The 141,372-nt window shown below is 43.0% G+C and overlaps 7 protein-coding genes across 16 annotated transcripts; 3 read left to right on the top strand and 4 right to left on the bottom strand.

Annotated features, from left to right (window-relative positions):
• Window positions 1-8,386: 8,386 nt before the first annotated feature.
• On the bottom strand, window positions 8,387-20,535 carry LOC127000578 (WD repeat domain phosphoinositide-interacting protein 3-like). Of its 2 annotated transcripts, none has more exons than XM_050864429.1 (8): window positions 20,379-20,535; window positions 18,822-18,998; window positions 18,279-18,461; window positions 16,076-16,222; window positions 15,753-15,882; window positions 15,474-15,578; window positions 14,398-14,519; window positions 8,387-14,017 (listed from the first exon to the last, which is right to left on the bottom strand). In XM_050864429.1, the coding sequence occupies exons 1-8, from the start codon at window positions 20,443-20,445 to the stop codon at window positions 13,911-13,913; spliced, it is 1,038 nt and encodes a 345-aa protein (XP_050720386.1). In that variant the 5' UTR covers window positions 20,446-20,535; the 3' UTR covers window positions 8,387-13,910. The 2 variants fall into 2 exon arrangements, with proteins under 2 accessions (XP_050720386.1, XP_050720375.1); XM_050864418.1 differs by lacking the exon at window positions 20,379-20,535 and adding an exon at window positions 20,182-20,369.
• Window positions 20,536-21,025: 490 nt separating this feature from the next.
• Window positions 21,026-25,061, top strand: LOC127000579 (UPF0193 protein EVG1 homolog). The gene is made up of 4 exons (XM_050864445.1): window positions 21,026-21,169; window positions 21,415-21,654; window positions 21,982-22,122; window positions 23,040-25,061. Exons 1-4 carry the CDS (start codon window positions 21,076-21,078, stop codon window positions 23,237-23,239), a joined length of 675 nt encoding a protein of 224 aa, XP_050720402.1. The 5' UTR covers window positions 21,026-21,075; the 3' UTR covers window positions 23,240-25,061.
• Window positions 25,062-25,197: 136 nt separating this feature from the next.
• Window positions 25,198-28,801, bottom strand: LOC127000580 (peroxiredoxin-6-like). The gene is made up of 4 exons (XM_050864461.1): window positions 28,620-28,801; window positions 26,818-26,974; window positions 26,322-26,536; window positions 25,198-25,739 (listed from the first exon to the last, which is right to left on the bottom strand). Exons 1-4 carry the CDS (start codon window positions 28,703-28,705, stop codon window positions 25,538-25,540), a joined length of 660 nt encoding a protein of 219 aa, XP_050720418.1. The 5' UTR covers window positions 28,706-28,801; the 3' UTR covers window positions 25,198-25,537.
• Window positions 28,802-33,275: 4,474 nt separating this feature from the next.
• Window positions 33,276-39,169, bottom strand: LOC127000513 (protein disulfide-isomerase-like). 2 transcript variants are annotated; one of them, XM_050864250.1, is made up of 6 exons: window positions 38,969-39,169; window positions 36,136-36,914; window positions 35,839-36,015; window positions 34,654-34,899; window positions 34,424-34,519; window positions 33,276-34,011 (listed from the first exon to the last, which is right to left on the bottom strand). In XM_050864250.1, exons 1-6 carry the CDS (start codon window positions 39,123-39,125, stop codon window positions 33,958-33,960), a joined length of 1,509 nt encoding a protein of 502 aa, XP_050720207.1. In that variant the 5' UTR covers window positions 39,126-39,169; the 3' UTR covers window positions 33,276-33,957. The 2 variants fall into 2 exon arrangements, with proteins under 2 accessions (XP_050720207.1, XP_050720215.1); XM_050864258.1 differs by lacking the exon at window positions 34,424-34,519 and adding an exon at window positions 34,205-34,279 and having other exon boundaries at window positions 38,969-39,168.
• Window positions 39,170-47,423: 8,254 nt separating this feature from the next.
• Window positions 47,424-69,330, top strand: LOC127000528 (calcium uptake protein 3, mitochondrial-like). 4 transcript variants are annotated; one of them, XM_050864280.1, is made up of 14 exons: window positions 47,427-47,507; window positions 50,097-50,374; window positions 53,412-53,553; window positions 53,818-53,928; window positions 54,275-54,322; window positions 54,960-55,042; window positions 55,699-55,866; window positions 58,732-58,810; window positions 58,916-59,039; window positions 60,588-60,716; window positions 63,196-63,353; window positions 65,251-65,408; window positions 66,420-66,513; window positions 67,049-69,330. In XM_050864280.1, the coding sequence occupies exons 2-13, from the start codon at window positions 50,156-50,158 to the stop codon at window positions 66,489-66,491; spliced, it is 1,491 nt and encodes a 496-aa protein (XP_050720237.1). In that variant the 5' UTR covers window positions 47,427-47,507; window positions 50,097-50,155; the 3' UTR covers window positions 66,492-66,513; window positions 67,049-69,330. The 4 variants fall into 4 exon arrangements, with proteins under 4 accessions (XP_050720227.1, XP_050720244.1, XP_050720237.1 ...); XM_050864270.1 differs by lacking the exon at window positions 66,420-66,513 and having other exon boundaries at window positions 47,424-47,507; XM_050864287.1 differs by lacking the exon at window positions 66,420-66,513 and having other exon boundaries at window positions 47,425-47,507; window positions 55,699-55,818.
• Window positions 65,924-107,802, bottom strand: LOC127000560 (centrosomal protein of 19 kDa-like). 5 transcript variants are annotated; one of them, XM_050864380.1, is made up of 7 exons: window positions 107,650-107,802; window positions 90,012-90,166; window positions 72,326-72,584; window positions 71,199-71,428; window positions 70,707-70,868; window positions 70,224-70,362; window positions 65,924-67,175 (listed from the first exon to the last, which is right to left on the bottom strand). In XM_050864380.1, exons 4-6 carry the CDS (start codon window positions 71,406-71,408, stop codon window positions 70,225-70,227), a joined length of 510 nt encoding a protein of 169 aa, XP_050720337.1. In that variant the 5' UTR covers window positions 71,409-71,428; window positions 72,326-72,584; window positions 90,012-90,166; window positions 107,650-107,802; the 3' UTR covers window positions 65,924-67,175; window position 70,224. The 5 variants fall into 5 exon arrangements, with proteins under 5 accessions (XP_050720337.1, XP_050720326.1, XP_050720360.1 ...); XM_050864369.1 differs by lacking the exons at window positions 90,012-90,166; window positions 107,650-107,802 and having other exon boundaries at window positions 72,326-72,696; XM_050864403.1 differs by lacking the exons at window positions 90,012-90,166; window positions 107,650-107,802 and having other exon boundaries at window positions 71,199-71,390; window positions 72,326-72,694.
• Window positions 107,803-113,423: 5,621 nt separating this feature from the next.
• LOC127000507 (homeobox protein aristaless-like 3) lies at window positions 113,424-128,547 on the top strand. The gene is made up of 3 exons (XM_050864239.1): window positions 113,424-114,550; window positions 118,907-119,112; window positions 127,175-128,547. The coding sequence occupies exons 1-3, from the start codon at window positions 113,743-113,745 to the stop codon at window positions 127,688-127,690; spliced, it is 1,530 nt and encodes a 509-aa protein (XP_050720196.1). The 5' UTR covers window positions 113,424-113,742; the 3' UTR covers window positions 127,691-128,547.
• The last annotated feature ends 12,825 nt before the right edge of the window (window positions 128,548-141,372 follow it).

Genomic DNA, 141,372 nt, shown 5'->3' with positions numbered 1-141,372 from the left:
CCCGTCGAGACACACCTTAGTCATCCTCGCAATGATCTGTATTTTTTTGTTTGTTTTTTTCTTACGTCGTCTTCTTTCATCTGTCGCGAGTGATTGTGAGGAATGTATGGTGTGTGTGTGTTTGTGTGTGTGTGTGTGTGTGTGTGTGTATGTGTGGTAATGCGGCAGAACTGGATCGCTATAAGGCAGGCAGTAAGAATTTTCTCCCAGTCCTGTGTTTCGTAACCCCGCTGAATAATATATTTAAGTGTTTCCACCTTCTTGCGTAAGCTTAGATGGGATTGACTTTTGACAGGGTTTCTTAATGCTGTTCTTTTTTTTTCCCTCAGCTTTGAAGTAATTAAGTGCAAGATATAAGTGATGGGTATTATTTCACCTCGATAAGTGGCATGTATGATTTTGTCTCGGTGTAGCGTGGATATTACATTAAAGATATGGATGTATACGAAATGTCAGTATACAGCTAACAAGTAAAATGAATATGATGCAACATAAGAACATAAGAACATAAGAACATAGGGAAACTGCAAGAGGCCGGGTGGCCTACACAGGGCAGCTCCAGAATCCCCCCCACTACTCACGATGGGTGAGGTGTAGTTACAGGGGTTACAGGTAGAGGCTTGATCCTCGTTATACCGGCGGTACTAGGCACGCACCAGTACCCTGTCACCTTACTGCACCCGCACCTCACTGCCACCTGTCGTCCTCGTCCATGTAGCTATCCAGTCTACTCTTAAAACAAGCTATCGTCCCTGCACTAATTATGTGATTGCTGAGTCTATTCCATTCCCCCACCACCCTATTACTAAACCAATGCTTGCCTATGTCTCTCCTAAATCTATACTTTTCTAATTTAAATCCATTACTGCGAGTTCTATCCGCTAGCTAATTCTCAGTACTTTACTTATATCGCCTTTGTTGTAACCCTTGACCCATTTGAATATTTATATCAGATCTCCCAGCACTCTTCGTCTCTCTAGTGAATGTAAGTTTAGATGTTTGAGCCTATTTTGATATGGGAGGTTCCGCAGCCCCTGAATCATCTTGGTCATCCTCCTCTGAACTGATTCTAGCAAGTTGATGTCCATTCTGTAGTGTGGACACCAAAACTGGACAGCATATTCTAAGTGTGGCCTAACTAACGCTAAACAGAGTCTGAGGATGACCTCTGCACTCCTGTTGGTTACCGTCCTGTTAATAAAGCCTAATACCCTGTTAGCCCTATTCCTCGCACTAATACATTGCTTCCTTAGTTTTAGGTCAGAGTTCACTAACACACACACACACACACACACACACACACACACACACACACACACACACACACACACAGGGAGGAATATGTACGAACACAACCAAATCGAACGGGGCGAGTTGGGGGGGGGGGGTGAAAGGAAGGAGGAATAATGTCGGCAAGGAAACTTTAACCATATTAACGAACGTCGCGATGCGGAATAATTATGTACGTAACGTTGCGATAAAACCACACACACACACACACACACACACACACACACACACACAACTCTCACATTCCTGTCGATCTGAGATTTTTTTTTCCCTCACACTTTCTTCGGCACGGCGGTGATTCACCCTATACAACACACACACACACACACACACACACACACACACACACACACACACACACACACACACATCTTTTCCTGTTCCGGCAGGGAGGGAAGGGCGTCAGTGCAACGTCCGGATGGTTGAAAGCAAGATGTTGGATGAAAGTACAAGTTCCGCTTACTCGCACGTGTGTCGACTGATGATCATTCTCTTCATTGTTTACCCGCATGGAAGTTTCATTATACTTTGTCTGAATCCTCAAGCTTTTTTTTTTCCAATGTAATAATGAAAACTGTACAAAGCATAAAAAAAATAATTGTGGGTTCTCGAGAAAGGTTTGTTCACTATTCTCCCGGGTATTGAAAATTTTGAAGGCTCACATCGTCTGACGAGGAAATTGTACTGGTTTTGTAAGTCTCTCTGGCTGTTCCTTTCATCATGACATTGCGCCTATTCATAAGACGTGGAGAGTTAACAGCCTCTTTTCATGATACTCACAATAGGAGATAAAGAGATAAGTAAAAACAATTGATACAGATATAGAGACAGACAAGGAAAAAAAGTGTATGAAAGAAGGAAGAAAGAAGGAAATAAATAAATAAATAAATAAATAAATAAATAGATAAATAAAAATAAAAAAGAAAAGAAAGACAAGAAACAAAAAGAAACAAAAGAAAAAAGAAAGAAAGAAAGAAAGAGTAAAAATGATTGAAAGAAAGGAAGAAAGAAAAAAGAAAAAAGAGAGACGCGCTGAAGAGAGAATAACAATTAAATACATAAATAAAAATATAAGAATAAAGCAAAACAAAGCCATTTACAACACAAAATGATCCTCAGACAAAAACACAGACAATAAAAAAACAATAAATACCAAACAGGAATTCTACCACACAACAACCAACACGAGACATCAACGAGCTTCCTTTCCTACTACAAGACCGAGGAATTATTAAGGACGTCTTTCCGCTTGACTTCAGGAAAAGGCCGCGTCCTTGACACATACACTGCCGCTGCTGCTGTCTTCTCCATTCCTTCCCTCCCTCCCTTCCCTCCTTCCTTCCTCGCTCTCTCCACCTCACGAACGCCACGAGATGTATTTTTGTCGAATTCCACACCGCTTTCACTGTACAATGCCCCTTTTTCCTGTTTTTTCTTCGCCTCCTCCCCCTCCTCCTCCTTGTCTTCCTCTTCTCCCTTCACTTGCTTTTATTTATGCTGCTACTACTACTACTACTACTATGTTCTTTTTGTCATTCCCTCCAGTCGTAAATTACTCATAGTGGTTAGGCCTTCATGACTGGGAAATCCACTGCACACACACACACACACACACTGTAAGCACTGTGCTTCTCCGTAGGGGAACGGCTGGCTGTCTCGAGAGAGACCCGCAGCAGACCAAGAGGTGAATTACACACACACACACATACATATACACATTAACATTTCTTTCTCGATAAAATTCATACACAATATAATGCAAGGTTTGATTGTGTGTGTGTTGTGTGTGTGTGTGTGTGTGTGTATACCTATTTGTAGTTTACCGGGCCCGAGCTAAGCTCTAATAGTCCCGTCTCCATATCTACATTCATCCAGCCTTTCCTTCATTTGTTGGACACTGTTCGCCTCCACCACCTCTTCCCGCAAGCTGTTCCATGTGTTAATACTTCTATGTGGAAAATTGTACTTTTTAAGTCACTCAAACAGGTTTCTTTATGAAGTTTCTTCCTATGTCCTCTCAGCCCCTGCGTTCTCGCAGTTCAGAAGAGATCATCTCTATCCACCTCATCAAACTTATTTATCAATTTATACAGCGTGATCCCTTCTTTGTTCTAGTGTCGTCAAGTCCATCTCCTTCAATTTGTCTTCATACGTCATATTTGAGAGTTCTAGGACCATTTTAGTTGCAATTCTCTGTATCCTTTCCAGCTTTCTGATATCCTTCGTGTGTGTGTGTGTGTGTGTGTGTGTGTGTGTGTGTGTGTGTGTGTGTGTGTGTGTGTGTGTGTGTGTAAAGGCGAAGAAGGGAAATACAAACGAAATAGAAAAGAAGGGGGGAGTCAGGAGGAGGAGGTTGACTGTGTGTGAAGGGAGGAAAGGGACAGGAAGTATGAGGGAGGAAAAGGAGGGAAGGAAAATAGGGAAGAAGTATACACATGAAAGAAAGAAGAGAAGAGGAAAAGGGAAAGACGAACGAAAACGACGAAGAAAAGAGGCAGAAGATGAGATATTTAAGGGAGTGGGAGTAGGAGAGAAAAAAAAAAGTAGTAATAGCTGGAAGGCAAAGAGGGGTGAGGGAGCCAGGTGAACCAGGAAGGGGGAGAAGGAGGAGGGGGAGGAGGAGGTGGAGGTAAGTGGGGGCATACCTGTACAGTGGTCAAGGTGGGTGCGTGTTCGTAGCCTACTCATTATCTTTATGGTCGGCCTGCAAGAACTGTCTCATGTAGCCCTTGAACTGCTTCCTCTACTGTAAAAAAACAACAACTCATCGCAGCAAGGAAAAAAAAAAACAGGTAAAGATTAAAGGGAGGCAGGATGGAAGGAGAGAGAGAGAGGGGGAGGGAGGGAGAGGGAATGAAGCAACGAGGGTAAGACCAGCGTCATTATCTTCATTTTGTTCACCGGTTTGTTCGTTTTTTTGTGTGTGAATGAGCAGGTGCATGAATTAGAGGTTCCATTACCTTCTTTCTCGCTGCTTCTCATCCCATCATGGCACAGATTAAGCGTCATTCTCACCTTTTAATTCGTTTCCCACTGATAATGATTTCTTAAGGTTTGTTCGTCATTTTGTGTGTGAATGAGCAGGTGCATGAATTAGAGGTTCCATTACCTTGTTTCTCTTTGCTTCTCATCCCATCATGGCACAGATTAAGCGTCATTCTCACCTTTTAATTCGTTTCCCACTGATAATGATTTCTTAAGGTTTGTTCGTCTTTTTGTGTGTGAATGAGCAGGTGCATGAATTAGAGGTTACCATTACCTTCTTTCTCGCTGTTTCTCAGTCCATCATGGCACGGATTAAGCGTCATTCTCACCTTTTAATTCGTTTTCCACTGATAATGATTTCTTAGGGTTTGTTCGTCATTTTGTGTGTGAATGAGCAGGTGCATGAATTAGAGGTTACCATTACCTTCTTTCTCGCTGCTTCTCATCCCATCATGGCACAGATTAAGCGTCATTCTCACCTTTTAATTCGTTTCCCACTGATAATGATTTCTTAAGGTTTGTTCGTCATTTTGTGTGTGATTGAGCAGGTGCATGAATTAGAGGTTATCATTACCTTCTTTATCTCCCATCATGGCACAGATTAAGCCTCATTATCACCTTTTAATTCGTTTTCCACTGGTAATGATTTCTTAAGTTTCGTCAAAGGCAAATTCCCACCACGGATAGGTTTACTGCACACCCGTGATCACGTGTATATGTGTATGACTGTCAAGAGTATGAAGGAACGATAATGAGGCAAATTTAGCGTTATAACTTCCTCCATTATCCGATTATTCCGCGGCTCTGAGTCTCTCAAGGACGAGTTGGTGAGAAACCCCCTCCACTTTGTCTCCTGCTGCTTTGCTACGCCATTACATGTTGTTGCTGCTGCCACCACAAATGCAACAACAGCAGCAACAACAACAACTAACACTACTACCTCTTTCTCCTCGTCCTCGTCCTCCTCCTCTACTACTACTACTACAGCTGCTACTATTACTACTACTTTTTTTTATACTATTACTACTACTACTACTATTTTTTATACTACTACTACTACTACTACTATTATTATTACTACTACTACTACTACTAATAATAATAATAATAGAACATACCTCTTCTCGTCTTGCATAAGTGGCTCATTTTCTTACACCGCGTTGACGTCACCCACCAGGCAATCTCTCTCTCTCTCTCTCTCTCTCTCTCTCTCTCTCTCTCTCTCTCTCTCTCTCTCTCAAGGACGATCGATTGACCATGACTTCAAATGAAATGCTATATGAAGATGTTTTGAGAGAGAGAGAGAGAGAGAGAGAGAGAGAGAGAGAGAGAGAGAGAGAGAGAGAGAGAGAGAGAGAGAGAGAGAGAGAGAGAGAGAGAGAGAGAGAGAGAGAGAGAGAGAGAGAGAGAGAGAGAAAATAAAAGGAGAAAAGGAAGAAGTAAAGGTTAGTGGAAAGAGAAATGAGACAGAGGCCGAGTTGGCAGTGTGCCTGGACATAATGAACAGGAGGCGGCGGACTGTGTGGAGACTTGTTCGGTGAAAGTCTTGTGTGTGTGTGTGTGTGTGTGTGTGTGTGTAAAGTGATGATTATACTAAAGTGCCTCTCCGTGCCTTTAGCCATCGCAGAGCACACATGAAAGGCACAAAACGTAAAAGATAAAACAAGAGCATTCAGTGTAAAATAGAAAAATAATCGTGACTGCCAAAGCTTAACAAAATGAAAACAATATGAAGAAACCCACAGTATTATTACTAACATTTTTTTATTCGAGACCCAAAATGGACAATAGCATGCAACTACGGAGAGAAAACTAAAGGAAATTACTGAGCAGCTGAGAGGATTGCATATAATGAGTAAATATACAAGCGTAAGATTCAAACTGAGGAAAATATATATTAAAAAGATTAAAACTGCTGCTAAATGTGTAAAGAAGTATAATGAGTGCAAGCAAAGAATCAGTTGCCTAAGAAGAAGGCAGTCTTAGAAGAACGAATAAATGGGACTTTGCCAAGATGAGTATCATTGACCTTTGAGCATCATTTAGGTTGCAGCATACGCAATTCACTCATCCGCTCTGGAAATACCTCAGCAATCACCCCTGCCGAACAAGAGGAATGGGAGATTGTTGCGGACCTGACACCGGAACACTTAATACTTCCATGCTTCCATCCCAGTGTGTGTGTGCGTGTGTGTGTGTGTGTGTGTAGGTGACAGATTGGCATCCATGGAACCAGCCACAATGATATAATTTAGTTACATTTATCTAAAACTAATCAAAAGATTTTAAGGGTGTGTTTGCCTATTTGTGGACAATTTTAATTAGGACTCACATCAGAAGGAATGGTACAGTCAAACCCAAAAGTCCCTTAACCAGCTCAGGCTGGGTTGTTGTGTTGAGCTCCCCAGTCATGTAAGGAGGGCAGGCAGAGGCGATGTCCCACAGAAAAGTGAAGCCACTCTCTGTGTAATTGTTTGTTATTTTCAGCATCCTCAACTATTTCTTGACTGAATTTGCAATGTCTATAAATTAATTTATGGCCAAAAAATACCCAGTTATGGGGATGCAAAGAAAGGTAAGGTAAGATTGGGGGCATAAGATACAGCTGCGTGTGGCCTCTTACAAACATTTTGAGTTATGAACAAATGCCAAGAACCAATCATGTTCATAGGTAGAGGGATACCTGTATGCCATAATAATCTATAATTATATTTCAAATTTTCCTTGGAAATGCAACACATTTCATACAGTATATCAGTGTATGTATATACAAAGTATGGGAAAAGGTTAAACAACCTGCTTTTGAGTATATGAAAGTGAATTTATTGTGTATCAGTAAAGGAGTCTTCAGTTTTGGAGTTGATAAATTGGTGTAACAAATCAAGGAAACTACAACACATTTTACAGGGTCACATCACACATCTGACATCCTGAAGCAATAAATACACTGCAAGTCTGAAAACATTAATTAACCCTCTTATGCACCACAGGCACAGAACACGCTGCGACTATTACAAACTCAAACCTTCACAGATACCAAGTGAGGAGCTTATCAGAGCCACCTGCCCTTCAGTAAGCAAAGAAATGTACTTAAAAACAGCTGTCAAAAATACAATTATACATTTTGTGAAAATTGAAAATAAATAGATATCACACTAATGATCTATAATAATGGGCTCAAACAATGTACACTTTTGATTTCTACTGTTTCTATCAGACAGAATTAGCTGTGAACAGGTTGCCAACACCACCTACTTCAAAACCTTAATAGTCTATGAAACAGTCAACTAGAAATGTGGGCAGTCTCCAGGGCAGTCACACCTCAAATACTTTAGCTCATTTGTCATCACAATGCAGTTCTGAATAAAACATTGTAATAAAATGTATATTATTGTGACCTGGTTATTAGAACAGAGTTTGTAAAGTGAATGTGTAAACCACAATATTTCAAAGCTTTTGGTGCATGAGAGGGTTAAATGCAGCAAAGCAAGTTGAGGGGTGTCACCGTTGAAACGTGATCCCTTTCTCCTTCAGAAGACTTGCAGCACAGACACAACTCCATGAGACAATGATAATTATGATGGATGATAATGATGATGACAAGTGATAATAATTGTGATGATTGAAATGATGATAACCATGATAACTGATCCATACCCCATGCAACTGTCACTTGTGGCAGTTACATATCACAACTTTACTTGTACTTTACTGTATCCAATTGGGTGACAAATTCCAAGATTTCTATCCACACCCACCCAGTAGTAGCCTTCACTGATGGAGGATTACCCTCTCTACTGTCAATCTCAGACACGCTATCAACTCACTACAGGAAGACCTTTCCAGGTGCCCCATGCAAACCTTTATCACTAGATAGTAGACAATAAGTAAAAATTTGAGCCAAATCAATACAGAGGCAAAGTGGAATAAGCATAAGTCTTAAGGGGATCAAAGCTCAAATGGTTTTCATTTAAATCATATTTGATCTTTGTTTTTTACTTTAAAATTGGCCTCTTTACTGCCTTCAAGTGAGGTCCCTGTGAATGAATAATATATCAGATTATCAATGTGGTACACAAATCATTAATCAAATGCAACAAAAACTTCCCAATAAGAGAAATAAATATATTTTGAGTTACATACTAGAATTATGACAATAAACTCTAAATAAAGAAGTCACTAACAAAGTTAGTGAAAACAAAATCATGGTTGAAGGGATATGGACTTCCTTATGTAAGAATCACAGTCAGCCACACCTACATTCTTGAATCACAAAGATATCACTCCTATGCATGCCAAGAGTAACTTTTCTGCCAGCTTCATTCTTTTCAAATGATGCACAAGACTTTTTAAAATAAGAATAAAAAATATATTCATCAATAATGTTTTTCTATGGTATCAATACAAAAAAGAGAGAGAGAGAGACATAATTAATATCATTGTTCAGATTAACATTTTTGAGTGGAAAATGGTCATGTAACAAGACAGCATTTCACTGTCACTCAGACAGGGAGATTAAATAAAGGCCGAGGGATTATTCAAATTGTTGGTGGCTAAGTCCATAGCAGTTGCTTAACCTGCCTTGATTTTAGGCAATGTTAGTTTTCATTATTTATAAGCACTGAAACTCCAAGAAAAGTCAAATATTAACCTCATATTCCCTATCTTTAGCAACACTGGCTGGGCAGTGCAAAGGTTTACGGCCATGTCTCCACTGCCTACCTACACCACGCTCTTACTTGTCTGTTGCAAAAATGAAAGTAAATTTACCAATTGTTATCACATCCCTATCTGAACTCTGCCATTTTTTAGTTTTCAAAACTGGAAGCAATGACATTTCTAGGTCAGTATGACTAAAATCATCTGCCATTTGCCATTCTACCACTAATTATGAATTTTACATGTTAGTTAATTATACTTCAGAATATAATTAAACATCTTAATTTTTCTCAAAGGAAACTTTCATAAACTTTGCTAGACTTTTAAGTTCTGCAGCTCACACTAGTTTGCTCCAGTGTAATAGTTTTCTAATTGAAATTTCAATTAAAATCCTAAATTTCATATATTTGGGATCAATCTTTTTTGATAAAAAAATGTCTGATGAAAATGGAATGCCCTGCCTCTTCTCAAATGATTTTAAGGCATGAGCATCACCCTACACGGTGGTTCAAGATCATTATCGTTATACCTCCTCCTGCACTCTGGTATTTTCAGAAACTCAACCACATACAAAACTTATCATCTCCTATTAAGACTGACTACAACCTGTAAAAAACAGCACCTAAACCTCTTTCTCAAGCAAATCCACATCCCAATGACAAAAGGCATTATAACCGATAAGCCAGGACATCTTGGCAAGATGAATATTGAGGTGCAAAGCAGCCTACCTTCCTTCTCTTTAGTCTTTGTTGCATTGCTTCTCGGAGGGGTTAAGAACATGTTGCCTAATCACACACAATCAGTTACACTAAGTTTCCAATAAGTTCCCTTTGCCTGTGCTGCTGTGTGAAATTTGCTTTTAAAAGTTTAAAGAATATCCTTTACATTATTTGAATGTGTTGTTAAAATGTACTTCAAATGCAGAATCTCCAGCATGTGGAAACTTTTGTTTGCTCCGAAACAACATGAATTGGTACTTCCCACCACCTGCTCACTGAAGGTATGCATTCCCATTCTCAGTTATCATTCTACATTTTGAACATGTATTGTGGAAGACTTCAACTGAAGCCTTTCCAAGCATATGTAAAACAATATTTCCTAATATCTGAAAATTAATACTTCTAAAAACTCTGTATTTATTGTAAGTTGAGGGCAAATCAGTGAAAAGTAAATACATATAGACCCTGACATGGCTACACTACCTGATGCCATTCTCATAATATCATCTGCCATCTTTATTATTTTCCTCACCACTCTCCACCTAGTCACAATTCTATCATCTAAACATCACAACCTAAAAGGAAACTCTTATGGGTTTCATCTCAATTCTCTACAATCAATGTGACAGAGCTCACAGATGGTCCCTCGTCTAATTTCATGACGTTATTTTATCGAACTGTGAAAGGGCACCTGCCAGGAGAGCCATCCATAAAGCCGATGAGAAAGTCATCAGAGGCATGATCAGCACAACCCCTTGTCCAATGCTCTCGGTTGAAGATAACTGTGAGAGAATGAGTGCTGAATCACACTACCAGCTGTCATGTAAAGTACGTGCTCAATTCTATGCCAAGGATGAGTTGCATGTGTACAACCACACAATCCCATACCCACCAGGGGCACTCGCCAATGGCACTAGTGGTAGTGAGGCAATCATCTCCATTATCAGTATGCCTTGCAGTCCACCTATATAATAGGCTAAAACCTGCTCATGCTAAACATGTATGATGGTCTGTTGCCAACATCAGTCTATGTGGGAGAAGCAAAGCAGAGTTCTAATACACCATTGAACTGAAGAGACAATTGACCCCAATTGATGCCATTATGGGGAGGACAGCTGCCGTGTGTGCCTATGTCAGTAGTAATGGGGGTTCGGGTGCAACTATACTACTTAGTCTGTGCCATGTGGGGCATCCTGGCCAACATGCCACCTGTTGCAGCTTACTTGAGGATTGCCTCTAATGCTGGCTTCAAGTGGCTCTTTTACCCAACACCAACTCATGCATAACTATAGACTCATCAGCCCTGTGCAACTATGCAGATAGGTACTCTATTCATATAGATATGATTTCCACAGTCAGTGCAGTAAGAGCAAGTCCATGATGAAGATGAATGCCAATTCTGTTGAGAGGGAGGCAGTCAGGGCTGAGGATGGATGGACTCCTGGTCTGCAGCATCAACTCCCTTGTTAACAAGCAGAACTCTACTGTTATGTCAGACAGTCTCTATTGAGGAGTTCATGAAGATATTCTTCAACAGCGTCTTCACTTGGATGTGGTGCACCCTTGTTTTGATATTAGTTGTAACTTTAATTGCTTTGATATAAGCTACCAAATAATCCCAAAGAACACTGCAAAAGTTGTAGGAGTTTATGGTCATGGGGTTGAGGGTTGATTTGACAACAAACTTGCAGCGTAAAGCTCCCCACACACACAGAGGACTGGCATCATGATTCTGTGAGGACAATCATTTGTGGACTAGCCAAGGCTTGGCATCATAGACGAAACCCCACACACGCTGACGATTGTCGTTAAAGATTGGCATGAGGACAGACATCAAGGCGCCAGTCGTCTGCGTGTGTGGAGGTGTTAACGGTGGGTTATGTCGCCAATAGCCTAGTCCTGATAATTCTCTCTCTCTCTCTCTCTCTCTCTCACACACATGCACAATTTTTACGTAAACTCCATTAGGCCACGGCCACACAGGGAGTGAGAAAGCGAGCGAGAGTGAGAGCGGCAAGGCGAATTTCTGTGGCCACACAAAAAGCAAGGTGAGGCAAGGGTTGTCATGGCAACATGACCCACAGAGCCTAGCAACACTACACAGTACACACCCCTCGCACCCACCCCCGTGGGCACAGATGAAGGATGAGGTGAAACGTTTTTATAAATAGTTCCGTGCTTCACTTATTTGGCGTTTTATGAAAAATCTGTATACACCATCGTGTTCAGGAGGCTTTTCTCTATAAGATGTATTTGTTTATTTTAGTACTCATTTCATAACCACTGCATATGGTAGCTATATGCAAAATGTGTTATAAACATTATGTCTATTTATTTAGTTTCTGTTTTATTGAGTTTTCACAAACATATTCAAGTTCTGCAATCACTGCTGCATTTAATGGTGTTAACCAAAATGTCCTATCTCATGTATGAGTTGAGTTACGGCAAATAATATAGAAGCATGTCTGTGATATCACTCCTTCTGACCAAGCAATGCCTATCTCACAGCCTCAAGTGACTGGCGCGAGCTGTCCCCTAAACGCAGACAATTGCCGTCAATGACGCCAATCCTTTCCCGGCCTCACATGGATTTATAACCAGACGTAATTCCATGAGGCTGGATAATTCCATCTGACGATTGGAATCAAGAGCCCACACACGGTGAGGATTTTGTGGGGATTGGCCTCTTGACGCCAATTCTCACAGAATCGTGATGCCAGTCCTCTGTGTGTGTGGGCAGCTTAATAGCATACCCATGGAGGTTGACACACTAATGCAGAATAGTCCCCTTGCATTAACCTGGTACCATGTGTTAGAGGATGCTGTTGTTGCATACTTAGGAAGAGTAAGCAATAAGTGTGGGATTCCAGTGGGCTTCACAACTGTCATCTTCAGCAGAGCAAACCACTTGAGGGCATTTGCAGATGACCTGGAGGTTGACACAATGCATAACCTTAGCAAGAAAGAGGCAACTATTCACATACTGACACTTGCAAAGACCCGTGGCCCCACAGTCTATAGGCTCCACACCCATACACCCACCAAGGCATATCTGTTTCACCACTTTACCTGCCACCAATGACTGCTTATACGTTTTATGTAAAAAATGTCAAGATAATAAACAAATTGGAAATTATATGTAGAGGCATTCATAAATTAAAGAATAAAACTTAATCAGCTCCTGAAAAGTTGGACCTCCATGAATAATCCTTGCCACCAATAAATATTGCATGTCTGAGAAATTTCAGACATTCACTTCCAACATATCATTGAAAATTTGAGTTGCTAAAGCTTGTCCCAAATTAGAAAACAATTAGTTCCTTCATTTGGCTAATTCAGAACAGATCTGTAGTCTCTGTACCCTTATGAAATGCCCCTTCATTAAGTTCTGTTGTCAGAATACAACTTTAAACATTGTAACTAAGGTACATTTATACATATATACATGCTGGACGTAGGATACAGCCACCATGAATGAGGCAATTATTCTAAAATAGATCATCTACTAAAATGTCCAAACTGATCATCAGACAGCATATGAAAGGGATATTTGCATCTTCAAAGAAATTATTCTAGATGGCAGCATAAACTGATTCATAGTCAAGGAAGGTGGTAGCTTATAAATACCCATCAACTCACAACTGTGTTACGTACTTATTCCCATACGAGAATGTTTCCTAAACTGTTAAAGTAAATTTATGAAAACAGCTGCCTGCTTGTATTTCTGTTTTCAGTATTCAGTGGAAACGTTTTTATCAATCTCCAGCAACATCCATTTTTCCACTTATCTGACAATCAGCTTCTGAATAAAACTTTTTTTGTATTAATTGCCTGTCTTGTATATACATTAATGTATTTGTGACACATACTAGAATATGAAATAATATTGAATATAATAAAAACTGTTATTTAACATAATAAAACACTGGAAAAAGAGCTAATGTTGGAAAATAGAGCAATGATACTAAATTAAACTGTAATGGACTATTTGCTTAACCTTCCAGACACGATATAATTTATGGTAAGAAAAATTAAAGTGTTACTATAATACCAACATAAGTGTTTAGCCACAAGTGGAATGAGGGAGTCTTTTCTCCTAAGATACTAATGGACCACCACACACAAACAGACACACTGCAGCACAGGGTGGTGGAGGGCTCACCTGGGGAGTCTCTACAAGTGTACAATAAACATCTGTCCCAAGATGCTGTGGACAAGAACCTGATCTACCTCTGAATGGTATCGAGGCATCCAGGATTATGCCTTGTCATCCGTCATCTCCAAGAAGTGGGCATACACTTCACGGTTACACTCTCCCTTGCTGCTAAAGCTGAACTTGTAATAGCTACCGTCAGCACAAATAGCTGTAGGAAACGTGAAACAGGTATAAGGAATCATATATACATAAACGAAACTTGTAAAAGTGATCATTCAGTATGCTAAAAAGGGAAACTTGTGTGGGTTTACTGAAGTGTTTGAAAATCCCACATAGCTACCAGAGAGAATGATGTAGTTCAGGTTTGACAATGAGTGAAACTGGAAATCATCATCCAAAATAGAAATATAACCTAGGAGATGGAATATTTATCACACTTTACAGATTTCAGGATATGGACACTTGATAAGCTGCAGCACATCATCACAAATGACCCTGAAAAAATACAAGATATGCATGTACATTTTTTTTAATATCTCAAACAAATAACTTAAACAGCAACAGGCACAAAAATTATTATGCACTTACCAATGACTGAGTTGCTAGAGGGACCAAAGGCACATATACATTGTGACCCACCAGGCACCTCAAATTTGCAGAAACTCCATTTACTGCTGAAGTACTTTGGTAGGAAAGATGCTGATGCCAGGCTGCAAGAAGAATCAAGTCTAAGCCCATTTCTCAAATAAAACTGAATTTTGAAACAGTATTCCTTGCTCATGAGACTTCAATACAACAAAAATGGGGTCTTTCTTTGTTGATTTATGTTACAAGACGTAGGCTGCCATGTGTCTTAACCTAACATTAACTTAACCTAACCAAACAAAATCACAAAGAGTTACCATCCATCTTTACTCAGAAAAACTCATCTATGCTTCCTTACTAATTAAACTTTCTATATAATAAAGTGAAGACTTTCTTTGTTAATTTATGCTATAGGTTTCTGGATATCATGTGTTTGAAAATTCCCTAAACTTAACTTACCCTAACCAAGCATAAAAAACTCAAAACAGTTACTAAAGTTCTTGACTCAGAAAATTCATACATGCTTCATTACTAATGAGACTTTCTATACAACAAGATGAGGTCATTCTTGGTGATTCATACCATAAGGTGCTAGCTATCATGTGCTTTAAGATACTCTAAACTTAATCAAACCTAACCTAACAAAACCCCAAACAGTAACTATAGGTCTTGACTCAGAAAATTCATACATGTTTCCTTACTAATGAGACTTTCTATACAACAATGTCAGGTCATTCTTTGTTGATTTATATCATATGGTATTGGTTATCATGTGTTTGAAGATACCCTAAACTTAACCTAACATAACCTAACAAAACCAAAACAAACACTAGGTCTTGACTAAAAAAAATTCAGACCTTGATGCACCCTATTTGAATATGTAAATGCATGTAAAAAAAAAAAAATAAAAAATAAAAAAAAAGTATATCGAGGGCCAACCGTATTTCCATCTTTCTATTTCAACTAAAAAAATTATGTATACTTGTTATGTAAGTATGCAATGACTCGTGTGAGAAAAATCAAAGGATAAAAGCTTGTATAACCATGAAAGCCTTGTGTGACTTTGAGATGCAACAAACCTTGACTGCTTGTTCTTCTTATCCTCGTCCTCAGTGGCAAATATGTGCACCGTGCCATGGTCACTAGACACACACAGGAGGGAGGAGTCCTGGCTGAAGTTGATGCTGGTGGGAGTAATAAAGAGGCCCTGTATTGCTACTGAAGGAATTGCATATAAAATGGTGGGGTAAATTTAATATGTCCAGTTCTACCTCAAGCCTTTCACAAATAGCATCATGATAAAAATCCACAGAAGCCAAACAAGACAGAACCAAAACTATTTGCCCAAGAACATCTACCAGAATATGGTGGCAGCATTAGCTCCTCGGCGTAGTTCATTCAGTTGCGTCCCAGTAGCTGTGTCGAAAATTCTGATCAGAGTTCCCTTCTCTGAGGCTGTTGCTAATTTTGTACCTGGTAAGTTGAGGGCTGGGAAGGAGGAAAGGGCAGGATTACATTGACATCAAAGTGACAACCCAATTTATTATGACCCTGAATCACACCTTCACAAAGCAAAATATGAGCATTTGAATTACCATCAAATGTTGGCAAATAAAATGATAGATATTAGAATCTCATAGTTTGCACCAAAAAAACTATAATATAGGTCTTGCTGCCTTACCAATACAACTTAGTGGTGAGTCATGGGCGAGTATATCTAAAGGGGACTTCTCCGTGTTGGCCAAGTCAATAATAAGAACGTGGCCAGTACGGGGGCCAGGAAAGGCCAAGAGAGAGTTGTTGCTGTTTGGACACAAGACACAAAGCCCTGCAAAAATAGATAAAAGGTTTGCCACTGTTGCAAAGATCCCAACAACAATGTAGCTTACTCAACACATTATCATAAAAATTTTGAATACTGACTTGAAAAATGTGAGTGCAAAAGTTTTGAGTTAGAGCACAACATTATAAATGAGTGCACAAAATAGTTATTACCCAAGTAATGAGAATCAGCCTTCAGATACAAACACACAAATGTATTCTATTAGAACTCAAAATAGTCTTAAGCTCACCCTCATGCATGCACACATACAATAATACATTAAAGATAAATGTTAAGTTCATATTTACAAACATGAAAACCACAGTTCACTGTGCTATTGTACACTGTATTTCATCATAATATATAGTTATTGCTATGTTAAGACCAAGAGAGCAGTAAAGTGTGGGCTGATTGTGGACTGGTTGAGTGTACTTGGAAGTCATTAACCCGTAAACTGCGCCAGACATCTCAAGATGCTATGAGTTAGACTGCGCCAGACATCTTAAGATGACACATTTTCCAAGGTGAATATTTATATTTCCAGCGATGCCAAAGTATATTCCAATGAACCTCGTGTGGCAACATCATCCCTCTTTCACACTATGTAGTCACCATCATCAAATTAGTTGCTCTTTAGCAGCCATGGAGAGTAGAATTATGTCATTTACTAATGCCAACCAGTCTCATATAGTTCCTGCAGTCGTGACCGAGGGGGAGGCATGGGAGGGGGTAAAAAGAAAGTATTGGTAAAGAAAAAGAGACAGTTATTCAGATTACATTCAACCATCAGATTCAGCTGGTCTGAGGAAGCGTGGCAAGTGTGAGCATGCTTCTGGCGCTCAAGGTCACAGACATGCTGCCTCTCCAACAGTGCGGAAAGTTACTAGCTGCCTAATCACTCACTGACACCATCATCACTGTCCGATGATTCAGAGTGGCAGAAAGATGAGGAAAATGACAGTGGGGGTATAAGAGAAGACTCGGCTAATGAACTGAGTGAGGGAGGGGTGTCAGCTGGTGTGGGAGAGGCGGGGGAGGCAGAGGAAGAACAGGAGCCTCAGAGACGCGAGACAACGCGTGCTCCATTCGTCTGGTCTGATGGATCAGATTTTGTGCCAGACACAACTTTGACAAGAATATTGCTGGTGTGACTAATGACTGGCCTCTTGATAATGATGCGCAAGAGGGTGATTATCGAAACTGACAAAGTGATGTTTCCTGTGATATATTTTGTTTGTTGTAACTGGAATGAATAATTAGTGGCAAGAGAATGTTCAGACATGACTGTGCCGTATGTCATCTTCCCTCTGCCACCGTCCTATCTACCCCGTCATTACCAGCGCTCCCAAGGTCGCCTCATGTCCGCAACCTTTATCTCGCCATCATTGCCACATTAAGTGAAATATTTTTTTTTTTTTTGCACTATTTGGTGCTCAACATGTCTCTCTTGGGTGTTGTAATACTAAAAATTGTTTTCCATCAGGTTATTGTTTTGCCAATTATTGTGCACCCAGGAGCTATTCCCAAATCTTAATTGCGCAGTTTATGGGTTAGAAGAGATTTAGGGACTAGGCATTAAGATGTCACAAGGCAAGTGCATCATTCAGGTCACCATGGTTTAAATTCCCCTGATGTGTACAGACAGTCACTGAGTTATGACCTATGAAATTTACAGTCACTTGTACTCACGGAACCGTGGTACCACTGGCTGAAACAAAAGAGCATGAGCAAGCAGCTTGAGGCGAGTGATGGCCCAGGTCATGCAGTCACACCACATACCAAGCTCGCCAGAGAATGCCTTTTTCATTGATATCTCACTTTCTGTAAGCCTCACTACTCTCACTCACTCCCACTTCCCATACCATTGCTAGCTATGCATACTTCATTAAAGAAGCTGTCACTACTCGAGAATTGACAGAAAATATCGGAAATGATACCAGCACCAAATGAAAAACAACTAAACACGACAAAGAAAGGAGGTGGTAGGCTGAGCACATACAACAAAAAGTAAATAACCCCCCCCCTTTCTCCACACACACACACACACATACACAATTTTCACCTTTTGTATTGAGTGCAGTATCAAACACATGGAGCTGCTGTGGGTTGGAAGTGAAAGTGTACACCTTGATCATGGTATCCAAGATGACAACGATGCGGTCGCGACGCAGTCTGACTCCCCGCACCTCTGACGCAAACTCCAGCTCAATGACGTGTTTCTTCTTCAGGTCATCCCACACCATAACTAGAGGAAGGTGTAGGGGTGAAACCATGAAAATATATGTTGCTTAAGGTTGTGCTTTGCAGTTACTACAGCTGACACCACAGTTACACATCAGACCAAACTCCATATCCAAGAGTCCAACAGAGACCTAAACCTAAATCTACTCAACCTCACTATCCATGAACTTATATAACCTTTTCTTAATTGTATCTATCATATTCACACTCACAACATGACTGCTAAGCACTATGCACATACAACAAACAACAATATTTCACCATTCGAGGAAATTACATCATAAAAAGTGTAGAAGACAAAATCACAAACCATTTCCTATGAATGGAGGCATAAGCTAATTAAGTTAATAATACCCATTTATACCTTTGTTTGTTGGATATTTAGGGTGGGTGCCGCCACCCACCAGTGCTAAGTAGTTGCACCTAAAGAGCATCTCAACATAGCCAATGCCTCCATCTGAAAAGTCTTGTCGCTCCTTCTCCTTGAGGGGGTCACAGTTGTACACTCGGAAGCCAGTATTCATGCCACAGGCAAAACAACCTGCAAATATTTGAGACAGAATGAAGTAAAAAGTTAAAAGACAAAATTACCTTTTGACACAAGTAAATTTTAGACATAAGAATGATATTAGGAGAATAAATTGAAAAAGTAATCATACGAGCTGAAAATTTCATCAACTTATGTTCATTTACCTTCCAAAAATGCAATGTTACAGCAAATAATAATTCAAACAAAATCTTATATAATCTTCCAGCAAACCATGCATTTATCTTGGATTATCACTTGAAAGTTATCCCAAGTGTGTCTCATATTAACTTGGTTATATAAGATGAAGTGCCACGAGCATCGCCTGATCACCACCTTCAAAGCTCTCACAAGGTGGAGGGAGAGGGAGGGAGAACACTGAAAATAATACTGAAACCTCATAGAGGGTCAGGTCAAAGTCATCTAGACTAATCTTGTCCTATAAGGTTTCACCACCATTGATTTTATTTACAGAATACGTAACATAATAGTGTGATGCCATGCAAATCTGATTTTTTTTTCTCTCTCTCTCCTCATCTTGTACTCATGTCTAATCGGGTAATGTCTGACCTTCACCTATGATCAAGGTCTAGTACTTTAACCTGTATAGGTGGAAGTGAGGTCAGGGTAAGGATTTGAAATAGGTGGCCTGGGCCCTGGGGGGAGGCACTCAGATCATGTGAGGTGACTCAAGTGAAAAGAGGGATTTGCAGTTTGCCAGAAAAGCATGACAAAAATTGTAAGGTTAAATCAGTAAAATGTGTAATGCCCCGACGAGCTTATTTTCCATCCTTTCTATTTCCCAACACGGCCTCTGCGTGTATCGAAACACATGAGAAATTAATCAAGACAAGGAGAGGGTATTCCCCGGCTGCCTGGGATTGAACCCGCGACCAGCGTGACGGGAGAGCCACTCCTTACCGAGTCGGCCAAAGAGGTACCCCACTGGCTAAGTGGGTTATGGGAGGCTCGTTCATCAGGCCGTCGCCGCACTACAAATGTACCTACCTGTATTTGGATTCGAGTAAATTACAAAAAAATAATACTTGGACTCGTATTAAGCTATAAAAATGAGTAGTTGTACTTGTTTGGATTCGTGATATTATATGAGGTCGTACTTAGACTCGAGTACAAAAAAAACTGTACTTGAACCCAAGCCTGGTCACGAGGCGCGGCGGGGTCACGTGCCTGTCCTCACGTAAACACAGCTGTGGGGGGCGGGGTGGGAACAAGGAACACAGCCAGCCTCGCACCCCCGCCGTGCCCCGCCCCCGCCGAGGAGCCCCTGGCAGGCCCGCTACACCTGGACAGCCTTGCCATGAGACGAGCGGCATGAACCTTCGCGGGGCGGCACAGCAGGAAGTGAACGGACTGCCGCGGCTCTCCGGCACTCACCCTGGTCTTGGTTGAACCCGGCATAGGCCAGGCCGTTGCCGTAGATGTTCTTTGGCCCCAAATTCATGTCGCTGGGTGCAGGTGTCCGCTTCTAGCCGCTCAGACAGCACACCTCGGCCCCCTGTGGCATGACATTATCTGCCCCTTCGCTCTACGCCGTATGTTCCAATAATACTGACACGACCAGTTTTCCGAGGCAGGTTGAACCGAGAACCACTATTATTCTGTTTTAATATATCATTTATTCAATAAGTGTGTTGTTCTCTGTGTTTTCTAGGGTTGTAAGTGAGGAAGCGACAGTCATATGATATGTAATTGTCACGTTTTATTTTTTTCAAAGCTCGTGTGTTGCTTTTATATTTTATGCGCTTACCAAAACAAATAGTTGGGTTTAGAAATTGATAAAAGATTGATGTGAACAGCAGAAATAAAATAGTCACTGTAAAGACAGGCTTATAAATCACAGTAGTAAATATAAATAAGGTGCTTCCATCAACAGGCGGTTGAAAAAAATGACGTGATATTTGAATCAGTCAGTTGTTTGCCTTCAGATTTCTATTTTCTACCAATATCCATCTAATACCTTGTTAAATTTTCTGCTGCGAGTTTCAAAATTTACTTTCCTGTACAATTTTCCCAAAACAACTTTGCTTCCGCCCCTTCCGCCCGTCCCCATGGCAACGCCGTAAACATAAACATGGCGGCGATTTTACGTCAAACCGTGGCACCCGGGGGCGTCTATGACCTTCCCAGAGTCTCTTACAGCGACTCCACCAAGTTGCTCATAAAAGGTCATTGATATGTATGATGCCTTATAGCCGCACACTTATATTTTGCCTGACGGTAAACTTTTGATGCCTAACAAGGACAAGGTAGCCATACTCTAGTTGGAGAATTTCCAAACATCTTTCTGTCACTCTTCAGTCTTCTTTTCTTCCTTCTTAGTATTGCCAGTCCTTATCCTCTTCTCTCTCTTTTCAGTATTCTCAGCCCTCTTCCATTTCAGTTTTATCAGTCCTCATCCTCTCCCCTACAGAGCTGGTGAGGGAGGCGGCCGTCAGCACCCAGCACCAGAGGCAGATAGAGCGGTGGGTGAGCGGCGGCCGTGCCCTTCCCCCGCACCGCGCCCTCACCGCGCCCAGCCAGCACGCCCCGTCCCGCCCCGCGTCCCCGGCTGCCACGGCCCGCCCGAACTTTCAGAGCAAACGGTCACATGAGGTTATTCGCAAGATGGGAATGTATGAGCCCAACACACACTACGTGCCGCCCCCGCCCAGTAAGACAGTGCCCGCCCATGAAACAGTATAACAAAACGTGGCGTTGTACCATATTCATTATATAGGTAGCCTACCTAATATACTCTTGGAGTAATAGTAATTTTTGAATTACCTATTAAAGTTATGTTAAGGAGAAGACTTTTACATGATTGCTAAATATATATATATATATATATATATATATATATATATATATATATATATATATATATATATATATATATATATATATATATATATATATATATATATATATATATATATGCAAAGCATAAAAGAAGGAAATCTTATGCATGAGGAGCTAATGACACTTCCCCTCTCAACAGAATATGGCCCAGGCTCCAAGGAGAGGTGTCAGGAGCTGATGGCTTATGGCAGGGAGGGAGCCATGCCACACACTGTTCCTCTCAGGAGAGATCTGGAAGTAGACACCACTCTTTCAACTCCAACTGATCGCTTCGCAGAATGTAAATATCTAGTTCATGACGATGAAATTTATCATCACACAGTTCACTGTTATACAGTAAATTGGGTCTATCAAGATATACTATATGATTTGAACCTACACATCCACTCTCTAATCTAGGATTATTTGATATTCCCTTGAAATGTTAGAAAGTTTAAATATGTGAAGGAAGAATGTACTAATAAAATGTTGCAAATGAGGAGTGAGATAAAAAAGATGGCAGTGTAGCTGTCTGTAGGTTTGTATTTTCCAAAATAGGAGACTAAAAATATACATAAACTAGGAAATTTGGAAAGAGGAACATAAATGGTAAGAGTGTATGGTAAGAGATTATGTTGCTTGGAATCACAATATGAGTAAAAAGTGGATGCCAATTAGCAGCTGATGAGGTGGATTATGCAAAACAAAATTACAGCTAACAGCATGGGTGAGTAATATAAGATGTTATACATGAAGTGGGGTGGATGAATGAACAAAAGGAAAGGCAAAGAACAGTTGGCATTCACATGAGTTAGCAAGGGACTGGTATGATGAAAAATGTAATGTATAATCCCATATTACGGGAGTAAAAAAAAAAAAAAATTGGTAATAGTTGCTTAAGTACAGTGTCATAAAAAGAAAAGTATCTGGGAAGCATTAGAATAAGCCACTATTTGTCTCACTTTTGGGGCATGTAGGCATCAGTTGATGCAAATGATAATTATTCCACTTATACCTATTAATTGCAAGTGTTTGGACAGCTGTGCCTATTTCACAGAATAATCTGTCTTTCTGTGAGTGCTTCTTTACCTTTTCTTGTTACAGTACTTAAAAATTGCTTTTAACAAACAACACTTTGACTCCAAACCCTTGCTACAGAAAATAAAGTTGCTTATGTACTCAAATACACAAAAGCTTACACTGTTCTGCTTCCTACAGTGGTCAGAGAGATGGAAGAGCGTGTGGAATGGCTGGAGGCTATGGAGGCAGTTGGTGCAGGGGAGAAGTACCGCAGCTTGATTGCTTCACAGCTGGCCCTCAAGCTCAGGGACTTGGAGTTACTGGACCAAGAACGAACCATAGACCTTGCTAGAGCTGAGAGGCAAACAGCAGGTCCAAAGGATAGTGTAGCCCAATGAGGGGCTAAAAAGTGTTGATAAACAATAGATTCCTATAGGCAGCAAACCAAGTGAAGGTAGCAAGTGGGAGGCATCCATAATTGGATAAAAGGATGTTAATTTCATTTGAAGGAAAGAGTGTCAGTGATATCTTGTGCTGGTTTTTACTATGGATAAAGGAGGAGACAGGTATAGCATGTTGACAAAGCCTTATATACCTATTCCAAACTCAACCCTGAAGTACACATTGTTTTGTTTAAATTTTTTTTACTTTTGACTACTTTTACACAACTTTATTATTTGATCATAGCATAAATGCTTGCAGCCTACCTCGTAGTGACCTCTCTTAACACTGATTTAAACAAAAGCCTGTCTGAACATGGCTGAAAATGTCAGGTTCTGTCACCATTATTAAAAGAGTATGCACAAACAGGCCACTAACTGGGCTATAATTACATAAGGAATATATGCTGTAATTATTCAAGTAATTATTCAATGAAAAGTTTGCAAGGTATGAAACCCATCTGAAAGTACTTAACGATAGCAGAGTAATATAAATGAATGTATACTTCAATGCTCAGTCTAGGAAAAGAATAATCAATATTGTAAACATCTTTCCTGCCCTGGACCTAATTAATGCAAGAGCATCACATGGACATAATGTTAGAGCATGTATGTCTTAGCATGCCCACTGTGTTGCTGGAGGTGACTATGAATACTGGAGGGAAAAAGGTGATGGCCTCAGTCATCTGTTTTTAGCCATACAACCTTGTTTAAATGGTTGTTTTTATTTTTATTTTCCAGAATTCCCATCTTTCCTATGGAGGGGAGGTAACTGATGGTTATAGTGAAGGTTTAAATCATATAAGGCTCAAGAGTGATTATTAATACTTGCTGTTTCTGTAGCTAACAATATTCTTCATCCGCCATCAAAATTCAACATAAAACTCCAAGTAAGCTTCAATATTGTCAAGACAGAACTAAGTAGAATTCCCAACTTTCTTTATAGAAGTACTTCATAGAAAAATACCCACATGGTCTTATTATTAGGTGTGGTACAAGACAGTAGAAATGTTGATCTGCTTATACTTTTGTGCTGACCAGAACTTATATAACTTTGGGACAGACAATTAATATAACCAACCTTCATTCCAGCAGAAACTGTACCTATTTTAATAATTTTACATTGGTAGGGGGAGTGTATGGTAAATGATAGTTTGGCCTTAACATTATTTTTCACCTACAGCCTTTTGCAAACAACTATCTTTTGTCATTATTTTCATTTATTACCTTTTCATGGGATTAGACATAAAATGACTTAGTTGTCCTCATTTTTGATGGCACGTTAGTATTATTGCCTTGGATGCTCTTCCTCATAGGCAACCCTCCTCATTTGTCTGGGCTTGGGACTAGTTCTTAAGTTAGGTTGGCTTGCCCTTCCAAGAGGCTGTCATTAAGAAACCTTTTTCAGGGTTTGTTAGGTATGAACACATGAATCCACCTGTAGGAGCAGGATGAAAAGCTGGATGAACCAAATTGACTGCTGCAAGGACATTAATCATATTTTGTGGGTTTGAAGCTGTTCCTTTACCCACTACATATATTTAATGACGAGATTTTCTATTCTTTTTTTCTATTACTCTCTTGGTCCCACACGTCCTCTGTGTGTATCGAAACACACGAGAAATTAATCACAACAAGGAGAGGGTATTCCCCGGCTGCCTGGGATTGAACTCGCGACCAGCGTGACGGGACGTGACGAGTCGGCCAAAGAGGTACCCCACTGGCTAAGTGGGTTATGGGAGGCTTGTTCATCAGGCATAGTTGCCACACTACATATACGTGAGTGAAAATTGTGATTTATAACTCCAAATAGCTGTAACATTGTCAGTTTATGTTACTACAAAATGCATACTGTAAGATGACTGTAATTACAACATTAACATAAAATTAAAATAAAGGCAAAGGGGAGAAAACCATTTAGTTTTTGTTCTGCTTTAATTGTGAAAAATAGAATGCATTACAACATAAGGCACTGATAACGGTTTCCTTTTACAGCTGATTTTAGAGAGGATTCTTTTCCTGTTAATAATTGTGCACATATGAGTCATAAAAATAAGAAACTAAACCCTTAAAGATAGCTTGCTTGACCAACAGATCCTTAAATCTAATTTCTTTGAATGAGCATTATGCACTCTTTGCAAAACAATCCCATTTACTCTACCAAAATAGGAATAAGACTACAAAGTACTGAATGTTCTAATGAAACAATAAAGCTCACAAGTGCATCAATCTTCCATCACAGTCAGGCCACTCAGGTCACTTGGGCTGAGGAGTCATGCGGAGGTACTCCTTTCCTGAAGGAACTTGGATGACCTTGTGCTCTGGGAACAGCTTCTTGGCCTCCTCTGGAGACACAGATGGCACCACCATACACTGGTCACCGTTACACCAGTTAGAAGGGGTGGCAACCTTTTTCTCTTTTGTCAGCTGGAGGGAGTCGATCACACGCAGGATTTCGCTGAAAATTGATGTTTATTATCAGATGAATATACAGAACTAATAACCTTATTTTTGCAAATAAAAGAAGGGTGAAAAAATTAATAGATTGGGGTGCACACAAAAAAGTATTTGTTAAGGAGCAAGGGGAGGCTACTTGTAGCTACTCTCTCTTAGGAAATCCAAGGAGCAGGTGTCAGACGTGGAAAAAGGTCATCAACATCTGAGGTTAGATGAGGTGGTGGTGGTAGAGATGGAGGGTAAGAGCGTGCAATCACAATGGAATCAAGTCTGGACATAAGTAAGATTGGAGGCTCCATTTCCTCCAAATCCTCTGCTGTGGGAACATATTCTTCCCCAGAAGAGTCATTCAAATAAAGATATTCCAAAATCCAAAAAAATCTGAAATCCACAACACTTTCGGTCTCAGGAATTTAGGATAAGGGATTCTCAACCTGTAGCCAAATTTAACAGTAGGTTACAATCATAATCCTACATATAGCATTCAGCTACTCCGGACTAATAACCGAGTGACAAGGGGAGTCAAACAAATTGCTGCTACGCTACCAAGTCTCTTACAGGAGTAAAAGTAAACAAGGCTTACTTAAAGTTGCGTCCAGTGGTTGCAGGGTACAGGATGGACAGTTTTAGCTTCTTATCTGGACCAATGACAAAGACAGCACGAGCAGTCAGGGGCAAGCCTGCGGCAGTCTTTTCATCAGGGTCAATCATACCAAGGGTCACAGCCAGGTCCCGATCTTGGTCAGCAATGATTGGGTATGGGAAGGGGCCACTAAGCTTGTGGTAAGCTTGGATATCCTGAAGAAAGTACAATGAATAATTAGGGGGAGAGTCATCTCCCTCAACAATTTATGCAGTGCTTTAGACACTACCTTATTTTCAAAAGAACAATAATTGAACCCAACTCTGAAAGGGCTTATAAATATAATAAAAAATCAATCTAAAAGATTTTTTTAATGCATTTCTCCACAAAGTCCAGGAACAGCTTGGTTAGAACTGCACTAATGGAAAAAAGCGACACCATCTTTCATTCCATATATAACCGCTGATCTACTCTTGCAAGGAAAGTACATTCGCACCTTGATCCAGCCATTGTGATCCTCCACAGAGTCACAGGAGATGGCCATCACCTTCACGTTCCTCTTAGTGAACTCTGGCATCATCTTGGCCACAGTGCCAAGCTCCGTGGTGCACACTGGGGTGTAGTCCGATGGGTGGGAGAAAAGGATACCCCACCTGATGCAAAAAGGAGAATAAATAAATAGTAAATAAAGCTCTTCAGAAATAAAAAGTGCCAAAGACTTCATTATAGAAAACCTTAAACAGCTCAGAAACCTCATAGTCACATAGCTGACCTTCAAGCTGACTTTCTCCATCCTTTTTATCTGGCCAGGCCACTTCAATCTACCCCTTATCTATACATCACTAATACATACAAGCTTCACTGTACTTTTAGGACTCGCATTAATCTCAGGCTTACCATTCAAAAACATCAATTATTCATCTACCTGTCCATATTCATGTATATTCAAGCCTAAAACAATAATTTGCCATTGAAACAGAACATCACAGTCATTACATAATTCGTCTATCAAAGGCTTAGCACCCTCCTCCCTCTCTCTCTCCATACTCCAGCCACACCTAACCTATTTAAATAAAGAATGCCTTTTTTTAAAGTACTTACTAATATTCATATCTTTTATCATGCAAAAAGTGAGTTATATATTATATGGATTAACATAAAAGCAAACATTGCTAAAGTTCAAACTATTGCATTTATGGTTGCATAGAACAAGAAGCGGTAATTCTTTACAAGAAGTCCGCCTCCCCCTCCGCCACTCCAGCCCCCCCCTACCCCGCAACACAAGCCTGGGGACCTGTGGGGAACCAAGGTTTTTTTGAGGGGAAGGCAAAATCACTGAAAAATTGGCTTCCAAAACTTCCCTAGAAAAATCCCTAAAATAAAGAAAATTCCCTATTCTCGAAAGCAAGGAAAGTCCCTAACTTTATAACCTTGAGGGGGGGGGTCGAGGGGAGCAAAGGCCCCCCCCCCCCAGTTAGCTGTCAGGATGTAAAGTTCGGTTGGGGTATTTTAAAATGGCGGGGGGGTCCAGGGTGGGCACAGCCCCCCTTGGTTAGCAGGGGGGTCGAGGCCTTCCCCCCCAGGCTTGTGTTGAGGGGTAGCAGGGTTGGAGTGGTGGAGGGGGAGGCAGACTTTCTATAAAAAATTACCCATGAACCACTAAAATCTCAAATATTCAAAGCCCTCCATGAAAAGATATATAGGAGTATGGAATAAGAAAAGAAGTTCAGCTTCACAAGTAGCTACCTTAACTAATTAATATCCAGTTAAGGCTAGTGCTGTGTTTCCAAGCATGCCAAATTACCACTAACACACCTGCTCAATACACAATGGCATGCACTGTCCTATTTATATGCAGCCAAACAACTTCAGAAAGGCTGGAAAGGCAGAGGATTACAACAAAATTTGTTATATAAGTTAACATCCCCACGAATTTTAGATAATAAATTAAATATCATGCAAATTTTGCATGAGAGAGAGAGAGAGAGAGAGAGAGAGAGAGCTGTATCCTTATTATCTTTCTCACAACAAAAAATTAAGCAGCTTCCCGTCCCACATGGCAACTGTTACTCGATCAGCATTATTCAGCAATAGCCCTCCAGCAGGAGTGACGAATGGCGCTTTGTGTCTAAAACCAAAGCATAATGACCCACCCGCACGCTGGCAGCCTTCGAGGTACATGACAGCGAGGAATGACAGTGCAATACGGCAGGAAGTGAAGCACCGTGCAAGCAGTCAGCGGCGAGCCAGCGATCCCCGGCGGGCTATATCACATTACCACAGGCGCAGGGCACTCACATGTCTCCGAGGTAAGAATGCAGTTTGATGGGGCCCTCCGTGGAGTCGGCGGAGAAGTTAGGGAACACGTCGCCCAGGTTCACCATGTTGCCTGCCCTGCTAGGAGGAATGTGAGCGAGGAGGTGAGGTGCCGGTGTACGTCCGCTCGCTGGTAGCTGCTGGAGGGAAGTGACGGTGGACGTGACGGCTGGGGTGTGGGCCCGCTCTCTCTCTCTCTCTCTCTCTCTCCTCGGTTATTGTCATGCACTGCTCTCTTTCTCTCTCTCTTGGTTATTGTCATCTCTCTCTCTCTCTCTCTCTCTCTCTCTCTCTCTCTCTCTCTCTCTCTCTCCTTGGTTATTGTCATGCACTGCTCTCTCTCTCTCTTGGTTATTGTCATCTCTCTCTCTCTCTCTCTCTCTCTCTCTCTCTCTCTCTCTCTCTCCTTGATTATTGTCATTCACTAATTTTTTCTCTCTCTCTCTCTCTCTCTCTCTCTCTCTCTCTCTCTCTCTCTCTCTCTCTCTCTCTCTCAGGAAGTTCCAAGGTCAAGGGGTGCGCCGGGCGTAAAGCTCGCGAGTGGTAAACCTTGCTGGTTGCCAGGCCATGCATGCCAAGGTCCAAAGCTTTGGACCTTGATGCATGCATTCTTCAACAGGTGAATTGTAAACCAATACATTTTTTTATTACAGTATAATATCACAGTGAAAATGTAAAGTTTATGAAAATATGTTGCGTATCGCTACATTCTCGTGGTTTAGAACACCAATATCTCGACTGGCAATGTATTTATTTTTTAATGATGATTGAATAGTTCCGTACGTGTCCATTTCAAGATTTTCATGCTTACAGCTGAAACTCATTAATTGTGGTTGATTCATTATAATATATATATATATATATATATATATATATATATATATATATATATATATATATATATATATATATATATATATATATATGCTCAAGCTCAATGAAATATAGTCATAGGAGTTTGCTTAAGAGACAAAAGGTACAGACTGCCAGTGATATCAGTATCATTATCTCACTTCTAGAATTAATGCAATATAGCAACTTCAAGGAACACCGAGTTTCCCTGCTCACTATATTTTGATTGCCCTATTCATACGGTCTACTGTTGGCAGGAGCCTCATTGTTAAGTCTTTCCTATTGGAATTCACAGCCCCAGTTATTATTATAGAAGAATCACAAGGTGTGGAAAAGAATGGCTCCACTCGATACACACGGCATATTATTAGCTTTTCAACATTGTCGTCCACTCTACTTAATTTAGTTTTCTTAATTGTTGATCCAGTTTGAGCTGCTGCATGCCGGTTTTCTTATGGACACTCTTCCACTGAGGAGAACGTACGTGTAATTACTGTTTCAGTAGCTATATATATACTGTGCATCCTGTAACCGTTTCACAATCTGACAGTGGAAATCCTTATACTTGACCGAACCATCCTTTAGAGTTGATGCAAATAATTTTCATATGGGAATGCTGAGCATTTGTCTAAACACCCAAATGTTTTAGCATCTGCAGCCAAGTATAGCCTGCAGCAAGACATGCACATTATAGTCAAGGTATTCTTGACCATGTCACGGCTTTTTTTGACATGATATACTAATAGATCATGAGGATATTAATTGGCAGTGCTGCTGAGTTAGTCCTGGACTGATCGACAAGAATACACATATGGCCACACTCGAATATCATGAAAAATTATCATAAAACTCAGATATGGCAGGATTCTTTTAAGCACATAGCCTACTTTCCTGTCGAAGGAATGGTCGAAACTCCGTACAGTCCTCTATCGATCTATGATTGCCAGACTGCGTGGTTCCTTGCAAATGCTGTTGGAATGAACCTTAATTTCAAGATCAGTTTATATAGTCTCTGGCTAATTTGTTCCACTTGACCTGCTGATATTCTAACTCCCGTTTTTCCTCTTATCCAACATAAAAGTTTCCTTTTAATAACACCATGCAAGGCAGGCCACGAGCAACATGAAAAGGCTTTATAATCATTAGCATATGATGGAAATATGATCTACCCTAATGATGGTCTGCATTTATTTGACTCCTAAGAGACTCATCTGTTTTCAGAATGATGCCATCCACCTTTGAATAAGTCATCCTTCCTATCCGCAGTCCTTTCTGAGTACAGTGCATGGTTACAACCATAATCCTGAATGTAACTGTTATATATGTAAGTCAACCTTTAAGTAGGGTACGTTTTCTTTTGAGAAAACGTACCCGTGTTAATGGTTTACCTACATATCACAGATTATACAACTCGGGGTAACAGCGTAAATCATGTTTCCAAATTGTAGCAGAATTTGTTTCATGTCTTTCACTGTAGCTTATCAAGAAGAAAATCAATGTTATCTGATTTTGAATTTCCAAAGTTAAGAACAACTGGAAACACTGCCAAAAGTTTGTTATTGCACAAAGGACTGGCCCGACAGGATCATTTTTACTTCTAAAGATATGAATACCGTCAATATTTAAGTCTAGTTTCAAGTCAAATAGAGTGTCCAATAGATAGGAAGGATATTTCTTTAAGGTAACGAGAAGTTGATCCCACCAAAGATCATATGTCATACCTGAAATCTTTTCAGTAGGTAGCTACTAATTGAGTAGCCTGGAGTAAGGTACGAGCAGTAGGCTACATGACGGATCATGGCCAGCGTCTCTTATCTTAAAAAAAAAGCATCAACAGCAGTATGTGTATAGGCTATAACTTGTAGGAATCTATTTATCCGTGACTGCAACTGTAGCTTCATCCCTTATTAATTCATTAATCTTAGATCATTCTCATTATTGTGATATATGCTACTACAATTTGTTGACATTCAGAATGAAACTGAACATTATAATAAGATGTTGCTCCACAAATATTAGCATTTATCGTCTGACGTTAGTGGAGGGTAGGATTCTTTTTTTTTTTTCACAACACTATATATAGTTATTCTGTCGGCAGAATTTAAGGAGTAACCTATTAGCTGCCTTTCACCTTCATTAATTTCACACTGTCGTCTTTTCAGTTTTCTTTCCATGTTGGTTCAAATTGTTTGCTTTCAATCCCCTGCCCTGAACAGTGCCCTGACAGTCTCTTGGCGACCCATGCAACAAGGCCCCTTGACAATCCCTTGACAACTCTCTAAACTGCCCTCCCTTCGCGACCCATGCAACAATTAATGCCCCTTGACAATGCCCTGACTACTCCCTGAACTATGCCTTGACAATCCTCTGACAAATATTGCAACAAGGCCCTGTAACAATCCCCTGCCCTTACTCCCCCTTAATGACCCATCCCTTGCAACAACCACACGATCCACGCACACACACACACCCCATCCCTCAGAGGAGTGTGTGTGTACTGACGCTAATACACTTTCAGTTTATCAATGCATTTATTAAACGAAAAGCGACTAAAAGAGAGAGGTCTAGAGGTCAGCGTGCCTGCATGGCTGCTACTCCGCGGGCCTGGGTTCGAATCCCGGCCCGGGAAATCGGCGTGCAGCTCGCCCAGCTGTTCATCCTCCCTTTCGGGCTGGTCGATAAATGGGTATGTAACTGGGGAAACCTGGGTAAGGTAAACTGTGGTAACCCGAATGTCACACTGACCCTCTGTCCCGGGGTGACGGGCTCCCCCCCACCACAGGCTCAAGGGCCAATGCGACGGAGATGAGCACCAATGCCAGCTATAGTGTATGCCCTCAACTTTACTTATTCCATCCTTCTCTCTTCCTACTCATTCTTTCTCTCCTCTTCTTCCTTTCTCTCTCTCTCTCTCTCTCTCCAAAGCCAATCTCATTATATTACATAAAATTTGACACATTGATATCATGCTTGAACACTAAAATCATTGTTATTATCCTTTTCCTTTTTGTTCTTTTAGGTCTCGTTGCTGTGATGCCATAGTACAACTCTCCGGAAAATTAGAAGACAGATTTATATGTAACCTCGATCAATACTGAAACCAAAGTGAGAAGAAAACGGATGAATACAAACCGTGGAGAAGGATCACATTATTGTTGAGGTATGGAATGTTCATCATCTGAGCGGGAGAAATTTTAATTTCGCAAAGACGAGTCAGTAGCCAAGGTACTTAATGGCTCCCCCAAGTGTTTCTTATGCCTCCCCTCTGCTTAAAAGTCATGGGATGGGTTAATTTGGTTAGAATTGCTAGGAACACTAACCTTCTCTCCTTATTAAAGGCCCGTCCATACGATCGAGCACTGCCCTCGAGCACAGACGAGCGGTTTGCCCGTTGACAGGCTTACCGCTTATCACAGCTGCATGCCATCCAGCAACTTGTATTCTACAGCAAAACACAGCTGAATAGTAGTAACTTTTTCTTAGGTTTCCATTAGTTTTTTTTATTTGACATGCAGATAGCTTTGACCAAATTATATTTTTCCCGAGGGCAGGAGTCTGGATGGTCGATTTGAAGTTACACCCAGTCTCAAAATATATCACTTCACCTGTGAAGAAGCAAGTTGTCCTTCCATTAACTTAACCTCCTTTAGAGCAAACAAGTATTAAGTCTGTGCATGTAGTTTGAGACGGATACTCAGAATTTATAATCTACTCCAATTCACTACGAAATTAATAATGTCTACTACTAAATGCAAGTGATGTTTTAAAAGATACCAAAACATTAAGTACAGATTTTTCACTTTTATTGGAAAAAAGTCATTGGGTTTAATCATACATTGCTCAGGGATCGCAGACTCCTCATTCATGCACACCACACACTGTGACGGGAAGCATTGTGCTTTGTCCAGGGAACAGATCAGGGCCGCGGAAGACAACAGTACAGCATGGATAATGTTAACAACAACACCTTAGTCAGCGTTACCACCATCTTCCACTGACCGGCACCACAGCAAAGAAATGTGGAAGTTTAATACTAACTGTTTGGGAATTGTACCTACCCAGTCACAAGGGTTAGAATGCCTCACTTACAAAAACGGTTGAAGGAATGTGATCAAATACATTAAAGCATAGAAAAAATATTCTTTGCATACATTGCTCATTCATCACATTTTGAATGAAAGCTTCCAACATTCAACATGTTTTGGTTAACTAAAGAAGTTATCAGAAATAACTCCTTTACAAGGAACTCCCTGGGTAAACTATTACTTCATCCATGGCAAGAATAATACTTTCATCCCGAGGCAATAATGGGTCATGGGTCACTTGTAACATGTTATTATGCTCTTTAGTAAACCAATAAGTTACTTAATTTTGGTAAATGGGAGCTCCTTTCTAAACTAATATGCAAGGACAAACACTTTCTCATCTGAGAAAGCAAAATCCCAATTGTTATCAACTGTAATACAGCCTAGAGTTCGTCCTTTGCAGGCACATCACCTTCCTCGTCCTCCTCTTCCTCATCCTGTGAAGAAAAATCCTTTTTAGGAATGAATTTCACTAAAAATAAAAGATAAAATTCAAGTATTGAATTATACAACTTATAAGTAACCATGCAGAAAAGGTTAGTGAAGGTGTTGAGGGTGAATGTAAATTAAGTATTGAAGGGAAACTAGTGACTAAAGCTTGCAGTAGTATGAATGAAGACAGCCAAGTACCTTTTCTTTGGCAATCTTGCCCTCAATGAAGTCACTGAGAGCCTCCAGTGTGCGTGCTCCAGAGTAATCTATCACCTATGGGTGGAAAGCAAAATAAAGAAGAATAAGCAGAGGTTATCAGAGAATGGATAGCATTAGGTGGAGTGGTGCAGGAAAGGGGACTGCCAAGACACCAGGCATCATGCGGGTGAGCCAGGCATCACTGCCACGACTGCCTACCTCCATGTCCTCAGGGGCTGCCTGACCATAGACACCGCCTGTTTCCAAGAACTTGGACATACCATCCAATGTACGCTCGCCATTGTATTCAACCACCTAATGATTGTAAAAATGTTAAATATGGGCATATTTGCTATATTTCAAATATATATGCACAGTATATCTAAAACTTGCAAAAAGACTCTTGTTTAATGTCAAATCAATTTTTCATTGGAGCCAAAGCAAGATACCTCATTAGTGTCCTTCTTATAGAGCTTTATCGTTGGGAAGGACTGGATCTTTGTATGCTCCAACTCGTTCACTGTGGCATCCATCTTGCCGATGACAATGGAATCATCGTCCTTGAACTTCTCTCCAAGCTGGTCATAGATGGGAGCCAGCTGCTTGCAATGCCCACACCATGGGGCATAGAACTCAACAAGAACATTCTTATCTTTGCTGAATGCTACCTCATCAAAGTTGGAAGCCACCAAGACCTGAAATACAGACATATTTAAAGGGAGGATACACTGACCTATCCTGGAATGACAAAAGGGTGGTGAAGGTGGTTAAAAGTAAAGTTAATCAGATAAACTACTGCTACTAGTTCAAAAGAGGATGAGACTACAGGAAGGAAATATGGAGGAAAAGCTGTTAAAGCTTAAAATGTATTATGGAATATGTGGTATGGAGTTTTGCACTTCACAGCAATGTGCCATAAGAAAGTAATTACAGCTAATAAGTTGAGAAAATTAGATGAAACAAATGCAGAACATGAATGATTTGCCTGCCTGGTTCATATTCAACCTTTTGCTTGTAAAGACAACCTTTTGCTTGTAAAGACAACCTTTTGCTTGTAAAGACAACCTTTTGCTTGTAAAGACAACCTTTTGCTTGTAAAGACAACCTTTTGCTTGTAAAGACAACCTTTTGCTTGTAAAGACAACCTTTTGCTTGTAAAGACAACCTTTTGCTTGTAAAGACAACCTTTTGCTTGTAAAGACAACCTTTTGCTTGTAAAGACAACCTTTTGCTTGTAAAGACAACCTTTTGCTTGTAAAGACAACCTTTTGCTTGTAAAGACAAGCTATGAAAGGAAGGAAATCAATGGATAATTTAAGAAAAGCTGTCTATGATTAATCCAACTTCATGACATGCCTAATACTGAAGCGGATTTTCTCACTTTGCAAAACATTCCAGGCTAAACTGCACTTTCCATGAACATTTATCAAATTTGTACAAGATTTTACAAATACTATTATCATTATCTTCAAAATATTAAGACTGAAAATTTAATAACCCAGCTGTTATTTCCATAAACTTCATTTATCAAATTTGTATACAGAAATGTTACAAATGCCAGTATATTTACAAAATACCTGAAGATTTAATTTAGGTATCACTGCAAACAGACAAGTAAAATAAATATTTCCCACCTTAACTGGTTCCTTGTCCCAGTCCTCGGGCAAATCCTGTGAGAGAAGGTGCTGCTTCAACTTTCCATCCAGGAACTTCTGAACAAAGGTGGTCAGGCCACTCTCACTGAGGTCATAGGTGTCAGGCTTGTACTTGGCCATGTCTTCCTCCAGCTTGATGATACGCAGCCCAGGAACCTGAAAATGCAAGGCACTAAGGTTAATGGCTGAAAGTAACAGCGCATCTATTCCCTCTCATTAGTGCCATAACATTTTAATGCCATTCAAACATATTTGATTATTCAGGCTACTACATACCTCTTCCTTCTTCATGCCGAAGAACTCAAGGATGCGTGCATGGTCGTCCTCATCAGTGTTGATCGTGACAAACAGAACCTGGCCCTTGAAGGATTTAGCAGCATTGATGCAAGCCTCCAAGTGTGCATCATAGTGGCCAGCCTCCTTAGACAGGAAGATCAGTAGGTGGGACTTAATCTCACCACCAAAGATCTTGGAAGCAGTCTCATGGTTGAAATCGACCACCAGGGGCAGAGAGTTGGCACTGACAAACTTGGTGATGTCCTCCTCAGTCAGCTCTCCCTCATACTTGTTTTTGCCCTCATCAAAGTCCTTGAAGAGGATGATGCCCTCACCTTCTACTTCATATTCTTTGAAGACAGCATCCTCTGATGTGATGCCGAATGGATGGTCATCGGTGGCAGCAGCAGCCGCCAGGAACTGCTTGGCACCATCAGATTCCTGGTCCTTGAAGAAACCAATGATCACAACTGGCTTCTCATCAATCAATGCCTTTGCTTCATCAACTGAAGCAATGGCCTTGGCTGGGGGACCAGTCTTCTTCAGGAGCCAGTTGACAATCTCTTCAGCCTGGCGCCCACCATTGTAATCCACAGCCTTGCCAGAGCGGAAGAACTTGAGGGTGGGGTAGCCCCTGACACCATGTTCCTCAGCAAGTTCAGTTTCTTCTGTGGCATCAACTTTACCCAGCTTGATGGCAGACTCCAACTCAGTCAGCTTGGCTGCAGCTTTGACATACTCTGGTGCCAGAGCTTTGCAGTGGCCACACCACGGGGCATCTGCAAAGAGTGGATTTCATCATAACTTTACTCTAAGAGTGGCAAACTAATTTTAAGTCATCAAACAGAGGGGGAAGGTTAACTGATAAATCTGTGAATCAACTGCTTAATTAATCCCGCTAGTGACTACTGAAAATATGACCTTTATTAATCACATGCAATAATTATTTTTTCAAGTCTGTGTTTTACCCAATATTTAAACTAGTTTTGCGAGGCTTCAAGAAATACAAAACCCTTGACACGAAGTGCTAATCTCTTGCCATAGGTTCACTTAATTCTTCATAACGATATAGTCCTGACTGAATTTCCCTACATACTCTGTTCTGGCATATCGATGGGAGTGAGAAGGTGACAGATGAAGAAGCTAGGAGGCCACCGCCGGCTGCAGGGGTGAACAACCTTCCCCCTCCCCCCAAACACCGCACTCCGCTACACCGCCATCCTACGAGATCCTACACCCACACACAACACCCTTCACCCCAGCGGCTCTCTCAACACCCAACAGACCATTTTAACCATACAACTCCATTATACACCACAGTCTGGACAAGCTATTCCCTTTGTGACATAGTACCGTTATGTGGCGAGAGTCCACACCTCCCTCACTCCTTCCTGCCCACCCACCCGGCCAACTCAGTACACCCCATCAGCTCGTCTCTAGCTAGATTCTTTGTCCATCTCTCATGAGTGTATATGTGTATCTTTCAGTGTGTGTGTGTGTGTGTGTGTGTGTATGTAGAGAAGAGGGGAGGGGATGTCTACGACTGTGTTGGTAACATAACGTAATATCCTGTCATTTTCAATTAGGTCAAACCCACCATCAAATAGGTCTAGCATTTGTTACATCAATTTACAGTTTTCAGAGTATAGCCGTAAGGCCAATACAGTCATTCAGCTTCAAGGCTGGTATGGGAATATCTGGCAACTTGTGTCCTTGAATGATGCGTCTTGCAGCAGTCAAGGAGCAGGCTTTTTTTTTTTTTTACCATAAGACCACGTATTCTGCTAATAATGTACTGACATACGGTTACACATTAACGTAGGGTATATAAGGATCTCTGATTTCCTTCATCACGACTAATATTTTCCTAGTGTCGGCTTACGTGGGGTGATAAACAAATCAACTCATACAGAAAAATGTCCGATTTCCTTCATCACGACTACTATTTTCCTGTTGTCGGCTTACGTGGGGTGATAAACAAATCAACTCATATAGAAAAATGTCCGATTTCCTTCATCACGACTAATTTTTTCCTGTTGTCGGCTTACGTGGGGTGATAAACAAATCAACTCATACAGAAAAATGTCCGGAGAATTTGAGTGACGTGTGGTTTATCAGTGACATTAAGCTGTTAACCTGCCGATGAAAACTAACATAAGACCTGCCCAGGGAAACAAAACAAAATCTGCCCAGGGAGATTTAAAACAAAATCTGCTCAGGGAGATTTAAAACAAAATCTGCCCAGGAAAACAAAGCCTGACCAGGCTAAACTCGGCGCTGATTCACCTTGGCATCAATAACATCAGTATGCTCTACGTGATGTCATGCATGCCCCTCCCCTAATGCTTGAAGAGGGAGCCCTGCAATACGTATTTCGCACTGAGCAGACTGATTACGGCCTAAAGCAACGGTGCAAATAATGGAAGGCGTGTACCGAATATGGCACCTGATGGAATAACAAACATAATTCATCCTGTCCTAGTCCTTGAGACGGCAGACCGGTTTCCCTGCAATACGTATTTCACACTAAGCAGATTGATTACGGCCTGGTGCAGATTGTGGAAGGCGTGTAGTAGGTGTGTATGGCACCTGCTAGCATAATAACTATAATATTTCATGCTGTCCTAGTCCTTCAGATGGCAGACCGGTTTCCCTCCCCGCCTACGAGCATCACCGCCGGGAGGAAAGGCCCAATACCACCGTGTAGCAGTTATTTCACGAGCATCAGCAACCAAGATCACTACTGTCATCACCACCCACGGAGAGCACCATCGCCCACTAGCCTCATCACCGGGAGGGAAAACCCACCACCAACGTGTAGCGGTTTACTCACAGAACTCGACCAAGATGAATTCATTGTCTTCCGTTGCCTTCTTGAAATTGCCTTTCGTCAACACCAGGACGCCCTCGTCTAAGCTTATCTCCTCTTCTGCGGTGACTGTCAGGACCAAGGTGGCCAGCAAGACGGCGACGGAAACTCCCACCCTCATAGTTCGGGATGTTGAGACAGTCTGGGACGAGAGTGAGGAGGCGCGGCAACAAGACGCAGACGTGGCCAGTCGTGGGTCGCCCCCATTGGCTGTTCCGTGCTGTTACCGGTGATTGTATATATTCGTGTTTTCCTCCCATATCCCCAACCCCACGGCCCCAGCGACACGACTTTCACGGATTTTGATTCGATAGAGCACCAGTATGGCGATCTGGTCATCATGAGAGGCTGCAGGAGGGAGGGCAATGAAAGATAAGAGGGCGTTTACGCCTACTTTTCAAGAGGTGTTTGCCAGTCAAGGTGACGTCACTGCAATGTGTAAGAGAACCGGTGGAGGATTGTGGGTAGGGACTTTGCCGGGACTTTAAATCCTCAAGCAGAAAAATACTACCATATGGCGAGCATTTACATGGGTGTGAATAACCGTAGCTTATAGCAGACGATGGCTGGTATTGATTCACGCCTTGCATGCATCTCCCGGCCATAGATCACCGATTAGCTGAATATATATTAGGCATTATGCTGGTTTATTATTATATAGTTTGTTATTCAAGTGACCTTAGAGATATATGTTATACGTTCTAGCCAAAGGTGTACGGGACCCTTCTCATCAGGGGGGGCTGAGCTTTGTTAAGTTTGTTTGCCCGAAAAATTATTTGCTTGTAAATTCAAGTAATTATATATATATATATATATATATATATATATATATATATATATATATATATATATATATATATATATATATATATATATATATATATATATATATATATATATATATATATATATATATATATATATATATATATATAAATTGAACTGAGTATAATTGAGTGTGGACTTTATTTTTTTTTTAATGTAGTTCTAAATTCACAATAGCTGTTACTGAAATATAGTTATTACCATGGGCCGGATTTGGCTCATGAGCCATCAATTCAATAGACCTGTTAGGACTAATCTGGGAGGGCTGCAGCCCCCTAACCCCCCGTCTCGTAAATCTATACCAGGTTGTAGATACAGTGCAAACCTCCCTCGTTGCCATAAACTTAATTGGCACGCACAGGTAGTGAATACTCCGAGCGTTTCAAGTATATTGTAAACAGCACATAAAAGATTGTTTTTCATGTTGTCTACTTAACCAGCGGCATCATAATATACTCAGCTGTTTACACTCGGCGCTACACGTTTGTTATGCTGTCATACATTCAATCATTCGTAATTCGTAATCAATACATTTGATAATTATAGGCTTTTCGGGCAACCTTTTAATACTGATTTCTATATTCATTGATAATGATGAGAATGAGGAGGATGAGCCTTCACTTAAATCATACAGGCTACAGTTCTAATTAAGCAACATTAATTCATAATTGAACTTGAATACATTACTAAACTAGAGGACTTGTACAGAACTTGTTATACACGTGAGCTCCTCAGTGAAGATAGACAAACTATTTCCAATGTTGCATCAATTTTTTTCCTACTCTGGCTTTCATCACCACCACGCCGCACCTAACTCAGTAAGGACACGTGGAATACAACAGCCCTAAGCACACACACACACACACACACACACACACACACACACACACACCTGTCGCTTTCTCACCACACCGCCAGCCAGTCGACAGGTGGGATTCTGCAGCTGCTCGGTACCTGGCGTACGACACGTGTTACCACGAACCGGTGTGTGTGTGTGTGTGTGTGTGTGTGTGATTTTTTTTTTTTTTTTTTTGTGTGTATGTAATACACCTCGGTCTGCTGCGGGTCTCTCTCGAGACAGCCAGCCGTTCCCCTACGGAGAAGCATAGCTTATAGTACCGATCTTTGGGTAGGACTGAGACCACTCACAGTGTGTGTGTGTCTGTGTGTTTACAGTTAGATTTGTTTCCTTCTTTCCCCCTTTGTCTGTAGTGGCCTTCAAATACTAATTACATAATAGTTATTAATCTACTGATTGATTATACTCTTACGGCAATCTAATTATCTCCAATATAATACAGGAGGGTACACAGTCACCCTTAGGGCCATGGAAGACTATTATAGAATCGGTACTGATTCAGATTCCTCCTTCATTTCATCCTCCTTTTTTTCTTTCGTTCAGTCATTCCGTTTTATCAACACATATTATTCATGAGAGAGAGAGAGAGAGAGAGAGAGAGAGAGAGAGAGAGAGAGAGAGAGAGAGAGAGAGAGAGAGAGAGATTATTAACTACCTCGAAAAGTCCGGCATATTGTATTCTGGGAACGGGACCAGCTGTAGAAGATCCAAGAAAACGAGATAAAAAAAAAGATGGAAGGTGGGCAGGACAGATTATTCTAACATCATTGGCGAGACTTTCCGAAGCAAAAGATGCAGAAGGATGTAGGAAAGGAATCAGTAGCGAATTAAGATCTAACTTTATAAGCCACCTTTGTGAGTCTAGCCTCTTTGACCCATACCTGAAGCCCTATATTGTACTCATTTACATTAATCCCTCTTACTTATTTTCATCCGATCATTTCATCTACGCCTTCCCCAATCCATTTACACATACTATTACCAACACATTATTCTTTCTTCTCAACTCATTACATATACACATTTATATACACCACAATACGATCTCAACTCTTTTAAATTATTCTCTGCTATACTTCTTTCTTTTTCGTTCTTGACACCCACACCTTCCCCAATCCATTTAAAATATTACATGCTACATACTACTAACACCTCATTCTTCTTTTTCCTTAGCTCAGTACAATTACAAGCTTATAATATAAACCACTTTAGGGTCTTTGCTCTAAGCCAGGCTAATCCCTGATAAGCCATTGTTATGATTTGGGATTCAAGGGTAGAGTCTTTCTACTTCACTGATAAGCATTCGTGTCTTATGTTATAACACGTGGCAGCGGTGACCGAGGCCCAAGTGAGAGGAGGAAGAGGAGGAGCAGGAGGAGGAGCTTGGATGAGGAAATAACTTTTTTTCTCTCGTATCCACGTCGCCACGAGGAAAATATAATGCTCCTACTCTCTCACTCTATGGACCATAACACTAGCTATTATTTTGCTGCTGCTGATGTCGTCACCGTCCTTGCAAGCGTCTGCATAGTTGTCGTCATCGTCGTCGTCGTTGTTGTTGTTGTTGTTGTTGTTGTTGTTGTTGAGCGTAGTGTCGCTACTCAGAAAATTGACTATACCCGAAAAAGACACTCGTTTATTTTTAATTTACCTTTTTTTTTAGCATAAGTGCCTAATCGCAGGCTTTAATAGTGATATACATACCTTTCCAAAAATCCACCGCGCTCTCTCCGGCCTGACAGAGGAAGGAAAACAAATAGTACCGACACACATTACTTTTCCAGGATGTTTGAGTCTGATAAAACACCACGTAAGCCAAACAAACCTTAACGATCTAATTCCATAAGTGTAACTTGTCGCCTAGGCCTACGCCCTCAAGTAACGAATCAAAGAAGAAAACGATAGTGGTAAAGATAAAGCAAGTAGGGAGGAGGTGTGGAGTAGCAAGGAGGCTCGTGTTTACACCTCGAACACTGTTGAAGTAGGAAGAAGGGGAGGAATAGATTATGGGTGATGAAAGATCCTCAGACTCAGGCTTTATTGACGAACACTCTCTCTCTCTCTCTCTCTCTCTCTCTCTCTCTCTCTCTCTCTCTCTCTCTCTCTCTCTCTCTCTCTCAAGGCTGACCTAATAGCCAACAAAGTCTATAATATGGATGAAAATAATACTTTTCATCCTAGACCCATATTTTGAAGCACTAAAGTTGATGGTGTGGGAGGTTGTAAATTTGTTTCCTCTGCATTGTATATTGTATTAGATTATTTGTTTGTGTATCGTATTTATATTGTGTATGGTAGTGTGGTGTATTGTTGATTCTTTACTTTTTGCAGCTGTGTGCTTTACTAATGTACGTGGTAGATCCTCGGCCGGAAACAGTGGCGTGGAAGTTCCTTATATTCCTGCTGGTTTTAATGCCGAGACCCAATACGAACCGATAACGAAAAAAAGGACGAAAGACTAAAAATGTTTGCAGAGTTGTTTGCCTTCCTGATCAGTGGAGGATGAGACTTAAAACCCGACTAGACTGAACGCGTGTCTCAAACTTTTTTTTCCATTATTTATTCCGCCCGACAGATAGATGACTGATTATATTGTTAACACGCAAAACTTTAACTGTGAGAAAAAATCGGACTGTTACATCCCGTCACCAGGTAGCAAAGCCCATCTAGTATTAAAAAAAAAAAAATCACAAACTGTATTGAGCGAAGTTATGTAAGGTGAGGAAGTTAGTTTAATGATAGTGAAGGGACTGGAGAAGGCAGGAATGGGAAGTAACGAAAGAAGAGTTTAAGAAGTGTAGGATCATGCAGAATATATTGAGTCGAGGATTATACTAGTTTTAAAGGACAAGCTCTTCATATGTTCTCATTTATTATTTTTTCCTTCATTTTTTCTTGTTAATCGATTTATTTTTTCCAAGCGCTTCAGAACCTGTTTACATCCTACTCGACACCAAATGATCTACTTAAGCCTGTTGCAAGCACTGAGAAGAGACGAGTAGAAAGTTGACATTGCTGTGGCTTGGTAATAGACGCGTGTGTGTGTGTGTGTGTGTGTGTGTGTGGAGTCTAACAACATTTAAATTCTTTAGCCGACTATGCTGACCCTTTCATATATTGTGTATCCAAGATTCGTTCACGCCTACCATTCTTACAACGTCGCCTTTACATTTCCGTTTACTTATCAGCTTTCACTTCCTCCCCTGAGACGGAATTCAGTCCTCCGTCTTGAGTCACCGAGCCATCGAAACCGCCCTCCCAGCCACAAGTTTTTCTGTTGCTCCTCCTCCACATCTTCAAAGGTTTCACGTATAAGTAATAATGAAAGAGCCCTCGTTTCCATGTTACATTGTCTTGTGCTTGTTTTATCTTATTATCTATAATGTTTTGGTGTGTATGAGAGAGAGAGAGAGAGAGAGAGAGAGAGAGAGAGAGAGAGATAACGGGACTTCTATAAAGGGGCGTGGGTTTGGCTTTACGGTAGAGAGTGAAGGGGCTAAATTTGAGACACGTCACCTTTTCTTCCATCCGTGAGAGAGAGAGAGAGAGAGAGAGAGAGAGAGAGAGAGACGTCCACTATACATTAAAAAAAAATAAAAAAAACTATAAACAATATAATAGAGATTTTGAGGGAACAGTAACAGTAACGCGCAGGATGGAGCTTTCGATTTCTCTATATCACTACTTTTGACGATTCTCTCTCTCTCTCTCTCTCTCTCTCTCTCTCTCTCTCTCTCTATATATATATATATATATATATATATATATATATATTAGTGTGTATTCAAGTTTAGGATGTTATATTTGTTTATTTATCTATTTTACACTTGTACATGTAATATATTTTCCAGCTGGGTAAACAGTTACTCTCTTGCATGCATATATCAGCTAAAAGCACATTAATATCGTGTCAAAATTCGTTTACTTGCTAGTTTTTATTTATTTATCTACTTAATATTGCATTTTTTCTTACACGTAGTTTTGTTATGGATCCTTTTTTTATCTTTACCGATCGTAGCTATATCTCTTCCTCTCTACGCAGGTAAATATTTCAGTGTTCTTACAGATATGCCCATGTAAGGTGTTCTCATGGTTCCTTACTATGTTGTTACCTTTGAAGTCTCTAGGTAAATGTCTCACACTGACTCACCATTTACCTTGGCTGTCAGTGGATGTTTTGGGTAGTCGATCCTCCCGACCTGCCTCGGGGTATGGACAAGGAGGCCTTTGACCACTGTCCCTTCCTTACCCTTGGTTCATCCTGTTGGCCTTTCGATCGTTCCTTCACACACACACACACACACACACACACACACACACACACACACGGGTCCCGGTAAATTTTTCGAAATCAATTGCTCGAAAGTAAATTGCTTGAAATCAATTGCTCGAAAAATAATTTATCGAGCTCTTAATTGGTTGAAAGGCAGATTGCTCGAAAATAGTGGTTGAATGGAGAATATCCAAAAATGAGATAAACGAAACACAACTTTATTGTTGTAAAATGAACAGATAAAATTAAGAACGGGTACATTTCTATTATACAATAGTTCTTAAATATTCTTCTACATTGTTTGTTTCGTCATAGTTTAAAATAAGAAGGGGTACATTTTTATTAAACAAAGGAGCTTGAAGTTCATCTGGAAAAAAATCATTTTTAACTAGAAATTCAAATGTTTCCACAACATTGGATACAGGTATGTGTTTCTTTTATCTCATTTTTTGGCTATTCTCCATTCAACCACTATTTTCGAGCAATCTGCCTTTCGAGCAATCGAGAGTTCGATAAATTATTTTTCAAGCACTTGATTTCGAGCAATTTACTTTCGAGCAATTGCTTTCGAAAAATTTACCTAGATTACACACACACACACACACACACACACACACAGTCCTGTTTGATTCGTTATCTATCCCCCTCGAACAGTGACGTGCGCAGGAAATAAAATGAGAGTGGAGAAGTACCTATCTAGATATTTGTTTCCGACCCTGTAACGTGATTTTAGTCGCTATCAGCAACGACTTTTATGTGAGTTTAGACTGCAAGCTACTTATTGGAGACCGAGAATAGGGAAAGTATAGAAAAATAATGGAGAAAGCAAAGGGGAAATCTGGAAGCACCACATTATATACACGTCTATGCTGTATATAGCTTGAGGTGGAATCGACTCTCTGGCGCCTGCACCCAGCTGTGGCGACCGAGGCAGAGGAAGAGAGGGAGGGAGAGGGAGAGGATAGTCATGGAAAGAGAGAGTGAGAGAGAGAAAGTGTGAGGGAGAGAGAGAGGGGGGAGGGAGAGGACAGAGTCATGGAAAAAGAGAGAGAGAGAGAGAGAGAGAGAGAGAGAGAGAGAGAGAGAGAGAGAGAGAGAGAGAGAGAGAGAGAGAGAGAGAGAGAGAGAGAGAAAAACGGAAACTGCACGATTGCCTTGTAATCAGAGAGAGAGAGAGAGAGAGAGAGAGAGAGAGAGAGAGAGAGAGAGAGAGAGAGAGAGGAGGGGGGGGCGGTAAAAATTAAATCACTCAGTTTCAAGCATGTGTATTGAAAATGTTAAAGCTGCTCACTTCCGCATCATTTGTCAGTTTTAAGTCAAAAGAGTCAAGGTCGAGAGAGAGAGAGAGAGAGAGAGAGAGAGAGAGAGAGAGAGAGAGAGAGAGAGAGAGAGAGAGAGAGAGAGATTATAGTCTTTTCTGCTCTTTTTTTCATACTTCACTTTTATGAGGTATACCACTGAGGGAGATTCGTATTGGCTCCATACATTACGGGTCATTTTTCGTAATTATGTAAAAAAAAAAAGCCGAAAAAATAAATGGAGAAAGATAATTATGTAGGATTTCAGCATTAATCTCGAAGTACTTGAAAGGGAGCTATTGATGAGGATGAAGGGGAAAAAAAAAAAAAAAGATAAAAGAGTAAAAATGATAAAGGAGGAATGAAACAAAAATAAAGTAGGTATATATATCGTATTTTACCTTCTATAAAGAGTAAATTTTTCAACGCTTTATTTCGAATTGAGTGATTTGCAATACTGTATATTACCCTAATGAAGGAAGAGATTGATATATTTTATCAACCCGAAAGTATAGTGCGGAGAAATATATTAAATGCATCCATCGTTGCCTCTACCCCGCGCTTCACAACTCTTTAACCTGAGTGAGTAATAAGCTTGATTCAGGCCTTTTGAATAGAGAAAATTACCTAACGCAGGGTAGTGGGTGCGAGGTGGGGAGCGCAGGCCCATGTATAAAGGGGGAAAGGTTATGGGAAAGTCCCCCTCCGAAATATTACAGTTTTAGATGTATTTTGGCTTAAGTTTTAATTGATCCGTCCTCTTGAAGCTATCAAAAATCCTCCTCCTCCTCCTCCTCTTCATCATCGTCATCATCATCCTCTTCTCTTTTTTCCCCCCCCCCCTTGTTATCTAGCCTTTCCTTTCATCTCTCCATGTCCTCCATCTTCCTCCTTCTTTTATTATTATTATTATTATTATTATTATTATTATTATTATTATTATTATTCATTTTCGTTTCTTGCCTTGATTGTTAGCTTTCCCCCTTCTTTTCCTTCCTCTTCACTTTCCCCCTTTTTTCTTCCTCTCCATATGTATCCCTTTCTACTTTTTACCCTCTCCACGCCTATCCCTTCCTATGATGTTTTTACGTTGAATTAACCAAATCATCAACCTTCTCCCATCTCAAATCCACTTCTATATTCGACAGGTGGAAGTTGTCCCAGTCGGTGCGGGGTGGATGGAGCGGACCATGTGGAGTGAAACGGCGGAGGAAGGGAGAGAGGGAGGGAGACCTGCAGCAGCCACAGGTGGGTTATCATCCTTTAGATATACTCCCCGTCACAGGTGTGCCGTCGTGTGCTGCTGTGGCTGGCTGTGTCCACGTGTCGCTACTATACAGGTGGCGGCGGGAGGTGGCGCTGGCGGCGGTGCATGCTGACAGGAATGGCCGGGAGGGCGTGAAGGGGGTAAAGGGTAGCAAGGGGAAGGTATGGAGACGAAGAAACAAAGGGGAATAGGGTAAAGGGTAGCAAGGGGAAGGTATGGAGAGAAAGAAACAAAGCGAAAAGATAATGAGGGGAAGAGGGTAGGGCGTAGCAGTGGGAAGATTTGAAGGGGAAGAAAAAAGGGGAAAGATAATGAGGGGAAAGGATATTAAGGGGAAGATTTGGAGAAGAAGAAACAAAAGGGAAAAATAATGAAGGGAAGAGGGTAAAGGGTATCAAGAGGAATATATGGAGAGAAAGAATAAACGGAGAAAGACAACATGGAAGACGAAAATGAATAAAAAATAATAATAATAATAATAATAATAATAATAATAATAATAATAATAATAATATAATTGTTTTTTAGTGTGAATTAGTTGATGATACATATGAGACGATGATGATGATGATGATGATGATAATAATGACGATTATGATGGTGATGAGACAGACTAATCAGCACACACACACACGTCCTTGCTATTCGTGTGCTTATGTGCTGCCTTATCACTCTTTATCTCAAGAAAAAGTTGAATATTTTATGCTGACCAATTATTTTCTTATGGGGGAAAACACGGTCTCTCTCTCTCTCTCTCTCTCTCTCTCTCTCTCTCTCTCTCTCTCTCTCTCTCTCTCTCTCTCTCTCTCTCTCTCTCTCTCTCTCTCTCATAATAGAAGACTTAAATGTATGTAGCTAAGCGTGCGACAAATACATGATAGAAAATAAATAGAAAAGTGATGAATGGTAGAATAACAATAAGTAATATGACGAAGAAGAAAAATAAGAAAAAAAAGATGAAATATAACACGCTTTCGGTATATAATTTATTTTACACATCAACCGTAGTCAGAGAAATTAACATATAGGACGTAATTACAGCTTCCTTATCAATATCAGTGTGTGACAATTGGTGTGTTCCGTAGTACAGTAGGATACAATTAATAGTTATTACTACAGCTCTGTGTGGCGGGGCAGATCATCAGGAATTCATCTCAGCACCTTTGTCAAGTCGATGAACTCCAGTATCCATCACCTCTACCTCATTCTCCTGGAAAGGACCTTGATCCTAACCCCTTTCCAATCTCTCTCTCTCTCTCTCTCTCTCTCTCTCTCTCTCTCTCTCTCTCTCTCTCTCTCTCTCTCTCTCTCTCTCTCTCTCTCTCTCTCTCTCTCTCCCCAGACAGACAAGTTTAATCAGCAGTCTCCTACAGTAGCATTGTTGAGTCAGCGTTGAGGACTTATCAATTAAGGGGTTAGGAAGGGGTGGGGAATAGGCATGGAGGGGAATAGGGGTGAGGAGGAAGGGATCAAGGAAAGGTGTGTTAGGCATGTACTCTAGCAAGGGGAGGATGGGATGCTTATATATAGGTCATTATTAAAAAAGGATGGGATGTTTAGGCCATTAACTATAAGGGTAAGGGAGGGGAGAGGAGGAAGGGAACAAGGGAAAAGCTAGGGGTGTGAAGCGTATATATTATATAAGTACTCAAGCATTGCAAGGGCAAGGGGAGGATATGGGATGCTTATAGGCCATTACTATAAGAGGATAGGATGCTTTGGCCATTACTATAACAAAAATAGAAGGGTAAAGGACGGGAGAGGCGAAAAGGAACAAGGGAAGAAGCAGTTATGTAAGCATGTGCAAGGGGAAGAGGGGATAGGGAGAATGGATAACACTTTGTCCCTGCGTCCTACAGATTAACGAATACCTGATCAGCTGATTGGTATTGACAGTACTACAGATCAGCTGATTGGTATTGACACATGCAGTGACATGCTATATCCATGCATGTCACGGGGTTTATATGACTCAGAGTTAGTGACAGGCATATATCTTGATGAAATTTAGTTATAGTGAGACGTGAGTTGTTAGTGGAGAGTTAATTAGTCCCGAAAAGTAGCCACCAACAGTTTATCCAGCGTATCTTTTTCCTTGCGGGTATATTTTTCCCAATGAGTTTTATTTTCAAGATGTGCTTCATTCCATTCATTATAGACCGTTGAGCTGCCTCCTTTGCCCTATTAAAAGAAAATTACAACAGACCGAGCTGGAATCCTTGGGTCATCTCCTCAATTAAAAAGATTTCGGCCCCCAACCTCACCTATTTGACAAGGCTTTCGTAGGAGTTTGTGGCATTTCCAGGGATAGTTTCATGACTCTTCTTCTGTATCCTGAACCTAAAGAAAAGTCCATTAGAAACCGCATGATCTCTTTTTTAGCCTTTGGAAATAGTTGAGGCGAGATCGTCCAGTCTGAGAGCCAAACACACATTATATTTGACAAGGCTATCGTAGGAGTTTCGGGCATTTCCAGGGATAGTTTTATGACTCTTCTGGTACTCTAACCCTTTTTATGAACCATGAACCTAAAAACACACTCATTAGAATCCGACTGATCTCCTTTTCAGCCTTTGAAAATAGTTGATGCAAGAGGCGAGATCGTCCAGACTGAGGGACACACACAAACATGGCGACAGTAGGAAGACGTCTGCCCCGGAATGTCCTGTCATTATGCCGCCGTGCACAGTGCTCGAGGACAGTTAAGACCAGTGCCTCCCATGGTAGCTTCAGGAGTAATCAGAGCCTCTACCTGTGTGGAGTAGCCGCGGCGACATCCACTTACTTAGGCTGGAAATGGCTGCAAGGGAGTGCCGTGGTGGAGGCTGCCAAACCCTTTCGCCGTCCTGTGAGTGTTTGTTTCTTACAGGCGCTGAGAGAATGGTCCTGAGGTGTTACATGAAGGGGAAATACACTGGGATACATGCTCCTGGTGTGCCTGGCTGTGTTATGGGTCAGTGTGGCTGGTTAGGCCCTGGGGTGGGCGGCACTCATGCCCGGGGATGGAGATAAAACTCCCTTGACAGATGAAAGTGATGCTTAATTATTTGACTGTTTAATATTTGGGATGATATTGAAGAAAGAGTGGTTAAGATTCGTTTTAGTACTGTGCCAGTATTTCATCACCTACCTTATGAAACATCGCTAGCTCTTCATATATCTTTTTTACAAACGTTCAACAATCATGAAAACGCTTTCGAAATCCAATTCAAGGACTATTTATTGTTGAAAATAGGAGATAATATATTCACAAAAGCATAGCCTCCTCTGGCGGTGGTGCAGCCGGTGTTGCGAGAAATACCTCCTCACAGAAATGAGTCACATATACATGTGTGTGTGTGTGTGTGTGGGGGGGTTCCAGGGGGGGGCACAGTCCCCCCTGGTTAGAAGGGGGATCGAAGGGGGCGAAGCCCCCTCGTTAGCAGGTTGTAAAGTTCGGTTGGAGTAGTTTAAATATGCTCACCCACCCTAAACCCTCTGTGAGCTATTTTGCGGCTGCTGAGGCGGCGTCACTGTCGCCGCGGCCGCCGCCAGAGGAGGCTTTGCTTTCGTGAATATATTATCCCCTATTTTCAACAATAAATAGTCCTTGAATTGGATTTTGAAATCGTTTCCATGATTGTTGAACGTTTGTAGAAAAGATATATGAAGATCTTGTTATGTTTCATAAGGTAGGTAATGAAATACTGGCACGGTACTAAAATGAATCTTTACCGAAATAGTAGCCAATACTTGCAATATGGATTCTTTTTTTGGTCCCTGAATGCAGTGTTGTAACAAATGACTGGGAAAATAGAAGGGGAGTCGGGGGGTGGGGCAAAGCCTCCCTATTAGGGGGGTCAGGGGGACAAAGCCCCCCATTAAAGGGGGCAAATAGGGCAAATTACATTAGGTTAGTTTAAATTTGTTCAGCATGCGTTGTGGGCTGGTGGAAATACTCAGTGCGGGACGGGACAAGGTGTTGATGGGGGTGGGTCCACTATGCAGGCCGATGGTGACGGGTGGAAGTGGGGCGGCGGCAGGTGTACCTCAGGCATTGAAAAGTCAGTCATTTAGTGATTTCTGTAAAAAAAATACTGTCCACTATAAAAAGCATCATATTTTGTCCAGAAATAAGCAGTCAGTGTTTTAAATTTTGTAAGTTACCCTCTCTTCAATAATCCCAAATATTTGATAACCCCCACCCCCCCCTTGTGACTCTGTTTAAAACTTGATGATCCCTGCCTAACTTAACTAATGATTCAGTGGAATTCAGATTAGCAGACATATAATGTTTCACCAGCAATCCTCCTATTCATGTCTGATGAGCATACACTTATCCATATATTGGTATTCATAAAGATAAATTTTTCATGTCAGAAAAATCTTTTGAAGTTATGAAAATATAATAACAAATAAATTGTACAGAATTCTTTCAAAGCAAGGCTTGTATACATTATATTGTCATTTAATTCGGAATGCTTTTCAATACTACTGCTACAAACAAGCTAACAGTGTTTAATCATCACCGAGTAGCCTAAGACTACCTGCATGCTGTCCTGAAGACCACCTGTCCCTGTGAAGTTTTGATTCTCTAAAAAAAGAGGATCAAAGATGAGCTCTTGGGGGACAGCATAAACCAAGCAAGATGGTGCCACTATAAACACTTGCCTGCACCAGAACGGGTTGCTGACCACCAAAGGTGGGCATTCCGCAATTTAAGTCCGTTAATCGCTAATCTGCTAATAGTGGACAACAAAAATTTGCGGAATAGTGTTATCAGAAAATTTGAGAAATTAGTCGATTTGCAGTAAGCGGAATGCCAAAATTATAGTCTGCTAACGCAAGCTTTTAAAAACCACCAACAATGAAATTTCTGGGAAATTCAAGAATATTCTTGAAAGTGTAGAGAAACTTCTAGATTAGGATCGTCAGATGTCCTGGATTTTCTGGGACAGTCTGGATTTTAACCCTTTCAATCCGGCGATGCTGACGTCGGCGTCCGAAGGGCGTCCGACGTCATCACCATTATTTTTTTTTAAACCTCTTAATCTTCTTCCATTTCCTCTTAATTCTCTTCTAAACCTCTTTAAGAGGAAGTGGAAGAGGATTAAGAGGAATTTAGAGGAGGATTGAAAGGTTTAGAAGAGGATTAATCCTCTTCCATTTCCTCATGACCCTTTCCATACTGTGACGCTGATGTCTGCATCATGTATGGAAAGGGTTAATGGTTTGTCCTGGAAATAAAATTGTCCCGAAAATGTCCCGGGAGTTTTTTATTAAAGCATCCCGGATTTTACTTCCAGAAATCTGGCCACCCTATTCTAGATCTGTCTGATGCGCAGCCAGTCTGCACAGCACGTAGGTGGCAGGCTGCCCAGGCTGCATGGGCGGGAATATTCTAGAACTGTGTTGCGCAGCTGGCCTGTCCTGGCAGCCTGCATGGGAGGCAGTTTACATTAACTCATCGAGTCTTAAAGATGTATTCCTTGCAGTATTTGTATTATTATATAAGATAAATAAATATATAAATTGTAAGTTAATTTTATTGGAAATTATGTTTTTAACTACCAATAAAGGGTTAGCTGACTAAAAAACGGTTAGCAGACTGTTGTGGACTTCATTAGTGGAATAACAAAAATTATTATCGTTAGCATTAGCGGACCGGCAAAGCTGGAAAATTTGTGGCTTAGCGAATAGCGGAATGCCCAACAAAGTTAGCAGAATTGTGGACTAACAAGAAATTAGCGGGTGCCCACCTCTCCTGACCACAATTCCCCACCAAGAAAGCCTACCGGCATCATAGGCAAAAAAAAAAAAAAAGATATTTACATTTAAGTAATTTAGTAGTTCATATTAGATTGAATATAGACATATTGCATGTAACTTGGGTCATCTCATATCAGATTGATGAATCATCCCTTCGTGGCCTGAAGCTGAACCACCGTGAGCGCCGATTCATCAAGTTCTCATCTGTTGAGTATGAGGGACAGCTGTACATGACACCCCAGGACTTCATTGAGTCAGTGACAGACTCTGAGCCTCGCCGTAAGCTATTCATATCCTTACTTGTCTCTTCATTCTCTTTCTTTGTTTCCATCATAAATTTCATCCCCCATTGCACAAATTTTTTTTTCCATTGTCTCTCCACTTTCCTTGTGTATGGATTGAATAGTCTTTTAATGTCGTACCAGAAGTGAATATATTTTTTTTACAAGTTGATATGTCACACTTTAGTCTTGTACAATCTTGGAATAGTTATAGTGTTCTTATTTTGTAAGTGAAGCCTTTTATGAGTTTTGAATGCCACAGCTCGCTTAAAGAGGAAGATGCTCAATGAGAGAGATTTGGAGCAGTTTTCCCAGGAGACCCCTTTACTCTCCAAGAGCTCTCCAGACATGTTCAGAACCATATTTGATAAGGGTGAGTTACACTTGTCCACTTTCCTCCACTTGTTTCCTGTCTGTTGGGTGAAGCAATAATGTTCAATAGATAATCTTCTAATTATAATTGGCCAAGTGAGTTATTATCTTCACAGTATAAAGTCCTTCCTGTATCCTTTCAATATGTTTATTAAATAGCAGAGAATAAATGTTGAGTACCAGAAGTGTAAATTAGATAGGTAGCTTGAGAGTGGTCTGTGTTCAAGGCAAAAGTCTGCACAGCTGTAACATGGAGTAGTTGTTTGGACTTTTAGAAGTATTCAGTGTTTAGTTTTCTTATAAAACAACATTGAATGTGCAATATTTATTGAATGTCCTTCTTTCAGGTATCATTTCATATACAGAGTACTTGTTCCTGCTCTCAATTCTTACAAGTAAGTATCTCCAATATCATCTTTGTTTAAAGAGTAAGTTAAGCATATTATAATTTTTTGACAATAATGAATAATAGGTATATGAAGTTAATATAAATAAAGAATACATAGGTCTCATTGCATATGTATAATAATTGTCTTTAAGATAAACACCTTTTTGAACAAAATATATTATGTTTCCTAGAACATATTCATTATCATTATTATTATTATTAGTTATAGCTATTGTTTTTCATTTGGCTTAACTCATTATGTCGCAGTGCGCAGTATCATGGTCATTTCATCTCTCGAACCATATCCTAGCGGCTGTATGTGCGTCATTCATCATGGACTATTTCGTAGTCTGTAAAACCAGGATATGGCATGGAGGTTATGTTTTGTCTGCTTGTATTGAAGGGGTTAAGTTAGCAAAGTTACATACACAGGGTCTGTTCCAGTGTCACTCATTCATGTTTAAGAGGCTAAGAATGCATATATCCAGATTTAGTAGATTATTATTCCTAGTATCCCTAGTTAGTAATGTATTGGAAGATCAAAGGAATATTTACATTGAATTAGATTTTTGTGGAATTGATTTATCGTATCCTAATCTTTTCTTGACATGGCAAACATACTAAGACAAGCCACTCCTCCCCAGAGCCGCAGACAGGGTTCAGGATCGCCTTCAACATGTTTGACACTGACGGCAACCAGCGGGTCGACAAGGAGGAGTTTCTTGTGGTAGGTCTGGATGGCGTTCTGTTATCACATATAGCTCAAGGGACAAGAATCTCAGTACAGCATTGAAGTGTAGCATTTTAGCTTTCTCTGAATATAAAGTTTCCTGCAGTGAGATGCTTATGGTAGTAGATCGAGCCAAAGGAAAAGGATAGAATTGCTTCTGTCATGTCTGAAAGGAGGTGAGGGCCAATATAATTCCTCAACAACTGCATAAGTATAAGGAAAGTGTTGCTCTAATGGTTTGATATCACGGGTAGCCTTCATACTCTCACTTCATTTCGAGCAGTGGGAATCATGAGATGCTTCAGATAGAACATGTGCTGGCAAGAAGGGTTGAATGGTACCGTGATATATCCTAAAATGAAGCATGTCACTCCCAAGGTCAGATATGCATTTTTTTTTTTTTAATATATTGTGGTCAGATCAAGAAATAGGGCATGTTATGTAAAAATGGAGGTTCTGTGCTGTAGTGAGCCAGTAATATACATAATAATTGCTCCTCAGTGAATAACATATTTACTGTTGGGTATGAAGGATTTTCTTAAAGCTTGGGAACCAGGCAGCTGAGAATTAAACCTTTTTTTTCTTAAATCTGCAGCATGATGTCAATCTTAAATGTTTACTTTTAAGCTTGACCATAGTATCCTGTGTAACAGTTAATGGACTTGATCACTTGTGGAGTTTACCGGGCGTATTCCTCTTGGTTGAGTGACACAGCCCAGGATGAAAACGATGACTCTGAGAATTCCAAGAAGCTGAAGGCAACAAGGCAGGTCGTAAGTCAGCAGCTGGTGGGCCGAACTGTAGACAGCGTTCGTGTGGGGGTAATATACATAGTCCTGACGTAGTGTGTATTGCTCATTTGGCGCCTCGATCCGTTGTGCGCCTACTCTTCGCTCTGTCTGGATGTCCTTGATGTGTCGTGTGTTGAGAACCAGCTTGACACGGGCCTCAGCCAGCCTGTGTGTGTCTTCTACTAGAGTTTCTATCCATCTTACATATGCACTCTTTTACCAATGCTAAAATTGCACAGAATCATCCCTCTTCCATGCTGGCCATCTTGAAGCACTTTGGTGCGGAACTTTAGCAGGGTTACTCGAAGAAATTTATGTCTTGCAGATATAAATGAGTCAAGGGGTTTCTATGTCATTTGAGAGATGGTGTCACATGATAGAGGGAGGAAACGTGTACTTCTCTGCATAAACCTCAGCTAATTCTTGAATGGCATTGATAGAATTAACAACACTTTCTTATTCTTGTATGTAAAGGAAATTATGCTGGAAAAAGCAAATTCAATAAAATAAATAAGTTCTTCTCTGTTTGAACATTTAGATCAACATTCTCACTGGCTGTACAATAAATCAGCAGGCACTTCCATCTCCTCGTGCTGGTACGAGGTGTCTCAGTGTACAGAGCTTCATAAAAGCACGAAGGGACCAAGAAATATTTTTAATTTACTTGGAAAGGTCATAAGTTGTTACCTTTGTTAACTTTGACCATTCTTTGTCATGGTGACATGATGGTCCACTGCAATTATCACACACCTGTGACTGATTTCTAGCCACTTTGTTAATCTATGGTGTGCCTTTTTATTTTTATTTTTTTTACAGTCTGTGGATGATCATGGAACATGATTGAATATTTAGAATATTACCATGAGTAATGAAATGCAAGACTGATACTCTCTCGTGTTGTATGAAATACATACACAAAAAACTCACACAAACACTTTCACATACATTTTCTTACTAACTGCTGATTGTGTGGCTTGCACTCTTCTTCAGTTGCTACAGTAGGATTTACACATTAGATAAACCATTTTGTGAATAACACAGGGGTGACTTACTTATTAAAAGTAAGTGTAGTTATTATTGTTTAAAACATACAGCATTGATTTTTTTTATAATTCAAACCTTAAAATCTGTATGAACTCATGATTACACTTTGCTTTGGGGAAGTTCTTGAATAGTATTTGTGAGTAATGATGATGAAATTGTTGTAGGCAAACTTTAGTCATCTTGTCATACAGTAGACCATCAGCAGTAGAGGGTCTCAGGAGGGTTGTGAGGTTTGTAGAACTGCAGGTTGTGTTGATTAAAGGGAGAGAAGCTTATGATCATCATGATTGTTATAATTATCAGCTTGGCTCAATAAAGTGTGTGCTTGTGAACAGTGCCTAAACTTCTGATTGAAGAGGACGCTTAAAAGGGTTGCTCCGTAATCTAAGGTGCTTTTTTCAAGGTTTTGCAAGTGCCTATCCAAGCCACTTATTGGGTTTTTGTTGAGCAAGAGCTTCAATTTTCAGAGCTGTGATTGCACTTTTTTTTTTTAGATTCATTTAGCATTTGTTGTGTGTCAATTATTTTATTGACTTGTATTTAGTACTCTCCAGCTATGAGAGCAAAATTTGGAATATATATATATATATATATATATATATATATATATATATATATATATATATATATATATATATATATATATATATATATATATATATATATATATATATATATATATATATATATATATAACTTAATAATTCCGAAGGTTAGCACCACTTGTAAGTACCTAATCAGTACAACCAGCTGTACTTGCCTTGTGTGGAGCAAATATTGACACGCATTCACTGGCTACTTCGTGACTTATTCGTGCCAGGCCTAAACTGTCTCATTAAAAGGTTGCCTGTCAAGAGTTGTCAGGAATAGCCTCAGCAAGGAAGGAACTTCTGTAGAATGAGTAGTGAAGTAGACTAATGTAGAATGTGTCATTGTATACTAACAAGATTTGTAAATATGTGTTAAAGAAATTTGGAATGTAGGTTTGTAGGTCTTTTTTCCCTTAACTAATCTTACATTGTACTACTTGATTTTAATATTTATGTGCTACATTGTGATGTTAATTAATGATATATGCAGCAAAAGAAACTTCCTGCGTAGACACTAATTTATTTGATATTTACAACTGAAAGTTCTGCATGATGCTAATATTTTTTTATTATTATGTGCTGTGTAATTTCATGACTATATTATATCATGAATGATATGTTGAAAAATTATGAAATACGTTACCAGCACCTGTCATGATTCACTGATTGATGCATTGCAAGTTTATGATCTACATTGCAGCTATTTGTACATTGTGGTGAAGTGAACTAAATGAGAGATTTACTGATTTCCATGTATTTCAAGGACAAGCCTTTGCTTTGCATCAGAGTTAATCTAGTGTCAAAATAAACTTGTCCCTATGAAGATGGCAGTGAAAAGTAATGAAATAATTGAGACTTCCATGAAAACAACATTGCTACTTGATTTTGTTTCATGGGTTTGTGGTTTGGGTGGCTTGGGGCTGTTGCTGCTGCTGATTATGATGCAATTGCAGTGTTCCATAGCTCAGCTGCTTTTCAAGTGTGGTGTCTACTGGGATGTGTCGGAGTAGACATGTCACAAGGGATGATGGTGGTCATGATGGTGCAACATTTGAAACTCCACTTCATGTTGATTTGAGAATACTGATGTTTTAGTATGATCTTATTTTATTAATACACATCCCAGAATGTAAAGAATAACTTAGAATTCCACAGGGGTGATCATAACTAACAGCACTTAAAGCTTGTCATGATGGAGCCAAAGTAGAAGTGTTTTGCATTTCCACCAAAGAAAGAAGCCTAATCTAATGCTTTGTTTCAGCTTGAAAAAATCTTCAGCACTGCTCGGAGGGATCGGCTGAACAGAGCCTTAGAGGGAGCAGTGAAGGCCAACGATGCAGGTACTGATAGTGACTAATAATTCAAGTTTTGGAAATGGGAGTCTTGGCTAGTAAGATAAAAGTATTGTGTTTCTGTCCTTGATGAGCTGGTGATGGCATTGGCAGGAGGAGATGAAGAGGTTGTGCTAGAGGACGAGCTGCAGAAGAGTCATGTTGTGGACACCACCCTCCTCCTCCACTTCTTTGGTCGCAAGGGCAAGCAGGACCTCAAGTTTGAGGAATTTAAAATGTAAGAAAACCCTTTCTTTTATATATTTCTTTGTTCATAGTTCTTGCTTAGTATCATGCCCAAGGCTCATTGATTGAAGGAGAGCAAGAGTACATGCCTTTGTATTCCACCATGTTTAAAAAGGTGTGTGACATTATAAGGAACTGAGTTTGGGGATCCCCTTTTCTCTACAGTAAACCCTCAGTTATCCGGGTTCACCGTATCCGACCTCGCCCGTATCCGGGAGTTTTCAAAAATGTGATTTTTTCCAAAAAATTTAAAATTGTCTTTTTCCCCCCCCCCCCAAAAAAAAAAAATTTGTTGCATGCCGCCAAAAATCGTTCAAATTGTCCACGCGATGCCTCTTAAGGAGGAGAGAAGTGTAGAGGAAAGGGAAGGATGGGCTGGAAGGAAGGGGCGAGATGGGAATGAGCGAGAGGGAAGGGACGGAAGAAAGGAGGAGAGGAGGGGTTAAGCTTTGCAAGGGCGGCATACCGCACCACCAAGGTAAAGAAATTCTCTTTACCTTGCGCACCACAACACAACAAGTGGTGCCATGCACGCCATTGTTTATGTTCACCATGGCATTGCTTGGCATTGCTTTGCCTGTGTGTGGTGTTTGTGGCGCTTACCATGGCGCCGATGTATACATGTATATATAGGTCAGGTGTACAAGCGTTAGTTACCCCGTTAGGAGCGAATCTTAACACCCACGTCCTTGGGGCCATGGCGGATGCTGACCAGAGCCCCGCAATGCCCCGACAATTTTTCTTACGTTGTCACTAATTATCGTTTGCAAGAGACGCCACAATGCCCACGCATTCACTGTGGATGGGGAAAGGCTTGCCTTCACTGGCGTTGGTGTAGATAATGTGATATTGCAGCTCGGGGCGGCGGGGCAAGGTGGGCAGTTTGACGTCACCGGTAACATTTTCGTTTTTACGGCTATAATACATCCTTCCTGCACTCTTTCATATATCCACGAGTGTGCAGGTGTAAAGGGCTGATGTGGGCGTATACGGACGTAAGTTTAAGTAGCTCCGTTTGTGAGATAATAAGGATATATATTCTCAGGGCGAGCAGGGCGGGGTGACGGTGGTGCAGCTGAAATGTAGGCTAACCCATAACATATTTTTCTATTTTACGGCTATAACATATCGTCCCTGCACTCGTTTCATATATATACGTATGCGCGGGCGTGTAAGCCTGTCGTGGGCTTACGGGCATGATCTTAAGTAGCTTCGTCTGTGCCGATATATTAAATTCGGTAGGCGAAAGTTGGGTTTTCGGTTATGTAGACTTAACCTACACCATATCTGGTTTTTTTTAATATCCGGGTGCCCCCGTGGCTCTATTAACTCGGATACCAGAGGGTTTACTGTATAGTGTTTACTCTTAATACTTCTCAGCATGGTCATGTGGGCAATGCCGTCCTGCCTTTCTTGGAAGTGGAATCACAGAAGTTTACTGTGATATATAAATTATAAATCATTGGAAGTAGTGTCAGATAAGATTATATTTGTTTTGGTAATTTTGGCTAACTCCTACGCCTCCCTTCTTCTATAACAGGTTTATGGAAAACCTTCAAACTGAGGTCCTGGAGATTGAGTTCAATGAGTTCTCGAAGGGTCTGCCGGCAATAACTGAGCTGGACTTCGCCAAGATATTACTACGCTACACCTACCTGCAATCTGACCAGTAAGTGTGACCCTCTCTTGTTAAGGTGGTTTAATTTATTCCTCTTTAACTGTATAGGGAACTACTTGTGATATACATGCTGAACTTAATGGCTTTGTTCCTATATCTAAAGGTTATTTGTATTTAGGTAAAATAGATAAACCTAAGTGCATTCTGGTTTCCTGGACTTTTTTGTTTTTTCATGTTCTATATATGTAAAATCCTTCATTTTGTAGTCCAAATATTGTGTATGTACTGCATCTCTCGTTTATTTTCATTACTCGTAATTTACTGGATATCGTGAAAAATCAAGTTATATGTTTCACCTGATTTTTAGTTTTATAGTGGAGCTCTTTGACTCAAGCGCTGTCTATCATGATTCAGGCCTTCAAAACGGATTCACAGGTGACTGTAGCCCCTGACACCCTCCTGTGCAACACTGACACATGCACTCTAGTTGACCATCATTAAGCCTCCATGACTCACATTGGCTCTTAGTTTTACTGTATATGTTGACAGTTCCTGTTGTCATGTTGATAAGCTAAGCTACCTCCTGGTTGGAAACTTTTTAACTATCTCATGGAGTGTACTGCTTAATAAGATACATAATTATTATTTTCTGTGTCTGAGTATTATGTATGTCTGCAATCAATGTAATCGTAATTGTTGAACTTATAGTACCACTAGAATACTGTGGAGATAAAACATCAACCATGGAAATCTAAAGGTTACCAAATTTTCATTATTTTGTCACACAGGTTCACTTTATAGCACAGGCAGTGCATGTGTATGCATTGCTAAGGGTGATGCTGGGGTCTCATATGTTTTTTCCTCATGCCTCAACAGGAAGACTTTAGAGGTTAGGAAATATAACCCCATTCACACTGAGCCTTTGGTCACTTACTGTGATGCTGACCCCTTTGTCTCCCCTCTTTTAAGTGTTGTATGTTCTCAAAACCAGTGATTTGGGAATGAATTTGGTGCAGGGCATTTCTGCAGCTAATAGCTCAATACAGTGAACTTGTGAATCTCATACCGAGTAGATACTTGATTAGCGGTACATCTTCTCTCTAGTAGTGTACTCATAACTTTAAGCCTGAAAGCATTCATACTTTAGATGGATCAAAAGCTAGCCATTGTGGGTTTTAAACCCTGAATGGTATGTTGATGTGTCACATGTTTGTATACATTAGTTTCCTTATTATATTTTTGGTACTACTTTTTTATTTCTTATTTCTTAGCATATATATTCTACCAGGTTATTATGGGAATAATTCTCCTTAAACTGAATGTCAGACATATGAAGCTGTGATCATGGTCATCCCATTGACATATGTCATCATCCAGTTACTAGATAGTGGTCATTGCACATGTCATTCCTAGAGGACCTCCACCTCACCAGACACACTTTTTAGCTTGTGGTAGAAAACAGCTTCTGTTCACCAGTCTGACAAAGCAACTGCCTATTGACTTCATCACTTGCTTGATAGTTGGCCTGTTTACTTGCCACAAGGAAGTGGGATGAAGTGAACGGCATACCAGTTAACACTCTTGTCTTCCCGTAGATTATAAACTGTATTGACTGTATAAAGCAACATTGGAAGGAAATACTGAAAGAAAATAATTCTCTTGCCATTATGTACCTTCACAGAGATTTAATGCTCTTCAGGTACAGATTTTTTCATTTGACATCAGCAAGGGGAGGATGTGCTGCAGTTTGTTGCAACATTTTTTGTTGTATAATAGTTTATGGTTTACATTTTTAGAGGCAGTGAATTTTTATATTGAAATATTTTGACAAAAGCATAATAAAATATGCATTAGTGAAACAAATTATCATGATAGCTCTTATTTATTTTTTATAAAATGATGGAAAGGCATTTTTACAGATTCTAACTGAGTCTATGACAACTGCATGAATATCATCTACCTAAGTTGTTTTATGAAGTTTCTCAGAGGAAGTTGTGTTAAGGTAAACTCTCCCAAAGGTTTCAAATATTCTTTCACAGTTTTTAGTGAAAGGGAGACTGTACATATATATTGAATCATAATTCTTAGTTCTCTTTTCATGCAGTGAGGTTCTGTACATATTATATTTGTGGGCTTTAAAGAATTTGGTGGTTAAGTGTGAAGTATTGTGTCCAGCAGTTTGTTTTAGTTCATAGCAGCACAGTTGGTAGCTTTGCTGAACCCTTGAGATGCTGTTTTGTAAATAATCACCTTGTTACACTAGTAGGTGTCAGAATGCTAGTAAAGGAGTACAGCTTTCATACTGTATTGCACTGGTGTAGTTATCATCAGCTGGTTAGGGAAATATATTTATATGGAAGAAGCATTTTTTGCACAAGAGGTTGGCAATATGTTCACGCCAGATTCAAGTATTTGCATACACTCATAAGTTTGCACTGTCATGATTGTAATACTGGCATTGGGTCCAACAGTTTTTAGAAATGTTCATACCACATGTTCTGTAGTATTTTATGAAATCTGGCATTGTTAGATACGAGATGTACCTGGAGAGGCTTCTGGACCGCATCCCCGAGGGGCGAGGAATCACCTTCTCAGAGTTCAAGTCCTTCTGCCAGTTCCTCAACACTCTGGATGACTTTGCCATTGCCATGAGGATGTACACCTTAGCTGATCAACCCATCTCCCAAGGTGATGTGCAAAGTGTCAGAGTAAATAGTAGATAGTAAAAAATGTATACTTTTGGTGCAGTGGTGTTTATCTACAAGTAGTTACCAATAATCAATGGTTTCTGTTGTAAATGCAGTTGAAACACCTTCCCCAGTAATAAGTTTTATTAGTTTTTCAGCTCAGCCTATAGGCAATTAAATGGTAGTGATTTATTTTCTTTCTAAACAGTTAATTTCTTAGTATTCTTCCACATGCGCTTCCATGGTGTCGCAGTTTTTGCATGCCCAGTGGTGAATCTTCGTGCCCAGGTTCGATCCTGGACTGGGCAGTCAGCACACCCAGCTATTCATCTTCCCATTTAAGTTGGTTGATAATTGGGTACCAGGGGTAATATGAGGAAGGTAAACTGTGGCAACCCAGATGTCACATTGGCCCTGTCATGGGGGTACCGTCAACCGGGGTGACTTCGGACAGTTTTCAAAGTTTTTTGCTTATAAAATTTTTCTTTCTAGGCCTAGGATCTATGCTGAGTGTGCATTTACTCTGTGTTGTTAAGGGCTATCATTACATGGTGCAACATTTTCACAAAACTTAATAGTTTTTGTGCCAAGTGAAAAAATATGAGTGTCCGAAGTCACCCCATGTCTGGGGGGACTTCGGATAGTGGCTATATTTCATTGGGTTTACGTATCTGAGCCTGTTCGCACATTCTTGGGGTGACTTCGGACACTGTTGAACCGGGGAAAAAATTGGCAAAAATCTTGGGAAAGAAGTTCTCACATTTCAGGTCAGTAGTAGCAGGGAATTAAAAAAATGGTCAATAATTTTGAAAAAAATGTTATTACAAAAACACTATAAGATATAGAGCACAGTTTTAGTTTTTTTGGAAGCTTAATGATCGCATAATCACCACAAGAAATTTTTGTAATGGTAGGGCAACATTCAAGTGTGTTAGGGCTCTTTGAAGTGCACTATCGAGCAGTTGGTTGGAACAAAGCACTCCACTCTCGCAGGCGACAATGGGTGACGGTGCGCTGGGGCTGGTGTCTGTGGTGCGTTCGTACCTCGACACGGCCTCTCGCGGAAACCCACCCACCAGTCTGCTGACTTATGCACGAAGAGGGTTGGGAGTGCGCGCGGGCGACGTGGCCGGCAGAGTTTTGAGCCCACGCATCCGCCGTCTCTCCTCTCTCTTAAACAAGGGATGCGGCGTTGCTGACCAGAGCTGTCCAACACTGAGCGATCTCACAGCTCTCCACAATATGTAGTTATATTTAGGTGTCCGAAGTCACCCCATTTTGAGCCATTTTTTGACATGCCTCCATTCAAGTGACATTTACAGGTGTGTAGGATGTGTTAAGCACCTCCGAATCATTCTAACTGTTCTAGTTAAGCATGTTTCTGATTGCTTTCTCTAGTTTTGATGTTGTGTGTAATACAGATCGTTCCTGCCAGAAAAAGTTTTCCAAGGGGGTTAAATTTTTACGAAATCTCAAAAATACATATTGTGCTTGTTTTCAAAACAGAAATGTGTCTCAAGAAAACAACATTCTTATTTGAAAACTAAGGCAAAAGACAAATTCTGACACTAAAATCATCTAGCTTGTTGCAACTGGCTATGAGTTATCAACACGTCAACTTTTTATCCACTTTTTGTCTGAAGTCACCCCGGTTGACGGTACTGGACTCTTCCCCACCACAGGGTCAAGGGCCAGTGTGACGTGACGAAGAGGAACATGAGGGAATGCTTGGCTTATTGTATGCCCCCAAACTCTACCTTACATCTTTCAGTAATCAGTACAGTATTGTTGATGTGATCGTTATGCCTCACAAGTCTTCATTTTCCAAGGTATATTGATTTCTTCCATTTATCACCATTCTAGTTTCCCACTTTTATTGTGCTGGTTTGGCCTTGCAGAGGAGTTCCACCGAGCAGTCAAGATTTGCACTGGTGCCGAGCTGAGCCCTCACATAGTGGATACTGTCTTCAAGATCTTTGATGATGATGGAGATGGCCAGCTCAGCTATAAAGAGTTCATTGCCATTATGAGAGATCGGCTGCATCGTGGCTTCAAGGTCAGTCTTGCAACACAAAAGGATTTTCAGTTTGCCCTAGTTTGTAACTGCTCTGGAGTGCCATATTTCACCATCCCTAGTTTTGTCTGTTTTTGTAGAAGTATTCCCAGAATGGCAGTGCCTATGTATCCACTCAGTGGAGCTAAAAACAAAGTTGTGTGGAGAGTTTCCTGTGTTTACTTTGAGTTTTGTGGACACTCATAACCAAGTCAGTTACTGCTTGCTTGCCATATTCTACTAACCCTTATACGGCAGCAGTATTTGAAGAGTATCTCCCCCCAAAATGAATGGTCTATATATAGTCATTGCCGACCTTAGGACCGTAGCATAAATATATTTACGCTGCATAAGAGGTGTTTTAACTATCGACTATATTTAGATTCTACCGCAGTCATGAAGTGTTGTTATATTTCTGCCATACAAAACTGAGACTGAATTTTGGACCATCTACATATAGTTCCACCACCATCTAAGGGTTAACAGTGTCAGATATAAACAGGTAAGAAAAACACTAGTTAGTTACAAAACTTAATTTAATCTTGTCTTCTCTGCAATTAACTACAAGAATGGTGTTTTAACCTTAACTTAATAGGTATGTGCACGTGACCTCCCACTATGCACATGAGGCAGTGAGAGTCATTTGTAGGTTAGACATTTTTGAGTCCCAGTAATTGCTGTTGTCAACAATTTCCTGGAAGAAGTAGTGTTGAGAGCCAGTCCTGCCTTGGCCGAGCAGTGTTGACTAGTTTTGTGATTTATGAGCCAAAGGCATCTGTGACATCTGTTTTAACACGAGTGCTCCCTCTTTTCCCTGTGGACAGGGAATTTCTCCATTGCTCCACATTCCACAAGACAGATAGGCCTTTTATATCCTCCTTGTTGGATAGGCCTGAGAAGTAACTTGCAAACATTTGGCTCTAACACTATTTCAATCAGGGAAATTGATGGCAGAAGTTGGATTGAAGCGTTTGTTTAGCCTGCATTAACACTGTGGCCTCTATTGTTACTCAGCACACCTCGCGGAGTGAAGGCTGGGATGCCTTCAAGCAATGTGTCAAGAGTGAGATGAAGGCCGTGGTGTGAAGACCCTAAGTGCTGATACAAGGTGGAGTTTGTGTCATCATGGTATATTTGTTGCCCAATAGCTCTGTATTGAAGACCTATAGCATAAGTTTCCCTCCTATCCTTATGCTCCTCCTTTTATTTAGATGTTCTTCCTGCTTCCCTACTTCCCAGTTCTTATTTTGCCTCTGGCTCTACTTCCACTTGTGTTCTTCTGTCCCCTCAGTATCTGACTCCACTATTCCCACCATTATCATATCTCACTGATTTACCAGTGTAGCAACTCTTGGACAAATCCTTAGCATCATTGGTTATGATTCTGCCACTGTGCAAAACAGATACTGATTCCACATAATTCAGTAACATTATAAGACTTTTTATTTTTGTATTACTGAGTGGATGATGATCTGGGTCATCACATTCCTTTAATACTGGAGCAACAGGCAGATTATTTAAAGGTTCACTGCACCATGGGTCTGCTTTCACTTCCTGTACATAACTACTGGTGTGGAAAAATCCCATAAGGTGCTGCAGATTCTTGTTACAGTACTTGCTGATCCATGTTTCTCTTCCTTTAGAGTCAACAACCCAGTGAGGGCTGGGTAGGCTTCAAGGCATGTGTGAAGGAAGCCATGAGGAATCAGGGGCAACAGGATTAGTAGCCCTCACTCACTTCGGCCTCCCGGACACACACGTTGCACAGCACTGCAATGATGGCATTGGTCACAAAGTGTTGTTACATAATTTAAAGTGTATAAAGTAGTATTACATAATTTTATTTATGAGTGAAACATACAGGTGAAAACATTTTTCTTGGATTAGAGCTTGTTCAACTGATTGATTATTAACTCTGCCATTTTTTAAAACTTACTAACTATGCCATTTTTTTTTTATCTCAGACTGAATAAATTTTGTGTGATGATTAAGTGATTAGCATTACTGATTGCATTATAGGCTTGCACATTTTGACCAGGCTGTGCATCTGAAATCATGGTAATTTAATGTCCAAATCTTAATCGTGATAGATCAGCAGCTGCACACCTATGGAAACACCTTGGTATGTCACTATACTGACCTGGTCATTATAGTGTCAGTGTATCACTTTGTAATAAATAAATAAACCACACAATCAGTTAAGACAAAGAAAAACCATAAGTGCACACCAAGCATCAAAAGTTTACATATCATACCTACTCAAGGGTGTTTATAAGCTTAGCTAACATCATGCTGCTTCCTGTGGTGCTGTTACTGTGAACCTTGAAACTTTTACAATACATGGAGATGCATGCACTTTCCCTCCCAGTGTGTAAAAAATTCATGACTGATTCTGAAAAATTTAAGGGAGGAAATGCACTGCTGTGTGCTGATTATCATGGAACATTACTAGTAAAGGATGGACACTATCAACATTGCATGCTCCGTCCACCATATGTAATAAATGATAAAAATGACAAATTTAAAGGTTTTCCAGTGGTACTCTCGTAAATATGTTTGATTACATATGTATGTAAGAATATTATATATGCAAATATGTAAGTATACAAAGCACAAATATAACTCTTTGTGATTAAAGATATAAGTTCAACAATGGTTTTGATATAATTGCAGAAGTGCATTTTATTCAAATCATTGGGTAACATGGAAAAATCATTTGCTAAACACTGTATACTTATTGAATATGGAGATTAACATTTTCATGTTCAGTGTGACTTTCCCGCTGTGTCACAAGGTGAGGGAGAGGTAGTGTTTCTCTGTAACTAGCAGGGCTACATGGCCTAAGTACTTAGCTCTGAGGATTGTTTCAGAGTGGTTCGCTTCATAGAAACCATGGAAGTCCCTTATTTATTATCTTGCTTATGTGTTGACTAAGCTGCAGGAAAGCTTTGTCTCTGAATGTCTAGGCACTGAATGTCATGTTTTCTTACTCTGTGCTAAGGAATGGTCTGTTCTTGAGAGTTGTGCAGATTATTGTTGATTGTTAAAACAGTGAAGATGACAGGCACCTGCCATATGGTAAAGAGCATGACAGTGGAACAGATGCCATGTAGATAGAACGTTTTCTAGTCAAAGAATTGTAGATATACAAAGTTTATTAATGATCTTATCTTCTCCCTTTTGTGAAAAGTGGTGCTCTGCTACTTTCAATCATGCCTGTTGAGCAGATTATATAATATCGTTAGTATATATTCTGTTGTTACTTTTCTACAAATTCAGTGAATTTTGATATGGGTTAAAATTCATGCAAATACCAAGTTTGTTGTACAGATTGACTGGTTATATACATCAGTTTTCTAAAGCAAGGTAAAGATACACACAACCCCACTGCAAAACTATGCATCAACCTATATGTGTTTTGCAAGGCCCCAGTCATTGTCTTGTTCTCCTTATGGTGGCTCTTCACTAAGCCACCATTTGGAAGCAGGGCCATTACAAAATATGGCTGCATGCCCTTACTGGCACCAACATTAACCCATGCAAAGTATGGACATTCACTTCCCTGAGCAGAGACATGCCAGTTGTATACCCTGCACATGTATGAAAAAAGGGCAGGCAAGATGTGCAGGAAAATTGAATGAAACTGACTAGTTGAAAACTGGAGAAATAAGCTTTAAACTGAAGTAAACTGATGCAACCTTCAAAAAGCAATGCTGAAAGATGATTATTCAGTAAGAATACTTGACGGGATTGCACCAGTACAGAATTAATGTAAAACACAAATCAAACAAGAAATACCACAGCAATGTGACTGTAGTTGCAATGCATTTCTCTATGAACTTTAAGGAGTTGAATAGTTACTATTTATATCATTATATCACTTGTTAAACTGGATTTAATATGTTATTAAAGTTTATGTAAATCATGTCTGTTTTTTCTCTTTACCTTGCTCTTTTTTTTTCAGAGATAATCATGACCAATGAGGCAAAGTTTTTATGTCTGAAAGATGCAACACTGCATGAATCCTAGTACCGCACCGCACCGATCTTGCCACTGCCAGGCCTCCTCGTCTCCAAGAGTCCCACTATATTCACCTTTTGGGCTCTTTCAGCAATCAATGATCCTCTGAAAGGCTCAGAATGTTCCATATGCCCACATGCAGAACCCTCATGCCTACTCAAGAAGAGCACTGGGGGGCAGCATAGGCCAAAAAAGTCATATCACAACAGACACTAAAATACAATTAATGCACATCACTAATGGGCTCGAACCAACTTCCTTGACAGTAAAATTCAGCTATGGGTTACACATGGAAGAAATAAAGAAATGCCATGCAATTTAAAATTCCCTAATTTCAATGCATTACTCCAAAACAAGGTAAGCAAAAACCTCAAGCAATATCTGCAATTTCTTGCATTTACTCTGAGCCCAATCAGTGGGGACTACTGTCATGATTTGTAAATACCTCAAAACTATTCTCAAGTACACTAGAATATAGGTAATGTCTACAATGATGTAACTACGGAAACCACCTACAATTACTTTATACCACTACTACTGATTAAAATTATGGGTGTTTTGTTATTTGCATCTGGCATGTCTGTTTGGGAAAGTGAATATCCCTACCTTGCACGGCCTCATACTACTATGGTTGGAGGTTGGTGTCAGTAAGGACATACAGTCACAAAGTATAATGGCCTAACTCCCAAATGGTGGCTTAGTGAAGAGCCACCACAAGGAGAACAAGGTTAACATTTATAAAGGGAAAATGCATTATGGTAAAAACAAGTTTTCATCCTTATTTTAAGCAGTTCCTACCTCATGACCAAAAGTCATCCTCCGGGGAGTCCCAGCCAGCCTCCTCCTTCTCATCTTTGCCAAAGTCCACTTGTCTGTCATACTCGTAACCAGGATCACCAGGTCGGACACAGTTTTTCTCAAAACTGCTGTTCATCACCTTTAAGTCAAAGGCTGTGGTTATAATACATATATTGTTTAAGTTTCATCTAACAGGTAATCACACCTAGTTACATCCCTATCTAAGCTTCGCATAAAAAATATTTGCTTTATCCAGAATAGTGTTCTATTAGGGTAACTTCATGATGAAGATATAGAATACTTTATCAAAGAGGAGTGGAGTGAATGATTTCATAACTAAAAAAGTGCAACCACAAGTGTTATTTTGAATTTTTCTTCTTTCCCTACATATGCACTGTTAGTTCTCCCGTCATTCTCATCACATGTCTTTAAGCTTCCTACCTTTTGTCAGACTAATAAGCTAACACCTAACACCAGTCAGACCTTTTTCTTCTTGTCCAGCGTAGTGTCATCCAGTTTGTTGAGGTCCTGGTGGGGGTCAACATTATACTCTCGGGCTGCTGATGCAGCTGCCTCCTCTACACTATGGCCACGTTCCACCTCTTGAAGGATGCGCAACATTTTCTCTATCTTGACATCCGGCACCTGCAATAAGTTAGATGCAATGGCTTGTGTCTGAAAATTGCTTTAATTGAAATTGGCAGTGGAATTCCTGAATCATAATCATCTAGCTTCATTCACATAAAAGCCAAAGATGAAACTTCACACTTGTGTACATTAGATTCCATTTCTAGTAAATAATCAGTCTTTATATATAGTTTCTTATGAACTACATAATATCCAGCAGATTTCCCACAAGGTCAACCTCCTCCACCTCAGAATACTTTTGGTATGATCTTTTTCAATAGTTTCTAAGTAGCTACTTACTTAAAAACAGCAATGTGCTGTGTCTCACATTCTTCAGGGTCAACTTACTTTATCTAGAAATTCCTTGTGCCTGTCTTTCATCTCCTTCAGTACATTTTCCACTGAGCCAAACTTGTTGAGGAACCTGATGGGCATCACACGGTAGCGCTCCTTCCCACGGCTGCTGCGGTACACCAGCGTCAGGGCCGGGGGCTGCGTGCGCACACCCAGCTTCAGGGGCTCCATGACTGCTGCTGAAAACTTGTCATTATGAACCATGGCAATGACACACTGGAAAGCTGTTGGTAAAAGGAAAGCTTTACATCTGTTCAAACATGAATATAAACTGCTGATTGATTTACCAAAGCTGTAAGAGGTTGTACGACACATGTACTTTCTACCATCACTTCAAAGTAGCTAGAATATATATATATATATATATATATATATATATATATATATATATATATATATATATATATATATATATATATATATATATATATAGAAAGATGAGGCAAAGCAATGAAAAATTTAAAGTTCCTGTTGTGGCTGGGGGGGGGGGGGGTTTACCAATGCCTTAATTACTCATATATACCATCTGCTGAATCACTCAGTTGATGTTAAGTTTATATTACGCCAATAATTAACTTCGCTTCACTGTTTGGGATGCTGGTTGTATGGTAGACCTGTAATTACTTGAATCACTCCAGAGAAGGTGGACTGGGGAGGTAAGGGGTCTGCCAAATCTTACCTACACTGATAGGCCATGCAGACTAAACTTATATTTTATTAAAGATGAGGTCTGACTTACTACTACAAAATCATTCCTGGTCTCTCCAGGGTCAGGCCTGATCAAGGATATATTTTCACATTTCTGGCAGGTGATACTAAGGGTCACAAGTTTAATATTATAGGGCTGAACATTACCAAACTGAAGCCACTACTACTACTATTGCAGCTGCTGCTACTGCTAACACTATTACTGCTGCTGCTATTTCTACCACTACTATTATTAAAGCTGATACTAAGGGTCACAAGTTTATTATGTTTTGTTGTTGAACGTTACCAGACTGAACCAAACGACGACTACTTATGCTACTATTACTTCTACTCTTATTACTACTACTACTACTACTGCTGCCAATGCTACTGCTGCTGCTCCTATTTCTACCACAAGTATCATTAATGCTTACCTCTATGACAATGTTCGAAGTCTAAAGTGTCCTCGTCATATCCTGAGGTGAGCTCTTCCTCCTCCCACTCTCCTTCAGGATTTCTGGACTCCCACTCTCCGCATATCCTTAATTTTCATCTCTACAGGCAACACGTCAAAGTATGCACATAGTTAATATATCTGGAATGCAGTCCTCTTTATGCTATTTACGTGACATGGGTGGGTGGGTGTCCTCGTGTGGTTGTCTCCGTGGCAGAATTTTAGCAGGAAGGGTTTTCCTGTAATGCAAGAATGTCCAGAATAATCACGTGGCAATGTTTATGTTTTGGAATGTTTGTTGTTGTTGTGGTGGTGGGCGTGGTCACTAGGGAGGTGATGATGGTGGTGGTGGTGTCAATGTTTGCAGCCTTTTCTACGGCACTCATTTAGGTCAAGATTTGCTACCCTCAATCTTTTTTTTACAGCAAAGGAAGCAGCTTAAGGAGACAAATTATGAGAATGGGAAGTATAGGGTAGATATAAGAGGAGGGAAACCATGGAGGGTGGATATATATATATATATATATATATATATATATATATATATATATATATATATATATATATATATATATATATATATATATATATATATATATATAGAGAGAGAGAGAGAGAGAGAGAGAGAGAGAGAGAGAGAGAGAGAGAGAGAGAGAGAGAGAGAATTTACATATATTTACATATAAAATCAGACCACACAGACCCCATGGTCTAGACTAGGTGGTCTGTCCCCTAAGTGATTGTACACTAATCAGATAGCTCCAAAACTTTGCATTTTTACTCTAGTTAATATTAGTTGAAGGAAGTGTCGGTCGAGCATGTTTTTAAAGGAGTCAATCGTGTGACACTGGACCACTGAAGGTGGTAGCTTATTCCGTTCTCGCACTACAACGTTAGTGAAGAAGAATTTGGTGCAGTCTGAATTTACTTGTCTACATTTAAGTTTTGTGCCATTATTCCTCGTTCGCAAGGTGACATCGATTATAAACAATTTTGATTTGTCCAAATTCGTAAATCCATTAAGTATTTTAAACATTCTATCAGTTTTCCTCTGAGGCGACGTTTCTCAAGAGAGAACATGTTAAGGGTGGAAAGCCTCTCGTCGTAGGGTTTGTTGCTCATGGAAGGGATCATTTTTGTTGCCCGACGTTGAACATCTTCTAATTTAGCAATGTCCTTTGCATGGTGGGGAGACCAAAACGATATCGCATATTCCAAGTGGGGTGTGACTAAACTATTGTAGAGCGGAAGTATTCTTTATTTTTGAATAAAAAGTTTATTTTAATAAAGCCCAACATTCTGTTCGCTTTATTTGCTGCATCGATGCATTGATGTGAGAATTTGAGGTTTGACGCGATTTTGACCCCCCAGGTCCTTGACGCATTGAACGCTTTTGAGTTTGACGCCGCGCATTTCGTAATCGAACTTCTTATTTCTTGTTCCAACTTGAAGGACCTGGCACTTATCTACATTAAAGGGCATCCCCTATCTATCAGACCAAGCTGAAATTTTATGCAAATCCTCTTGGAGGCTTTGCCTGTCTTCGTCAGTGAGAACCGAGTTACCAATCTTTGTGTCGTCTGCAAATTTACTAATGAGATTATTGATTCCAACATCCACATCGTTGATGTAAATAATGAAGAGCACTGGGCCAAGAACCGAGCCCTGAGGGACGCCACTAGTGACATTGGTGTACTTGACCGTCAATACCTAGTTGCTTTAATTTATAAAGTAATTTATGATGTGGAACTTTATCAAACGCTTTCTGGAAATCAAGATAGACTACGTCCAGTGATTTGGTTACGTCATAAACTGAGAAGAGGTCGTTATAAAAGGTCAATAGGTTTGATAGGCAGGATCTTTTGTTACGGAAGCCATGTTGTGAATCCTTAATTAATGAGTGGCTTTCAAGGTAACTCACAATTTTGTCTCTAATTATGCTCTCGAGTAGCTTACCTACAACTGAAGTTAGACTAATGGGCCTGTAATTACCCGGTATTTTTCTGTCTCCTTTCTTAAAAATCGGTGCTACGTTAGCCTCTTTCCAATCCGAAGGGACGATGCCTTGTCGCAAGGACATATTGTAAACGGTTGTGAGAGAGGAGAGTATTTCGCTCTTTGTTTTAAACAGTGTAGGATATATTTTGTCAGGTCCGGGACTATTATTTGTTTTAAGGGATTGGAAAGCCTTTAGGACTTCATCGGTAGTTATTACAAAGTTAATTATTACAAAGTTAAATTAAGTTATTACAGAGAGAGAGAGAGAGAGAGAGAGAGAGACGTACAGACAGACATGCAGACATAATAACGCCGCTTCGCTCAACACCGGCGTCATAAAGTCCGGACTCTCGCCGTTCTTTCCTCCCTCGACACACACACAATGAGACTCGCCGTAAAACTGAGCAGGTGTGTGGAGGAGCGGCGGCGGCGGTGTGTAGCCTATGCATCGGCCGCTCTCTCGTCGGTATATTCTCAGACGCCGCTTCCGCCTCTCACGCCAACTATATTTCCAAAAGGCAAAAAAGAAAATCAATCGGGCTCTCATGAGTGTTATTTTAGGTTCATTGTAGAGAAGAAGAGTCAAACTATATCACCAGGGTCATAAATCAACTCCTGGAAATGCCTACAACTCCTCTGAAAGTCTTGTCAAATGTGTGTGTGCTTGGGCGCCACGAAATGTATATGTCCTTCTCTCTTTCCGCTCTTCCTAAGAACTTCTCTCGAGCAGGGGGGGGGGGGGGAGGAGGAGGAGGGGGGGTAAGACACTACTGAAGACTGCTGAAGACAAACAATAAAGGCTACAATAGTTCCCTTCTTGAGCTGAGACGAATTAATTACTAAACAGCAGGATGAAATATGTGGGGAAATATATGCACGGTCTTCCTCCTCTTCCTCCTCCTCCTCTTCTCTATCTTCTGAGGACAACAACAACGGGGATAACATTATAGTAGTTTGTTTGTTTGTTTGTTTGGTGTTGAGGGAGAGTAAAGAAACGGCTGAGTAAATGCCAGCATTATTATTATTTTTTTTCCATAATGATTCTATTGTGTCTTAAGAGTGGAGGGTTTGCGTCTCTTTTCATCTCGTGTTGATGCAGAGAAAGTTAATATTGTTTTCGGGGCGTGTAAATTATTCTTAGCTGGAAAGACTTTGAGATGTTGTCTGAGATGCTGCGACTTCTCTCTCTCTCTCTCTCTCTCTCTCTCTCTCTCTCTCTCTCTCTCTCTCTCTCTCTCTCTCTCTCTCTCTCTCTCTCTCTCTCTCTCTCTCTCTCTCTCTCCCCCCCTCCCCCCAGCGTCTTCCCTCCTTGCCTTCTCTCTACCCGTCTCCACCAAGCTACATGATAGGCTTCGTTCCTCCCTCCCTCTTCAACACACGCCTTCCCTCTTCCTTTTCTTCCCTCTCTTCCTCTCTTACATTTTCATAGGAACTTCCATCTTTATTATAGCGGGATCTCTATACATTTATTCCCTTCCTTCCTTCCTTCCACTTCCTTCCCTCCCTCTTCAACGCACACCTTCCCTTTTCCTCTCCTTCCCTCTCTCCCATCCTCATAAGAACTCCCATTCCCATCTTTACTTTAGCGGAAACTCTACATTTATTCCCTTCTTCCTTCCTTCCACTGAACGGCCCCCTTAATTCCTTCCTTTTCTCAGACATCACATTTTCCCATTTTCCTTTCCCTCCCGCCAGAAACCATCTCTCTTTCCTTTCTAGGCACATCATTCCTCCTTGACTTCCATTCCATCGTCTTCCCTACATATGTTTTCCTCTTGAACTCTTCCTTCCTCCTTCCTACACAGGCTTCTTCATCGTTTTTATTTTTTTCACTTCTCCTTGCTTTCCATTCCATCACCTTCTCACGCATGTTCTCCCTCCCTCTTCCCTTCTTCCTTCCTTCCTTTCTCTCCACACAGGGTTGGTATCTTCCATCTTCAAACCTTCCACCGTTCTATCACACTCCTTGGTTTTCTTCTCTACTCCCCGCGTACCCACACACCCTCCCTCCCACCCTCTCTGCCTCACTCGCCTTTCCTTCCCCCCACACTCTCCCGCCGAAGCTCCTCCTGGCCTGCCTCGAGCTGAATATCCACCAATTTACGGCAATTTATCCAGCGTGTGGTTCGATTCTGTGAGGGCGACGACGGGCATTGGGAGGCATCCGGGTGGTGGCGAATTGCGGGAAGACTCACAAAACTTGATTGATATGTAAATATGAGAGGAAGGGAGGGAGAGGCGGAAGGGAGGGAGACTGGGAGAAGGAGAGGAAGGGAGGTGTGAAGGCAGAGAGAAGAGGGAGGGAGAGAGAAAGAGAGGGAGGGAGGGAAGAAGAGGAGGAGGGGGAAGAGAGTGCATAGGGTGGTGATGGTGTGTTGAGGTTAAGAAGAGGGAGAACGTGAAGAAGGGAGAAGCTAGAGAAAAGCAGAAAAGGAAGAAAGAGAGTAAGGGGGGAGAAAGAAGGGTGGTGATGATGTGATGGAAAGAAGAGGGAGAAAGTGAAACAGAGAGTGACCTAAGAAAAGCGGAGAAGGAAGGAAGGAAGAGGAGGAAACGCGGGCAGAAGGAAGGGTGGAGGAAAAAAAAGGAATGGAGAGCAAGCTTTATATATGCAGAAGAAGGGAGGGAGAAAGGGAGAGTGGGAGAAGAGGAAGGGAGATGGAAAGGCATATAGGGGAGAGAGGGAGAAAGGAGGGGAAAATGAAGGTAAAAAGAATGATAATAGAGATAAAGGAAGAGTGAAAGTGGAGAGAAAGGATAAGATAGAATAGAGGAAGAAGGAAAAAAGGGGACAAGGGAGATAAAAAAACAAACAACTGGAGAAAAAAGGAATAACAGAACAGAAGTTAATAGACAAAAAAGAAAAAAAAGTTACTTGGTGTTGACAAAAAAAAAAAAATACACAAAAAAAATGAGATGGGAGAAAATGGGAGGAAATCAAGGGAGGAAACGGAGACAAGAGAAAGGAAAGGAAAAAAAAAGTATGGTTCGTTTTTGTCTCACTTTCTTTCTCCAACTCCTCTCCTCTTCTTCCTTCTTCCCCGCTTTCTAAACCTTATATCTAGACGTAAGGTAAAACAAATATAATGGTCCCTTTTTCTCTCTCCCACTTTCTTTCTTTAACTCCTCTTCTTCCTTCTCCTCCCCCTTTTTCTAAACCTTATATACGGACGTGAAAAAAAGTTACTGATGGTTCATGGTTCCTCTTCCCCCCCCCCCCCTCTTTCTCTCTCTCCACACACAATATACACAACGGAAAAAAAAAAACCCGGTATCGCATCTCAATTTTTTGTGCGCGCGATATCTTCAATGGAAATTATTCACCCTCGCTAATGACTTTATTAAAACTTGAGATCTGAAAGTGGGTAAAAAATTATGCAACCTATCACTCGGCCCACACTGCCAGCCGTGATTCATCCCCGCCCGTGTAATTAGCAGGTAGACAGAGGCGCGCACGTACTGACAAACAAACGTAAGCACGACACCTCTCCCTCCCCCTCCCCAATCTCCCTCTTGCTCCGCTCCCCCCTTCTCATTCTCATATCGAAGCACAGAGGCGAGTTCTTGCTGTGCCTATTTCAGTGTGTGTGTGTGTGTGTGTGTGTGTGTGTGTGTGTGTGTAATTCACCACGGCCTGATCACGGGTTGGTTCGCTTTCGCCAGCAGGTACCCTCACGACGTGAGCAAGTGCTCATTATCGTCGATCTCTGGGTATTGCCAGGACCTCACACACCACACACCCCATCCCCCTTGCTCAAGGGGGGACAGTAACCACTCCTAGTCAACGGAAAGAATCCGGCCTGAGCGGGGCTCGAACCGCCGCCTGTTTGGCCGTGAAGCCTTGCAGCGCGGTGCTCTAACCGATTGAGCTACCGGAGCGGTATAATTCACCCTCGCTGTGTGTGTGTGTGTGTGTGTGTGTGTGTGTGTAAGTGTCGATATACTAAAAAGCCAAATCAGTTAAGAATAGAGGAAAGGAGAGAAGAAGAAGAGGAGGAGGAGGAAGCGATGGAAGCAGTGAGGGGAGGAAGAAGCTGAAGAGGGGAGAGGAGAGGAGAAGAGGGAATGCTGCGAGAGGGAGATGAGGGATGAAGAGCAGGGAGGAGGAGGGGGAGGAGGAAGGAGGAGAGACATGAGGGAGGGGAAACAGTGGGGTTGGGTACAAACAGAGCTAAAACAAGGATGGCAGGGAGGAAAGGAGAGAGGGAGAGGAGGGGGAGGAGGCAAGCAAAGAGGTGAGAGAGGAAGGATGGATGGATGGAGGGTGAGAGGGAGAGAGGATCAAGCACAGAGAAGGGAGGAGAAAGGGAGAGAGAGAGAGAGACGGAGGAAGGGAGGAAGGGAGGGTGTCTGTCGTGAACAATTTGAAGCTCGCGGCTAAAACATTACTTTTCCTAATTGATAACGAAAAAAAAAAAAAAAAAAAAAAAACAAAATAAAAAAAAAAAAAAAAAACCACGCAATAAAAAAAAAGCAGCACACACACACACAAACACAAAAGCACAAAAAGGAGGAGAGCATGAATATTAATGTTTGCCAGCACAGTCATTTTCTCAGGAAATTAAAAAGGATTACGGAAGCAACGCTCTGTATTTTTCCGTCCTTCAGAAAATAATTACGCTAAATTGAAAATGCTCGGGGTTTAGCACCTTTATAGAAGCAGATGCGAGAGGCGTCTAAATATTTTTTTTTTCTGCTTTTGTGAAGTCTATCTTTTCCGTCTGCCTGTCTGTCTCATTGTCTGTCTGTGAATCTGTCTGTGAATCTGTTTATCTGTGACTGTTGGTATATCTGTATCTGCTTGTCTGTCTGTTAGAGAGTGTCTGTGTCTGCTTCCATGTCTGTAAACCTTCCTGTCTGTCTGTCTGTCTGTCTGTATATCTGTGTGCCTGTCTGATGGCTTATTTGCGTATCTGCTTGTCTGTGTCTCTGCTATCCTGTCTGTCTGCCTGTCTGCTTGCATGTCCGTCTACCGGTCTATCTGTCTGTTTGCCTGTCTGTTTTAAAGTCGTGGGATTAAAAATGATTTCCACGCGGCAAGATCACTCATTTCAATTCTCCTTGTTGCTCTGACTGTCCTTCTATACCTGTCTGTCTTTATCTCATCTGTCATTGTGTACACCTTCCGTCCATGCAAACCCGTCCCCGGCTGTCTTTTCTGTCTGTCAGTGTGTGTGTGTATATGTGTGTGTGTGTGTGTGTGGTGGTATTTAAACATCTCTTTGCTTGACATATTTCGCTGTCAATTTGTCTGTCTTTATTTGTACCTTTGTAATAACTTTTCTTCCTTCCATATCTACTCCTGTCTTTCCAACTGCCTTCCTGTCTTAATGCGTGAAAGCGGCCGTCTAATAAATCGTTATCTGCCTATCTGTTTACAATCTATACTTCTGTCTGTCACACTTCCTTTCCTACCTGTCGCTCTAGTTCTTTCCTTGTAGCTTCTCTGTACCTCTCTATGACAACTTCAATGCTCCTGTCTACCTATCTCTCTGTTTACACTTCCCTATCAATCTTCCTTACCTACTTTTCAACTAGCCTACTTACCTGTCTCTCGCTCTTTCCTTATAACTTTTCTGTACCTCTCTATGACAACAACGCTTCTGTCTATCTATCTCTGTTTACACTTCTGTCTATCAATCTTCCTTACCTGTCTGTCTGTCTGTCTGTCCTTCCTCCCAACAGTAGCCACACCCGCCTCTCTAGCCCTTCCCGAGCCTGCCTCCTCTGGTTCCTCCCTGGTCAGTGTTGCCAGATCAGGCTTGCACGCGAACCCTTTGGAAGAAGCCCCGCAAGATCCCCTCTCCCGCCTGTCCGTAATTAATGGGACGCGGTAACACCCTCGCCTTGTGTGGATTACTGCGGGATAATCGCACCGTTCTCTTTGCATTGTGTGGGAGCTGTGCCGTGCCGTGCCGTGCCGTCTTTCTCTTACTCTTTTTCCTCCTCCTCTTTTCTCCTCCTATTCCTCCTTTATCCCTACACTTTTTCCTACTCCTATACTTCTTCTTTTCTTTCTCCTTCTTTCCCTTCCTCTCCTTCATCTTCTTCTCTTCCTCCTCCTCCTATTCCTACTTCTTCTTCTCCTTCTCCTTCTTTTCCTTCCTCTCCTCCTTCTACTTCTCCTCTTCCTCCTCTTCCTATTCCTACTCCTTCTTCTTCCTTCTCCTCCTCCTCTTCCTATTCCTCCTCCTCCTCCTCCTCCTCCTCCTATTCCTCCTCCTCAGTCCCTCTCTCGTATGCACTTTTAATATGTCTTTATCTTTTTTCTTCTTCTTTTATCTCGACTAATCTTACTCATCTCACGTTTTATGCCTTTTGTTTTTTCCTGTGTCCTTTTTTTCTTCTCCTATTTATACTCACTCGCTGGTTCTTTAAGTCGCTTCTAGACTGCTTCCTATTTTTTTTTTAGTAATGTCCTTTTTTTCCCTCTCTCCGCCCCTTCCATTCCTCTCCTATCCCTTCCCTTCCTATTTCCTCTTCTCTCCTATTTTCCTTTATTCTCTACCCTATTCCTTTCAGTTCGTTCGTCTAGTCAGTCAGTCAGTCAGTCTCTCTCTCTCTCTCTCTCTCTCTCTCTCTCTCTCTCTCTCTCTCTCTCTCTCTCTCTCTCTCTCTCGTCGATAAAATGCATCCTCATGAACGTATTCAAAACATCATATAAATTCTTTAATGTATATTTTTCAAGATTACACAATAAGCAAAAAGTCATTTAATTGAATAATTTTAAAACAGCGACGTTAATTAGTTTCCTGAGGTTTCTTCGTTTCTCGCTGTTGTTGCTTTATTTTTTTTATTTTATTTTATTTATTTTTCTCGGCGTCGTCATAAATTTCCATCGCAAGTTATCGCATATTCAGTTTTTCTTTATTAATTCTTCTTTCTTTTATACTCCAAGCCTTTCCCTCCCTCTCCCCCCCCTACATACACACGAACTATCCCATGTCGTTATGCTATTATACTATTACACATCATATGCTATTATACATATCATTTCCTTTCTTCTATTATTATTATTATCATTACAGACTCCCTTCACTTCTTTTCCATTCCTCTTCCACCGATCACACAATCTTCCCTTCATTCGTACGTAACCTCCTTTTCCATCCTCCTCTATTCTTCATTCCTCAACAACCATCACCATCACTCCTTCCTATTACCATTCTCCTTTTCAGGCTCCTCCTACTCCTCGTCTCTGTCTCCATCTTTCAACAGTGCAGCTCTTTCTCCTCCTCGTCCCTCTCCCTCTCCCACTCTTGACAGTGTAGCCAACAGAGCCGCTTCCCCTACTCCTCGCCCTTAGCCTCGTCCCTCTTCCTCTCTCTCGCTCTTGACAGTGTAGCCAGAACCGCCGCTCCTCCTTCGCCTCGTCCCTCTCCACCTCCCTCCCTCGACAGTGTAGCCAGAAGAGCCGCTCCCCCTCCCCCTCGTCCTTCTCTCTCCCTCTCCCATTCTCTCACCCTCTTGACAGTGTAGCCAGAACCGGCGCTCGCCCTTCGCCTCGTCGCCCCCGCCTGAAGCCGCTCACGCCCCGTTGGTATGGTAAAAAGTTCGAACAAAGTCTTCATCTATCAATAGCTGCCAATATAGGATCGCTGCTTTGAAGTGACGGGTCTCTTGGAGGGTGGGATGGTGTGTGTGTGTGTGTGTGTGTGTGTGTGTGTGTGTGTGTGTGTCAGCGCACGCGAGAGATAAGAGATAGTGAGAGATAACGTTTCCTCAGTTAAATTATATTAATAATTATCTATGACAAGCACCAATTATTTATTAAGTGCGAGGAAACACAAACAGCAACACTTCTCGTAACACCCACCGCAGGAACAACGCAACGCATCAGACAAGTAACAGCGTTATAATAATAATAAAAAATAAATAAATAAAATAAAATAAAAATAGAATGTCATGTTTTTCGTTCAGCTTCATTAAAATCGCAGACGAATAATTTCTTCACCACAGACACACTCTAGACAAAACAACTTCCACTCTTTGGCTTCTATTCGTCGGGGTTTTCAAGAGACTCAAAACTGACTTTTCTGCAGGATATCAAATACTATCAATATATATCAGTCAAATAGGACGCTCATGGACGAGGTAGCGGCGGCGGCGGCGGCGGTTGTGGTGGAGACAGTAGAGGACAAGGCTTTCGTAGGAGTTTTTGGGAATTTCCAGGGAAAGTTTTATGACCCTTCTGGTAGTTTGGTAATTTGTGGCTTTACCGTGTAGCAGCGACGGGCCAAATTTGTGCCATGATTTAAACCCCCCAAAATAGATGATCCATAAACTGATCACAAATGAGTTGATATATATTATGAAATGGTTTGTGTGAGTGATGATTTTTTTTCATTTTTCTCGCTTAGAGGGACCATTAAGAAACATGATCCCCGCAGCTACCGGGTTAAAAGAACACTCATTTGAACCCGACTGATTTCCTTTTCGGCCTTTGGAAATAGTTGCAGTGAGAGGTGGAAGCGGTTAAAAATTAGGGTTGCACCGATTAATCGGTAAGTAATCGGTAATCGGCCTAATCAATTAATCGGTAATCGGTCTTCGGTCTTTTGACCGATTAATTATTTATTATTTTTTTTTTTTATAATATGTAGTACACAATACAATTATGTTAATGTAAAATGTAAGGATGGTGATGTTACCAAATACCTTCCCCTACAATTTTTTTACTCATTTATTTAATGTGCCAATGTATATATAAAAAAATCAAATTGATATATAAATTATATGATGAACTGATAACACTGGTATTCACTTTTGAACTTAAAAAAAAAAAAAAAAAATTACTTTTATATTATATTACAAAAAAGAAATATAAAATTATTATTTGCTTCTAACAGTAACTGGTAGTAAATGTCACCAAACCTGCCGTGCATAGGACAGTAAATTAGTAGAAGACTTGAGAGATTGATAAACCTTCTGTACACTACCATTTAGTAGCATCTAGGATCACTACAAGAACGAGAAATTGGGAAATTCTAACATATTAAAAATCAGGAAATCAGGATGTTTCAGGCTAACAAGCTTAAATTAACAAAATAAATTACTAGACGTATTTGTTCTGCAGCAGATGACAGTTAGTAAACAAAGTTGTAAACATGTGGGTTATGGTATGTCTTTAAGTGTCCAATAATCGGTAATAAAATACCAATCTAAACGTATCGGCCACTCCGTTCACCTGTTGGAAAAGTCTCTCGTGGAAGTTGCTGGGATTCTCATGGACTGATTTGTGATCCTAGTGATAAGCCTTACACAGCCTCCACTACACGTCCCTCATTCTTCTCTGTATCACCACGCCATCTGTTGAAAGCCCTTCTCTTCAGTGCTTTTATGATCATTAATTTCTCTCTGTCACTCTTTCAATAAATATGAAGTCCTCTCTCCTTTATATGTCTTGATAATTGCATTTTTACACAGCCTCTGCACCTTGAGCGGGAAAAGTCATCCATGAAAACCCGGTTATAGGGCCATATTTTTAAACATTTCTGCGCCCAAGAACACGTAATTTACTAGTCTTTCGTGGGAGTTTAGGGCATTTCCAGGGGTACTTTTATGACCCTGGTGGTAGTCTGAGCCTTCTTCTGTACCGTGAACCTAAAAGAACACTCATTAGAACTCGATCAACCTCCTTTTTGGCCTTTGGAAATAGTGTGTGTGAGGGGTGGGAGCATCTGACAATACCAACCATAGTCCTCTCTGTGGCCTTGGGAAATACTAGTAATGAAGGGAGCTCGGCACGCTTAATAATATGAACCTAACTCACACTCTTTCCCGGGCGGGCCTTTGAGCGTAATGCAGCGCGGCGCGGCACAACAATAATCGGCACAATAGAGTAATTCCGCCGCCGCCGCCGCTGCTTCTAAGTGGCGGCCCCTTTTTTGTTGATTTGAGCCGCGTCGCCGTGGATAAAAGCGCGGCAGTAATTAACGTAGGCGGGAAAAATGCAATCTATACGTTTTAGGCGAGTATATTCACGCCGCGCCGAGGCTGAATGACTGGCGCTCCCGGCCCAAGAAAAAGGGAGATGTAAATTGTGTTACTGGCGTTTTTAAGTGCGGCGTTGAATGCTCGGGGACGCAAGTGTTGTTAATTGTGTTATGTGTCCTTTCTTTTCTCTTCTTTTCTTGACTCCCGCTTGTCTTTTTCTGCTTCATCAATGTGACGGGTGGCCTGTGTAGGTGTATGGGAGTTTGTTTTACTTATAGAGCTTTTTGGTGAGTGATACAGCGCACGAGAGGACGAAAGGATATCTATTTTATCTTTCTCTTATATAAAAAAAGCCTTTGCTTAGTGGACAAGTCTTGTATTCTCCTACAGCGAAACTGTATGACATTTTATATAAGAGCTCTTTGGTGAATAATACAACGCACGAAAGGACGAAAGTATTCCAGTTTTATCTTGGCCTTATAAGAAATCCGTTTATACTATCTGGAAAAGTCTTGCATTCTCCTCCACTGAAACTACAACCATCACCTTACCCTTTTACGCGCGAGAGGGCGAAAGCATACCAGTTCTATTTCGCTCCTTCAAAGAATCTGTTTACTTACTGGACAAGTCTTGCATTCTACTCCAGGGAAACTACAACCATCACCTATACCTTCTTACCCTCTTACGCGGGAGAGGGCGAAAGCATACCAGTTCTATCTCGCTCCTTCAAAGAATCGGTTTACCTACTAGACAAGTCTTGCATTCTACTCCAGCGAAACTACACCCATCAGATAACCTCCATATCCCCACGACACTCGACAGTCAGGTGAAGAAGGAGCAGTAAGTAGCGGGCTTTTTTATTATTATTATTATTTTTTTTTTTATGCCCTTGCACTGTCTCCTCTGCTGTGAAAAAGAAAAAGAAAAGGGGAGGAATAAGCTGATCCGAAGCTAACCAGTGACATATAGAGAGAAAAGAGGAGGGGCCATATAACCTAAAGTGAATTATTTCCTTTGTGGCGGTTGGAAATTAAGAACCCGCGAAGAAGTGACGACATCTGCATTGTGGCTAATAAACGCACGACTTCAATTACTATACCTATACCACGGGGAGGTGCATGGACGCCGCGAGAGCCTCAGTATACACCTGCAATCAATTCAAGAGAGTGTGTCGTCGGCCAGCTAATATATACCTGGATGGCTCTTATTAAAATGTATTCTTTTCCACACGCCACGTTCATTTTGCGGAAATTCTGAAATGTTCATTTTTATATCCCGTGAGATGAGCGCGGCAAAGAGTAGCTACATGGGAGGTGGAAATGTAAACTGAGGTATAGCCGACTGTTTCCATCTCCATTTACAGTTTATTTTATTCACTGCTCGTATAGAAGTAGTACAATGCTTCGGTGAGGATGACGGCAATTCTCGGACTGTTCCAGGTAAGAGATAGTATATTCGTGCACCTACTACTTCACTGTTCCAAGCGAGTGTATACCAACTTAGGGTCATATTCTTAAACACTTCGGCGCCCACGCACACACATTCAACCAGGCTTTCATATAGGAGCTGTGGGCATTTCCCTGGGGTAGTTTTATGGTTCCGGGGGTAGTTTTATGGTTCCGGGGGTAGTTTTATGGTTCCAGGGGTAGTTTTATGGTTCCGGTGGTAGTTTTACGGTTCCGGGGGTAGTTTTATGGTTCCGGTGGTAGTTTTATGGTTCCGGGGGTAGTTTTATGGTTCCGGGGGTAGTTTTATGGTTCCGGGGATAGTTTTATGGTTCCAGGGGTAGTTTTATGGTTCCCGGGGTAGTTTTATGGTTCCGGGGGTAGTTTTATGGTTCCGGGGGTAGTTTTATGGTTCCGGGGGTAGTTTTATGGTTCCGGGGGTAGTTTTATGGTTCCGGGGGTAGTTTTATGGTTCCGGGGGTAGTTTTATGGTTCCGGTGGTAGTTTTATGGTTCCGGGGGTAGTTTTATGGTTCCGGTGGTAGTTTTATGGTTCCGGGGGTAGTTTTATGGTTCCGGGGGTAGTTTTATGGTTCCGGGGGTAGTTTTATGGTTCCGGGGGTAGTTTTATTTTTCCGGTGGTAGTTTGACCCCTCTTCTGTACTGTGTAAGTGAAAAAACTCATTACAATCCGACTGATCTCCTTTACGGCCTTTGAGAATAGTTGATGTAAGCGGCGGAAGGGTTTGATATTGCTGACCTTAACCACCACCTTGCTGTCATTAAGGAGGCATACAGGAGGTATATATATGCTCGTTGTGTCTCGTCAACCACATTACTGCCATATTTACTTTTATAACATGTATACTTTGGGCACACAGTATATATATATTCTTGGGTAGTTTGATGTTTGTTTCAGTTATCAAAGGTTTTATCTGGAAAGCTGTTCTTCATGTTTCTTTTGCTTCTCTTTCTCGATAATTTGCTGTCGTGTGTGGGGGTGGAGTGTGGTGTGGTGGGAGGTGGTGGTGGAGGAGGTGGAGGGGGTGAAGGTGGAGGGGCTTCAAATTTTACCTGAACACCGATGATCAAAGAATGCAGGTGGAAACTTTCTTAAAACTCATTTTCTTCGCCTTAACTATCACCACCGCCACCATCACCACCACCACCACCACCACCACCATCACTCACCACCACCACCACCACTACCATCACTCACCACCACCACCACCACTACCATCACTCACCATCACCACCGCCACTCGTAACACTTCTTACACTAGCACAATCAGCACCACCACCACCACCACCATCTTTATCTCCGGTCAACACCACTACACCACCACCTCCATCACCACCACCACTAACATCTCAACTTCAATCCTATCTCCCCAGTCTCCCTCCCTTGATTTTTCCCCCCCCCATTCTTACTACGAGAGAGAGAGGGAGAGAGGGTGAGAGAGGAAGGGGAGGTGGGGAGGGGGGAAGCGAGGGAAAAAAAGGGGCATTGTATATCATATTGTCGTGAAGGCGCGTCATTAGCCTGTTCAGTAAACTTTCATGATCAAATTTTGCGACAAAGTTAATAAAGTTGTGTGGCAGTGTTGCTTTGATGCCAGGCCGAGCGGTACACCCCCACCCCCCACCCCCTTACCCTCATGGACCCCCTCATCCTCCTCTTTCCCCTCCTCCCCTCCATGCGTCCCCCACTCTCCCTCATCTCATCTCATCTTCTCCGCCTCTCTCTTTTTCCTCCTCCCGACCCTTCTCTCATCTGCTCTTACTTTTCCTCTCTTTCTTCTTCTTTCCCTTGTGCAGCTTCTTTCTCTTTTCTTCTCTAACATATCTTTGTCGTTTCCTTTTTCTCTTTTTTTCTTTTTCTCTTATTCAGCCTTCTCTTCTCTATCACGTCTTCCCTTTTTTCTTTCTTTCTTCATCTTTCTCTTGTTTCTTTTCCCTTTCATCTCACATCTTTCTTTCTCCCTTAATTTCAGTCTTTCCTCCTTCAACTCTCCTCTCCTCTCCTTTTCTCCCCTTCCCTCTCCACCTTCCGTCTTCTCTTCTATTCCCATATCACATGCACCTTTGTCTACTTTTTCTTTCTTTTTTTTTCTTTCTCTCTTCATTCTTTACATCATGCATTTGAAGTTAATACATTCGCTTGCCTCAATAATAATGAACGCTATTACTGAAACATTGCAAGACTGACATACATAATTATACGGCAATGATGTATTTAAATATTTATTTATTCTATTATATATTTTTAAATCTAAGCCTTTTTTTCGTAATCGAGATGGCTTGAAATCATTTTGACTTATTCTATTGTATTCGCTTCTAGTTCAAGGTTTTATTTTTATTAACTTATTAGTGTGAATACAGTTTATTTTTTTGTTTGTTTGTTTGCGTGGGTGATTTATTATGTCATACAAGTTTTATTTGCTTATTTGTTTCTTGCATTATTCGCTTGAAAATAAAACGATGCAAAATTTGTTGTTAATTTACTAAAAAAAAAAGTAAAAGGACTCAAACGTGTGTGTGTGTGTGTGTGTGTGTGTGTGTGTGTGTGTGTGTGTGTCCTGAAGCAAACTCAAAGCCCTCACACACACACACACACACACACACACACACACACACACACACACACGGCTGGCTTCAACAGTGAATAATCAATTTCCGTAAACGTATAATTCTGTGTAGATCCTCAGAACCCTTTGTATTCCTCCCCCCCCTAGCCCACCACCACCACCACCACCATCACCACCATCACCACCACCGCCGCCCCACCACCATCACCACCACCGCCACCGCCTTGATCCTCCTAGCGCCTGGAGAAGCACGTACGGCACACGACTCCACCCACTCCACCTCCTACGCCCACTCCACGACCCCTCCACGACTTACGCCAAACTCCACCACTCCCTCCACTCTCCTCTTCCAACTCCACGGCTCCTCCAGCACTCCTATATTCCTCCACACCTACCTCCATCGAGTCTCCACTTTCTTCCACCCTCACACATCTTATCTCTTATCCACACCCACCTTCTACACTCCCCCTTTTAAATTCCTTCTTCCACCTTCACACTAAATAAATCTTTGTCGCTTTTTTTCTTTCTTCATATTTCTTTATCTCTCCTCTTCCCGACCCTCCTAGCATCTCTTCTTACATTTCCGCTCAAATCTTTTTCTTTCTTCATCTTTCCCTCATGCAGCCTCCTCCTCTTCTCTTCCCTATCAAATCCAATTATTTTTTCTTTTTCCTTTCTTCCACTCTGTCTTTTCCTTCTACAATCCCCCTTTTCAAACCCTTCTTCCACCTTTACACCCCATCCACTAGTTTATTTTTCCCTTATCCACGTTTTTCCCATTCCTTATCTCTTTCTCCTGGATGTCCCTTTTCATATAAACTGTATATTATTAAAAGGGAACATTGCACATCCACGTATACACTATCAGTTTTGGCTTTACATGATGAGAGTCCACATCCTACTAAGCCTCTGTTTTCCTCTAAGGGATTATACTGCTCGTTGATAGTGTTTTCGTTTGTTTAGGGACAGAGGCTTCCTTTCTTTTGGGGACAGACCGTGACCTGACAACCACCTGACAACCCTGCAGCGGGAACGAGACACTGACAAAGGGCGGCTGAGGACGGGAAGGGGACAGGACGGGGACGGTCTACACAGTGACAGCTTCCCCTCCCCGCCCCCACACCTGTCCAAAGTCAGGTGTGCCGGTGTGCTGAGCCCTTCCCGCCCACCCCGCCCGCCGCCACCACCACCCGCGCGGCTCACACCTAAATCCCGCAGGTAAATATTGATCCTGACGCTCTTTACCTTTCACTCAAGTCACCTGAGACGGCGGAATGAATCGTGTGTTGCCGCGAAAAACATCTTGCAGTGTCCAGGCTTATGGCAAGAGGAGGAGGAGGAGGAGGAGGAGGAGGAGGAGGAGGATAAAGAATGGATGTCGAATCCCACTGCACGTTTTGAACAATACGGAAAATATTAATGTAAAGACAAGCAGATTTATTACGAAGTTTCTTTAATTTTTCTCAGTGTTAGAACAGCACGACAGGACAGCCAGTGAACAAAATAATGAGAATAAAGCTAACTCTATAATTTCTTAGCGTTAGAAGAGTATACGACAGGACAACCAGTGAACAACATGATATGAATAAGAATAAGGTAAACTCTCTTCATTCTTAGCGTTAGAACAGCACGATAGGACAGCCAGTGAACAACAACATAATACGAATAAGAAAATGAAGAAGAATCAGAATAACAGTACTGACCTCATCCGCTTGGCTCCTCTCACCAGTCCAAGCCAAGCATCCACCGCCGCCATCGCCGCCACCGCTACACAGGCAGGCCGTCAGTGCAAGTCCCGAAGCAGCCCACATTATGACCTTCACAGTCCTCCTTTTCCTCTTCCTTCGTCCTCAGTCTTCTGCAAGAGGGGAAACATTAAATATCAACCTGTGGAGAGGAGGAGGAGGAAAAAGGTGGAGGATGAAAAGAGGTACAGGGATAAGTAAGGAGAGGAAAAAGGAGAAGAAATGAGGAATCAGGAGAAGTAGAAGATAAAACGAGAAAACAAGAGGGGAAAGAATAGAGAAAACAGGAGGAGGAAGTATAAGCAAAAGGGAAAAAAGGAGGAGGAAGAGGGAGAAAAAAAAACAGGAATAAGAAATAAGCAAAAAATGAGTAAGGAAGAAATAAAGGATGATGAAGAAGAAGAAGAAAAAAAGCCGCATCGTTCCCCGTCGCCATCAATGGGTCCGTCTCTCCAAGTGTCACGAGCGAGGGGTCCAATTTTCTGCCTTTTGCTCGCCTTCCAGTCCACGGCGTTTTTATTGATAATATTACCGCCTTCTGCCCTCTTCGTCACTCTTCCCTCCACTCTTCCTACTCTCCTTCCTCTTCCTCCTTCCCACTCTCTCCTTCATTCTCTCTTATCATCTTCCTACTTTTCTTCATCTTCAGGCTCCTCCACAGTCCTATTATCGTCATTATCTTCCCCATTTCCTATTGCCGCTTCTGTTGCTCTAATTAGGCTCTCCTCTCTCCTCCTCTTGCTCATCATCTCCAAGCTCCTTCTTTTCTTACATCTGTTTAGTTCAACCTTATTATCGTCATTATCTTTCTCATCTACTGTCGCTTGTTAATTAAAAAATCCTTCCATCCTTCCTATTCTTCTTCCTTTTGCCCCTTATCGTCTTCAAGCTCTTCCTTTTCTTAAATATAGGTGTTTAGTTCAACCTTATTATCGTCATCATCTTTTCCACTTCCTATTCCGCTTCTCTTACTCTAATTAGGCTCTACTTTCTCCTCTCTCTTGAGCTCTCGAGTCGTAGCCTCAACCACCACCACGCATCTACCCACCCACCCGCCCCTCCGCCCCTCCGCCGCCGCCGTGAGGGAGCGCCAGACAATGGGAGTATTGATACATAAGGCTAACTCCGCCGCACGCTGTCCTAATACTTTGACGGCTCTCCCCTTCCGAGTCCTTCAGTGCCAGAAGTTCGCGGTGAGAGCAACCCGTGCTGGATGCCTCTCTCACCCTCTCTACTACACCTCAGTTACACCTTTAAGATTTGAGAGTCAAGTCCGCACACCCAAGGCCGTCACGGTGATGAGGGTGATGAGGAACGTAAAATTCTAGCGGCGTCTTTTGGATTATACGGAGAGAGTGAATGCGAGGTGTTGACATTGGGTGGCAGCCGTCCCTCCGCGGCGTGGGATGTGGCAACGCTCTCGAGAGGCGGGAAGCGGCTGTCCATTGTTATTGTAATCGAGTTACAACCAAACTCCATTTAAGTCCAATTATTGTTTGAATAAGGCGGCGTTTAGCGGCGGTGTGTGTGGCGGCGGGACTCCCAAATACACAAACACTCGGAAACCGGATATCTGGGGCGAGGCGACGATTGGCGGGACTGAAAGGATTTGCCAGACAAGAGATGAAGCGACGCGCGGTTCCAGTCCACCGAGCTGTTGTTGTCGCCACCAAGACGCCGCTGAGGGGCTTGAGGGGCTTCCCGCGCGACGCCGCCTAAGCCCCATCAGCCCCGTCAGGCCCGTCAGCCACTCCCTAGCCCTCCCCCGCACCCTCCTGGCCTCGCCTCGCCTCGCCTCGCCTCGCCCCGCCCCGCTTCGCCAAGCCCCACTGTGACGCTTTCCGGCGGCGAGAATAACGTGTTGACTTTACCACATTGAGAGAGAGAGAGAGAGAGAGAGAGAGAGAGACTACAATTATTATTATTTTGACGGTGTAATTAATACTATTCACAGTTGAGGCGTTTGTTAAATGAAAGGAAATGAAACAAAAGTAAAATTTGGTAACAATAAAAGTAAAAAATAAAGTCAAATAATACAGCCAAAAAGACGCTCTCTCTCTCTCTCTCTCTCTCTCTCTCTCTCTAAAACACACACACACACACACACACACACACACACACACACACACACACACACACACACACACGGGTTTGTGACGCTGCAAATGCAAATAAAAAGACGTGACTTCACCTTCTTTATTATTACAATGGAGAGGTCGAGAGGCGCCGAGGAAGAGGAGGTGGAGGAGGAGGAGGAGGAGGAGGAGGAGGTGGAGGAGGGGGTCACCAGCTGTCAACACCTTAAGTTAGTTTCAGAATAAATTATACAGTTTCATTCGCAGTGTCATTCTCTCTCTCTCTCTCTCTCTCTCTCTCTCTCTCTCTCTCTCTCTCTCTCTCTCTCTCTCTCTCTCTCTCTCTCTCTCTCTCTCTCTCTCTCTCTCTCTCTCTCTCTCTCTCTCTCTCTCTCTCTTATTTAAATTTTTGGGTGAATATGATTTATTGTTTAAGCGATAACGAGAGGAAAAGAAAAAAACTGAGAAGGAAAAAGAAATAGCTAAAGCAGCAACAGCAACAACAACAACAACAACAACAACAACAACAACAAAAAGAAGATTCAGTGCGTGCGCTTCCTACAAAGAAATTGCAAAACACGAATTCTTTCTCTGCGACGAAATGACTCGGCTTTCGCGATGTTTTTTTCCATCTTCTTTTCCTTCGTTTTTCGTCGTATTTTTTCCTCCTGTTTGCTTTGTTCGCTTAGCGCGGCTTATCTGTTTATCGACTTTTCAACACTTCACACGACTCCGATTTCCTTGTGATGTGTGTGGGTGTGGGGGGGGGGATGTAAGTGCGTGTGTTTGTGTGTAACTGCATGAGTGTCCATTTAATGTCGCCTCTTCTATATATTTAATCCGTCAATGTCACTATAATCACCTCCACTGAGACTGTAACGAAAACCATCTATCTAATGTCACCTCCTCTACTATCCCCATAACTGACCCGCCTTTCGGCCACCTCTTCGGATTCTTTACAGGAGCAGCAAGTAGCGGTTTATTTTTTATTATTGTTTCCTTTTTTATGCCCTTGTGCTGTCTCCTTTGCTGTAAAAAAAAAAAAAAAAAAAAAAAAAAAAAAAAAAATCACTGTCAATACTATAACCACAAGGACAACTATCAGAAGCCAGATAAAAATACAGTCGAGCCACAAGCTAAACAATCTCTACGCCGACCACCTGAACTCTTCCTCTATTCACCTCCTCCTCCTCTTCATGATCCTCCACAAAGAAACTATAATCATACCACAACAGACGCCATATTAAGTAACCATTATTTATATAACTCAACTTTCTATAGCCGACAACATCCTCTTCTTCCTCTACACAACCTCATAACATCTACTACCATCACGAACACTATACCATATCAGCTCATTTTTCCACCTTCTTCCTTTTTCTTCTCCTCTTCCACACTACTACTACTACTACTACTACTACTATTACCACCATGACGAACACTACCATCTGAGCACTTTCATTCTCCTCCTCTTCCTCTTCGTCTTCCTCCACACCATTGCTACCATCACAACTATCATCAAATCTTTTTCCTCATCCTTCTCTTCCTCCTCCTCCACTTCCACCAGCACCCAGGACCAGAAGCAGCAGCAGTGAGGAGCCTCGTCTCGCAATGGCCGTGGCAGCCGCAGAGCCACTCCACCGTCACCCCGCTGAAAGGACGCAATCACGGGCTCTCTCTCTGCGGGCGTTTCCAGGCTTCCAGCGCTGATCCGTGGAAAGTTGGGGGTTCGCGGGAAGAGCCGGAGAAGAGGTGTGGAGGGCGCGAGACGAGTGGCTGCTCAATTTGTCCGCCTTTTGTGGTGAGGACGGGGCTATAATGGCGATTCCTGCCTCTCTCTCGCCTCGTGACCTGCCTCTTCAACTGCGTGTCTGGATGTATATACGAAGGTGGGTGCTTACTGGAGCGGCGTGGCGGTGATGGCGTTGTCGTGGCGGCGGTGGTGGACGTACGGTGATGGTAGTAGAGTGCAGTTCGGTTCCTGGTTTTGGGTTATATTCAGTCTTTCCAACGGGCTCTTCTTTTGGTTTCTTTCTTATTTCTTCTCGTATGGTTTAAGTTCGGTGTTGGGTGATGGCGTTGTCGTGGTGATGGTGGTGGACGTAGAGTGGTGATAGTAGAGTGCAGTTCGGTTCCTGGTTTTGGGTGATATTCAGTCTTTCCAGCGGGCTCTTCTTTTGGTTTCTTTCTTATTTCTTCTCGTATGGTTTAAGTTTGGCGTTTAGTGATGGCGTTGTCGTGATGGTGGTGGACGTACGGTGATGGTAGTAGAGTGCAGTTCGGTATTTCTTCTCGTATGGTTTAAGTTCGGTGTTGGGTGATGGTGGTGGACGGAGAGTGATGATAGTAGAGTGTAGTTCAGTTCCTGGTCTGGGTAATATTCAGGTTAATATTTTCAGACACTTTCGCCGCTCACATCGACTACTTCCAAAGGCCAAAGATGAGATCAATCGGGTTCTAATGAGAGTTTTTAAGGTTCATGGTACAGAGGAAGCGTTAAACTACCACCAGGGTCATAAAACTACCCCTGGAAATACACAAGACTCTTATGAAAGCCTGGTCAAATCTGTGAACTTGGCATCGAAATGTTTAAGAATATGACCCTCAGTCTTTGTGGTTTCTTTATTTCTTCTCGTATAGTTTAACTTCGGTGTTCGTTTCTCTCTTCTCCTCCCAAGACTTGTATAATACAACTCGTTTCGATGCCTCCTAGTCTGTGTGTCCGTGTGTGTGAAAGAAAATGGGAAAGGGAGACATCTTGAGAGAGCAGAAAAAGGGAAGCAAGAACACAGGGGGGGGAGGGATGAGCATTTAGGGGAGACGGAGGGGAGGCAGAGACGGCTGTAAAAAGACTGGAGGAGGATAAGGAGGAAAAATTGGGGGAAGTGTGCTGGAAGACTGAAGTGTGTGTGGTGGTGGTGGGGGGAAGGTGAGGGATGCAGAGGAGAGAAAGAGAGGGTGTGGAGTGAAGTGCAATGGTGAAAAATGGAATGAAGGGAGAGAAAAAAAAAAAACGAAAAAAAATAAAATAAAAATAAAACGACAGGAAAGTATGACAGGGGGGAGAAAATAGTAGAAAGAAGATAAAAAGGGAAAGGGAGTCGAGAGAGAAAAAAAAGTTATGTATGGTGATGAAAACGAAAGAAAAAAAGGTGGATGTAGAAGGAAGAGGAAAGGGATAAAGGGAAGGAGAGGAAATGAATGAGTGAGATAAGAGGAGTAAAGAGAGGAAACAGGAGGACGAAAGTGGGAAGATGAAAGGGAGGAGAGGAGAGGGAAGGGGAAGAGAGGGGAGGGGAGGGGAGGGGAGGGGAGGGGAGGGGAGGAAATGGGAGAAGGGGGAGAGGGAAGGGAAAGGAGGTGTTAGAAGGCCTGCATACGAGCCTTACCTGGGCAGCTGCGTCAACATGTAACTTAAACCTGACCTGAAGCTGCTCTCTCTCTCTCTCTCTCTCTCTCTCTCTCTCTCTCTCTCTCTCTCTCTCTCTCTCTCTCTCTCTCTCTCTCTCTCTCTGTGTCTGTCTGTCTGTCTGTCTGTCTGTCTGTCTCTCTCTCTCTCTCTCTCTCTCTCTCTCTCTCTCTCTCTCTCTCTCTCTCTCTCTCTCTCTCTCTCTCTCTCTCTCACCCTGCCCTCACAAGCCACTCCTCTTCCTCACACCTAACCTCCTCCCTCCCCCCTCCTTCCAGTACCTCCCGCCAGCTAAGTCCACAGTAGCTGCCCCCCTACCCCCCTTCGGACTCTCTCTCTCTCTCTCTCTCTCTCTCTCTCTCTCTCTCTCTCTCTCTCTCTCTCTCTCTCTCTCTCTCTCTCTCTCTCTCTCTCGTTAGTTAGTGAGCTCTGATAAAAAAAACTTGTTTGCAGTTTTAACTACCTCTGAACAATGCTGACCGGGCTTTAAATCGCTTGATATAGTGATTCCAAGATCCTTTTCTTTACAACAACTTTCTGCAGTAAGTAAAGAAAAGGATCTTGGAATCACTATATCAAGCGATTTAAAGCCCGGTCAGCATTGTTCAGAGGTTGTTAAAACTGCAAACAAATTGGTTGGCTCCATCGGACGAGTCTTTAATAATAAATCGGAAAAAGTAATATTAAAACTGTATAATTCGTTGGTTCGACCCCGTCTAGAGTACTGTGTACAGTTTTGGTCTCCCTATTACAAAAAAAGGCATAGAAAAGTTGGAACGGGTTCAACGAAGAGTAACAAAGATGATTCCTAGGTTGAGAAATTTGTCATATGAACAAAGGCTTAAAGAAGTAAATTTATTCAGCCTACCAAAACGAAGAATGCGAGGCGATCTAATAGAAATGTTTAAAATGTTTAAAGGATTCAGTGATATTAATGCGGAAGATTACTTTACAATTTATCGATCAAATAGAACAAGAAGAAATCACAATTTGAAGATAAGTGGTAAAAGATTCTCGTCGTACGAAGCTAAACACTTCTTCTTCAATCGAGTTGTTAATGTTTGGAACTCTCTACCCAGTGATGTCGCTGATAGTACAACAGTTACGGCCTTCAAGAATAGATTAGACAAGTATTTTGAATCCAACTTTGAATCCAACCAGCAGCTAAGATATTACTCATTGTCGTAATAATGTTAAGTTCTTTCGAATACTGGTGTCCTTGTCCGTTTTTATCGCCCGGTTAGTGGTAGCAGTAATGGTAGTTCTTTCCTCTTTCCTACATAATTCCCATGCAGTTTTTCCATGCTGCATGGTTCTTTTTCCTTTCCTGCCAGCTTTGGCTGGATGGATGGGGGGGTGGGGAGGAGCCTTCGCCTTTGCTCTCCTTCATCTTCCACCTTTGATTAGATAGTTAGTGTAGCTTGTCACAAACAGCCTAGTTAGGACCAGCAGGTCTGCTGTTGTTTGTTCTTCCTTTGTGTACTTTGTGTTCCTTTGTGATCTCTGTCCAAGGGCACAATGCATTCAAGCTAGAAATCGAGCAAACAGGGTACTGGGATTCATTTAAGGAGCGTCAACAACAGAAGCGCAGAAGTTTTCCTCAAGCTATATTTAGCACTAGTTAGACCTCATCTTGATTATGCGGTTCAGTTCCGGTCACCTTACTATAGGACGGATATCAAATTGTTAGAATCGGTACAGAGAATAATGACTAAGATGATTCAGGGGTTAAGAAACTTGCCATACGAGGAAAGACTAAAACAATTAAACTTGCATTCTCTAGAAAGAAGAAGGGTGCGAGGTGACTGATAGAGGTTTATAAATGAATGAAGGGCTTTAAGAAGGGGGGTATTAATAAGGTTCTGACGGTAAGAGAACCGGATAGGACACATAGTAATGGGTTTAACCTGGATAAATTCAGATTCAACAGGGACATAGGGAAAAACTGGTTTACTAACAGAGTGGTAGATAAGTGGAACAGGCTGAGCAGTCATGTTGCCAATACAATTGTCACATTCAAAAATAGATTAGATAAATTCAGGGATAGTTATATAGGTGGGGTTAAATTCACAGAAGCTTAGGTTCACAAGAGCTTCCTTGTAGAGGCCGACCGCGCCTCTTGTAGACTCCTACGTTCTTATGTTCTCTCTCTCTCTCTCTCTCTCTCTCTCTCTCTCTCTCTCTCTCTCTCTCTCTCTCTCTCTCTCTCTCACACCCTGCCCTCACAAGCCACTCCTCTTCCTCACACCTCACCTCCTCCCTCCCCCCTCCTTCCAGTACCTCCCGCCAGCTAAGTCCACATTAGCTGCCCGCCTACCCCCCTTCTCTCTCTCTCTCTCTCTCTCTCTCTCTCAGATAACACCTCTGATAACACGTTTTGTTCAGTAAAGAGCTTGATTAAAAAGGCGGGTCTGAGTCATACTGTGATCCCGTGAAAATGCAACGAAAAAAGAATAAAAATAAAGTAGCATTAGTTTTAGTATTAGTATTAGTATCAGTATTAGTAGTAGTAAAAATAGTAGTAGTAGTAGTAGCGGTAGTAGTAGTAGTAGTGGACTAGGATAGGTAACATGTAGAAGGATCGCCAGTTTCCTCCCAAACTATCAGAGGTCCTCCTGCAAGCACGCTAATTTATACCTCTACTCCCAAAGTCTCCAGAGAACTTCCCACAACGAAAGGGGTAGAGGGGCGGGACCTGACGTGGATGTGATGGTGGCGGGCGGTGCGGCGGGGAGGGGCGACTGAGTGACTGAGGTGTATACATTATTACTCATCTATCAATTAACAACACGGTGCACTTAATACCGGAGGAAATCACTGCTTCAATAAGTGACACATTGTATTATTATGTAACAATTGAGATATACAAACGCCCTGTGGCCTCGGGAGCTTAATGTATCCTTTGAACCAAGCAAACACAGAGTTTATACATTACTAGAGTGGGAGAAAATACAAGTACAGCAGAAGTCATCCTTTAACATCACTTAGAACTGGAAGAGATTCACTATACTTATACAGTTCCTTTTTCTTTCTCATCCTTTTTCTCGATCTTCTTTCTCTCTTTCAATCTTTTCTTTTTTGTCCCTTTAGCTATTTCTATTTCTACCCATCTATCTGCCTATCTATGTACCTGCCTATCTATCCATCTATCTATCTATATGTAACTATCGCTACACGCAAACGCAAACGCACATTCCCTCCACTCCCACACAGAAACTCTCCCCTCCACCCCTCCCACTATCACACAGTCAACCTCTCCCTCTTCCCTCCCCCTTCCCCCTCCCCCAACACTCTCAACGCGTCGGTAATGATAACGTTTTACATTTTTAAGCGTCCCCACGGCTGAGCCCGAGCTTCGCGAGACGGCTGATCCCCGCGAGCCGCTCCGTGTCTGCATCCAAGCATTTTATCGATTAATTACTAAACCTGGATCTTCACTTAATTTCCGGCAGTGTGTCCGCTCACGAGCACTGGCGGCGGCCTGTGTGTGTGACTGGCTTTAATCAGTGGCTTACTTTGTCACTCCAACGCACACACACACACACACACACACACACACACACACACACACACACACACACACACACACACACAGTTCAAGCATATATAAAAGAGCCGAGATACGAGTTTTGACGTAGAAAGAAAGACAGAAATATCGAAGAAATGAGTGAGTGATACGAGACAAATCAGGAAAATGAGGAGGTAAAGTTTAATATGAAAGCAATTAGTTATGGAGAGCTCAGACTAATACAAGAAAGAATAATTGTTCAAACCAAACCAACCTCATAACGCTGATGAGGAGGAGATAACATTTACAAGACAGCACTTAACTGATTCTAAAGATGACAGTTATTATTCCTGAGATCACCACAGAAAGCCGTTGGAAAGGCGGACTGTCTTTCTTACACCAGAGGAAGCAGCTCAAGGGTAAAATAAAATCACAGAGAAAAAGAGTTCACTGAGCACTGATCCTACAAACAGAAGACAGAGGGATACACAAGGATGCCGAAAGATTGGATGTAATATTTGATGGAGAACTGTCTTGATGCTGCCAAAAAGAAGGTGTTAACCCGGTAGCAGCGAGGGGCCAAATTTGTGGCTTTACCGTGTTCCAGCGACGGGCTAAATTTTTGCCATGACATAAACACCCCCAAATAGATGATGCATAAACTGATCACAAATGCGTTGATATATAGTATGAAATGGTTTGCATGAGTGATGATTTTTTCTCTTTAATTCGCTTAGAGGGGCCTTTAAAAAACACGATCCCCGCAACTACCGGGTTAAAAGTTACGCTAATTACGGAAAACGATCATTCACACACACGCACAAGCCTGACCGACGCAAGCTCTGACGCAACCAAGTTATTAACGAAAGAGAAGAGAAAAATACAATATTAAATCGCCATTAGTCATATGTAGACAGACAAACTCGCCTTCAGCTTTGTTATGACAGCTTAATATGAGAATACAGCTCTAAACATAAATACTTTTGCAATAGGAATGACCGTGACGACGACGAATGTAAATATATATTGCTTTTGTTATTGCTGTTAATGTTAGGTCTTTTCTTGATGAGCGTGTGGTGTGATTGACTATGCTGTATGCTGTTTTAGTTGCGGTTGTCAATGTGCCTGTTTTAGAAGCGTGTGTATTGTGACTGTCGATACTGTATGCTGTTATTGTTGTTGCTGTCCTTAATATCTCTTTCGAAAGCTTGTGTGGTGTTCCCGTCCCCTTACTGAATGCTGTTCTTGTCGCTGCTGTTGTTAATATATCTGTTTAAGGAGCGTGTGTGCTGTGACTGTCATTATGCTGCATGCTGTACTTATTTTCGTTGTTCCATGCCTGTTGGTGTTAGGTGTGTCTCGCGCGGTCGTGTGCGTGAGTGTTGGCAACGTGTAAAACGACAGGCTGAAGCCCTGCAAGCCCCGTCCAGCAGAAGGTAATCCTAAGCTATCTCGCCAAAACGAGCGCCTCGCCTCAAAAACTGAGTATGCGAGTTTGACTTTCGCCGGCCGCTGAATCCTGTTTGGGAAGCCGCAGAACTTCCATTCCAACACTTGACATTCCATTACCACTATTTGCCGTACCATTGTGAGAAGACCCGAGGAGGAGGAGGAGGAGGAGGAGGAAGAGGAGGAGGGGGGGATGAGGAGGAATATTTATTTTTGTTATAAATGGAAAAGCTTTGCCCGCCGACTTCGCCCCGACGTGATACGGACAGTATATTCATCTCTCTGGAAGCCAGGAGCCAAACATTTTATTTCTCCTTCCTTCTTTTCTTAGTCTTGGAGGTATGTATCTTACAGGAAGCTCGTCGGTGGTAAGAATCCCAAGGCACCGATCTTATTCCTCTTCTCTTTTCTCTCTTTTCGTCTCGCGTTATCTCTTGCTTCTCTCCTCCTTCCTCTTCCTTCCTCTCAACATCCCTTCCTGCCCGGCGCCCTCTCCATGCAGCAAGACAGCTCTCCATATCACGGGAACGACAATATGGTTAAGGATAATTGATCGGCTAAACAGGGTGTGTATTCAAATTAGTAATGGTGTGTACGTGTATGTGCGTGTGTGGGTGTGTGTTTGGGGAGCGGCTCAAGAGGAGACACAACCGCCACCACGGCCAGATTTCCCGTCTTTTCATGCCCCTTCCCGCTTGGTGGGGTTCGAGGGTCTTCATTGAGTATCGTTCAGAGTCGACCACTCCAGTCCTGGCGACGCAACCCTCTCCCGCCTTTGTGACCTCTTCTATCAGTCCAATTTCAAAAGACAAGAAGAAATCACCGCGTCCTCGAGGCCCTCACTAGATGCTGCCATCGCGCGGGAAGACTCACTGCAAAATTCGAAGCCCTGGAGGCGCATGAAAAGTGATCAAAAGTTAACGTAGCTCAAAGGACTGTCTGGGCCCAAAGTGACGGGCCATCCCATTGGTTCTTCTGCTTTTCCCACCTAAACTCGCGCAGCCTGTCAAGTTTCTCAGCCGAGTGGTTTCGCCCTCGAGCTAAAAGGCGGAACCCTCTCTCCTCGCGGGCCCTGCAATCTCGCCCTTCCTCGCCCGTCTCCATTGGTCTGAATTTCGCCTGGGAGGAGCGCGCGGCCGTGTGTCCCGACGCCCCCGACGAGTATCAGTTTACATTCGTCTGTTAGATGCGGAAAGCAATTATCGTGTTGTTTTTGGAAGACACACAGGCAACAATTGTTTCTTTGGGAAGGGATTGTCAACAGGCGGAGTTTTGGAGAGTGGGACGGGGACGCGGATGGCTAGTGGAGGACGGGGCCGAGATGGGGCTGGGGTGGAGGGGGTGGAGGGGACTGGGGGGCACGGGGGGCATCACTTGGGGTGGGGGGGGGGCGTCTCTGTGTCCTCTGCAAGCTCTCAACACTGCCGAGGAGAGTTGCCACGGAGGAATTCCCCGAGTTGTTCATGTGTTGGGCAGGACACGCGCGCTGACTCGCTCTCATTAGTGACTCGCTTTGTGTGACTCACCGCCGCTCGCCCTCTTATTACTCCGGGGTTAATTGTTCTCTCGGGGGGCGGGGGGGGGGGAAAGGGGGGCGATACTCCTACTCCTCCTCCTCTTGGTGCACTCACTCCTCCTCCTCCTCCTCCTCCTCCTCTTTCTCCGTCTGGTATACTCCTCCTCCTCCTCCTCCCCTTTCCCCTTCCTCTCCTTTCTATACTTGATGCATTAATTTTGATTTGAAAGATCCTCTCTCTCTCTCTCTCTCTCTCTCTCTCTCTCTCTCTCTCTCTCTCTCTCTCTCATACACTAGGAACAGGAATAAAACAAAACCAAAAGCAAAAACCAAAAAACAAAACGAATTAAAAAAAACGAAGGGAAGGGGGACGCCGAGGAGGAGGAGGAGGAGGAGGAGGAGGAGGGCGGCGGCGCAGTGGTGTCGATGAAATTATCTGCTGAAAGAAAGCAAAACGCTGTTACCCCTTTTTTCCCTTCCCTTGGCCCCGGCACAAAGAGAGAGTGGGGTTCTTTTCGCCCCCTTCCGATGAAACGATTTCTGACAATAGCCGGGCAGACAGGCTACGGGGATTTATTTTCCGGCGGGAGCGAAAAACATGCAGCAAATCTTTTCCTGCTCCTACAAGAGAGAAAGGGAGGGAGGGAGAGAGGGAGAAAGAGAGATAGAGGACAGTGGCACGGGGAGGGGGACGATGAAAGGCGAAGGTGCGTGTGCGTGTGTGTGAGATAGAGAAAAGAGAGAGAGGGAAGAATAACAAGTGAATCTGGAGGTGTATATACGTCTTAAAATAAAAGGTGAATGTGAGGTATATACAGTGTGAAGATGCAGGTAAAGGAAGGTGAGTTAGGATGTGAGGCTGTGAGAGAACATGGGAAGAGAGAAAAGAAAAAAAACAAGTGAATCTGGAGGTGAATACGACTAAAAATAAAAGGCGAGTGAGGTATACACAATGTGAAGATGCAGGTAAAGGAAGGTGAGTAAGGATGGGTTTGCCTATATGAAACGAACATTGAGGTTATCGACAAATGTATGGGTGTAAGGTAGAAGGTAGGAGGATAAGGTATAGTGTAAGTACAGATGGTAAATTGTATCAAAACGGAGACTGCTCTTTGTATAAACTGGTATAGAAGGAAAAAAAAAGGGTTAAGACGGAGACTGGTCTAAATGTATAAGTGAAATATGAAGGGGCGTGAGGATAATGTGCGAGTGAATAAATACGGACTTCCTAAGTATATATTAAGTAGTCTTTGGAGCGAAGTTGGAAGGTTAGCAGCGACGGGGCAAAATTTGTAGCTTTACCGTGTACAGCGACGGGCCAAATTTGTGTCATGGTAAAGACCCCAAAACTAGATGATGCATAAACTGATCACAAATACGTTGATACATATTATGAAATGGTTTGCGTGAGTGATGATTTTTTTCTCATTTTTCTCGCTTAGAGGGACTTTTAAAGAAACATGGTCCCCGCAGCTACCGGGTTAAAAGAGTCTGAATCATGTTGGGGTGAACGTATAGGAAGGATAACAATGAGTGACCGAGAATGTATGTGAACAGGCTATAGATAAACACACACACACAAAAAAGAAAAACATATCTGAAGGTAAGTTTAAGAGGCAAAACATCTCTACAGGTGTGATTAAGGACACTGACGGATATGAATTAAGGAATGGGATCACGGGAGAGCCAGGTGGATTAAAGGACAGCTTGAGAAATACTATAAAAGACAGTAAAGCTAAAGCCTGTTGTCAATGAGAGCTATGAATAAGCCTGAAAGCGGGGAAGGATAGGGATACAGACGACGACGATTAGTAGGGGAAAAGAAGGAAAGAAAGGTGAAAAATAGGACTTGAGGGAGATAATCAGAGTACAGGAAAGGTTATTAATGAGCGGTGTAATGATGAGGGGAAAAATTTAGATTAATATAGAAAGGAGAGTTCAGCAGCAAAAAGGGTAACACTAGCCTTTAATCAGTCCGCATTTAGCCTCTACAGCAGCTAATCACCTCTAACTAACCACTATTCAGACTGACAATATATACTAGCAACCAATGTAACCACTTCTAACCACAGACCACCCCTCCTCCCGAAATTGACCTATCTTTCGGCCACTCCTCTAACTTTTTATGGGAGCAGTGAGTAGCGGGCTTTTTTTTCACATTTCTTACCTTTTTTATGCCCTTGAACTGACTCCTCTGCTGTAAAAAAAAAAAAAAAGACCACTAACTATTCAACCACTATCCAGACTGTATATAACAATGCATACGAGACACCACAGCCACGTATCATACCTCTGACCACTAACCACTAACTATTTAACCACCATATATATAGATACCACTGCAACCACGTATCATACCTCTAACCACAGCCCACTAGCTATGATCTCCCACTAACTACACTGATCACTGTCCGCCACTAACCTCTCACCTCCGCCATACTTACGTTCCATTAGCTAAATATAAAGGTAAAGTTAGTGAAGTTAATCAATGTAAAGTTAAATAAAGGCAAAGGTGAAGTGAAGGTAAAGTCAGGGGCATACGCTATAGCTATACGCGTGGCCTCGGTGCTCATCTCCGTCACACTGGCCCTAAGAAGCGTCAGTTACACATACAAGTTCTTATACTGGATGATGATGATGAAGAAGAATACTGATGGCGATAACGAAGGTGATAAAAAGATGAAATAAAAGAGGAAGAATGGGGCTGATGACGATGACGAGGATGATATAAAAAATGGAGTAAAAGAAGGACATTGATGATAACGATAGCGAGTGATACAAAAATGAAGTAGAAGGAGAATAATGGTGATGACGATAACGAGTGTGATAAAGATGAGGTAGAAGAATATTGATGATAACGAAGATAAAAATAAAATAAAAAGCAGTGTTGATGAAGAGAGAATGAGTGATAAAGATGAAGGAGAAGAAGAACATTGATGATAACGAGAAAAAAAAAGAAATAAAAGAAGCAGTGTTGATGAAGAGAAAATGAGTGATAAAGATGAAGTAGAAGAAGAACATTGATGATAACGAGAAAAAAAAAGAAATAAAAGAAGCAGTGTTGATGAAGAGAGAATGAGTGATAAAGATGAAGTAGAAGAAGAACATTGATGATAACGAGAAAAAAAAAGAAATAAAAGAAGCAGTGTTGATGAAGAGAGAATGAGTGATAAAGATGAAGTAGAAGAAGAACATTGATGATAACGAGAAAAAAAAAGAAATAAAAGAAGCAGTGTTGATGAAGAGAGAATGAGTGATAAAGATGAAGGAGAAGAAGAACATTGATGATAACGAGAAAAAAAAAGAAATAAAAAGCAGTGTTGATGAAGAGAGAATGAGTGATAAAGATGAAGGAGAAGAAGAACATTGATGATAACGAGAAAAAAAAAAGAAATAAAAGAAGCAGTGTTGATGAAGAGAGAATGAGTGATAAAGATGAAGTAGAAGAAGAACATTGATGATAACGAGAAAAAAAAAAGAAATAAAAGAAGCAGTGTTGATGAAGAGAGAATGAGTGATAAAAAAGATGAAGTAGAAAAAGAATTTTGATGATAACGAGGAAAAAATAAGAAATAAAAGCAGTGTTGATGAAGAGAGCAATTTATAAAAAAAGATGAAGTAGAAGAATATTGATAACGAGGAAAAAAAATAAATAAAAGAAGCAGTGTTGATGAGGAGAATGACTGATATAAAAAGATGAAGTAGAAGAAGAATATTGATGATAACAATAAAAAAGGAATAAAAGAAGCAGCGTTGATGAAGAGAGAACGGGTGATAACAAAGATGAAGTAGAAGAATATTGATGATAACGAGGATAAAAAAGGAATAAAAGAAAAAGATGAAGTAGAAGAAGAATATTGATGATAACGAGGAAAATAAATAAAAGAAGTAGTGTTGATGAAGAGAACGAGTGATAAAGATGAAGCAGAAGAATATTGATGATAACGAGGATAAAAAAGATCAACAACAGAAGCGACGCCCATGCCAGAGAAGAGAAAGAAGGCGGCACCGGGGCAGAATTCTTGGGTCCCTGCGCACGCCCGTTTCCGCCACGGCGCCTTCCTCCTGACGTGGCAGTGAGCACGGCGGGGCGGGAAAAGAACGAACAAAGAGATAAATGAATAAAAAAGGAACTGGAGTGGAGGAGACACACACAAAGGCTAGTTGGCACGCTCGGCTGGGCGGCCACGGCTGTCATCACACACACACACACACACACACACGCACACACACACTCCCTCTCCCCCCAACACACACACACTCACAGATATTGATAAAGAAAATTATTACCTATACATCACTGATTATTGCTGCTAAGTGATCACTTGTAGAGTTCTGGGTTTAGGAGAAATGACTTTTTAATGATGATTGGCGAGTGTTGGGCTGTGTACGGCGGATTAAGGGGAGTCATCAAGGGCGAAGTAGAAGCTTGTAGGTGAGAATTGTGTAATAAAGCGACGGGCGAAGTTACGGAAATATCTATGGTTAAGAAAGCGAGTAAGGAGGCTCTATAGGGGAAGTGATTAGAGGGCTTTTTTCCGCTTTTTCCCCTTTGAACTGCTTCCTTTACTGTAAAATATAACGATACCACAAGGAGGTCTGAAAACTATAACAGATACGAGAGGCGGACGATAAACTTAGACAGAATTACGATATATGTATAATTATGTTGAATTTTGGGATATGAACGCCGGAAATAAAAATACGTGCAGTTAATTGTCAAGAAAAAAATAATTAATATATGTATCTCGTGTAAAACAGTATAAGGACTTAGATAGCTGTGTCATATATACCATTTCTCTCTCTCTCTCTCTCTCTCTCTCTCTCTCTCTCTCTCTCTCTCTCTCTCTCTCTCTCTCTCTCTCTCATAAAGGTGAAAGTTGGCCTCACTTAGCTGATTGAGGAACATTATACGCTATAGGTGTGTGTGTGTGTGTGTGTGTGTGTGTGTGTGTGTGTGTAATTCACCACCGGCCTGATCACGTGGTGGACTCGTAATCGCCAGCAGGTACCCTCCCGACATGAGCAAGTGCTCTTTATCGTCGATCTCTGGGTACTGCCAGGACCTCACACACCACACACCCCATCCCCCTTGCTCAAGGGGGGACAGTAACCACTCCTAATCAACTGCAAGAATCCGGCCTGAGCGGGCTCGAACCGCCGCCCTGTCAGCCCGTGAAGCCTGGCAGCGCAGCGTTCTACCAGTTGCGCCACGGAGTGGTGTGTGTGTGTGTGTGTGTGTGTGTGTGTGTGTGTGTGTGTGTGTGTGTGTGTGTGTGTAGGCAGGAGTGAGGTCTTCGTGAGTGTTTGTAAAAGGTCTCAGCCGCGGTTGTTGGCCCTCCGCTTGTCTACAATTTGCAAACAAACAGACGTGACAAAAAGTGAGCCCCGCCCTCACTTCGCCACTTGGAACCTTACCCCCCAACCCCCCACCTCCCCATCTCCCTCCGTCCACTCTATACCCTTTCCCTCCTCCTCTTCCTCCTCTTTCCGTACCTTCAGCTGTCCCTCTACATCTATACATTTCCATTATTCCGCCATCTATACACATTACATCATTAACACACACATTACCTATAACACCTGGATACCTGGGCACCAACTTACTAATTAACTAGATTCAAAGAACGCTATCATACCTGTCACCGCTGCCGCCTCCACTTCATCGCCACTTCCTCAGGTTGTGTCACTGTCACGTCCTGGAGCCTCAACGAACACCCAAAGTCACAGCACAGACAGCAGAGACACCAGCAGCATCCCTCCTTTCCGGGCGGAGACTGACTGAGGTTGAGGTACGCAGATTCGCCGACCCGAACCGATCCGTCTGATTCGAACGCCTCGTGAATCTGAAGCAGAGGATAATGAGGTTGTTATTTAATCATTTACACCTCAAAAAGCATGCACTTACCTGTATATGTAAGTCAGCATATAGGGTAAAGGAAGATGAGGTACTACAGCTAGGAAGATGAGAAACGCCATAAATACGTTTCCGAGGTCATTTTCGTTATTTTCTGCGTCGGAAATTGCAAACGAGGCGAGCAAGACGAGACACTTGGCTTGTGCAGTTACTAATGGCGGGGCGGAGAGCGGGGGAAGGAAGGCAGGGCTGAATAATCATTGCCAAAGACCGAAGACTGCATCTCACGCCCGCTGTACACGCCACATGACACGCCTGAAGCTTCCCCTTAATCAGTCACGCAAGTCATTTAGCCAGTAGCGGAAGGGAGAGGAGGGCAAGGAAGGCAGGGCTGAATAATCATTGCTGAGTGAGGAAACTGCATCCCACACCCGCTATACACGCCACACGACATGCCTGCAGCTTCTCCTCAGTCAGTCAGTCAAGTCATTTAGTCAGTGCGAAAAGAATGAGCGGGCGGATGCTTCACGGAGGGTTCAGCCACCTCGCACGTCAGACAGCGGGGCATTGGGGCCATATTCTTAAACATATGATAAGGCCTTCGTAGGAGTTTAGGGCATTTCCAGAGGTAGTTATATGGCCCTGGTAGTAGGTTGACCATTCTTCTGAACCATGAACGTGAAAAAAACACTCATTAGAACCCGATTCATCTCCTTTTTGGCCTTTGGAAATAGTTGATGTGGGAGACGGAAGCGTCTGAGAATCCCGACCCAGGAGTCAATATTGGGAGTGACGGGCGTCGGGCGGGAGGGCGGCGGCCGTCAACACCCACTAAACACCGGGGCGGGCCGAGTGCTAACACAAATAATCGTTTAATGTAGGTTCCTCCCCGGACGCTCCTCGTGTTGACTCTCGGTATTAAGACATTCCCGACGGCTTCTGTTGACCGCGACCCCAAACTTCCTCCTCCTCCTCCTCTAGGTAGCTCTCCGTCCCTCTGCCCCTCCGCTAGGTTCCTACATTTCCTCCCTTCTCCCTATCGCACCTCCCTCATGTTCCTCCACCCCACCATCCTCTTTTCTACACCTCCATACTCCCCACACTTCTCTCATGTCCCTCCTCCGGCCTCCTCCTCCTCCCTCCACCACATCCCTCCCTTCTCCGAGTTCCTCCATCTCCCTCCACCATTCCACTGCATCCCACACTTTCCTCATGTCCCACCGAAACACTCCCCTCACTCCCACCCTTCTTTCATGTCCCTCCATCACCCCTTCACCCCTCCATCGCACTCCACACTTCACACTTATCTTTCCTCCACTCCACCACATCCCACACTTCCCTCACGTCCCCCTCCTCCTCTTCCTCCTCCCACTCTCCTCCCCTCGCCTGCCGTAGAAGGGCGAGACTCAAGCGATTTTCCTGATGGCGGGGAGTGTCGAGTGGCGGGCCATTAGTGAATTAGGAGGTGGCAGGGCGCGCCGGCTAACACCCACACCTGGCGCCCTTACCTGAGACCCTGCCCCTCCCCCTCCCTTCCCTCTCCCCCCCCCCCTAGCTCTTCCTCTCCATCTCACCGCAGGACTCAACAGGAAGCTGAAACTGTATCATCTTCATCACGAACCCTTTACGTAATGATATAGTAAAGGTGATGATGGTGGTGATGATAGTAATAGTAGTAGTAGTAGTTGTGGTAGTAGTAGTAGTAGTAATAGAAGTAGCAGTTGTGGTATAGTAGTAATGATGATGATAGTAATAGTAATAGTGATAAGAAGAAGCAATAAAATGGAGACCGTGAGAGAGAGAGAGAGAGAGAGAGAGAGAGAGAGAGAGAAAGGGGGGGGCTGGCGTGTAAAGACTATCCAGCGAGCCTTAACAAAGCATAATAGTAGTAGTATAATAGTGGTAATAATATCAAATAAAATGGAGAACATGCGTGTGTGTTTGAGAGAGGCGTGCAGAGACTAGCCGACGAGTCTCACAAAAGCGGAGGAAGCATCACGCAGCGAGAGGAAACGAGGTTGAAAACTGCACAAACAACGACTACTCAGGAGATTATCCTTGAAATGCCGCACCAACACACGCACGCACACACACAGAGAGACGACCTCCCAACACACACACACACACACACACACACACACACACACACACAGACAGAGAGAGAGAGAGAGAGAGAGAGAGAGAGAGACTGTGCATGTGAGTGAAGCGTAAAAGAAAATAATAATAATGACACGTTATTATCACAGTGAATCTTGCATGGAGAAGCTTTTGTTGTGCTTTTGTAGTTGTTGTTGCTTGAATGTCGTGTGCTCAGGCGGCGGCTTATTGTGTGTGTGTGTGTGTGTGTGTGTGTGTGTGTGTGTGTGTGTGTGTGTGTGTGTGTGTGTGTGTGTGTGTGTGTAATAAAATAATAATAATAATAATAATAATAATAATAATAATAATAATAATAATAATAATAATAATAATAATAATAATAATAATAATAATAATAATAATAATAAACGGTTTATTCATCGGGTGTGCAGCCAGAGGCTGAAAATTTACATATTAACATGGATATATAAGTGTATTACATAAAATAGATAATAACTTAAATTGTACAATATAAATTAATCCAATATAAATATGCATATAAATCGCTCTTATTGTTATTTGTTGTTTATTAAATTTGCAATGGTAGGGATGGGGCTCTTCCTCTAGCTTTCCGTCCTTGCACGGATAGGTATCAGTAAGTTGCTGTGTCTGACGGCATGGCGAGAGGGAGGCGCAGTGTCTGGTAGCAGGTCAGGGTGGCGCGGGTGAGTTAATAGTTAATCAAACCGCATAGTTTTGGAGGAGGTGCTGGTAGCGGTCTTGAAGTGTGGACAGGTGTAGGGCGTCAAGGGCCTCGTCATAGGTGGAGTAAGACGGGCCCAGGATAAGCCGACACGCACGCTTCTGCACCCTTTCAAGCTGGCGGCGCTGGGTGCATGGTATTGAGGGATGGACACCAGGCTGGGGAGGCGTGAGCTTGGGGAGGATGAAGGTGTTATAGACTCCCACCAGCTCACGCGTGGGAGTCCCCAGTGACTTCAACTGCCTCAGAAGGTGTGTGTGTGTGTGTGTGTGTGTGTGTGTGTGTGTGTGTGTGTGTGTGTGTGTGTGTGTGTGTGTGTGTGTGTGTGTGTGTGTGTGTGAAATAGATAGATAGATAGGTATAGACATATGGATATAGAAAGATAGGAATATAAAGTTAGATAAACTAAAAAGGCAGGGTTAGCACAAAAACAGATCATAAAATATAATCAAGAAACTACATTAATAAAAAAATATCTAAGAATATAAACAAATTATCTTAAAATCAAACATCAAAAGAAGAAGAATCAGTCAGAAAATCATCATGTTATTTTTCCTTCAAGAGACGCAATTGCGGTATACGATTAGCAACAACAAAATTGCATGCTATAGGCAGGCGGTGGCTGAGTGGTTAGCGAGCGGGCGTGGCGTCCAGAAGCACCAGAGTTCGTTCGCCTCCAGCCCGCCGCCACAAGCTGCATGGGATATTTCAAGTCACCGCCGAGTGTCCTAAGACTACCCGTGCACATGCTTTCCAGAAGATCACCTATCAACCCGGACTCTAGATTTTCTCTCTAAAAAGATGATCAAAGATGAGCTCCGGGGGATAACATGAGCCAAGCAAGATGGCGCCTCTACAAACACTTGCCTGCGCCATAACAGACTGGGGCCGACCATCAGGCCCTACCATGGAAGCTTGCCGGCGCCACAGGTAGAACGTGCAAAAAAGAAAAAAAAAGTCTGTTCCTGGCGTTACAAACCGTTATTGTTGTTGTTGCTGTTGATTGTTAGCGTTCTATTTGGAAGGGATTGTAGCTACGAGTCGCCTAGAGCATCGGGATTTAAAAGTCATGCGCTGCCCATTACGTGTGTGTGTGTGTGTGTGTGTGTGTGTGTGTGTGTGTGTGTGTGTGTGTGTGTGTGTGTGTGTGTGCGTGCTTATGCTTTTATTGTAATGAGGAGGATGAGGCTGAATTTGTTGCGTCTGTACAGGATATTTTGATTTTTTTTTTTACCACCACTTCCATAATTATTACTCGTAAGATTAATTTTCCCGGTTTTGTCTCTTTATTATACGTATGTTGGCGAGTGAACGTTTTCCATTTATATTTTTTTCTTTCTATAGTTTCGTGGTTTTTAATTTTTTTATTTAGGTTACATAGTCGATGAAGAGGTTCCTGAAGTTTAGGAGATATAACCCCCTTATTAAAGTACACATTGAGTAATAAACATCTAGGTCATTCTAGCTACGAAAGGGCAAAACAGACACGAATAACTTGACGCCATCACAGACAAAGATCATGAAAGCTTAATTTGGATTCATTGGAAAGACGTATAAATAGATTGTTTGGGGATGTAAATGAAGTATGTCAAAGGGTAAGTGTGTGTGTGAAAGGTGAGCTGCAGGTAAGTCAGAGGAAAGACCCAGGTAATTTCTTCACCTGTTTATTAATTCTCTCTCTCTCTCTCTCTCTCTCTCTCTCTCTCTCTCTCTCTCTCTCTCTCTCTCTCTCTCTCTCTCTCTCTCTCTCTCACACACACATTTCTGCATCGCTCTCTCTCTTCACTTTCTACTTTTTACCGTTGACTTTCTTCTTCCTCTTCTTCCTAAACCCAGCTCACCGTAAAACAAGGGCATGGCAACACACACACACACACACACACACACACACACACACACAGACACGTCCTCTACCCCAATTCATTCAGCCAATTATTTGCCCATCTTCTCATTATTTTGTTCCCTTGCTACGCGTCCTAACTTTTTTTTTTCCTTTCATTTTTAAGTACTTATTCGACACCTCCTTTGCTAGGCCACCTTAACCCTTTGGTATGCTTCATTTATATCACCAAACAGTCTATTGATACGTCTCTCCAAAGAAACCAAATTAAGCTTTCATGATCTTTGTCTGTGATGACGTCAAGTTATTTGTGTCTGTTTTGCCCTTTCTTAGCTGGAATGACCTAGATGTTTGTTACTAATGTGTACTTAGTAAGGGGGCTGGGTTGTTTCTCCTAAACTTGAAAAAAAAAAAATGTTTGTTGATGTTTAAACTTCATCATCCCTTTTCTGAACCTCTCTTATTACAGGCCGACAAGTTCTCCTGCTATATGCCCATTGTGTGTGTGTGTGTGTGTGTGTGTGTGTGTGTGTGTGTGTGTGTTTCAAAGAATGTAAAGGTGCCCCACAAAATCTTTACCGAGTCTTTATTTCAACTTAAGAAAGCCGATAAAAATAGATGTGAGGGAGAAAGAAAAAGGACGGAAGGGAGGGAGGGAGGGGCGGGAGGCGAAAATGGAAGAAGAAAAAAAGAAAAGAAAAAAAAAAGAAGTTTGATGGGGAGGAGAGAGGACACAGGAATACCCTTTTCAGACGATCTCTTCCTTCCCTCCCACACACCTCTGAAAGTGACCCCCCCCTCCACTTCCCTATATTCCCCTTCCCTCTACGTGGCCTCTTCCCCCCCTCCTTCCCTTCATCCCCCCCCTATCCCCGTGTCGGCCATCCGCGGTGTTCCTTACCAGGAAATTGGTAGCGCGCGCCTCCCCTCGCCCGCCGGTGTAAAGTGTCTTAATAGTCAATTCCAGTCAATTGGATTGATGCGAGAACTGATAACACACCCCAAATCGCTCCCGATACTCCTCGCCCCGGCCCGTTCCGCCCAGCAGTGTGTAGACGCCCCACCATTGGCTGCCGCCTCCGCGAAAAGCCAATGGGAGGCGCCAGGCGGCCGGCGGGGCGTGGCCAGCGGGACGGCGGAGTGTGTGAGCGGGCAGCGGGCGTGGGGGGGCGTGGCTCGGCAGTCAAAAGTGATTTATGGTCAGTGAAGAGCCATGGATGCTCACTTGGGAGTGCCGCGCGGAGTGTGACCAACGCCTCGCCGCCGCCACGTGTTGCTCCTGCCGCCGCGGACTGACAGACTCGCGCCGCGACGCCCGTGTGTGTGCGCCGCGCCAGGACAGACAGACGCCCTGCTGCGGGAGTGGAGACTCGTGTCCTGAACTGAATTTGTACAAAGTGGCGTCAGGCGGCGGGAAAATGGTGGAGACGGGAGGCGTGCGGTCTGCGGGGTCCTCGCCCGTGTCCTCCTCGCTGCCGCCCCCGGGCCTGCCACTGGCGGGCATGGCGGCGTCCCTGGCCGAGCCGCTGGTGCCCACGTCACTGCCCTGCCTCGCGCCGCTGCCCCACTACCCTTACCCCGCCTACCTGCACCACCTCTCCCAGTACATGGGCGCCGCGGACCCCATCAAACAGTACCTGGCGGCGGGTGACCCCCTCAAGCACTACCTCACCTCGGAGCACCTCAAGTACCTGCTGCCGGAGCACATGCGCCTCTACCTGGGCCACGACCCCCTCAAGGGCTACCACGCCTCGCCCGCCGACCACCTCAAGGTGCCCCTTCAGATCTCAGACCCACTCAAGAACTACGCCTCGGCCTCCGAGCACCTACGCTGCCTGGCCTCCGGCGAGGTCACCGAAGGGGGCGGCCTGCCGCCGGTCTCGCGGGCACAGTCCTCCGTCTTCACTATTGAGAGCCTGCTGGCGCCCAGGACGTCGTCGGGGGCGCCGCGCCTGCCGCCTTCCCCCTTCCCCACCATCCCCCGCTCCCACTACGACCTTCTAGGTAAGCCTCTTTTCACTGTCACAAACAAGTCACTTTCACTCAGGTTGGTCCTTGAGACACGAGTGTCTTGGTCGTGGCGGGGATCACGTCATCTCAAGGGCTCCTCCTCCCTGCCCCTTGCGCCTCCTCCACCCCACCCCTCCCACACCTGCCGAGCCTTATTAGAGAAACTGCCCTGACTTCCACTCGGAAGGTTCGGGTTCGATCCCCGGCACCCAGACCTGCCGGGCCGCGGGCGTCACCGTGGCGACCCCGCCGCTCCGCCGCCCCTCATGCCCTAGGGCGCTGCTCGAGGCTCGAGGGTGGCGGCGGGGACGCGCCGGCATATGGGATCTACACTTTACGGCTTACGGCATCTTTAGTCTGACGCGGAGGGTGGCGAGGGGCGTCAGGCGCGGGGCGGATCAAAGCGTCAGCCATGAGCCAGGACCTCCGGCGTGGCAAGGCGCAGGGCCGCGCCGCCACGCTCAGAGGGAGAAGGAGAAGGGAAGAGAAAGGGAGACAAACCAACGCGAAATTGGCGACATTCACACGCCGTCTTTCTCTTCTCTTCAATTAATTACATTTCATTTGACTTATTTGTGGGCAGCGCTAAGCCCGGAAGATCGCCTCAGCCTCCGCCGCGGGGCACGAGGAGGAGGCGGAGGAGGAGGGGCGAGAAGGGGAGGGAAGAATCAATTTTCAGGTGTGTAATTAACAACTAATCGGCGGTACCTGGCGGGCCTGAGAGGCGTGTAAGAGGCGACTCCGCGGTAATCCTCTTTGCCCGCTATCAGCATTTTGATCTTGATTGTTTTCTAAATCTCCCTCGCTCCCTCTCTCTCTCTCTCTCTCTCTCTCTCTCTCTCTCTCTCTCTCTCTCTGTCCTCATAGTTTTAGCTTTATATATTTTTCTTTTGCCCTTCTCTTAAACAATAAATCATCCTGTTATCCTCAATTTCTCATATATTGGATTACACTTTACTGAATTTATACATTTGAAATTTACTCCATTGTCTATTTTCTCCCTATATCTCATCTCTATCTTCCTTCTCTTCCTCTTTTACCTCCTCTCCTTCCTCCTGCTCTCCGTCATCTCCAAGACCTTCATCCTTTTGAGATTTTCCCTCCCTTCATCTCCCCCTTCCTCCAACCTCCATCTCCCTTACTCCCCCTCCTCCCCCCTCCCGCCTCCCTTTCTTCACCCTGTGGCTAAATTAACTAATGAAAAATGGATTTGCTCTCAAACCGATTAATTATTGAGGTTGGGATTCCTGAGGGAGGGAGGAGAGGGGGGTGGGGGATGAGAGGGGTGGTAGGGCAAGAAGAAAGAACACACACACACACACACACACACACACACACACACACACACACACACACACACACAAGGCTCATATGGGTTTTGCAAATATAAATACCTGCATACATACATCAAGGTGTGTGTGTGTGTGTGTGTGTGTGTGTGTGTGTGTGTGTGTGTGTGTGTAATCCTCCCCCAAGCATCCACCCACCCAGCTAACCACCTATGTTTTCAACCCCCCACCACCCTCACCTTCACCACCTCTACACCCCCCTCCCACCCAACACCTTGCGGCTAATCCATGTCTTAACTTTTCGACCTCGCGGCGGCGGACTCATTGTGGTGTTAGTCTGTCTGTCTGTCTGTCTATGTATGTATGTATGTATATATGTATGTTTCCTTACCTATTCCTCTTGCAACATACATGATTTAAAACGAAAGGTTGCTCTCCTATAAAGCTATTATTATTATTATTATTATTATTATTATTATTATTATTATTATTATTATTATTATCGTTATTATCATTATTAGTTCCATCGCATCAATCTCGGCTTTATCTGGTTAAATCTCCTCCTCTTCCTCCTTCTCCCCTTCCTCCTCCTCCTCCTCCTCCTCCTCCTCCTGAGATGATCCGCTTCTTCCTCACTCGATATCAATCTAAACGGTCTCTTTTCTTCGCTGTAAGTCGAGCAAAATGACCTTCTGGAGACCTTATTTCTGTCTTGCCTCTTATTCGCGTGTGGTCGCCAGAGACTTCGAGGCGTGATTGGCGGTGGGTCGCGTCCGTCTTAAGGTGTTTCCGCGACCCACTTGGAAGGATCTCACATCGCGCCTTTGTTTTCTTTTATTATTTTGTGATCCTCTCTTACTTTTACCCTTTTCACGTTTTTTTCGGTGTCCTTTTCCCATTTTGATCTTTTTACTGCTTTTCCTTTTCCGTTTTTGGTCGCTTTTTTCCTTTTCCTTTTCCTGTTTTTACGTTTTACATCGCGCCTTTCCTTTCCTTTATTTTTTATGATACTCTGTTCTTTCTCATATAAGTTTTTTCTTCCTCTTACTTTTACCCGTTTTATATCTTTTTCTGTTTCCTTTTCCCATTTTGATCTTTTTACTGCTTTTGTTTTTCCCTATTTGGTAGTTTTTTCCTTTTCCTGTTTTCGATTTTTACGTTTTCGTCTATTTTTTTCTCGTTTAGGGTTTTTTAAAAATTTTTTCGTTGACAGGTTTTCATTTCTTTATTTTTTTTTCATCTTTCGTTTGTCTGTCCGCTTTCTGGTTTCTTCCTCACTATAGTTCTTTTTCTTCTTTTTCGTCTTCTTAATCTTTTCCTTACTTTTCCTTACTTTTCCTAATCTTTTCCTCACTCTCGTTCTTTTTCTTCTTTTTCGTCTTCTTAATCTTTTAGTTACTTTTCCTTACTTTTCCTAATCTTTCCCTCACTCTCGTTCTTTTTCTTCTTTTTCGTCTTCTTAATCTTTTAGTTACGAGTTATTTTTCTTTTTCTCCACTTTCTTACACATAATTATTTCCTCTTTCCTTCCTTTCTTGCCGTTTTTCTTGCTTCCTCGCATTAATTTCTTGCTACCTCATCTTATTTTCTCCTTTAATTCTTCTTTCTTTTCATTCCATTCCTTTTTTTATTTTTTTTTCGTGTGTCCGCTCTTCCTTCCTATCTATGTCTCATCTTCTTTTATCTTGACTCTCACTTCGATATTTCCTTCTTTTTTCCCTTCTTCAATTTCCCTCCATCTCTGCTATTATATTTTTTTCTATTTTCGCTGTCTTACTTATATATAACTCCATTTCTGTCCTTCTTTGTTTCTTTCCTGCTTCCTCTACTTCCATTATTTCTCTATTTCTCTTTTACTATTGATTTATTTTTCTTCGCTTCCTTATTTGTTTTCATGTTCCCCTTTCTCTTCATTTTTCTTTCTCGTTCCTTCGATCTCCTTCTTGCTGGCATCCCACTCACAGTCTTTTTCACTCTCCCTTTTAGCTCTTCTTCATCTCTCCCTCCAACATCAATTTCTCTATATTTTCTAAGCCTGCTTTTCCCTTTTTCCTTTTCCCATGTTTCCATCACCGTCAAAATCCTTATAATTGTTCTTTCTCCCGTTTACCCACCACCAATTTATCCTTTCCATCATAATTTTTCCTTCTCCTTCTAAGTTTCTTTCATCTCTTTCACCATCACTGTATATAATATCTTTCTACTTTTTCCCTCCTCCATTGCATGTCTCCTTGATTTCCTTCACCACCACACCCTCTGTCCATCTATCTGTCTATCCTTCCTTTCGTTACATAAATAGTTACCTTCTCCTTTCCACCACCTTTCTCTGTCTACTCCTTATTGCTACTGTTACTGTACGTCTCTGTCTGTCCGCCTGTCTTTCCCCCTCTCTCGTAACCACCTTCAAAACAGATGATAGTGTGAAAATCAATAACAAATGACACCAAACATCGCTAAACCGTCGACAATGTTAAAAAAATTGACCTGGGGATGAAAAAAATAACTAGTATCGTTAGTAGCAGTAGATGAAGTAGTAGCAGTATTAGAGTGAGGATGAAGAGGAGGAAGAGAGAGAGAGGGATGATACGGAATTAAAATGAGGCAGGGAAGGAAGGAAGGAGGGAAGGAAGGAAGGAGAAGGGAGGGAGGGAGAGAGGGCCACGGCGCAGCTGACAAACATCTGCCTGAAAACTATTTACTGACACGATTAACTGAGGCATCATCACGGTGGATCACCCTCGTCCCCCCAACCGACCCCCAAACCCCTCGAAAAAGCTGGGGTTGGGGGAGACGATCTTTTTACCGCGCAGCAAAATGGAGGAGGAGGAGGAGACCCGATCCGTGTGTGTGTCGTAAAGAACTTGCTACAGACTTGAATGCCCTTTCCAAGTGTTTGAAATCGCAGATATCAGAAGAAGCGATGAATTACTAGACTGCATTTTTTCACTAACTAGCCAAATAGATAATTGGCTAACTCACTGACTAACTAATTAACTAACTCACTATCTCATTAACTAACTAACTAGCCAACCACTAACTAACTTCCTTCTCTCCCCCGCAGGAACCAGCCAGTATCCGGGTCTGTACTCCGCGTCCCTGTTCGGCGGGTCGGGCGCTGGCGGGAAGCGGAAGCGGCGCCACCGGACCATCTTCACCGAGGAGCAACTTGAGGAGCTCGAGAGAACCTTCGCCAAGACCCATTATCCCGACGTCCTCCTCAGGGAACAGCTGGCCCTCAAAGTCGACCTCAAGGAAGAGCGTGTGGAGGTGAGGAGGATCTGTTTGGTTGTGTGTGTTTGTGTTTGTATTTGTGTGTGTGTGGGGCGGGGGGTGGGGGTGGGGGGTTATAGGCGCCGTAAAACATGTATTAAGAGGTGAAAGAACCGTAAATATGGAATAGAAGGATACAATGCCTGACCAGACGTTGATCATTTTGTAGAGAGTATGAAACTACGTGCATTCATCCTCCGCCGGGGGGTTAAACGATACTTTGCCACTGAAGACGAAGTGAAATGAAGGAAAGGCGATAAACAAGAATATAACGCATGGCGAAGTGCTGATCAGTTTGTAGAGAGCTTGGAACTACATGAATTTATCTTCTGGCGGAGACTTAAACGATACTTTGCCACTGAAGATGAAGTGAAATGGAGAAAAGACGATTAACAGGAAGATAATGCATGGCGAGGTGTTCAGTCACTTTGTAGGGCGTGAAAAGTGTGCGTATATCCAGTTAATTATTTTCCGGGGACTTCAATGACGCTCTACTTGACGCCGAGGAGACATTGAAACCTTCGCAGTGAGATCAGATAACAGATTTTGGTGTTCGTGAGTTTTTAAAAGAATATTCAGTCCGTTCGGTGTGACCAATACTCGAACGCAGCTAAAATGAGGAAGAAACAGAGTGAATTAGTGGCTAAGTTCGCGCGGTTCTCTAAAATTGTATATGCCGCCGCCGCCGCCGCTACTGCCACCTAGCGGATGATACCGAAAGTCTTATGCTCTTAACTCATGCAGCTTCCCTTTGGTCCTCCCGCGGCTGTGTTTGACCTTTATCAGATTCTTCAGTGTTAGGTAAAAGTAAGGGTGTTGAAGACTATTGCCGCAGACGTTCTTTTCACCACTGCCGCCGCCGCCGCCTTTAAAGATTATAAATCATGAGAACCTCTTGCTAGGGAGTATTGATGTTTCACGATACGTATAGATATTTGAATCCCATATCCCGTAAGTTTAAAAATATTCTTGTCTGTTTGCTGATTACTGCTGAATAGTTCGTCCCGCCAATTTGAATATTCTTGTTTCTTTATGTTATTACACTCCTTATACTGCTATACTACTCCTAATACCCCTTATACTACTACTCCTTATTCACTACTGCTCTTAAATAGTTCGCCTCACTTTCTATATCTATCTGCCAGACTGATGAGAAAGTGCACTTTAGTTATCTCTGCATTAGTATCTATTGACTACATATATTCACCAAAGTAATAGTTTAATACTTTCTCGGTCTGTCTGTTAACCAATCCACACACACACACACACACACACACACACACACACACACACACACACACACACACCAGCGAAGTCCCACACTGATCAATGAATTAACTAACAGCCGCGGGCAGGCAGGGCACCGCCGCTGGTCGCTCGGCTCATACAAAAGGCAAACAAGATTTTCCTTCTCTTCCCCTCATTTAATTTAGAGCACAGAGAGACAGACGGGAAGACAGACAGGCAGTGGGAAAGACAGGCAGACTAGAGGAGAGACAGAAAGGCAGAGGCAGTGGGAAAGACAGGAAGACAGACAGGGAGACAAACAAACAGTGGGAAAAGACAGACTAGAGACAGATGCAGTAGGCCAGACAGACAGACAGACAGGCAGTGGGGAAGAAAGCAGGAGAGGACAGACAAACAGTTAATGGAAAATCCCTACTGTCATTTTCTCTTCCTCCTCCTCCTTCCTCTTCACCTCCTACAGTTCCTTCCACGCCCTCTTCCTCCTCCTCCTCCTCTTTCTCCGTCTTGTAATATTATTGTTAAAGTTTCTCTGTTAAAATTATATATGAAAAAAGGCTTTCATTATATCGAGTGCTAGGCGAGATTATACTATGTTAAAAAAAGTATATAGACAGAAACTTTAGAGATATATAGATGAGAGAGAGAGAGAGAGAGAGAGAGAGAGAGAGAGAGAGAATATATCAAACCCAAACGCTACTTTCGCGTACGCCACATATCACCGAAGGAGAGGGATTGAACAAGCCTTATCCGCAGATTATCCCTTCATCTCCTCTTTGTTCTCTCTCTCTCTCTCTCTCTCTTCTTTCAGTATCGTCCTTTATTTATTTTTTGTTTCGTTATTATTATTGTGTTTTTTCCTCTTCCTCTTTGTCGCTCACCTTCCCTTCCCTTTCCTCCTCCTCCTCCTCCTCCTCTTGCTCCTCTTCCTCTTCTTCCTCCTCCTTCCATTCGTGTGTCGCTCTCCTAATTTCTACTTCTTTTGCTCTCTTGTGCTGCTTTGTTTTGTGTAGTAATCTCTCCTCTTTCTCTTCCTCTGTTCTTCTTCTTCTTCCTCATTCTCTTCTCCTCCTCCTCCTCCTCCTCCTCCTCCTTCTTGTCTGATTAATTCTCTCGTCTCTTTAGTCTTTTAACTCTTGTATTCATTCCTAAGTTATCGCATTGGTGGTCTTCCTCCTCCTCCTCCTCCTTCTCCGTCTCATCTTCCTCCCCCCTCCTCCTCCTCCTCCTTCTCTTCTTCTTTTCTTTCGTCCTCCTCCTCCTTCTCCTTCTTCTCCTTCTCATCTTCTTCCCTCCTCCTCCTCCTTCTTCTCCTTCTCATCTTCCTCCCCCTCCTCCTCATCCTCCTTCTCTTCTTTTCTTTCGTCCTCCATCCCCGCCCATTCCCTTCCTACCCTTTCAGCCAGTCGGTTCCCACATCAAGTGACGTAGATCCTTCTAACTCCTCTTCCACACTCCCTTTTTTCAATCCCACCAGTTGTAAGTCCCTCCCCTTATACAACACAGCTTCCCCCCCCCCCTCCCCCTCTGGCTCTCCCTCATCCTCTCCCTTCCCTGAGCTTTCCCTTCCTAAACCTTCCTTCCTTCCTTCCCTCCCTTCTCTCTCCCCTGTCCTCTCTCTCTCTCTCTCTCTCTCTCTCTCTCTCTCTCTCTCTCTCTCTCTCTCTCTCTCTCTCTCTCTCTCTCTCTCTCTCTCTCTCTCTCTCTCTCTCTCTCTCTCTCTCTCTCTCTCTCTCTCTCTCTCTCTCACACACACACAATTCTTCCTCCCAGGCGTTAGTGCATCCTCTCTCCTCTCTCCCTCTCCTCTTTCTTCCCCTTCCTCCTCCTCCTCCTGCGGCCCTTCCCTTCCTATCTCCGACGAGTTATCCTCCTCTTCCCTTTCTTCTTTTTCCTTCCTCCTCTTCCTCCTGTTCCTCTTTTTCCTCCTCCTTCTCCTATATAGTTGAACCCTTCCCTTGTTGTTGCTTCTCCTCCTCCTCTTCCTTCTCCTCCGGCCCTTCCCTCCCTATCTCCGACGAGTTATCCTCCTCTTCCCTTTCTTCTTTTTCCTCCTTCCTCTTCCTCTTGTCTCCCTCGCCTCGCCCTCCCAGGCTGGAGTTGAACCCTTCCCGTATTGTTGTTTCGAAGCAGCCACTCCGGACGAGAGGAAATGGCCGCGACACTGATCCGGAGTTGTATGTACATAGGAGGCAGAGATTATCCGAAGAGAGAGAGAGAGAGAGAGAGAGTATAGTACATAAATGCGATAACTGCTATGATAAAGGTATTCTATAGGGATGGATGCTGAATGAGTTAAGATCGAAAAGGTTATTCTTATTGTTCGTATATACTAGGTAGAATAAATAGATTAGTTTGGTAGAAAAAAAGACATGGCGAGCAGGAGTTTTTAACACACTGATAAACTTTCTCACGTCTTTATTTTTTTTCTTCTTATTCATATTTTTCTTAATTACTATCTTTATAACTTCTATTTTGTCTCTGGATTAATAAAAAAAAAATACATTTCTAAGTTTCTGCGCTTTTGTATAAGTAGTAGTTTATATATTACGTAGTTTACTTAAGTAGTTTGTATAGGCAGTTCGCATACTTTTTTGTGAAGATAAAAAAAAATTGACAATCGTATAACATGACATAATTATACATGGAAATTCAGGGTATACATATAGATGAGGGAGAGAGGGAGGGAGGGTATATAGGAGGGTAGGGAGGGCGGGATTTTGGGTGGGAACTAAACGAAGGGGGGGAGGGGGGGGGGGGTATAGGAAGGGCGGGGCAGACCATGGATAATCCCCCGGTGATGGAGGCTGACCACCGGGAGAGCTAACACCACCACCACCACCACCACCACCACCTCCACTACCACCACCACCACCACCACCACCACTACCACTACCACCATCGATATTCACTTCTATGTAATATACCATCGGCGCCATCTTTCCTACGTCCTGTTTTATTTATCTCGTTGTTTTCTTTATTTTCCTTTTCTTTCTCCATGTCTTATTTATTACTTCTTCTCTTTCTCTTCCTCCTCCTCCTCCTTCTCTTCTATTCATCATTACTGTTGTTCTGCTCTTCCTTTTCTCTTCTTCATTTCCTTTTTCTAACTCCTTATTATCCGTTTCTATCCTTCCTCTCCTTTCCCTCTTTTCCTTCCTCTTTCTATCTTCCTTCTCGTTTCTTTCCTCTCTCTTCTTTCACTCCTTTCCTTCCTCTGTCTTTCTTCTCCCGTTGCTATGCTTCCCCTTTCACTCTCTCTCTTTCTCTCTCTAAACAATCTCACTTCCCTTCCTCTTTCTTTCTTCTTTTTCGTTTCTTTCCTTCCTCTTGTTTCACTTTTCCTTCATCTTTCTTTCTTCCACCTCGTCTCTTCTTTCGCTCATTCCCTTACTCTTTCTTCTTCTCTCGTTTCTCTGCTTCCTCTTTCGCCCTTTTATTTATTTCTCTCTCTCTCTCTCTCTCTCTCTCTCTCTCTCTCTCTCTCTCTCTCTCTCTCTCTCTCTCTCTCTCTCTCTCTCTCTCTCTCTCTCTCTCTCTCTCTCTCTCTCTCTCTCCCTGAACTACAAACACAATATATTATATACCGTCTCCGTTTTAACCTCTCTCTCTATCGGTTACATGGATTACAGCTTCCTCCTTTCCGATAAGCAGCTCTTCCTCTCTCGCTCTCTATCCCTCTCTTCCGGCCTACCTGCACAGCTTTCGTCCAGGTAAAGAAAAGACAATTAACTACCGCCTCTATATACCTGTACTATACCTGTTTACTTCTATTATCAAGTTCCGTATAACTCTAACACATATACATACACACCTCTTTCCGATACACACACACACACACACACACACACACACACACACACACACACACACTCCTTTCGTATATCATAATCTATCTTGTTCCCTTAATTTCATATCATAACCCTTTCTATGTGCTTCCTCTTTTCACTTCATTCTTATTTTTTTTTTTTACTTTTCTTGTATTTTAAGCTTTTTCTCCTTCCTCGTTCTTTTCCTTTCCTATATCTTATCTCTGTCAATTTTCCTTCACTCCCTATGTCCTCTGTATCCTTCTATGTCTCTCTCCTGCAAACATTTCCTTATTTGTGCCCTTATTTTTGTCTTTACTCCACTTTTTGATGTTTTTCTTGAATTCTAAGCTTTTTCTCCTTCCTCGTTCTTTTCCTTTCCTATATCTTATTTGTCAATTTTCCTTTACTCCCTATGTTCTCTGTATCCTTCTATGTCTCTCTCCTGCAAGTATTTCCTTTTCTGTACCCTTATTCCTGTCTTTAACCCATTCTTTATATATGCTATCTTGTATTTTATAAGCTTCCTGCACTCTGAATTCATCCTTTTTTCTTTCCTATCTCGTATCGTTATCCATTTTCCTTTACTCCCTATGTCCTCTGTATCCTTCTCTGTCTCTCTCTTCGTTGCACTGCATGTTTTATTTCTTCCTCTTAATGTGTAGATTATTCTCGCTTATTCCTTTCCTTCCTTCCTAATCTATATTCTCTCTCTCTCTCTCTCTCTCTCTCTCTCTCTCTCTCTCTCTCTCTCTCTCTCTCTCTCTCTCTCTCTCTCTCTCTCTCTCTCTCTCTCTCACCCCTACATAATACATTTCCCTTCCATCTCTCTATCATCTGTTTCCCTCTTTATTCTTTATCATCCGTTTCCTTCTTTATTCTCCTCTTTTTTTTCTTTTGTCTCTATGTTGCGTCCCTTCAGCTCTCCCTTCCTCCCTCCCTTCCTTCCTTCCTTCCTTCCTTCCTTCTTCCTCTCTTCCTCTATCAATCTCCCTTTCCCTCCATACGTTATTCTTTCCATCATTTATTTACTGTTCGCTTCTATCATTTTTATTCTTTTTCCTCCTCCTCTTCCTCCGTCTTCTCTTTCTCTTCTCCCTTTCTGCACCCCCTTTTTCATCTCTTCTTTCTCTTTCTCCCTCTCCCTTTCCCCTTTCCTCCATATTTCACTCCATTTACTTATTCTCCTTTTTTTCTGCTTTACTGTTTGTTTCGTTAATAGTATTTTTTTATTTGGTTCAACGTAATTTGTGTAAGTAATGTATGTTCATGAGTTACGTGTATGTGTGTATAGCTGTGTATTTCACGCACGCACACACACACACACACACACACACACACACACACACACACAGGCATTTAGTATGGTTTTAATTACTATATTTATTTCTTGCTTTCTCTATGTTCTCCTTTTATATGGAATGTGTTTGCTCGTGTGTGTGTGTGTGTGTGTGTGTGTGTGTGTGTGTGTGTGTGTGTTATAACCTTGTTCGCTTCTGTATTCCGTCTTTGTTCTTTGTTCTGCACGTGTAGTTGTGTGTCTGTCTGTCTGTATGTCTCTCTCTCTCTCTCTCTCTCTCTCTCTCTCTCTCTCTCTCTCTCTCTCTCTCTCTCTCTCTCTCTCTCTCTCTCTCTCTCTCTCTCTCTCTCTCTCTCTCTCGCTCATGACTCTTTATTAATAGGAGCGAAGCGTAGGTGAGAGCATGAGGAGGAGGAGGAGGAGGAGGAGAGGAGGAAAGGAGAGCAGGGGACCAGGAGGAGGAACAGGGAGGAGAGAGAGGACGAGGAGAGGGTTGAGAGGAGGAGGAGGAGGAGGAGAGAGGAGGAGGCGCCGCGCTGGGAAATTAAATTGTCGCCGGTCCATGAGAGCAAATTAAAGTGAGCCTCGACGAGCTGGCGTGAACCGCGTCTTTGTGACATTACCTGCCCGGGCTCAAAGTTTGTCGTCGGCCAATTAGTCGCTCCAGCCGGCGTGATAGCTAATTGGGCAGTCAGTTTACATTGGTGCCGCGCCGCTGATCACACGACAGCGCCACCAAACACACACACACACACACACACACACACACGGTTGCATACACACACAGGCCAGGCCGAGTTCACCTCACGCCCCGCCCTCCTCTCTCTAGCTGACACCACGCACGCACGCACGCATCACTGACTAGCTGACTAACTGGATGACTGACTAACTGGCTGACTGGCTAACTGACTGACCGACTAAATGGCTGAATAACAAGACTGGATGTGCTGTGTTCTCTTGCCTCACTTCATCTCGCCTTGCATCCACCCCCTTTTGCTCCCTCCCTCACATCCCCCATCTCTATCTCTCTCTCCCCGCCGCGCATCGCTCCGCCCCGTTTGAACCCCGTCCCACCCCGCCCAGCGCCCCTACCGCGCCCCGCCCCTCCCCGCCCCAGCCGTATACCTGCTACCTGCCGCCTGTCACGTTGCATTACCTGGATGAGTGTTTAATTGCGTTTCGGAAGGGAAAACTCATCGTCTGTGACAGGTGAGCATCGCGTCGCCACCTGCCTCTGCTAATGACGCCGCCCGGACAGGTAAAGGGAGGGAGGGAGGCTGACGTGATATAAATTAAGAGGTCCGTGTTTGTGCGTGTGTGTGTGTGTGTGTGTGTGTTGCGAGGCGCTTTATACCTGCAGGCTGGATCGTCGACGTACAGCAGCAATAAGGACCTTTCTTTTTTTTCTTTTTTAATTGGAGTCTTCGCTGCCTGGAGGTAGTGGTGGGGGTGGTGGTGGTGGTGGTGGTGGTAACAATGGTGATGAATGGTGATGGAGGTTGTTATATACTGGAGTTTCCTTCCCTCTTTTTTTCTCATCCTATATTCTCTCTTCCTCTCTCGAACATCTCTTTACTACACTCTTCACCTTCCATGTTCCTTATTCTCCTCTCTTCCATAAGTACCTCAACCTCTACAGCTCATATTTTCGTCAATGATATCTCGTCACACCGTTTCTCACCTGCCTTTCTCTCTCCCCCCGCAGGTGTGGTTCAAGAATCGGCGGGCCAAGTGGCGCAAACAAAAGCGTGAGGAACAGGAGCGACTTCGGCGACTACGGGACGACGCAGGGCAGGCCGACGCCCACCCCGAGGACGCCCGAGACCCCGACCTGAGCAGCGACGAAGACGTGGGCGGTGCCGAGGCCCTCGGCGTGGGCGATGGGAAGGGCGGCGAGTCGTCCCCCAAGCCCTCGCCCCACATCGATGTGTCGGGCGGCGGTCACAGCCCAATACCGGCCCCGCCTTTCTTCTCCCCGGCAAAGATGGCGGCAGAGAGTGACGCCAAACGGCCTGACCACATGTCCGCCATGCACAGGGTTGCCCACGCCTGCCACGCTGACCTCAAGCCCACGCCCGTCCCTGGCCACGCACTCGCCGGCGCCCTGGAGCACCACGCCGCGCACCCGCCGCCTCCCGCCTTCTTGCTGGCCGAGGAGGACCTGCACGCCGTCAAGCGGAGACGAGTGTCGGCCGAGTGCTCCGAGATCGAGCTGACCTAACAAGGGCCGCGCCGCCCCCCGCCCGCCCCGCCGCCCAGGGCCCCGCCGCCGCCGCCGCCCTTGTTGTGCTAGTCACTGGAGGACCTCCGCTTAGTGTTCAGCTGCGCAATGTTTGTTGGTTACGTGTGTGTGTGTGTGTGTGTGTGTGTGTGTGTGTGTGTGTGTGTGTGTGTGTGTGTGTGTGTGTGTTATGACGTCAGCGGACAGTGAACTTAAGGACAAATGCGTTACGATATACCAATGGACAATGAACACGCTTATACAAACACAAACACACACACACACACACACACACACACACACACACACACACACACACACACATGGACGATGGACTGCTGCATGGCCAGTCAGTCAGTCAGTCAGTCAATGTCGTTGTGCCGAGTCACTTGTTCACACTCACACGCATCAGACTCTCAGTGTTTCCTGTATAACAAAAAAAAAAAGTAATCCGTGGTTGTATTACTCTTCCGTCTACCTTGTACCATAGACTCTAGCACCAGGAGAGCATCAAGGCGCCTCTCCACCAGAAATTGACCTCTCTTCCGGCCTCTCGTTCTGTTCTCTTTCGTCGGAGCAGCGTCTCGCCCTGGGCCTTTTTGTTGCTGGTTTTGTGTGTGATTTTTTTTTGCCCTTGAGCTGCCTCCTTTGCTGAAGAGAAAAAAAAAGTATATTCCCGCAAAGAAGATAAATACGAGCCGACTAAACCATCAAACACACCGATCGACAACAACAAAAATAACAATAATAATAATACCTTGGTTTTAGATAAAGGATATGCAGAATTAAAAAAAAAAAAAAAAAAAAAAAAAACATGAGCTCCCCATGTTAACCATAAGAGCCCTTTCTCTACTTCCTCTATATAAATAAATATCTGTACCTGCTCTTTCTTTATCGTTTCTGTACATAGAAGTTTCCGCTGTCAACTGTAATGATGATAATATGATGTAAGGAAAAAGAGTGTAATATATTGTGTATTAGACTCACCGCTTTTTTTCTTCCCTTACTGCATGGAAATCAACATAATCCTACTTAGTTTTATGTATTATTATTTTTTTTTATTTTTACCGGGACGCTGTGGAGGGAGTGAGTCTTCGGGTTTGCAGATGGAGTACAGGAGGTTTGCTAGAAAGGGCTGAGGATTGTACTGAAGAGGAGGAGGAAGATAAGTTAGGGAAAGAGGGAACATAAGAACATAAGAACGTAAGGAGACCGGTTGGCCTATACAAGGCAGCTCCTGTACACTCAACCCCACCTTACCTCACCATCCATGGCTTTATCTAACCTCTTCTTGAATGTATCTACGGTATTGGCACCAACAACATGGCCCCCAAGCCTGTTCCATTCGTCCACCACTCTATTGGTAAACCAATTCTTGCCTATGTCTTTGTTGAATCTGAATTTGTCTAACTTAAAACCATAGCTACGCGTCCTACCTGGCTCTTTTACTATCAAAATCTTATTGACATCCCCTTTATTAAAGCCCTTCATCCATTTATAGACTTCGATCTAGTCTCCTCGCAACCTTCGCCTTTCTAGCGAGTGTAGATTTAACTGCTTCAGCCCGTCTTCAAAAGGCAAGTTTCTCACCCCCTGTATCATCTTTGTCATCCTCCTCTGTACAGATTCTAACATCTTGATATCCATTCTATAGCAGGGGGACCAGAACTGAACTGCATAATCGAGATGAGGTCTAACTAGTGCTAAGTTAAGTTTGAGGATGACTTCAGCGCTCCTATTGCTTACGCTCCTTGAAATGAAACCAAGTACTCTGTTTACCCGATTTTTAGCCTGAATGCATTAAGCCCTAGGACGGAGGTCAGCGATCACTAGGACTCCTAATAAGTCTCTCTCACGCCCAGACCTACTTAGAGGAGTGCCATTCAAGGAGTAATTGTGTGAGGGGTTATTCCTACCTACACTCAGAATGCTACACTTCCCGACATTGAATTCCATCTGCCACTTCCCCGCCCAATCATATAGTATGTCAAGCTCATCCTGGAGAACGCTAGCGTCCCCGTCTGATTGGATTACTCTACCGATCTTGGTATCATCTGCGAACTTGCTGACATCACTACTAATTCCTGTGTCCAAGTCATTGATGTAAATAATAAAAAGCAGAGGACCCAGCACCGACCCTTGTGGGACGCCACTCGTAACACTGCCCCATTCAGATTTTTTACCATTGATTTGCACTCTCTGCTTCCTACCACTAAGCCACGCCCTGATCCAGTTCAAAACTTTCCCATCTATGCCGTGAGCCTGTAATTTTAGTAATAGCCGGTGATGGGGAACTTTGTCGAACGCTTTACTGAAATCTAGATACAGTATGTCATAGTTTTCATCTCGGTCAACCGCCTCGATTACTTTAGTGTAGAAGGACAACAGGTTAGTAAGGCAAGACCTACCCTTTGTGAATCCATGCTGTGAATCATGAATTAAATTATGCTTTTCTAGATGGTCCCGAATGCTCCCGGCTATAATTGACTCCAACATCTTTCCTACAACTGATGTTAAGCTAATTGGGCGATAATTTGAGGTGGCTGACTTGTCTCCCTTTTTGAAAATCGGCGTCACATTAGCTACTTTCCATTGATTGGGCACATACCCAGAATTTACCGACATCTTAAAGATATCGGTAAGCGGGCCACTGAGGACCTCCTTGCACTCTTTCAGCACCCTTGGGAATACTTCGTCTGGGCCCGGCGATTTGTTTTTCTTCGACCTCCTGGACTACTTGCCCAGTGATGATCACATCCCTCAACTTGTCGTTCCCTTCGCCCTCATATACCTGAACTCTCTCCGGAATGGTTGTTAGATTTTCCTGCGTGAAAACTGAGAGGAAATAGTCATTCATCATTTGACTCATATCTTCTCCATTCTCAACGAGCTCACCTGTATTTGTTTTCAACGGTCCAATTCTGTCCCTTGTTTTTGTTCTGTACAATTTGAAGAAGCCCTTGATTGATTAGGTTGAAGCATAGATTGTGTTAAAGAATGGTAGGAAGATGACTTACGGGAAGGGACAGTACTAGGTTAGATTAAAGGTTGGGTTGTTCTGAGGAGGGGCAGGAGGCTGAAATGAGGAAAGAGAGAATACTGGGTTATATTTAGGTTTGTACTGGTTTGAAGAGGAGTAAGAAGATGAATTACAGAAAGGGAGAAGACAGGGTTTTGGTTGAGAATGGTGAGGAGTCAGAACTAAGGGGAAGCAGAAGAGTGGATTGTGTTGGGAAAGGATAGCAGGATGGATTAGGAACAGAGGAAAGACTAAGCTGGATTGAACTGGGAAAGGGAGAAGATCGGAGTGGGTTGAGCTGAGGAAGGGGGACAGCTGTACTGGTCTGGGTTATATGTGGAAGGGAGGGGAAAAGATTGGACTAGCCTGAATTGAAGAGAAGAAAGAATATGAAAGTGAGAGGAAAGGAAGACGAGGAAAGAAAGAAGAGTAGGAAATGAAGGTGACAGGGAAACGAGAGAGACGGATACAATTAAAGGAAGGAAGGACGAAAAGGAGAAGGAAGTAAGGAGGAAGAAGAAAGAAGGAAGGGTAGGAGGGGAAAGAGGACATAAGAGAGAAAAGAGAGAGAGAGTGGGAGACAGACTCAAGGGAAGAATGAAATAAAAGGAGAAGGTAGGGAGAAAGGAAGGAGAAAGAGAAGAGGAAGAAGAGAAAAGAAGAATAGGAAGTACGTATAGGGTACAGGGGGAGAAGAGAGAGAGGGATACAAACTCGAAGGAAATATAAGAAGGAAGAGAGAAGGAAGGAGAGAAGGAAGAGTAGGAAGTATAGGGGACGAAGAGAGGAGAGAGAGCGAAAGAGAGAGAGGGATACAGACCCAAGAAGAAGGAAAGAAGGGAAGAAAGGAAAGAAGGAAAGAAAGGAAAGGGAAGAAAGGGAAAGAAGGGAAAGGGAAGAAAGGAAAGGGAAGAAAGGAAAGAAGGGAAAGGGAAGACAGGAAAGGGAAGAAGGAAAGAAGGGAAGAAGGAAAGGAGGAGCCAGAAAGGAAGAGGAGAAGGAGGGTCGATGAATCTGCTGATGGCGCAAGGATTCTAAGTCCAGGTGACGCAACACAGGTGAGGTTCAGGTAACATGATCCTCTCCCTTCCTCCCTCCCTCCGCTCGCCCTTTCTATACTCGTCGCTCCTCCCTCCCTTCCTCCCTCCCTAGCTCCCTTCGCCACACCCTCTGTACCCCTATAATTCCTGGTCTATTTTCTGGTTGCAATTTTTTTTGTCATAATTGATATAAATTGGTCTTTCTATATTTATTTCTTATTGATTCTTCTCGTTTTCGTTCTTGTTTTTCTTTGTCTTCGATTTTTTTCCTCTTCCTCCTCCTCGTCTTCCTTCAAATCATTGTCCTCCTTCTCCTCCTCCCTTTTTTCCTCGTCCTCCTCTTCCTACTCTACCTCCTCCTCCTCCTCCTTCTCCCTTTTCTCCTCGTCCTCCTCCTCCTCCTCCCTTTTCTCCTCGTCCTCCTCTTCCTTTTCAACCTCCTCCTCCTCCTATTCTTGCTCCTCTTCCAGTTCTGGCTCTGACATAAGTTTCTGTATTCAAATGGTTTGCTCAAAAATTTCCTGATTCATACAATATTAAAAAAACGGAAAAACGCAAACCTTCCGTTGAAAAACATAAACCAGCATCGAGGCGGCTTAACACGGACTGAAATATCTGTGGCTTTCGGTATAAATAAGAATTCTGCGTAAAACAATCAAACCAAACAGTAAATGACAATGATAATAATAATAATGTAAGTGTTCATTAGCTAACTGACATCACTGGTAAAAAAAAAAAAAAGAACACGATCGCTTATAAACTTGCTACCAAAACACAAACAATATTCCCCTCGTTGTGAATATCAGAATACATCAACGCTGACTTTATATTATATGAAGGAAAATAAACGTCAGTATTTAAAATCAGTATATTCTAATCTGAGGACGTATTGGGGACTGATTCTAGAAATTTATGGTATGTTTTTTTTTTTGTAGTGAATAATGGACGATTCTGATACACACACACACACACACACACACACACACACACACACACACACTACTTTCCGCAGGTGAAGTAGACAGAATCACTACAAGTATTCTGACCCACGTTTGGTTAAACCGTTTAGAGAAAGGCAGACACCACCCACCCTTACACACAAACGCACACACACGCCAACACACACACACGTACACACACGCCAACACACACACACACACACACACACACACACACACACACACACACACACACACACACACACACACACACACACACACGCCAACACACACACACACACACACACACACACACACACACACATACACCCACCAGTCGCTACTCATAAATCATCATGTAGATTATTATTTTTTGTCAGCCATCAAACATTAACAACAATTAATAACAATTTGTTTGGCGCATACGACTCATATTAATTCATAGGCATCGCTTAATAGACACACACACACACACACACACACACACACACACACACACACACACAAATACACACAGTAACAGCCCACGGGAGCGATGACCCCTACTTTTTTTTTCCAAGTATAATAAGATCAGTCTAACGATATCTGGCAGCATTCCTTGAGGTCAAACATACGGCAAACAAACACACAAAAAAGAAGATTATAAAACACACACACACACACACACACACACACACACACACACACACACACACACACACACACACACGCACACACAGACACACACACATTAGCTCCATCCAGCACCCAGAGTTAAAAAAAAAAAAAGATGAATTAACATGAAACGTCAGAAATATTCCATTAATTAATCTCATTATATCAAGGCGCGAGCTAAAAACCCGCCTTCAGAGATTAAATTAAAAACAGAGGTACAAATACATTAACCATGAATCATTAGTGTATGTTTTTGCCTTTGATTCTCTCTCTCTCTCTCTCTCTCTCTCTCTCTCTCTCTCTCTCTCTCTCTCTCTCTCTCTCTCTCTCTCTCTCTCTCTCTCTCTCTCTGCTGCTTCATTTGATCGTTCTTTCATCATCTTTATCTTTAATTGCTTTGAAGGATTCACACCACTCTCTCTCTCTCTCTCTCTCTCTCTCTCTCTCTCTCTCTCTCTCTCTCTCTCTCTCTCTCTCTCTCTCTCTCTCTCTCTCTCTCTCTCTCTCTCACAGCATGTAGAGATAACAAATAAGGAAGGAAGGGAGGATAATAAGAGCTAAAACCTGGGTAAGGAATAAAAACAACATTGCGGTAATAGGATGAGAGAAAGGAGGAGAGAAGAAAGAAAAAAAGGGATAGAGAAAGATCAGACTGCCGAAAAAAAAAAAAAAAGCAGACATATATACATGAAAAAAAAGAAAGCTTCCCTGCGTCCTTCTCAGTCTTACCAAACTAACTCTAAACACGAACTTAAATCATCGTCAAGGTGAGTTCACGAAGCCGCAGAAGGAGATAAGAAGCCCCTACGTAGGATCGGAACCTCTACTACTCTGACAACCTTTCCGACGCGAGACAAGACAGGAGAGAGAGGAGGGGGGCGTGTAAGGGGTGTTTATATGGGGAAGCGTTTGTAAAGGGGAGGGTGGGGGTAAAAGGAGGGGCGGTGTGTGTGTCTCAGTGTGTGTGTGTATTTACCTATTTGTATTTACCTATTTGTAGTCTACCGGCCCCGAGCTAAGCTCTACTCTGTGTGTGTGTGTGTGTGTGATAGGAGAAGGGTTGGTAATGGGACTGGTGGATAGGGGAAGGGTTGGTAATGGGACTGGTGGAAAGGGAAAGGGTTGGTAATGGGACTGGTGGATAGGGGAAGGGTTGGAAATGGAACTGTACGATAGGGGAAGGGTTGGTAATGGGACTGGTGGATAGGGGAAGGATTGGAAAAGGGACTGGTGGATAGGGGAAGGATTGGTAATGGGATTGGTAGATAAGGGAAGGGTTGATAATGGGACAGGTGGATAGGGGAAGGGTTGGTTATTGGACTGATGGATAGGGGAAGGATTGGTAATAGGACTGGTGGATAGGGGAAGGATTGGTAATGAGACTGGTGAATAGGGGAAGGGTTGGTTATCGGACTGATAGATAGGGGAAGGATTGGCATTGGGACTGGTGAATAGGGGAAGGGTTGGTAATGGGACTGGTAGATAGGGGAAGGATTGGTAAATGGGATTGGTAGATAGGGGAAGGGTAGGTAATGGGACTGGTGGATAGAGGAAGGATTGATAATGGGACTGGAAGATAGGGGAAGGGTTGGTAATGGGACTGGTGGATAGGGGAAGGATTGGTAATGGGACTGGTGGATAGGGGAAGGACTGGTAATGGGACTGGTGGATAGGGGTAGGATTGGTAATGGGACTGGTGGAGAGGGGAAGGATTGGTAATGGGACTGGTGGATAGGGGAAGGATTGGTAATGGGACTTGTGGATAGGGGAAGGGTTGGTATTGGGACTGGTGGATAGGGAAAGGGTTGGTATTGGGACTGGTGGATAGGGGAAGGGTTGGTAATGTGACTGGTGGATAGAGGAAGGGTTGGTAATGTGACTGGTGGATAGGGGAAGGGTTGGTAATGGGACTGGGGGAGAGGGGAAGGGTTGGTAATGGGACTGGTGGATAAGGGAAGGGTTGGTAATGGGACTGGTGGATAGGGGAAGGGTTGGTAATGGGACTGGTGGATAGGGGAAGGATTGGTAATGGGACTGGTGGATAGGGGAAGGGTTGGTAATAGGACGGGTGGATACGGGAATGGTTGGTAATGGGACTGGTGGATAGCGGAAGGATTGGTAATGGGACTGGTGGATAGGGGAAGGGTTGGTAATAGGACTAATGGATAGGGGAAGGATTGGTAATGGGACTGGTGGATAGAGGAAGGGTTGGTAATGAGACTGGTGGACAGGGAAAGTGTTGGTAATGGGACTGGTGGATAGGGGAAGGGTTGGTAATGGGACTGGTGGATAGGGGAAGGGTTGGTAATGGAACTGGTGGATAGGGGAAGGGTTGGTAATGGAACTGGTGAATAGGGGAAGGATTGGTAATGGGAATGGTGGATAGGGGAAGGATTGGTAATGGGACTGGTGGATAGGGGAAGGTGTGGTAATGGGACTGGTGGATAGGGGAAGGGTTGGTAATGGATTGGTGGATAGGGGAACGATTAGTAATGGGACTGGTCGATAGGGGAAGGATTGGTAATGGAACTGGTGGATAGGGGAAGGGTTGGTAATGGGACTGGTGGAGAGGGGAAGGGTTGGTAATGGGACTGGTGGATAGGGGAAGGATTGGTAAATGGACTGGTGGATAGGGGAAGGATTGGTAATGGGACTGGTGGATAGGGGAAGGGTTGGTAATGGGACTGGTAGAGAGGGGAAGGGTTGGTAATGGGACTGGTGGATAGGGGAAGGGTTGGTAATGGGACTGGTGGATAGGCGAAGGGTTGGTAATGGGACTGGTGGATAGGGGAAGGATTGGTAATGGGACTGGTGGATAGGGGAAGGATTGGTAATGGGACTGGTGGATAGGGGAAGGATTATTAATGGGACTGGTGGATAGGGGAAGGGTTGGTAATGGGACTGGTGGAAAGGGGAAGGATTGGTAATGGGACTGGTGTATAGGGGAAGGATTGGTAATGGGACTGGTGGAGAGGGGAAGGGTTGGTAATGGGACTGGTGGATAGGGCAAGGATTGGTAATGGGACTGGTGGATAGGGGAAGGGTTGGTAATGGGACTGGTGGATAGGGGAAGGGTTGGTAATGGGACTGGTGGATAGGGGAAGGATTGGTAATAAGACTGGTGGATAGGGGAAGGGTTGGTAATGGGACTGGTGGATAGGGGAAGGATTGGTAATGGGACTGGTGGATAGGAGAAGGATTGGTAATGGGAGTGTTGGATAGGGGAAGTATTGGTAATGGGACAGGTGGATAGGGGAAGGCTTGGTAATGGGACTGGTGGAGAGGGGAAGGGTTGGTAATGGGACTGGTGGATATGGGAAGGCTTGGTAATGGGAATGGTGGATAGGGGAAGGGTTGGTAATGGGACTGGTGGATAGGGGAAGGATTGGTAATGGGACTGGTGGATAGGCGAAGCATTGGTAATGGGACGGGAGGATAGAGGAAGGGTTGGTAATGGGACTGGTGGATAGGGGAAGGCTTGGTAATGGGACTGGTGGATAGGGGAAGGATTGGTAATGGAACTGGTGGATAGGGGAAGGGTTTGTAATGGGACTGGTGGATAGGGGAAGGGTTGATAATGGGACTGGTGGAAAGGGGAAGGATTGGTAAATGGACTGGTGGATAGGGGAAGGATTGGTAATGGGACTGGTGGATAGGGGAAGGGTTGGTAATGGGACTGGTGGATAGGGGAAGGATTGTTAATGGGACTGGTGGATAGGGGAAGGGTTAGTAATGGGACTGGTGGATAGGGGAAGGATTGGTAAATGGACTGGTGGATAGGGGAGGGATTGGTAATGGGACTGATGGATAGGGGAAGTGCTGGAAAAGTGACTGGTGGATAGGGGAAGGATTGGTAATGGAACTGGTGGATAGGGGAAGGATTGGTAATGGGACTGGTGGATAGGGGAAGAATTGGTAATGGGACTGGTGGATAGGGGAAGGTTTGGTAATGGGACTGGTGGATAGGGGAAAGGTTGGTAATGGGATTGGTGGATAGGGGAACGATTGGTAATGAGACTGGTCGATAGGGGAAGGATTGATAATGGAACTGGTGGATAGGGGAAGGGTTGGTAATGGGACTGGTGGATAGGGGAAGGGTTGATAATGGGACTGGTGGATAGGGGAAGGATTGGTAAATGGACTGGTGGATAGGGGAAGGATTGGTAATTGGACTGGTGGATAGAGGAAGGGTTGGTAATGGGACTGGTGGAGAGGGGAAAGGTTGGTAATGGGACTGGTGGATAGGGGAAGGGTTGGTAATGGGACTGGTGGAAAGGGGAAGGGTTGGTAATGGGACTGGTGGATAGGGGAAGGATTGGTAATGGGACTGGTGGATAGGGGAAGGATTGGTAAAGGGACTGGTGTATAGGGTAAGGATTGGTAATGGGACTGGTGGATAGGGGAAGGGTTGGTAATGGTACTGGTGGATAGGGGAAGGGTTGGTAATGGGACTGGTGGTTAGGGGAAGGGTTGGTAATGGGACTGGTGGATAGGGGAATAATTGGTAATGGGACTGGTGGATAGGGGAAGGATTAGTAATGGGACTGGTGGATAGGGGAAGGATTGGTAATGGGACTGGTGGAAAGGGGAAGGGTTGGTAATGGGACTGGTGGAAAGGGGAAGGATTAGTAATGGGACTGGTGGATAGGGGAAGGATTAGTAATGGGACTGGTGGAGAGGGGAAGGGTTGGTAATGGGACTGGTGGATAGGGCAAGGATTGGTAATGGGACTGGTGGATAGGGGAAGGGTTGGTAATGGAAATGGTGGATAGGGGAAGGGTTGGTAATGGGACTGGTGGATAGAGGAAGGATTGGTAATGGGACTGGTGGATAGGGAAAGGGTTGGTAATGGGACTGGTGGATAGGGGAAGGATTGGTAATGGGACTGGTGGATAGGGGAAGGATTGGTAATGGGACTGTTGGATAGGGGAAGTATTGGTAATGGGACTGGTGGAGAGGGGAAGGATTGGTAATGGGACTGGTGGAGAAGGGAAGGGTTGGTAATGGGACTGGTGGATATGGGAAGGGTTGGTAATGGGACTGGTGGATAGGGGAAGGGTTGGTAATGGGACTGATGGATAGGGAAAGGATTGGTAATGGGACTGGTGGATAGGGGAAGCATTGGTAATGGGACTGGTGGATAGAGGAAGGATTTGTAATGGGACTGGTGGATAGGGGAAGGTTTGGTAATGGGACTGGTGGATAGGGGAAGGATTGGTAATGGAACTGGTGGATAGGGGAAGGGTTGGTAATGGGACTGGTGGATAGGGGAAGGGTTGGTAATGGGACTGGTGGAAAGGAGAAGGATTAGTAAATGGACTGGTGGATAGGGGAAGGATTGGTAATAGGATTGGTGGATAGGGGAAGGGTTGGTAATGGGACTGGTGGATAGGGGAGGGATTGGTAATGGGACTGATGGAGAGGAGAAGTGTTGGTAATGGGACTGTTGGATAGGGGAAGGGTTGGTAATGGGACTGGTGGATAGGGGAAGAATTAGTAAATGGACTGGTGGAAAGGGGAGGGATTGGTAATGGGACTGGTGGATAGGGGAAGTGTTGGTAATGTGACTTGTGGATAGGGGAAGGATTGGTAATGGGACTGGTGGATAGGGGAAGGATTGGTAAAGGGACTGGTGGATAGGGGAAGGGTTGGTAATGGGACTGGTGGATAGGGGAAGGGTTGGTAATGGGACTGGTGGATAGTTGAAGGATTGGTAATGGGACTGGTGGATAGGGGAAGCATTGGTAATGGGACTGGTGGATAGATGAAGGGTTGGTAATGGAACTGGTGGATAGGGGAAGGGTTGGTAATGGGACTGGTGGATAGGGGAAGGGTTGGTAATGGGACTGGTGGAAAGGGGAAGGATTGGTAAATGGACTGGTGGATAGGGGAAGGATTGGTAATGGGACTGGTGGATAGGGGAAGGTTTGGTAATGGGACTGGTGGATAGGGGAAGGATTGGTAATGGGACTGATGGAGAGGGGAAGGGTTGTTAATGGGACTGGTGGATAGGGGAAGGGTTGGTAATGATACTGGTGAATAGGGGAAGGATTGGTAAATGGACTGGTGGATAGGGGAGGGAATGGTAATGGGACTGGTGAATAGGGTAAGTGTTGGTAATGGGACTGGTGGATAGGGGAACAATTGGTAATGGGACTGGTGGATAGGGGAAGGATTGGTAATGGGACTGGTGGATAGGGGAAGGATTGGTAATGGGACTGGTGGATAGGGGAAGGATTGGTAATGGGACTGGTGGAGAGGTGAAGTTTTGGTACTGGGACTGGTGGATAGGGGAAGGGTTGGCAATGGGATTGGTGAATAGGGGAAGGGTTGGTAATAGGACAGGTGGATAGGGGAAGGTTTGGTACTATGAATGGTGGATAGGGGAAGGGTTGGTAATGGGACTGGTGGATAGGGGAAGGGTTGGTAATAGGACTGGTGGATAGCGGAAGGATTGGTAATGGGACTGGTGGATAGGGGAAGGGTTGGTAATGGGACTGGTGGATAGGGGAAGGGTTGTAATGGGACTGGTGGATAGGGGAATGATTGGTAATGGGACTTGTGGATAGGTGAAGGATTGGTAAAGGGACTGGTGGATAGGGGAAGGATTGGTAATGGGACTGGTGGATAGGGGAAGGATTGGTAATGGAACTGGTGGATAGGGGAAGGATTGGTAATGGGACTCGTGGATAGGGGAAGGACTGGTAATGGGACAGGTGGATAGGGGAAGGATTGGTAATGGAACTGGTGGATAGGTGAAGGATTGGTAATGGGACTGGTGGATAGGGAAAGGGTTGGTAATAGGACAGGTGGATAGGGGAAGGGTTGGTAATGGGACTGGTGGATAGGGGAAGGATTGGTAATGGGACTGGTAGATAGGGGAAGGGTTAGTAATGGGACTGGTGGATGGGGAACTTGGTAATGGGACTGGTGGATAGGGAAGGGTTGGTAATGGACTGGTGGATAGGGAAGGGTTGGTAATGGGACTGGTGGATAGGGAAGGATTGGTAATGGGACTGGTGGATAGGGAAGGGTTGGTAATGGGATTGGTGGATAGGGAAGGGTTGGTAATGGACTGGTGGATAGGGAAGGATTGGTAATGGGACTGGTGGATAGGGAAGGATTGGTAATGGGACTGGTGGATAGGGAAGGATTGGTAATGGGACTGGTGGATAGGGAAGGCTGGTAATGGGACTGGTGGATGGGGGAAGGGTTGGTAATGGGACTGGTGGATAGGGAAGGGTTGGTAATGGGACTGGTGGATAGGGGAAGGGTTGTAATGGAACTGGTGGATAGGGAAGGATTGGTAATGGGACTGGTGGATAGGGAAGGAGTTGGTAATGGGACTGGTGGAAGGGGAAGGATTGGTAATGGGACTGGTGGATAGGGGAATGGTGGATCGGACTGGTGGATGGGGGAAGGATTGGTAATGGGACTGGTGGATGGGGAAGATTGGTATGGACAGGTCGATAGGGAAGGATTGGTAATGGAACTGGTGGATAGGGGAAGGATTGGTAATGGGACTGGTGGATAGGGAGGGTTGGCAATGGAACTGGTGGATAGGGAAGGATTGGTAATGGACTGGTGGATGGGGAAGGATTGGTAATGGGGAGTGGTGGATAGGGAAGGGTTGGTAATGGGACTGGTGGATAGGGAAGGGTTGGTAATGGGACTGGTGGATAGGGAAGGGTTGGTAATGGGACTGGTGGATAGGGAAGGGTTGGTGATGGGACTGGTGGATAGGGAAGGGTTGGTAATGGGACTGGTGGATGGGGAAGGGTTGCAATGGGACTGGTGGAGGGTAAGGGTTGGTAATGGGACTGGTGGATAGGGAAGGTTGGTAATGGGACTGGTGGATAGGGAAGGATTGGTAATGGGACTGGTGGATAGGGAAGGATTGGTAATGGGACTGGTGGATAGGGAAGGGTTGGTAATGGACTGGTGGATAGGGGAAGGTTGGTAATGGGACTGGTGGATAGGGGAAGGATTGGTAATGGACTGGTGGATAGGGAAGGCTGGTAATGGAACTGG

The sequence above is a fragment of the Eriocheir sinensis genome, chromosome 2 (assembly GCF_024679095.1).
Source record: "Eriocheir sinensis breed Jianghai 21 chromosome 2, ASM2467909v1, whole genome shotgun sequence".
Lineage (NCBI taxonomy): Eukaryota > Metazoa > Arthropoda > Malacostraca > Decapoda > Varunidae > Eriocheir > Eriocheir sinensis.
Note: the sequence above shows the minus strand (reverse complement) of the source record. Positions and strands in the feature narration are given on the sequence as shown.

Excerpts from the sequence above, each read along its gene's own strand:
- LOC127000578 (XM_050864418.1), bottom strand. The coding sequence starts at position 20,317 with ATGCCGCTCGTCTCATGGCAAGGCTGTCCAGGTGTAGCGGGCCTGCCA. Across the intron at positions 18,999-20,181 it reads CCCCCCACAGCTGTGTTTAC|GTTGTTTTGCCTGTGGCATG; the intron begins GTGAGGACAGGC and ends AAATATTTGCAG. Across the intron at positions 18,462-18,821 it reads TAAATATCCAACAAACAAAG|TTATGGTGTGGGATGACCTG; the intron begins GTATAAATGGGT and ends ACCTTCCTCTAG.
- LOC127000579 (XM_050864445.1), top strand. The coding sequence starts at position 21,076 with ATGGCGGCGATTTTACGTCAAACCGTGGCACCCGGGGGCGTCTATGAC. Across the intron at positions 21,170-21,414 it reads CACCAAGTTGCTCATAAAAG|AGCTGGTGAGGGAGGCGGCC; the intron begins GTCATTGATATG and ends TCTCCCCTACAG. Across the intron at positions 21,655-21,981 it reads CTACGTGCCGCCCCCGCCCA|AATATGGCCCAGGCTCCAAG; the intron begins GTAAGACAGTGC and ends CCCTCTCAACAG.
- LOC127000580 (XM_050864461.1), bottom strand. The coding sequence starts at position 28,705 with ATGGTGAACCTGGGCGACGTGTTCCCTAACTTCTCCGCCGACTCCACG. Across the intron at positions 26,975-28,619 it reads CATTCTTACCTCGGAGACAT|GTGGGGTATCCTTTTCTCCC; the intron begins GTGAGTGCCCTG and ends TTTTTGCATCAG. Across the intron at positions 26,537-26,817 it reads ATCACAATGGCTGGATCAAG|GATATCCAAGCTTACCACAA; the intron begins GTGCGAATGTAC and ends TACTTTCTTCAG.
- LOC127000513 (XM_050864250.1), bottom strand. The coding sequence starts at position 39,125 with ATGAGGGTGGGAGTTTCCGTCGCCGTCTTGCTGGCCACCTTGGTCCTG. Across the intron at positions 34,900-35,838 it reads GGGACAAGGAACCAGTTAAG|GTCTTGGTGGCTTCCAACTT; the intron begins GTGGGAAATATT and ends TCTGTATTTCAG. Across the intron at positions 34,012-34,423 it reads CAGCCCCTGAGGACATGGAG|GATGAGGAAGAGGAGGACGA; the intron begins GTAGGCAGTCGT and ends TTTTCTTCACAG.
- LOC127000528 (XM_050864270.1), top strand. The coding sequence starts at position 50,156 with ATGGCGACAGTAGGAAGACGTCTGCCCCGGAATGTCCTGTCATTATGC. Across the intron at positions 54,323-54,959 it reads CCTGCTCTCAATTCTTACAA|AGCCGCAGACAGGGTTCAGG; the intron begins GTAAGTATCTCC and ends ACTCCTCCCCAG. Across the intron at positions 55,867-58,731 it reads TAGACAGCGTTCGTGTGGGG|CTTGAAAAAATCTTCAGCAC; the intron begins GTAATATACATA and ends GCTTTGTTTCAG.
- LOC127000560 (XM_050864380.1), bottom strand. The coding sequence starts at position 71,408 with ATGGTTCATAATGACAAGTTTTCAGCAGCAGTCATGGAGCCCCTGAAG. Across the intron at positions 70,869-71,198 it reads ACAAGGAATTTCTAGATAAA|GTGCCGGATGTCAAGATAGA; the intron begins GTAAGTTGACCC and ends AACTTATTGCAG. Across the intron at positions 70,363-70,706 it reads CGCTGGACAAGAAGAAAAAG|GTGATGAACAGCAGTTTTGA; the intron begins GTCTGACTGGTG and ends TTTGACTTAAAG.
- LOC127000507 (XM_050864239.1), top strand. The coding sequence starts at position 113,743 with ATGGTCAGTGAAGAGCCATGGATGCTCACTTGGGAGTGCCGCGCGGAG. Across the intron at positions 114,551-118,906 it reads CTCCCACTACGACCTTCTAG|GAACCAGCCAGTATCCGGGT; the intron begins GTAAGCCTCTTT and ends TCTCCCCCGCAG. Across the intron at positions 119,113-127,174 it reads TCAAGGAAGAGCGTGTGGAG|GTGTGGTTCAAGAATCGGCG; the intron begins GTGAGGAGGATC and ends CTCCCCCCGCAG.